This window comes from Phaenicophaeus curvirostris, chromosome 1 (genome assembly GCF_032191515.1).
Source record: "Phaenicophaeus curvirostris isolate KB17595 chromosome 1, BPBGC_Pcur_1.0, whole genome shotgun sequence".
Classification (NCBI taxonomy): domain Eukaryota; kingdom Metazoa; phylum Chordata; class Aves; order Cuculiformes; family Cuculidae; genus Phaenicophaeus; species Phaenicophaeus curvirostris.
Window position 1 is genome coordinate 72,059,258 of NC_091392.1, and position 144,179 is coordinate 72,203,436.

Below are 144,179 nucleotides of genomic sequence, written 5' to 3' on the forward strand. Positions count from 1 at the left end.
GTTTGACTTTCTTCCTGCAAAATGCTTGTTTCCAGTGTTTTGATGATACTCATTTTACTTTGCAGTTCTTGTGCAACAGAACTTCACCATTCCACTCTGGTCAACAAACCACTACTCAGAGATAGTTTAATCTGACCATGATTTATTTATTACCCTGCCCTGATAAGACAGATTTTCCAAGAATCAGCTGTCTGTGTTCATATTCAAGTGACCGTTCTAGGAACCCAGCAAAGATTTTTTTCTTTGGATTTATTCCATGTTGTGTTTGCTGTCCTCACCTTCAATTCACTTTGTAGGCTGATTTTAAGCACTCCTCTCCACAGACTAGTTCTCCCTAACCATGCGCTTCTAAGGCAGTATTAGGCAGGAAAAACACTAGCAAAAACTGATCAAAAAGAAACTCCTGCAGGTAAGCACCATTACTCTGCCTCCACTCCTACATGCTCTGAAGCAATGCATCCGTAAGGCAAGCTTGTCCTCTGGGTGTGTTGTTCCTGAAAAGCTGAGCTTATGGCCTTATTTACAGCAAACAGTAATGCTCTCTCTATCTGCACATTTCACACTTGCCACATCACCCTTTCATTTCACACCTTGCTGGTGCATGCTGACATCAATACCTACCAATTTTGCATCTGCACAAATGAGAGAGAAGTTAGGTGCTGAAGCGAGAGAAAAGCCTATTCAACTACAGTCCCTTGCCATTTACCAATCCAACAAAATTTGAGGGAGATGCTGCCCCAAACACTGTTTTATGCAAATGATCCATTTGCAGATGAGAAGGTTTTTTGTGTTGCTTTGCTCTTCTGACACTAAAATCTCTCACTCTAAAATGCCACAAACCACAGCTGCCCTCCTTTCAGGTATCATTCTTCTGCTATGAATAACTGGCAAGCGCTCTTCCCATGAAAAATGCTTGAACATTTAACTTGGGAAGAAATTCTTCATGATGAGGGTCGTGAGGCACTGGCACAGGTTGCCTAGGGAAGTTGTGGATGACCCCTCCCTGGAAGTGTTCAGGGCCAGGCTGGGTGGGGCCTTGAGCAGCCTGGTCTGGTAGAAGGTGTCTCTGCCCATGGCAGGTGGGTTGGAACTGGATGGGCTTTAAGGTCACTTCCAACCCAAACCATTTTATCATTCTATGATTTTTCTGCCACTCACACGTATAGAAAACAATCAAAGGGTTCTTGGGCAAATTAAGTTTGGAAGTGAGTTCATATTGTCAAGAAGACTGCAGCATCTGTACGTGTAACGTTCCTTTCTTTAAGCCTTCATACTTACACAGCACCGTTGATCTCTGAGTGTTTTAAATATAGCTTTACTCAAACATGTGAGACAGAGTGCAGAAACTGGCTGGCAGTAATACCCTGAGAAGGAAAGCAACTTCTAGTAAAATTACAGGGCAGCAGGTCCTTCCTTGGCACTGGCATAGCACAGTCCAGCTGCGGACAGCGTAGCAAAACTTACCTATGTCAGAGGCTCAGAAAGCTAGGTTGGGCACTGTTACTAAAGGATGGGGGTATGAGATGGTAACTACCGGCAACCAGGGTCTCCTAACTGTTGCTACACCTACCATTACTTTCATCTTCTTTTCTTTTGCTCTCCCCACTGTTCTGTTTCTCCCCCTCCCCTTCCTATGACTGTCGCAGTTCCAACTGAATTTTTCAAAGAACTGTCAATCTGGCTCCACAAGACATTTTAGCAGGTCATAGAATCATAGAATCACCAGGTTGGAAGAGACCCACCGGATCATCGAGTCCAACCATTCCCACCAGTCTCTAAACCATGCCCCTCAGTACCTCATCCACCCGTGCCTTAAACACCTCCAGGGAAGGCAAGTCAACCACCTCTCTGGGCAGCCTGTTCCAGTGCCCAATGACCCTTTCTGTGAAGAATTTTTTCCTTATGTCAAGCCTGAACCTCCCCTGGCGGAGCTTGAGGCCATTCCCTCTTGTCCTGTCCCCCGTCACTTGGGAGAAGAGGCCAGCTCCCTCCTCTCTACAACTTCCTTTCAGGTAGTTGTAGAGAGCAATGAGGTCTCCCCTCAGACTCCTCTTCTCAAGGCTAAACAACCCCAGCTCTCTCAGCCATTCCTCATAAGGCCTGTTCTCCAGCCCCCTCACCAGCTTCGTTGCTCTTCTCTGGACTAGCTCCAGAGCCTCAACATCCTTCTTGTGCTGAGCGGCCCAGAAATGAACACAGTATTCGAGGCATGGTCTCACCAGTGCAGGTTACAGAGGGAGAATAAACTCCCTGGACCTGCTGCTCACGCCGTTTCTGATACAAGCCAAGATGCCATTGGCCTCCTTGGCCACCCGGGCACACTGCTGTCTCATGTTCAGTTGGCTGTCGACCAACACCCCCAGGTCCTTCTCCTCCTGGCAGCTTTCCAGCCAGGCTGTTGCACTGCATAGGGTTGTTGTGCCCCAAGTGCAGGACCCAGCCTTTGGCCTTGTTAAACCTCATGCCATTGGTCTCTGCCCAGCGCTCCAGCCTGTTCAGATCCCTTTGCAGAGCCTCCCTACCCTCCAGGAGATCCACACTTCCACCCAGTTTAGTTTCATCTGCAAACTTGCTATGGGTGCACTCAATGCCTTCATCCAGGTCATTGATAAAGACATCGAACAGGGTTGGACCCAGCACTGAGCCCTGGGGAACCCCACTTGTCACTGGCCTCCACCTGGATTTCACACCATTTCCCACCACTCTCTGGGCCCGACCATCCAACCAGTTTTCCACCCAGGAGAGTGTGCGCCTGTCCAGGCCAGAGGCTGACAGTTTCTCAAGCAGAATGCTGTGAGAAACTGTGTCAAAGGCTTTACTGAAGTCCAGGAAGACCACATCCACAGCCTTCCCCTCGTCCAGCAGCCAAGTCACTTTGTCATAGAAGGCGATCAGGTTAGTTTGGCAGGACCTGCCTTTCGTGAACCCATGGAGATGTTAAAAAAAATTCAAAACTTCCATAGTAAGCTGTTGCAAAACTATCTCTTCTCCTCTCTACTTTCCTTTCTATTTTTCTGTGGCAGTTAAAACTTTTGGAAAGAGAGAAATTTCTGTCCTACAAAATCACAGGATCACAGGTTGGAAAAGACCTTCGAGATCATTGAGTCTGACTGTACTGGTCCAAAATATACCTAAACAATAGCTATACTAGGTTTGGAAGAAACAAAGCCCTGTGCAATCTTTATTACATGTAAATGGCTACAATACTGCTTTTGTATTGATTCCATCCTCCTGACTAAGGGCTCATCTGATGATTTGATTTAATCAGAGCAGACAGCATTAAATATTTACACCATGAGAGCTGAGCTGTGAGGTTTCTACCCACTCTTGTCAAAGTTAGCCTGCTTTGCTTGCTACCCAGGCTTACCCGGCCTTTGGGTCATGAAAAAAGGCAGCAAGAACATTTGGAAGGCCAGAAATCTTGTGAGAGGAACATATGAATTCCAGGCTTTCCTTCGAGGACCTTTTCCCTGAAAACATCACAAAACTGTCTTCTAAAGTAGTTCTCAGAGAAGACAAGGTGCTTAGTTAAACATTCAAGCAACCTGACTTTAAGTCACATTAGTTCTGATACAATGAGTTTGATGCCTAAAGTAGTTTCTTGGAGGAAAGGAACGGCTGGTGAAAAAAACCTCCCTGCATACCTTCAGGAATGCCTTGTAGGAGATGAAAGTGATTCTGGAGAAGTATGGGGTGGGTGTGAGTGGGAGGAAGCAGGTGGGGGAAGGAATCTGAGAAGTTCTGGTGATCTTTGAAGCCAGGAGTCATAGGAAAATAGAAGAGATTCGAGGCAGGAGATCGATTGGTGGGTTTCTGCGTTGTGTTTAAGTAAAGCAGAAATGCTGAGGGGATCAAGACAAGGGTTTAAATGTTACTGTCTTTCAAGTGGAAAAGTAAATGTGGGACTCACTTCACGACCAGCTGATGAGAGAGGAAAGACAGTCACAGACCACAGAACAAGAGTGAAGAACACTGCTGTTGCAAAGAACTAGTAGGGATGGGACAAGAGGAATCAAGCCTGACAGAAAAAGCTGAGTGCCAGGGCGAAGGCAATTGCTCGAAGATAATGTTCAGAAAGAGGGGAAAGGACTGAGTAGCTGTATCACTCTTTCACCAGTTTCAGACTCACAGGTAACCACAATACACCTTCTTTCAAGGGACCAACAACAACAAGAGACAGTTCAGTACAGCAAATTCTGTATTAACTTTGATAGGAGACAGTCCTCCCTATTTCATGAATCTGTTTACCTGTCTGGCAGACCATAGAGGATAAACTGTAGGAAAGGACAGTGAAAGACAGTGGGTATAAATGGTGAGACATTGCCCTTCCTGAGCTCCTGTAGCAGAAGCTTCTCCTTGGCCAAGTAGAGAGGAGCGCTGGCACCTCACGGCTCCAACAGGGAGCAAGCAGGAGGACCTGACAGCTGCTCAAGTGAAAACTCAGGAACAGAAAAGCACAAAGTCACAAATTACGTTGCTGTGCCTCTTTCTGGCCTCCTTCCAAACAGGTCTTGCGTGCCAATGCTAAGTGGAGAAACAGTCACCTTGAGAATGACCGCAAGCCCATGGCACCAGAGACATGTCTGCTCTGGCAGGGGCTCTGCAGCCATCCAGTCTTTCTGCCAGTAAAAAGGGAAGCAGCACTGCCTCCAAAAGGAACAGAAGTGTTTGTTCTTCACTGACATCTATTGACTGCACTGTTTTAACTGCAAAGCTTTGCACAAGAATTAGGCATTCATTTTTGCAGGATGATGTGGAGCTCAAAAGCTGAAGCACGCTCTGAAGGGAGTCAGGTTTGAGGAGAGCAGGTCAGTCTCTGGGTATCTAGGGACATTCCTGATGCACAGTCTGCTTATGAAGTCCTTCATTACTGACTGCCAGTGTCTGCAAGGATGGACCTGGGAATGATCAGTCCTCAGCACTGAGAATCTGCTAACAGCCACTGTAGAAACAGAATGATGGGGCAGATAATGGCATTCGATGTGCAAATATTGATGCTTAGGAGTAGTAAAAGCATATTTACCTTTTCTACCTGTCACTAAAACAAAGGATAACTGTGGTTTGTTGTTCTCTGTCATTTGTGCTGGTAAACTACTTAGACCTAATCCAACAGCTAGGCAGTCATCGCACTGCTGCTTAAACTGCAGTTAGTTGCCTAGCTACTTAAGAGACATGAGCAATTAATCAGTCTACAGCATTGCCTACTGGCTAAACTGAGGATTTACCTACGCTAAAATTCAAGAAAAAAAAAAAAAGGAAGGCAGGACTTCATTGGCAGTTGAACAAAATGCAATATAAAGCTAGCTCATATATCTCTGTGCTCTCTAAGCTCAGACATCAATGACAGCAAGTCATTGGAATGACTGCCCACCAAACCCATTCATACTCCAGTCTGGTGCAAGTGTAGCTCTGGCTCATTTAAGAGAACACATGGCAGAATGCATAGAATTAAATGAACGCAAAGCCAGATTATGACAAATGTTTTGAAGAAATCTTTAAGTTCATCAAGTCAAATGAACAGGGATGGTTTATGTTTGTCTATATCAGATTCCTTCATCCCATTCTCAAGCTTTTTAGGCCAGGCTTCACCTAATTGATCAATTCAGTTGGGCATCACTGATCAGAAGGACTAGTGACACAACCTCTTCCTGCTTGAGGATGTGTTACTGTGGACAAAATGTAACCAGGAAAAAAAAGGTGGGAGAATAAAAATAGCTAAACTTTTACAGGGACTGTACAGGTAATAAAATGTAGTGCAACTTTTTAGTTAAAAGTTACATCCCTGGAGAGACTATCTCCATATTTAACTTTAAAACAAGAGTGGCCATACTAGCTGAGATATAGGTCAATTTAGCCCAGAAACTTGTTTGCAAAGTATGCAAAAAAGACAAGCATATGATATTTTCCTGAATAGTCTCCCAACCTCCAAGTACATTTTGTCCAAGAACTTCCTAAAGGATTTATCATTACTATTTATGACCAATGGATGCCAATTCAGCTGATGTCATCATATTCTTAGATAGGGGAAAAGCTCACACACAACTATCTTCAGTGAGTTTTTAAGATTAGATGATTCATTCCTACCGGTAAGAGTAACACCATGTTCTGCTCCTCACATTGACATTTTAGAACAAACCCTGATATATACTGTGAAATAAGGATAAAAATACACTTGGCTATTTCCCGTACAAGAAATAGGAGGAAGAACCCCAAGGTTCAGAATCAGAGGAACTAAATCAGGTATCAGACTTGTGGAACACATGGCCAAAGGCTGTTTTAAGTCTGCTGAGGTTTGTTAAATGCCTGTAAGTCATGTCCAGCTTTGGAAATCCATGAACTGCAAATTTTTTTAAGGCCACCAGAAAACTGGAAAGCACTGCCAAATAAAACACAGTAATTTTATATTTCTCAGGCATCCACTTTTAGTCACTGCTAGCTTTTTCAGTAGCCTTTCCCTAGCTCCCCGTCGCACTAAATTTTTCAGATATTTAACACAACTAAATTTTTCAGCTATTTAACACAACTAAATTTTTCAGATATTTAACACAACTGCCTTCAGTGATCCTTCTTCCACAGTGAAGTATTCTTACTTGGCTATTGCTCACACTGAACGCAATACCTTCCTTTCATCACCCATTTTATCCTCCCACAAACTTTTAGTGCTACAACCTTTTCAACATGTAAGAAGCAAAACACACAGTATTCAAGATACATACAAATCACTGATTTATACAGTAGAATAATTACTTTTACCCCTTTTGTTCTATATGCTCTTCGTAGTAATTCCTAAAATTCAAACACTTCAAACCAATAGATATTTTTATGGACTATAATGTTATACTATATTAGGATATTTTTTCTATTTAATTATTAAATTAGGATATATTTTCTATTTAAGCTCATCTTATTAAATATATCTATTCAGTTTCATCATCCATACTCTCTCTACTCATGTGAATAATTCAGTATCACTGCCCCCCACATTGCTCACTGCTCATTCCCTTTAACACATTTTTACAAACAATATTGAAATCCTTCCAACTGCAAAAAGAAAATAATGGCAACCACATCAGGGGAAGCAGTCTGTAATGTTATAGAGGTGTGGAAGACAGTTATAGAATGGGACTGTTATCAGATGTTTCTCTTTTCTCCAGTATCTTTAACAGTGGAAAAGCTCTATTAAACCAGAGTCACATACATAAATGTATCTAGAATCAGAAAAGCAGATAGGCAAATCTGTCCAAGAACGAGAAACAAACCTACCATCCAGGGATTTTTCAGACAGTGCATTAGTGACTAGTTTTTCTAACTCATTTATGCAACAGGTTCACTCCTGAGTGATATCAAGAAGAAGAGAAATGTTTATGGGCTCTGGAAGACGGGACAGGCCTCTTGGGTGAACTACAGGAGGGAAGTGAGATTGTGTAAGGAAAAAATCAGAAGGGCTAAGGCTCAGCTAGAAATTGGATTGGCCAAGTCTGTGAAAGATAACAAAAAAATCTTTCTACAAATATATAAATAATAAAAGGAGGACTAGGGAGACCATACAGTCCCTATTGGACACAGAAGGAACAACAGTGACAGCGGATGAGGAAAAAGCTGAGGTACTTAATGCCTTCTTTGCCTCAGTCTTTAGTTGTAAGGAGGGTCGTTCCGTCTGTGTACAAACCCAGGAGCTAGAGGAGCAAAATGAGGCTCCCATGATCCAAGAGGAGGCAGTCAGAGCTTTGCCAGCCCGACTAGACACCCCCAAGTCTATGGGGCCAGATGGGATTCACCCAAGGGTATTGAAGGAGCTGGCGGATGTGCTGGCCAAACCCTTTTCCATCATCTTCCAACAGTCCTGGAAGACTGGGGAAGTTCCACTGGACTGGAGGCTGGCTGATGTTGTGCCCATCTACAAGAAGGGTCACAGGGAGGACCCAGGGAACTCCAGGCCTGTCAGTCTGACCTCAGTGCCAGGGAAAGTCATGGAACAGGTGATCTTGAGTGTTATCATGAAGCACATGCAAGAGAACCGGGTGATCAGGCCCAGTCAACACGGGTTCACAAAAGGCAGGTCCTGCCAAACTAACCTGATCGCCTTCTATGACAAAGTGACTTGGCTGCTGGACGAGGGGAAGGCTGTGGATGTGGTCTTCCTGGACTTCAGTAAAGCCTTTGACACAGTTTCTCACAGCAATCTGCTTAAGAAACTGCCAGCCTCTGGCCTGGACAGGCGCACACTCTCCTGAGTGGAAAACTGTTTGGATGGCCGGGCCCAGAGAGTGGTGGGAAATGGTGTGAAATCCAGCTGGAGGCCAGTGACAAGTGGGGTTCCCCAGGGCTCAGTGCTGGGTCCAACCCTGTTCGATGTCTTTATCAATGACCTGGATGAAGTCATTGAGTGCACCCTTAGCAAGTTTGCAGATGAAACTAAGCTGGGAGGAAGTGTGGATCTCCTGGAGGGTAGGGAGGCTCTGCAAAGGGATCTGAACAGGCTGGAGTGCTGGGCAGAGACCAATGGCATGAGGTTTAACAAGGCCAAAGACTGCATCCTGCACTTGGGGCACAACAACCCTAAGCAGTGCAACAGCCTGGCTGGAAAGCTGCCAGGAGGAGAAGGACCTGGGGGTGTTTGCCGACAGCCGACTGAACATGAGCCAGCAGTGTGCCCAGGTGGCCAAGGAGGCCAATGGCATCTTGGCTTGTATCAGAAACAGCGTGAGCAGCAGGTCCAGGGAGGTTATTCTCCCTCTGTACTCGGCACTGGTGAGACCGCTCCTTGAATCCTGTGTTCATTTCTGGGCTCCTCACCACAAGAAGGATGTTGAGGCTCTGGAGAGAGTCCAGAGAAGAGCAACAAAGCTGGTGAGGGGGCTGGAGAGCAGGTCTTACGAGGAGCGACTGAGAGAGCTGGGGTTGTTTAGCCTGGAGAAGAGGAGGCTGAGGGGAGACCTCATTGTGCTCTATAACTACCTGAAAGGAGGTTGTAGAGAGGAGGGTGCTGGCCTCTTCTCCCAAGTGACGGGGGACAGCACAAGAGGGAATGGCCTCAAGCTCCGCCAAGGGAGGTTTAGGCTGGACATTAGGAAAAAATTCTTCACAGAAAGGGTCATTGGGCACTGGAACAGGCTGCCCAGGGAGGTGGTTGAGTCACCTTCCCTGGAGGTGTTTAAGGCACGGGTGGACGAGGTGCTAAGGGGCATTGTTTAGTGTTTGATAGGAATGGTTGGGCTTGATGATCTGGTGGGTCTCTTCCAACCTGGTTATTCTGTGATTCTGTGAATAATAGAGTGGTTTTCTTCCACTTAACATATCTTATTATTGCTCTTACAACACTGACATTTAGGATAATTAGTCCTGCTGGGTGGAACCGGACTCATTTGGGAGTTATTTCTGGAAACAGGAAATAGTATTTTAAGAGACTACTAATAGAACATATAATTTAAAAAAACCCTTCCCTCATGGGCTCTGGAAAAGCTAGAAAAAGCTAGTTAACATACGTGCTCAAGGTTTAAAAGTATTAAGAACATGAAATCACCAAGTACTATGAAATCTCTCTGACCTTAAATGGCCGAGTTTTATACGGTTCATATTGATTTTAAATGAACTAAGGTCAGGAAAGGTTAGATTTCCCTACAGGAAATAGCAAGAAGTGGAAAGAAACATAGACAGAACACGATGAAAATCAGATTAAAAAAAAATAAATCAAAGGAGCCAGAAGTAGGTGAGGGGCTGACCCTTACCCCTTGTGTCAAAGTTAGTCAATGTAAAAGCAATATGTTTCCCTCCACCTTTTTCCCCTCTCCTCAACTCTCCTGGCAAAAGCCACCAAACAGCTAAAACCACTGCAGACCTCAAGGTCTAACCAAAACGAGAATTCTTTCCAAGAAAATCCTGCCAAATAATTCTCAATGTTTTGTTCAATTTACAAGATTATCCGCCTATAGAAATATTGGGTTTTGTCAGCTCAGAAAACAGAGAGATGAATCCTACTGTTCCATAAACACAGGCATAAAACACAGAGTGCTGTGAAAGAGCTACCTGAAAACACCGAACTCAGGCAAGTCAAGTTTATTTAAGAGGGTGTAACTACACACACAAAACGCTCAATTTTTGCCTCCATGAGCAGATGAAGATGATGATTTTGAGGAACTGTGTGGGCATGAGATAAATTGGGGCACTAAGCTTGTTCACCTTCACCAGGTATAAACCATTTCTGAAGCATATGAACTCATATGTGTACAATTTACAGTACAGAAATTTGTCATAAATCACCCCATAACCATTCTCTACTCAGAAACTAAAGAAAACTGTTTATTTCCAATTTCAGGTAATCAGTTATCACATGACCAAAAGAATTACTCTCAAATCAGTCCGCTATAACAAAAATGACCACCGAAACCTAGTCTGAGTGAACTACACACTTCTTACAAAATGCAAGGATGGTGCCAGGGTATGTACTAAACAACAGCTGCTGGCAAAAGACATTACACTTGAAGCTCACCCTGGACCCAGGATTTCCCTTTTAAGGTGACTGTTAGAATTAGCCTCACTATCTCTGCCCCTCTGTGACCTCTAAAACCTTCGTATGACTGAGGATTTCCGCAAGATCTAAAGGAGTAATTAAGACACCTCTCGTGCTGCAGTAGTTTATAGTTAGGCTTCACTTGCCATGTGAGCAATAGAAAAAACACTTATCACAGTGGATCAAGCATCTCCCATATACTCAAACAGGCTTTAGTTTGTAAATAGTCTCTAGAGTTCTTTTTTTACTTCACATTATTCCTGTATGTCCAATGTAAGATTATACCGTGTTACAAGATTATACCGATACAAGAATTTGTCAAAGTGAGAACACATATATTACCCACCATTTCTTTCTGCCTATTACCAACACTCATACTGAAGTGTTTCTGCATTTAGTTTTGATATTTGGGTAGAGTCACAGTGTATATGCAGCACATTCAGCAAGTAGCTGAAACATTAGAACAGATCTTGATTGAAACAGTACTGGCAGCTCATATTTCTATTATAATTGCACTTACTCATATTTTTGCTTTATCTAACATAAAAGGAATAGGGATCAAGTTCATCACAGTCAGCTTGTTTAAAGCTATGTATTCACAGGGAACTGTTCTAGACATCCAAGTCAGCAAGTTACTTGACAATGACAACATGAAGTAACTAAAAACTTGACCAATTCTATCTGAAATCATCAAACCCAAATTGTTCATCCAATCTGGACTTCTGAAGCTTCATCACATAGTCCATACAACTTAAGTAATTCATCTGCCTACACCAAAGTTCATAGTTCCGTCCAAAACGTGACTCTTCTGAGCTTCTCCTGGTTCTCTCAAAGTCCATGGGATTTATCCAGTGCAGAACCCTAAAACCTCACTGAAAGGAAATACTTAAATGATAACTTAGAGCTGTTTAGTAGAGTAAATTATTGACCTGTTAACATCACTACTGTAGATAGGTGGTAAAATAATTCCAGTTTAAAAGTTTGCTTTGTAAAAGGAAGTAATCACAAAGATAACCAACAGAGGGCAATATATCAGGTGATATTATATTGGGAGTGTCTAGTTAGCAGAGAAACAAAATAAAATGACAAGCCATTATTATTTACGTCAGTAATAATTGCCTGTGTACAAAGGGTAGTTTTTATTTTTTAGCATCACCCAAGGCAGAACCTGACTCACTGATAAATACTAGGACTGATGTGTATTTTTAGTGTCAGTTCCACAAATTTTTACAGATACTGAGTTCATTAAATCATGATACAGTGAAAATTGTATTTTCCATAAATAAAAACATACCTACATACACACCAGCTTTAAATTAACATGCTAAAAATAGTCTGAATATATATTTTACATAAACCCACAATCAACAACTACGTTTTGGTTTTTGCTGTGTTCTTTTTTAAACAGCAGTTACTTTTCCATTGAATAAACAAAGTGGGGGGTTAATTATTTTTTTTTTATTAATAAAGCCTTCAATGAAAGAAACCAAGTTTCTGCAAAGGAATGAGCTCAAAGTTAAAATTTAACTCCAAATTTGGCAAAGCATTTAAGCATGTTAATTCAAGTGCTTCAATAAAATCCAATATAAATGGATTTGAAGATAAAGAGGCATAACTCCAAATGCCATTTAATTACTTATGAGCTTAAAATCAAATACATGCTTAAATGCTTTTCTTAACTAATACTACTATTAATCTGTTTTTACAGTAACTGAGCTGTGTTTTGAAAATTACAGAAAAGTTCAATAGTTATTTTACACCCCACCTCTCCAACATGTACTGAATCTCTTCCTTGCTTGGAGCGAATCCTGTAAAAAGCAAGCACACAACTACATCATCATATTAACATTTGACAGATGAAATGTAAACAAAACAAAGAAAATTGACATAATTTTTTTTAAGTCTGAATTACAAATTCTCAGGTCATGCAAAGTCACTGATCCCTGAAAATATTCAGAATATGAAATAAAACACATTTTCCTGTAAGACAGGTGTAATGATTTAAGAGTAGATTTACAGGACATCACCATTTGCAGCATTCCTTACATTGCACTTAAATAGCTTTTAAAATAATCATGAATATTATTACAATAAAGTACATTTATTTCATGACATCCTCATGATATAATAAAATAATCATGAATATGGTCATGATTATCAGCATACAATCATGAATACCATCATTTAATCAAAGGGAGACCTTAAACTAGAGGGAAGCATCTTTTTAACTCTACTGCCATGTAAACTTGAAAGATAAGCCATCCTTTGGAATACAGACTTACTGAGGGGGGAAGAGAAGAAGAAAAGTAAGATTGGCCAGCTGTGTTATTCTTTTTTCATTAGTTCCTTATTTCCTCTCCTGCTGTTCTCATTTCCCCCTGCTTCCTCTCCTGCTGAACTCACTTCTTCCATTTGCTTTCTTGCAGAGTTCACTTTTTCTAACAACAGGAATATATGTTCTGCAAACTCCCGGACAGCTCCACAGCCACCATTGCTTTTACAAATGTAGCCAGCAGCCTTCTGAGCAACTGCACAAGCATCAGCAGGCACACCACTCATGCCAGCTTTCTTCAGGCATTCTACATCAGACTCTTCATTTCCTGTTGAGAAAGATGACAGAGGAGGCAAAACATCACAGAGGGTAAAATCTGAGCAAACTCACTATTTTTCTGGGTACATATTAATCTTTTTTTTTTAAAATCTGTATTCTTTCTACAATTTTCATCTCAAGCAGCTCAATGGTGCTTTGCACACATGAGTCAATTCTCAGAAAAATCTTAGTGATAAATTTAAGTGCTGATCACACTTTACGCAATCTTCAGGTAAGAGAATGGTACTTTTAAGAGTAGCAAAATCATTTGAGAGACTGAATACGCATTTGCAGGACTATACACCACAGCTGTCACTAACACGGTTTTGTACAGAATCATGTGGCTTTCAGTTTCAATTCCATCTATTTCTTGTTTACATTTCAGAATTTAACCTATACAATATCCACCTGAAATGAACGAGAATCAGTTCAAAATTATAAGCTGAAACTGTACACTTGTGTAATACCAAAAGCTTTCCTAAATCTCATTACAAGAACAGCTAAGACTTCCCTTCCCAAATTAGATAGTGATTCATCAATGCCTTTCATATTTAGATTGTACCCACATCAATCCCATTAAGTTCAGTGTATTAACAAAGTGAAGCTGAGCAGCTCGATGAAGTTTGTATTCCATATCCTGTATGAAATTTCACTCCCCAAAAAAAGGAACTGACCTAAGTAAGCGACTTCTTTCCAGCTCAACCCCATATCTTTTTTCCAGTCTTCCAGGACCTGTAATTTATTTGTTGCATTAATTTTTGCTATACATCCCAGCTTCATGGCTGACAGTGTTTTTGAACAATCTCTTTCAGAGATTAGTCGAACCTATTAAAATAAAGTCAAGTTAGAATAAATTCTACATACAAAGAAATAAGACATGTAATTTGATTTATTAAAAAAAAAAAAGTAGAAGTTTTGCTCATAAAAGCTCTCTCAGATATCAGAGAAGTATTGAGTAACTGATTTCTTCAAACAAAATTAAGAGTAGAAGTGATTAGTAGCCCAACCCATGCTACAGTCTTGAAGCTGCTTTGGGAAAGTGAAACTTCATTCTCTAGGCTTCCTTGGGGTTCTAAAAAAGAAATTTACATTTGTCTTTTTAAATGCAAAATGTACCAAATAAAATACTGGATATCACAATACAGTGGCATGCCGACTATCTAGTGCAATATCATCTAATTAAGCCACAGTAAGGAATAAGAGAATTCCCAAGGAAGATTTCTGTAATATTTGTAGAGGTAGAATATTATGAAGTTTCTTCCATGACTCCTCTACCTAATAAAATAATTTTTTTTTACAGCGGGGCTTCAGAATATCAACAAACACCAAACAGACTGCAGCAGCACAGCACATTAACCTCCAGAAGTGTATTTCAAATTCAAAATTTCAGAAACTAAGTACAGGGTAAGCTAAAATTGGAAAGTTATTGCAGGAGAATTTTTTAAAATCTCAGATGCAGCACCTCCAAGCTTTCTGTCCAAGCTGCAGACAAGCTTATCTTCCCTAAATGCTTATAAATACTAACAAATACATGGCATTGATTTTAAGTACAGAATTAACAGGAGTGGTGTACAATGCGAGAGTACAGCAGCAACATATACTAGAAAAACATAGTGCAGCACAAATACCAGGAGGTTTTTAATGAAAGACTGAAAGTCATAGCAAGTATAGAAATGGGCTCCCACAGGCAGCAAAACAATGATTACAAGGTTCCTTCCTCTTCTGCCTCACAGAATGTGAAGCCGAGGCAGTTTTGAAAAACCATCTATTCCATTTCACTGCCTCAAGGCAGCAACAGCTGCATCAAAGTAAATCATAAATGTCTCATCTAACCTGTTACAAAGAAGTCTGACAACAGAGACTACAAAAATGCACTTGGAGAAGTCTGCTTGGGGTATAGATACCTTTGTCTTATCCATGCCCATCTCTATCAGGACTGAGTGAACAGGACTCAGCTGAGGCTCTTTGAAGGCTGCCTAAATCTGTAGTTAAGTTCTTACCCAAGAAATTCTTCCAGCTATATCAAAGACAGCAGCACAGACATAAAATAGCCAGAAGGCTAATTTTACATAAATGCAAGCAATATTTATATCAGCAGAATTTAGTAGCGGTACTACTACTAATAAATAATAGTAGTAGCCATGTTGCAACCTGTGTTGTTTCATTTTTTCTGAAAAACACAGCACGTAAGTTATGGCTAAAAGAAATATGCAGACAAAAGCATTTGGGGGGGCTGATTTCCCCCCTTTGCAACAATCATGGCTGATCTAGGATGAACCAGCTACTTCGCCTGGGTATTTCTGTTTCTTCTATAGCCAAGAGATAACATATCCCTGTCTGGTAAACATATCCACTCACTAATTAACGAGTGCCTAGACTACACAGAACGCTATGGCTGGTGCTAGCAAAATGCTATAAAAACTTCTTACCACATTTTCCAAGGACAAAAAGGTAAAGATGCTGCAGCCACTATGAATGTGATTGAGAACTTTCTCAGAACCCTTACTCTCTTCTAAGGGATCACAGAATGTTTGTCCCAACCCTGAACCAATGCATTATGCTGTTTGATCATAAGTAGCCTGAAAAAACTCCAACTTATGCACTTCAGGGTTTTAGAATCTTTTAATGTTGAGGTTATGATTCAGAACAACACTTACCTCAATTCCTCTTTTCTTTAATAGGTTAATACCAACAATATCTCTATAATCATAGGAGACCATTTCCTTCTGATCTTCTGTTACATAAATGCGACCGTTTGTCAGGCATCCATCAATACTGCAAACCAACAGCTTCACCTCTTTTAATGGCTCTTTGCCAAAATATCCAAAACTAGAGGAAGAAGTTTTCTTTTTAGGATGGAAGTTATTGCACACTCCAAAACAAATATTTCAAATACAATTGTGATCTTTAGATTGAAGAATTGGCTTTGAAATTCTTTTTTCCTAATGCCTTTTCTCATCACCTTCACTTTCCAAGTATATTCTACCTCTTCAAAGACAAAACCCAAATGATCCAAGGTGACAGCTCAGTTATACCCTCCATTTAAAAATTAGGATGAGATTTATGTCCTTAGCATTAAAGGTTACGTTCTGTAGCATTTATCTGGGGCAAAACCGGAGTAAAGAATGAAAAAGGCACAGAAAACATTTCCACCCATTATTTCCTAGAGAGGTGCAGAGGAGGTGCAAAGAAAAGACAGCTGGCAAGATGTAATTAGCTCATGTCTTCTACACAAAAACTCTCAGTCATGTGCATCAGTGGATGTGGACCAGACCATGGAAGCCTAGGACAACTCAGCTGGAAAAGCCAGAGATGATGCCAGCACACTGTTCTGGTATAGCGGGGCTTATACTTTTTCCCAAGCTGAAAATTTTTTATTTATTTTTTTTTAAAAAAAACAAACACCAAAAGAACAACAGAACAAAAAACCCACAACATACTGTTCAGATGCTTTCAACAGAAGTCACCATCCCTGGCAGTATTTAAAAGATGTGTGGATGTCATGTGGAACATGTTTTAGTGGTGGAGTTGGCAGTGTTAGTTTAAGGGTTGGACTTCATGTTATTAAAGGTCTTTTCCACCCTAAATGATTCTATGATTCTATAACAGACAGGAAAAAGTGATGGGTGAAAATAAAGTTGCCCAATTCTCTTTGATTTTGACTACTTACATTACATACATTACAAATTCACATGACCATATTTTGAAACAATGAGCGATACTAAAGTACTAAAGGAATAAAAAGTGCTTTTACCTCAATACTCTCTGCTCTGCAATAGGCCAATCGATGTCTATATCAATATCCACACTGTGCTCTGCACGCATTTCATAGTAGGCCATTTTACCACCCTAAATAAGATAGAACCCATTAAAATTTTCTGCTTGAGTTAGTAGAAGTACAAACTGTATAATTTAGTACCATGTAATGAAAGCTAAGTATCTGGATACACAATGGTCACAGTAGCTTAACTGTAAGTGAACCATCAATAATTATGTTCACCAGTAACACAGAACCAAGCATTTGAAACAACCTTCTACAGGCATGGTTAATAAGTATTTTAACTTTACAACCAAAGAAAGTGTGCAAGAAAGATGTTATGCACACCCCAATATAATTAGAAAAACTAAAATTCCCAATTCTCTAAGGTCCCAACCCCTATCAAACGTAGAATTTGGCATAACTTTACTATATCCAGACCAGTGCTTGCAAGTTCACACAGCATGAGCTAGCACTGCATGGGTCTGTGCAAAATCCAGAGATGTAAAGCTAGTATTTCTGCCTTAGTCAGGCATCTGGAAAAGAGAGAAATAAGAACCTGGTATTCTTGACTTACCTAGTAACATATTCCTATTAGAAATATGGAAATGTCTACCTTGGGCTTTTTTCAGTTCTACTGACAAATATTTGCCAATTATATTATTACAGGCTGGAGAAGTGGGCCTGTGAGAACCTCATGAGGTTCAACAAGGCCAAGTGCAAGGCCCTACACCTGGGTCGGGGCAATCCACAATTTGAATATAGGATGAAGGATGATGTGATTGAGAGCAGCCCTGCAGAGAGGGACTTGGGGGTGCTGGTTGATGAGAAGTTCAACATGAGCTGGCAATGTGCACTTGCAGCCCAGAAGGCCAACCGCATCCTGGGCTGCATCAAAAGAAGCATGACCAGCAGACTGAGGAAAGTGATTCTGCCCCTCTATTCTTCTCTTGTGATACCTCACCTGGAGTATTGTGTCCAGTTCTGGAATCCTCAACGTAATAAGTATATGGAACTGTTGGAACGGGTCCAGAGCAGGGCTACAAAGATGATCAGGAGGCTGGAGCGCCTCCCACATGAGGACAGGCTGAGAGAGTTGGGCTTGTTTATCCGGGAGAAGAGAAAGCTCCAAGATCTTATAGCAACCTTCCAGTACCTGAAAGGCGCTGGAAAACAAAGCTGGGGAGGGACTGTTCACAAAGGCTTGTAGTGATCGGACTAGGGGCAATGTCTATAAACTGGAGAGGAGAAGATTTAGGCTAGACATAAGGAAGAATTTCTGCACCATGGGAGTGGTGAGGCACACGAACAGGTTGCCTAGGGAGGTTGTGGATGCCCCATTCCTGGAAATGTTCAAGAACAGGGTGGACAAGGCCTTGGGCAGCCTGATCCAGTGGGATGTGTCCCTGCCCGTGGCAGGGAAGGTTGGTTGGAATTAGATGATCTTTAAGGTCCTTTCCAATCCAAACTATTCTGTGGTTCTATGAAGAACCTGGCTTGCATGAGAAAGCTAGAAGTCTATATTTGCTGACAAACAATGAAAGCTGAAGTAAAAATATTTGTTTTGCATTACTACACTGGGACATAAACATCAGGAAAGGGAAAAAACCTGTTTAAGTTACAGTACAAAACTGGCATAAGACTAAACTGGCCAAGAATATAAATTAACACAATATATGAGAAGCTGCATGAAGGTCACTTTCACACTGTTAGCAGCACTAAAATTAATTATAAGATATGCACTTAGGTCTTGGTAAACTGATGTTAAACTCGGTATTGTGCTGTTTTAGGCTTATAGCTGTATACTGCTCAATATTATTATAAATCATTATAAATTTGTTTGCTCTGGACGATGCTGTTACTAGAACTGCCCTAGCTACAGCTAGCTGTGTTAAGTAACACATACTAATCAAACTGTCCTGAGGTCAAAATGTTGTTAACTTCATGCTGACTGCATGAGAAATAGAAATACATTACTGAATTCAGAACCCTCTATAACAAAAGTAGAAGATGTATTACTCTAAAGAGCATGAAAACCAATAGTACAAACCTGCAAGTAGCCTTTCTCAATCAAATGTCTCTTGGCAAAATAAAATGAGCCATTTTCATACAGCTCCCCAGGCCAATCTTGCCTCCGGTACCGTTTTGCTGGATTCAGGTTTTGGGGCTCTGTCATTTTGTTTTCTGTTAACAGAGAAAAATAACAAAGTAAGATTTCCAGAATCCTTGTTCAGTCACTTAACTTTATTTAAATAGCTTTCTGTTGAAAAGTTAAGGACACAATTCAGTCACCAACTTCTTTCATGAAAATCACTGAATTGCTTGCTGTTTCTTGGAACTGCAAATAACAAATAGGAGGACTGCCATGCATTTCTAGCAGAGAAAAATGGAATTTTTCACTATATAAAAAAACCCAAAAAGCCTACAACCCCCGCCCCCTCCAAACCAAACAGAAGAAAGAAACCTGAGAGGTCATCAGCTCCAAAACTGGTTATTAAAAGGAGGAGGGGGGATATTCTAGACTGTCCTTGCCAATGCTAAAGAAATATTATATTCTTTCCATACCCTATCACCTTGTACACAATAGGACGGGTTTTAACTTACAGTGATGGTAAGCACAAAAAAATGACTCTGCTATCTACACCTAAAGCCAGGAATGCCCTGCATGAACTCCAAAAGCTGAGAGTACCAACCCAAAATCTGGAGGATGAGAAAAGAGCACACAAGTAGAAATTTCGCCTGTGAAAACATCTTGGTCCTTCTCCAAAATACTTCCTATTTAATGATAAACATTATACTAACTTTTCATAAGTGGTCTAATCAGTGCCTACAAATAAACAAACAAGTGTTTTGAGAAAGCATAATACTGTAAGATCCCATATTGTTATTGATGCCAGCACAGCATACAGCATAAACTGAACCAGGGAGCAGAGGCTTCTGTTGTTAAGCCACCCAAATTCACATGCACAAAGCAGCTAAAATTCACCAGGTCTCATGATCCAGTCCACAAGTAAAAAGTTCAAGAGTATTCTCAAACATCCAAAACATTCTAAGCCTTTAGCATATACACACACATGCCTTCTATTTCATAAATACACTAGAGCTTTGTGCTCAACGAAGTTGATGCTTCTAGTCAGAAAGAGACACCAATCTCTCTCACAGTGCATCAATATTAAACCTTAATGCAGAAGGAACAAAGATACACACAGAAAAACATACAAAATTCTTTTAATAAAATCAGTACATTAAAGTCTTCTGGGGAAAAGAAAACAAAAAAGGGTACAGTACTAAACTATATAATGCTTCTGCAAATCACTGTCACCTGAAACACTGCACTTCTGAGAGACCATTTGCTTTTACCCTTAAGCTGCTAATGTTGGCACAGTGTATTTCTTGTTCTCCTCACGTGTATTTCTTGTGACTGAACGATTCTTTAGCTGTTGCCACATTAAAAGATTTCACATGTCATTTTATATTAAAGAATTACTTGCTCTTTTAGGTCTTGAGGCTTTTTTATATTAGTAATCTACCTATAAAGACTAGGTGGCACATGATGACTTCAGAAAGCCACACTGTACATCCAAATGAGATTCCGCCTTTCACAGATTCCATTCTAGCATCTCAAGATGTGAAATGGATTTTGACTTGGTTGCCGAAAGCGCAACCCACAGTACCTTATATATAATCCACAGTACCCATCCATGATTTCAATACTCCCCTTATATTTTATGAACAAACTGTGCCAGGTTGTTCCTCATAAAAGAAGAAATAATGAGAATGTTCAAGTCATCTGTTTACTCTAAACAAAGGCCTAACGTTTATTCCAACTTATCTCTAATATCAAGCTTAATTTATTTTTATTGCTCTTTCATAACACAATGCTTTGTAAACTCATAAAATGCTTCAGATGAATTTTTTTTTTCATCTCAACGGAATAACTATAATGTCTAACATATTCATTATTTAAAAATAAAAATAGCCACGTGGAAGTACCTGCATCAATCATTTTGAGAAAAACAGCATATATTTCCGCTTTAATCACAGAAACAAAACCAACACAGATAACATGTGGAGTAGTTCCTTGCACAAGCACGGAAGGTACTTCTATAGCTATGACAAGTTACAATCTTAATTTGTAAGTAAAGAGTCTTTAGTCATCTTGGCAACTGTAGCCGAGAGGCATGTTTTCCCTAGGAAAAAACAGTCATATTCTTCTGGATGAGCTCATTAACATGAGTTCAGCCTTCATGACTCAAAGGCAGTTTCCAATTTAACAGAAGTCACAAGCAAATTAGCATGCTGAAACAAACCTTAAGACTCCAGCCTAAGAGGCTGCCATCACATCTTCCCTAAGACTCTACCTCACATTATTTGCCATTTGTTAGCAACTGTAGAGTAAGAGCCAACCTTTTCCTAGTTAGGACAGGTCCTCAGCACCATGTCTACATATACATGAATACCTGCTAAGCAGAAGTTAACATGTTAAGTTTTTGGGAGCTATATTTTGAGCCTAGACAAGTTAATAACATTTTAATATTCAATACCATATCACTTCGACAAAAAAATTACAGAACAGCCAAGCAATGATCAGAAATATCAAAATGGCACTACTTAAAAGGAATTTCTAAGCCAAATCATATCTCCAAGAACTCAGTCCCTGCCTCTGATATCACTTGCTAATGTATGCACCAAAGGTATGAAAATAAGCCGTTTTAAAAAAAAATCTGATTAAATGTAACCAGAAACAGCTAAATATTACCTCCTTTTTTTACCTCGCTCCATCTAAATTGATGCCGTCTCACAACAGAGAAGACTGAATCAAACCCCTCCTTCTGGATAAGATCTGCCACTTTTATAAGATCACTGGGATGTAAACAGGGAGATGTTGCTTGTATATTTCCTACAATATCAACCTCTAAGGATAAACAAAAACACATTTATGAAACAATTAATATTTGTAACACACAGAACTGCAAAGCATGGTATGAGTGGATGCCATAAAAGCAGGAGAATTTTTCCAGATTGTATTTACTAAAGGTTTTACTTATTTTTCTAAATAATATGTGGCTTTATTTATTCTTCTAAGTAATAAAGGCATCATCCCTCTAGGGCCACAACATAAAAGTTCAGCATATTTTATTACTGCTTTACCATGATGATGATTAAGAAACTCTCTGATGGCTTCTAGAGAAGTTGAGGAGTCTTGAGATACTTCAGGGCTTCTCCGATGAACTTGAGCACCAAACTGCTTTGCAACCTTCTCAATTTCATCATGGTCTGTAGAAACCCATATACTGTTGGCAGACAGCAATAGAAATGAACACCAAGAACAAATCCCAGCATTGTCAACTTGTCTGCCATAATCTAACCTGAACAACACCCTGGCTTACCCATGTACTAAATCTTGCAATGAAAGGAACTAGTTCTTACATTTGCATTTGTAAAACTACTCCTGTCAGTCAAACAAGCAACTTCTAACAGTAGGGGTAAAACACACACATTAGAATGTAAAATCTCAAGCTTGGGCTGAATTTCAATTTAATGCTGTAGGGTGCTTGATGTACCACATATGTAGGAAGCTTAAGCAACACAAAATTCAGAAGCATTACCAGAAAAATCCAGTGTCAGCATGCCACAATTTGTTAGGCATGCTAACAGATGACTGAATTTTCAATGGGTTGAACAAGGCATTCAAAATAATTTAACAGTTCAGAAACAAGGCTGACAACAAGTAAAACTGCCACACAGAAGATTAGCTTATTCTGCAAGTGTTTTAAAATGTGTTAATTAAGCTCCATACAATCTCAGGGAAAGAGCTGTTGAAGTTACAATGACATATGTTTTGGCACAGAAAACCTTCAGTACTGGTAAAGCAAGATTGAGATTGTTCAGGGATAATAAACATTTACAAAAGGAAGGGCTGAGTCTGAATATTATGTGATGATAAGCACTGGCTGAGCACTGTGAGGCCGCTTTTGCCATCACTGTGACAAAAATATCATGTGAGATATAAAAACAAAAATTAAGAAAAGTACTCCCTCTTCCTTTCAGCAACACTGGCATTCTCCATGCACAATACATAGCAAATGGTGCTTTAGTAAAACTTTTTCATCAAAAGATACAATGGGACCATCAGAATAGAAATATGTATGACAGCAACATCAAGTCACACCCATGAGAACAAATGCAGAAGAGGTATTTTCCATAAACTGCTTCAGGCTGTTTAATATACATACCTGTTAAATATACACTCCTCATTCAACTAACATCAAATTGTTGTGTAACATCCTGTCAGCACAGCTGTTTCAAAGGGGACTTGAAAATCCAGTGCACTTCCTTCTAATGCACCTGTTACACCTCAAAGTTAGACTGCGTAACCCCAACTGGCTTTTTGTTGGGCAAACTCGGATGGCAAATAGAAAATGAGGAACTATACATACTACAGGTCATTAAGTAATACGGATTCACGTATATTTAATAATTACAAGTAATCTAGGTCACAACTGTTTTGACTGCTTCCTTATTAAAAATAAAACCAAGTCAGTGATGCTTTCCCTACCTTTCACATACAGTAAAAAAGATTTCCTGGAATAGACAACGGTACAACAGCTTTGAGGTACTGAATGCTCGCGCTTACTTCCAGCTCTGAATCTAACCACGCCACATTTCTACTTGAGTACATAAAGTCACTGCTCTGAAGATAAAGCAGTAGGTTTGCACTAGGAATCTGCACCTCGGTACGGTCCACCTTAACCACACATGGGTTTTAAATAAGTCTATTGGTATGTGTGTAGAAAACTCAGTTTTGCTCTGGCAGAAGACAAATCACAGAATCATAGAATAACCAGGTTGGAAGAGACCCACTGGATAAGCCTGAAAAAGACTTCTGAGATCGTCAAGTCCAACCATCAGCCCAATGCCACCATGTCTACTAAACCATGTCTTGAAGTTCCAAGTCTACACACTTTTTGAACGCCTCCAGGGAAGGAAGCTCCACCACTTTCCTGGGCAGCCTGTTCCAACGCTTCACCACTCTTAAAGTAATGAATTTTTTTCTAATATAAAGTCTAAACTTCCCCTGACATAACTTGAATCTATTTCCTCTCATCTTATCTCTTCTTACCTGGGAGAAGAGACCAACACCCACCTCACCACAACTGCCTATCAGGTAGCTGTAGAGAGTGATAAGGCCTCCCCTCAGCCTCCTCCTCTCCAGAGTAAACAATCCAAATTCACCCAGCTTCTCTTCCTAAAACTTCTTCTCCAGACCCTTCACCAGCTTTGCTGCCCTTCTCTGCACACGCTACAGCACCTCAGCACCCAAAACTGAACAGAGCATTCAAGGTGCGTCCTCACCAGTACCAAGTAGAGGAGCACAACCTCCCTATTCTTGCTATCCACACCATTCCTAATACAAGCCAGGATGCTGTTGGCCTTCTTAGCCACCTAGGCACACTGTTGGCTCATACTCAGCCAGCTGTCGACCAGCGCTCCCAGGTACTTTTCTGCAGGGCAGCTTTCCAGCCACTCTTCCCCAAGCCTGTAGTGTTGCATGGGGTTGTTGTGACTGAAGTGCTAGACCTAGTGCTTGGCCTTGTTAAACCTCACGCAAATTACCTCTGCCCATCAATCCAGCCTGCCCAGATCCCTCTGTATTGCCTTCCTGCCCTCAAGTAGATAGACACTTCTGCCAATTTGGTGTCACTCGCAAACTCACTGAGGGAGCACTCAATCCCCTCATTCAGATTGTTGATAAAGATATTAAACAGAACCAGCCCGAACACTGCCCTGGGGAACATGGCTTGTGACCGGCCACCAACTGGATTTAACTCCATTCACCCTAACTCCCTGGGCTCAGCCATCTATCCAGTCTTTTACCCACTGAAGAGTACACTGTCTAAGCCATGAGCTGCCAGTTTCTCTAGGAGAACACTGTGGGAGACAGTGTCAAAGGCTTTACTGAAGTAAAGGTAAATAACATCCACAGTCTTTCCGTCACTCCCTAGGGGGGTCACCTGGTCAACAGAAGGAGATCAGGTTGATCAAGCAGAACCTGACTTTCATGTACCCGTGTTGTCACTAGCAAACACTGTCAACTAGTGGCTCCCAATCACAAATCAGAACAACTTTAATTTCAAACCGCTGTGTTGTAAGACTTTGATTCCTTCACTCCCTCACAGCTTGCCCTCACCAAGAAGGGACGGCGGAGGTCTCGGTGGGGTGCAGCTCGCTTGCCCTGCCTGGTGCTTAAGTGTGTGTCACATTAACTGCATGCCCCTGCGTTAAGTGAGGATCTCCTATTACACACTCACTTCCCTCAGGAATCCAAAGGAGCTGTTTCAGTGAGGCTAAAGATATTTTCACTGAATCACACAATTACCTGAACTGGAAGGGACCCACAAGGATCATCTAGTGCAGCTGCTGTCCCTGCACAGGACAAACCCAATATTCGCACCATGTGTCTGAGGGTGTTGTCCAAATGCTTCTTGAATACTGTCAGACTTAGTGCCATGACTGCTCCCCTGTTCAGGTCTCCACCATGCTCTGGTTGAAGAACATTTTCCTAATATGCAACCCAACCCTCCTCTGGCACATCCTCCTGCCATTCTCTCGGGTCCTATCATTGGTCACCAGAGAGCAGAGATCAGTGCCTGCTCCTCCTCCTCCCCCTGTGAGGAAGCAGTAAACTGCTAGGAGTTCCCCCCCTCACCATCTCCTCTTCTGCAGGCTGAACAGACCAAGTGACTTCAACCCCTCCTCGTGCGGCTTTCCCTTCACCATCTTCGTGTCCCTCCTCAGGACACTCTCCAGTAGCTTGATATCTTGTCCCACTTGCCACCGACCACAACCCGCAGATCCCTTTCCCCAGGGCTGCTCTCCAGCCCCTCGCTCCCCAGTCTCTAGGTACATCCCGGACTGCCACGTCCCAGCTGATGCTTGGGGGAGACCAACGGGGGCCCCTCGGCACTCCTGTCCCAGCCTGCGACCCCACTCCCATCCCGGGGCTCCGCGTCCCGCCTTGACTCGCCGAGGGGCGCAGCGGGAGCGGGATGGGACGGCGGGGGACGCAGGGATGTGCACCTGTGGAAGACGCCGGCGTCGGTGGCGGCGCGCAGCACCCAGCCGATGAGCGGCACCCCCGCCAGCAGCTTGATGTTCTTCAGCGGGATCCCCTTGCTGCCGCCCCTCGCCAGCACCAGCGCGGCCAGGTGGGCGCGCGGCCGCCCCTCGCCCTCCTCCATTGCTGCGCCGCGCTGCCCGCCGCTCCTCGCCCCGCCACGGGCTCGCCCCTGCGCCCGACGCGCATGATGGGAAATGGAGTTCTCGTTGCGGTCGCTGCCACACCCCCCGGCGCCGAACGTGCATGATGGGAAATGTAGTCCTTCCCTCCGGCCCCGCCTCCCTCTGCTGCAGGGAGTAGGGCGGGAGGGCGCGGCGGAGGGCGAGAGTGGGGGGTGGAGGCGGCTGGATCGGGGCGAGGGTGAAGCGCCCAGCACACCTCAGTTTGGGGGAGGGATGCGTGAGCCCCCCCCACCATGTCCTCCTGCTTGGGAAGAGAGCCCTGTTCAATGTCTTTATCAATGACCTGAATGAAGGCATCGAGTGCACCCTTAGCAAGTTTGCGGACTACACGAAGCTGGGTGGAAGTGTCGATCTGCCTGAGGGTAGGGAGGCTCTGCAAAGGGGTCTAAACAGGCTGGACCACTGGACTGAGTCCAATGGGATGAGGTTTAACAAGGCCAAATGCCGGGTCCTGCACTTGGGGCACAACAACCCTGTGCAGTGCTACAGACTAGGAGAAGTCTGTCTAGAAAGCTGCCTGGAGGAGAGGGACCTGGGGGTGTTGGTTGACAGCCGACTGAACATGAGCCAGCAGTGTGCCCAGGTGGCCAAGAAGGCCAATGGCATCTTGGCTTGTATCAGAAACAGCGTGACCAGCAGGTCCAGGGAGGTTATCCTCCCTCTGTACTCAGCACTGGTGAGACCGCACCTTGAATACTGTGTTCTGTTCTGGGCCCCTCACCACAAGAAGGATGTTGAGGCTCTGGAGCGAGTCCAGAGAAGAGCAACAAAGCTGGTGAGGGGGCTGGAGAACAGGCCTTACGAGGAGCGGCTGAGAGAGCTGGGGTTGTTTAGCCTGGAGAAGAGGAGGCTGAGGGGAGACCTCATTGCTCTCTACAACTACCTGAAAGGAGGTTGTAGAGAGGAGGGTGCTGGCCTCTTCTCCCAAGTGACAGGGGACAGGAGAAGAGCGAATGGCCTCAAGCTCTGCCAGGGGAGGTTTAGGCTAGACATTAGGAAAAAATTCTTCACAGAAAGGGTCATTGGGCACTGGAACAGGCTGCCCAGGGAGGTGGTTGATTCACCTTTCCTGGAGGTGTTTAAGGCACGGGTGGACGAGGTGCTAAGGGGCATGGTTTAGTGTTTGATAGAAATGGTTGGACTCGATGATCCGGTGGGTCTCTTCCAACCTGGTTATTCTATGATTCTATGGTTCTATGATTCTATGATAGGGCGCAGTGACCCCTTTTTGGCAGACAAACCCCTCCCATGGTCTCCGCAGACAGCGCTTTTGAGGTGGGGTGAAAGGACCCTGGTGCCGTGCCGTGTGAATGTGGCTGATTCTGTCTGTTTAATGGTTTATGCACGTAAAATACCCCTCCAGTCAAAGGTGTGACTGCCTTTTCTGTCCGTGTGTGGCATGTGGCCTGGAGGTGATCAGCTCCAGCACTGGGATGCCCTCGAAGCTGAGAGCTGAGCAGGTGTCTGGAGAACAGTGTGTAAGAAACACTTATTCACTGGTAAAATATTGAAAAGGACAAAGTCTTCCAAGCAAAGGCAATCATGTTTTTATTTTACAATGCAGTGCTGCATTGGATGCCCTTCAAAAAAGAAGCATTACAAAAGCAGTAGGTATATATACTAGTTTTCAACAAAGAACTGTGCAAGTCCTCAATGAATGTTTTTAGGTTATCCAACTACGTCTGGAGACTTCCTTCAGGTTATCTCCTCACCCAAGACAACTACATCTCACAGGTCAATTAAGCATATCAACAAATTCTCATAGCCCTGAGACAGGTTCTTTCTTGACCTAAAACATCTACATCTTACAAGACAACTAAGCATATCAATAAATTCTTACAACTCTAAAGAAGTGTTTATTCTTCCAGGTTATTCATCCATGTCGGGAGATTCTCTGCATGTTATAACACAGATTTACATTAGCAAATAATTAAACGTACACACCAGATGCAGCAAAACTTATCAATTAATTCTCACACACACAAGCAACAGGTGACCAGATTCGACCATTTTCCGATGTCCACCAGCATAAAGGTCCAGCCCTGTTCAACATCTTTATCAATGACCTGGATGAAGGCATTGAGTGCACCCTTAACAAGTTTGCAGACGACACTAAGCTGGGTGAAAGTGTGGATCTGATGGAGGTTAGGAAGGCTCTGCAAAGGGATCTAAACAGGCTGGACCTCTGGGCAGAGTCCAACAGCATGAAGTTTAACAAGGCCAAATGTCGGGTCCTGCACTTGGGGCACAACAACCCTATGCAGTGCTACAGACTAGGAGAAGTCTGTCTAGAAAGCTGCCTGGAGGAGAAAGGCCTGGGGTTGTTGGTTGACAGCCGACTGAACATGAGCCAGCAGTGTGCCCAGGTGGCCAAGAAGGCCAGTGGCATCTTGGCTTGTATCAGAAACGGTGTGACCAGCAGGTCCAGGGAGGTTATTCTCCCTCTGTACTCAGCACTGGTGAGACCGCTCCTCGAATACTGTGTTCATTTCTGGGCTCCTCACCACAAGAAGGACGTTGAGGCTCTGGAGCGAGTCCAGAGAAGAGCAACGAAGCTTGTGAAGGGGCTGGAGAACAGGCCTTACGAGGAACGGCTGAGAGAGCTGGGGTTGTTTAGCCTGGAGAAGAGGAGGCTGAGGGGAGACCTCATTGCTCTCTACAACAACCTGAAAGGAGGTTGTAGAGAGGAGGGTGATGGCCTCTTCTCCAAAGTGACAGGGGACAGGCGAAGAGGGAATGGCCTCAAGCTCCACCAGGGGAGGTTTAGGCTAGACATTAGGAAAAAAATTTTCACGGAAAGGGTCATTGGGCACTGGAACAGGCTGCCCAGGGAGGTGGTTGATTCACCTTTCCTGGAGGTGTTTAAGGCACGGGTGGACGAGGCGCTGAAGGGCATGGTTTAGTGTTTGATAGAAATGGTTGGACTCGATGATCCGCTGGGTCTTTTCCAACCTGGTGATTCTATGATTCTATGAAATGCTCAGCCTGCCGTGCCCTCTCTTTGGATGAGATTGAAACTAGTAGCCATAAGCTGTGGAGTACTGTATTTCCTGCAAGGTGCTTTCCATCCACTTAATTTTAAGGTTTCTTTTAACTCTAGAGTTTCACATCTCCGTCACATCTAAGTTCCTACCTATTTAGCACTATGCATCTGTCAGAGGTTGCTGACTCTACAGCAAATCGAGTTCAACAAAACATGTTGACTGATCAAAATCAACTTCAGTGTAAAAACTGGTGGTCTTGCTGACAGCTGCCAACTCTGCTGTACAAGCAGGAATCTCCAGCCGGGTCTAAAGAAAAGTGCCATCAATGTTCACTTTGTAACCTGGTGCAACTGGTTTGCTAGATTGTACCTTTCAATTCTTTTAGCTATTGATATAACAAAAAGGAATAGAAAATATGTGCCAAACTTTTGAACAAACACAACGACTACAGGGTGAACTTCTGCTGTAAGCAAATATCCCTTTTGTTGAGAAGAAAGATACAAGTCCTTTTGAGGTCAGTTTCATGGACTGAGAAATCACATGCTGTATTGAATCTCTTTTGGAGTTTCTCAGATAGTTGTTGCAATATTCAAAATTCGTACCTGCTAAGTAGCAATGGGTTAAAAACATCTGTTCATCACATTGTGAATATTGGATGATTTATCAATAGTACTTCAGCTACATAATTCAGTTTAGTACTTTCTGAATGTCCCAAAAAAGGAGCTGAGTCTGAATTCAACTTTCATTTACAGAGAAAATAAGTGACATTAGAAGATCTGACATACGTCATAGATCTAGGTAGGGTTCATCTAATAAAAATATTTTTACAAGTCTGTGCATAAAGAAAACCTGTTCAATTTTTTTTTTCAATTCACATCAAAAGCAAATCTTTCACTCATTGGGCTGAAATGGTCCTCAAGCAAGTACTTTAAATACCTTTGTCCTTCTTTGTAGACATGTATCTAACACAGTCCTAAAGACTATCAGTAATATAGACTGTACAACCTGTCCAGGCAATCTAGAGATTCATTTGATAGCAAAGCTTTTCTGAATCTTACTGGATCTTCTTTTCTGTAATATAAGTTCATTAATTCCTGTCTTATTCAAGAAAACAGGTCTAGAGAACAGATGATTTCCTTTCTTCAGCAGGAGTATGTATATTTGAAAACAAGTACCATCTGAACTCTTAGACTTTTTCTTTTCAGGATCATACTCATTAGTTCAGTCTTCTTCCTAGTTCACATATTCCAGACTTCTGATCATCATCACTATTCTCATCTGCACTTCTTATAATATAGTACTCAAGATTAAACAGAATATTGCAAACAAATGAAGCAGAAGGATTACTACTTCACATACCTTGAAGACTGTACTCTCATTTATACATCTCTGTATAATTTATCTTTTCTTGCACAATATTGGCATAATTCAGCCAGCAGTTCACTGTGACCTAGGATTTGTTTCTGCAAGAGCTGATGCATATCTAGATGCTTTCAACCTCTGTCTTTGCATCTGGCTGTATTTGCCCTAATGCAATATCTTGCATTTATTCCTACAGCAACCAGATATGTTCTCACCTTAAAATATTTTCATGTAAATCATATTCCCCTTTTTTATTTATGTGAAAACCATGTGAGGCATTGTCAAGGGTTTAACTAAGCTTAAGGCATATGGTATCAACTCTATCTTCCTCTAGCCAAAGGCCTCATTTTGTAGATTGATATTATTCTGATTTGACTTTCCTAGGTAAGTTATTATTGATTGCTATTCATAGAATCATAGAATAGCTTGGGTTGGAAGGGGCCTTTAAAGGTCATCCAGTCCACCCCCCTGCAGTGAGCAGGGACGGAACATCTTCAGTGAGATCAGGTTGCTCAGAGCCCTGTCCAACCTGACCTTGAATGTTTCCAGGGATGGGGCACCTACAACCTCTCTGGGCAACCTGTTCCATTGTTTCACCATTGTAGAAAAAATTCTTTTTCGTATCTGATCTGAATCTACCTACTTTAAGTTTAAAACCATTACCATTTGTCCTATTGCTACAGGCCTTGCCAAAAAGTCTGTCCTCATCTTTCTTGCCAGATCTCTCTAAGTACTGGAAGGCTGCAATAATGTCTCTCCAGAGTCTTCTCCAGGCTGAACAAAACAAATCTCTCAGCTTTTCCTCTTAAGAGAGGTGTTCCATCCCTCTAATCATTTCTGTGGCCCTCCTCTGGACTCATTCCAACAGGTCCATGTCTTTCATGTGCTTGGATGCAGTACTCCAGGTCGGCTCTCACCAGAGTGAAGTAGAGGTGGAATATCACTTCAGCCTCTGACCTGCTGGCCATGCTTCTTTTGATGCAGCCCAGGATAAAACTGGCTTTCTGGGATGCAAGTGCACGTTGCTGGCTCTTGTTCAGCTTTTCATCTAGCTTTTCATCTTAGGACTCATAAGTCCTTCTTCACAGCCCTGCTCTCAATCCCTTCATCCTCCAGCCAGTGCTGATACTGGGGATTGCCCAACACAGCTGCAGGACTGCTATTGGTTGCTTTGATTTCTTTTATGTGTGCACCAAAACTTGTTGATTAAATAATTCCAGCATTTTTTCCCCCAGGACAAAATATTTGACTAATGGTCCAAATACATCTGTATGAAATTTTAGCTCAGATCAAAAGTGCACCTCTGAACTGAGTATCAAAGCAAGTAAACTGTTACTGTATAATACTACTTGCTAAAACAGACATAGCAGATAGTTTCCGAGCTCTTCCTTCCCCCTTATTTTTAACATAGGAGACATTTTATACTTTATGGTCTTGGTAAATCTGCTTGATTATGAGATTTCATCAGCCAGCTGCTTTAGTATCCAAGGATGAAACTCAGCTCTGAGCTAGTTTGAGTACATATTACTCACCTAAGTACATTCTGACTTGTTTCTTCTGTGTTTGTACTGACATCTTGCTCCCAAAGGGACTGTGTGGATAATGGTACTGAGTGAGATAAGAACATTTGCTATTCTAATAATAGAGTAGCAGTGAACAAAACAAAGAATATAATGCTTTCTGCTTCTTTGAAGCATGTGCACTGCTTTATGTAGTCATGAAGTGGCCTGAAGGCACAGGTTTCCCAGAGTGGAGGAAATGGTTTCAGCTCTCAAATCACCCCTAGCTAGTGCGGCAGGTATTCCTACATCACAGAATGTAGTCAAGGTCCTGTGACTGTACAGCCTGCCTGTCCCTAGTGCTATTATGCCCAACTGTCCCTGAACAAGTAGGGCCAAACTGACTAATTTCAAGGAAATACCGGTATACTAGTAAAATCAGTGGTAATAAATCTGTTTTAATAACATGTTCCATGCCATGTGATTCCATTGGGGATAATAAAATCTCTGCATTTCTTTTCTGGCCACCATTCAATTTCTGTAAAGTATCACATTGCAGTTGCTCTCAATAAAGAAGTCCATTCATTCAAGTCTGTGTGTAAGAGCAAATGGGAAAAAAAATCTGGAGGCATTCAGTAGGTCTGTACTACAGTGTTACTGTGATCGCTGTTCCAAAGGCTATAATCTACTAACAGGGGACACATTGTGGAACTTAGGCTATTAATTGGAGAAGTCTTCTGTTATGCAGTGGGTAACTGTTATTAATGTGCATAAGGCACAACTCAACAGGAAACCTTACTAGTAATGACATCTGGGGGCTGCTTTCAAACTAACACCCTCTGAATTGCCAGTCAAGAGACCTTCCCTCCCCTTTCATCTTCCCACTTGACAGTCTTGAGGTCTACTCTGCCTTTTCTGACATTCACAGTGGTCACAAGAGAATTTGTAGGCTTTACAACAGAAAAAGTATGTAATACTGACTCTCTGAAGCTCACATTGGAATACATGAGTAGAGCCTTGTGGTGTATTGGTCAAAGGCAAATGTGCCTTAAAAAACAATGATAAAACCACTGTTGAACTAACTGGGGGCAGGATTTGATTTTGTGTGCACAGAGTCTAATGTGGTTTCTGTTAGCAGGGCTCCGTAAGTAATAACGCAGGTGGGTACAGTTGCAGGGTCCTGTCTTTGACTAGGCATACATAACATAATGAATACTACCAAAACAGGTAAGAAAGACTCAATGGAACCATGAGGTACAAAACTCCTGAATATGCTACAACTGGGTAGACTGGGAGTTACTCTTTCTAGGCCTCTCTGTAGCAACAGCAAAGTTCAGAGATCCAGATCTCCATTCCTGTCTTTGAACCATGAGTAGCTCCAGTGAAATCTGTGGAGTGATGCCAGAGTCAAACCAATGTAAAGGAAATGAGGAATGGGCCTGGGAAAACCTAGCAAATTACCCATTCCTGTTACTGGGAGCTTCACGCAAGTCTTGGGCTAATATAGTCTGTCTATACATGAGAGTTAAGTGAATAAAGGTTACCATATGTTTATTTAAAAGGCCAAGCAAGTGTTCAAGGGTCTGAGGTTTTAGAAAGCAGACAGCAAGGAATATTACTATTTAGAGCTTGCACTAGACCTAGTGTATTACTTGAACTTTCTGCAGAAATGAAATGAAGAAAACTGCTTTGCTGCAGCATACTGAAATGCACTCTGTTTAATTCAAAAATCCAGCCTGCTGGATGGATTGTGTTCCCTTTGGCAATATCATGTACACAGAAGAAATCAGAAAGAACTGAAATATGTATATTTAAGAGTAATTTCAAACTACTGAAGTAAAGTCTTTATTATTAGTACCAGAATGATTACATTATTTGACAAATGATGTTGACATTACCAGTCTAGCTATAAAATAATCATTAATTCTTGTAATGGTAACACTGATTTTTTTTTTCCAAAAAAGAATCCAAACAACTTTGTAAATCAATTTTGAAGATGTTTACACTTACACATAATTTTTGATACAATAATTTAGATTCATCCTACCTAAATCTGGGCATAAAAATGAAGCAATAAGCTGGAAGCCTGGCTGCCTCAGGTTCTTTGTATAGCCAAACTATATAGCTCAAATGTCTTTCAGAAGGTACCTTTAGAGAACAGTTGAAGGAGCCAAAGATTTGGATTGTCCTCAGAGAGAGTACATCAACAGCTTTCCCTGGCTGGAAAATGAGTTTTACCGAAGCTAGTTAACCTATGATACTCAGCTTTTTTCAAATGCCACTTTAGCATGTCCTGTTTACATAGATAGGGTTAAGCTTTTAGCCAGGTGTGTAAGCAGAAATGAATTTTTCCTAGTTCACACTTTCAAAGACCTTTTTTATCCAGATTGTTGTTTTTTAACTTTTTTTCTCTAGTGTGGTCTAGTTGTGGTCCTCCCTAAAACCTTCCACAAAAGATCCTCCTACTTAAAGGACTGAGTGTGGGAATGATATTTTCTTCCTGTAGTTGGTTGCTTTTCACACTTTCTATTCCAACTTGTATGTCTTATTACAGTGCCAAGAAATTTAATGGTTCAGCATTTTGCAATATTTTGGGGACTAACCCTCTATCACATGCATGACCAGGTGACTTTTTCTAGCTTGCTATTCTTGCATCTTACTTCCATCAATTAGCCTATGGGAGGCTACCTGAACCCCCAAAATATGAGAAAGTTGTTTCCAGCTGGTAAGGAGAAGGAACAAAAATTCTGCCTGATTTTCAGTCTTAGGCTGAACCTGTGAGGAAAAGTGGGAAATGGAGCTCTTCAGTCTAAAAAAGGAGAAACTGAGAGGGGATGTGATAGTAAACATCATGCAAAAAAAAAGAGTGCTGCAAGAAAAAAGAAAAAATCTTTGCCATGTCATTGTGCTTAGGACAAGAAGTTACAACCTTGAGTTATATCGCAGGATATTCAGGCCAGGTATTAGAAATCATAATCAGAAGGGCCATTACCACTACATTGCTTAGGGAGGATGCAACATCTCCCTCATTGGCAGCTGATGCTGACAGGGGTCTAGGTACCACTGAGTGGTACTGATCTCTCTAAGTCCCTTCCATTTCCCTTTCCTTTTATTTTATTAAAATTGTGATTTGCAAGGAAGATAATCTAATGGAGAAAACAGAGAAAGAAGAACCTCAAACCCATTATCATACACAAGTCTCAGAGAAGATTACAGTAGAGAGGAGTTAAAAAGAGATGAAGTAGTCAAGGGGCATGCACATATGTTTAAAAAAAGGGAAAGTTCATCATAATAAAACTTAGTACTTGATCTTAGATAAAGAGAACCTTTTATCTACTAACAAAATCTCTATGTAAGTTGATGTTATGCACTAACATTCCCTCAAATATTGCACTCACTAACAGTCCCATATCACAGTTACAAGCACCTACATGTGTCTCCCTGGCAAGGATCACTTTTGTGCAACATAGGCAGAAAATGACATGGGTTCATCATTTTTCTCTGGAGTGCTTCCTGGCTGACAACAATAAACTTGCTTTGTGAAAGATCTTTGATGACCTTTAGGAACCAATGCTTGTTATAGGGCCATCCTTTGTTTCAGTCTCTTGCTTACTTTGGCCTTCATAAATCTTAGGCAAAGTTGCTGGGTTTGCCCTTTGTTTCTTGTTTGAATTGTAAGCCTGATTTTCCAATGGGCCAACAGGAAAAGAAATGCTGCTTGTCAAATGCTGAAGCCTTGTTGCCATCCTCTTGTTGTGAATATGCAGCATTTTCTGCTGACAGGTCATCTTGTCCTGTCTTTTTAGAGTGTGGGCCTTGAGGACTTGAATGCAGGTCTTTTGGGCTTGACCTAAGTATCACATTACTCAGTTTTACCGCTGAGAACAACATTGTGGGAACAGTGCCGAGGGATTAGTGTTCTTCATTATCAGTGCAGGCTTTTCTTTTACCCCTTGTTCTGCTGTCTCATCTAGTGCTCTCACACACGTATGTCTCCATTCATCTTGTGTTCATAACACTCTTAATAGTTTTTTATTACAAATCTCCACAACTTTAACTGCCAGCTCACTCATTTTGTCTGTGTACTGGGTCATTAAAACAGTTTATCTGCCTGATTCTATAAGCATCCTCAGTCTTCTGCTGCTGTTTGCCCATAATATATGCCAAAACTATGAAATGCGTGTTTATTTTACACATTAATGAATTCTTTCACTTGAAGCACAGGAATGTGTATGTAGTGCCTCCTTTTTGTCTGACACTGAACATCCCTGACTGCTGCTAATGGTTTTGCTTTGCCAAGTGCAAGGCTTTGCATATTGCTTCTCAGTAGAAGAGAAATCCACAATTTGAAAATGTGGTGTGATAGAAAAGAGCTTGCTTTATCTGTACCTAGTCTAAAGCAATTTATACCTTCCTCTATCTAAAGCAGTAGACTTAATTATAACTCATAGTCTGCTGTGTCTTCTGAAATGGCTTCTTTAACGTAGCCTGGTATAACCCTGCATAACTCAGAATTATTATAGCAACCTAAAGTAGTAGTCACATGCCATTTTCTCAGCTGGTGTGGACAGTGCCATCTAGTGGCATTATTAGGGCAGTGTTGACATCGTGAAGTACAGAAGCAAGTGATGATCAACTGTGAAAATCATGGTCAGAGGTGCAATAAGAACTCTGCTTAAATTGCCCTTTTTACTCTAACAACGATATTGAAATATGTCCATAGAGAACTCTGTAAAATCATCAGATATTTTTACTGTAGACTGATTTCCAGATAGTTATCTATGGTTATTGCACATGAAATACCATCAACATGCAATTATGCTATTAGTACTTGCAGTTTAATTAATGGATTTTTTTCCATCTTGTACAGTTATGTTGAATTAGAATTCCTATTCCTCACAGACCAAGACTTACAGGTACAGAGCAGATGGTAGTTTCTAGTTAAGTGAAATGACTCTCTTGTGCACAAATATTGCTCCTCTTCCTTTCAATGTATACACATTCTCTCTGTCTAGGTCACAAGTTGGATGGGAATCAAGTACAATAAAGTGTTGTTGTTTGAATTGGTTCCTATTTCTAATCTCATTGCTGGCTGATGACCCGTGGAACGAAAAGGTAGAAAGCACATGCACAGCCTTAACATAATTTTGGAAGGTGAGATAAATAGTTGTCATAATAATTTCTCTATAAGCATGTGAATTGCAGAAGACTGTACAAAAGATCAGGCAGAGATCAGAGTGTCCTGATACTACCTTTGTAATCCACACAGCTCCTCACTCTCCATTGCTTGTGCAACAGCCAATGGAGTCAGAAAGTTCTTGTTGCTGTTGTGTCCCCATTGCTTAGCCAACTGTCTTCACAGACTCAGAGATACTCTGTGTCATATTTCTGTAGGGTTGCTTGCCTCAACACAGCTGCTGAAAGTATGACAGAGCTCAGGTATGCATGTACAATCTTCCTGTTTCACTACAATGGAAATTTTTTGAAGAATATTCTTACACTCTGAGTTAGCAAATGGTCATTTTGGACTAACCATATAAGTGCATGAGCCACATGTCACTCATAATTGCTGCTGGGAAGGCAAGTCATTGAATATGTGTTTGTAGATACATACAGCCATAGGTAAACTTGTGATAAATTTTGATTTTTCATCAACTCTCCCCAAAAGTAGTACTATACACACTCTCCTGGGTGGAAAACTGGTTGGATGGCTGGGCCCAGAGAGTGGTAGTAAATGGAAGTAACTCCAGTTAGAGGCCAGTTACAAATCGTGTCCCCCAGGGCTCAGCGCGCAGCCCAGTCCTGTTCAATGTCGTTATCAATGACCTGGATGAAGGCATTGAGTGCACCCTTAGCAAGTTTGCAGATGACACTAAGCTGGGAGGAAGTGTCGATCTGCTGGAGGGTAGGGAGGCTCTGCGAAGGGATCTGAACAGGCTGGAGTGCTGGGCAGAGTCCAATGGCATGAGGTTTAACAAGGCCAAATGCCGGGTCCTGCACCTGAGACACAACAACCCTGTGCAGTGCTACACACTAAGAGAAGTCTGGCTAAAAACCTGCCAGGAGGAGAAGGATCTGGGTGTGTTGGTTGACAGTCGTCTGAACACAAGCCAGCAGTGTGCCCAGGTGGCCGAGAAAGCCAATAGCATCTTGGCTTGTATCAGAAACAGCATGATCAGCAGGCCCAGAGAGGTTATTTTCCCTCTGTACTCGGCACTGATGGGACGACACCTCGAATACTGTGTTCAGTTCTGGGCCCCTCACTACAAGAAGGGCTTGTTGTTGAGGCTCTGGAGCGTGTCCAGAGAAGAGCAACAAAGTTGGTGAAGGGGCTGGAGAACAAGTCTTAGGAGGGGCAGCTGAGGAAACTGGGGTTGTTTAGCCTGGAGAAGAGAAGGCGTTATTGCTCTCTGCAGCTACCTGAAACGAGGTGCTGGCCTCTTCTCCCAAGTGACAGGGGACAGGACAAGAGGAAATGACCTCAAGCTCCGCCAGGGGGGGTTCAGGCTCGACATCAGAAAAAAAATTTCCACAGAAAGGGTCATCGGGCATTGGAACAGGCTGCCCAGGGAGGTGGTTGAGTCACCATCCTTGGAGGTTTTTAAAAGAAGAGTGGATGAGGTGCTGAGGGGCACGGTTTAGTGGTTGATAGGAATGGTTGGACTCAATGATCCCGTGGGTCTTTTCCAACCTAGTAATTCTATGATTCTGTGATTCTGTGATTTCCTATGCAAAGTAACAAAAGAATCAGCTGATCCATTTGAAATGAGACAGTGCTCCCTATCAAGCCTATGACTGCTACAGAGACAAGGTGTAAACCAGAGAATGAACACTGATGAAAGTCTATTTGAATTCCGTTTTATATTTCTCAGGCTATTTGCTTTATTACAGCAAATACGATGTAAATCTCCCTGAAGTCATATTAGGAAATCTTACATTGCCTACCAGGAGTCTACCTTGAAGCATTATGCACTTAAGGGTGGTGTTTTACTACTATTGTTCTACAGGAACTCCTTGCTATCTTCACCCCAAAGACTGTGCTATTTTCTGTAATTTTATATCATATGGTATTATCTTGTTGCTGCCTTGAAACTGGATCAAACTGTGTTGTAAAAATTTATCCCACTTTTTCTTTACTTACATGAACCCTTTGATCATGTTATCAGACTGCTGTCACAGGCTCAAGATGAATTGCTACAGAAGTAGCTTAGATATATCCTACCAAGGAGCTTCAGAGAGTGTTTTGGGAAAGTCTGTGGAAGGACTATTCCTTGATGACATAATGTTTCTGTAGTATGCTGGTTGCTGCATGATTTAGGACATTTTTATTTGTTTTCATTTATGGGCTTTTGTGTCTTCTGCTAAGATATTGTCTTCTGCTGCTATGCTATTGACATGTCTTACTGTAAGTAAGTAAAGCTATTTTAAATTGATCTTAACCTTTTGACTAACTTTTATTTCAGATTTTGGTCTATGTAAGCATGAGATTTAATAAAGTTCAGTGTGCTGTAAGATGGACTTTAGGCTTATCTTCCCATTTCCTGATTTCCAGTGAGGATTGCAGATGACTTCAGCAAGAAGAGAATAAGCAAAGATCAGAGATCCAGGACATCAGTATTTAGTACCCACTAAATACAGGAGTACCTAGTAACTCAAAGAACAGAGCAGTGCGTATTAAAGCTTCCATTGCTACACTTATACTGAGCAGTTAAATTACCTAGATGATATTACTAACTTAAATGCAACCTAAAGTGTAACCACAATGATTTTAATTATATTTTGAGTTTGTCTTTTTTATGAAAGTGAATTTTAATAGCTGATCTTTCTTGTTTCTTGTTCCCAGAAACTTGAGCAGAGACTTTGCTAAAAAGCTTCCAGCTTTGAGATAAACAACTTCAGAGACTGGAGTATAATTTACATAAAAGGCAGATGTGGGACCCTTTACAGACAAGTGCTTTTTTGGAAAGCAAAGCAATGGTACTACATACCTTGCCTGAAAGAGATGTGGATCATCTTAGAGATTGGATGCATTTTCTTATGTTAATGGCTTTTTAAAGAACGTATTATGGTGCAAATAACCAGAAAAAAAAAATTGCTGGATTTTGTATACAGTGGATGTCAGGTTTCAGGGTCAGTATAGGCAAATTAATTTAATCTTTTCCTATAAAAGAGATTTCTTATAGTTTTGATGATTCATGTTTCTTTACACTATATATTTATCCCAGCATAGAATATAACAGTGCTCAAGCATGGCAACTTCTGGAATTACAATTGGAAATGGTAAGGGATGTGGAAGAAGGACTATGTGGGTCCTACCTGCTGGTAGAAATGGTGGGGATGACTTTTACATGATACTTGCCATGATTATTACCCTTTTTATCATATTCTTTTGCTGTGCACAATAATGTAAAGCAAATACAAGCAAAAATATTTCAGGTGAAAAATTTATTTCCATACCTCAAAGAAGAAGAAAAGAAAAATATAGAGGATAAAATTTTTAAAACCACTCCAGTGTTTTATGTTAATTTCCAAATGTAGCATAGCATGTGTATATTAGGGCTACACTCCTCTAGTTCTATGTATGGGTTTTTTGAAGCAAAAGAGTGTAATCCAAACCATATGTATTTGGTTGCCAATGTGACTATTTTTAAAAAAACAACAAACAAACCCCAAACTTTATCAAACAGAACAAATAAACTGGAGATCTGAAAAGTTATGTTGTGTATAGCATCTAACTTGCAACTTTGCATGCAGATTCAGCCAAGATTAAGAGGTATAAATCATAGCATTGTATTTTAGTGCCTCTGACTTCACGATCGTGCCACTTATGCACAGTTGTCCATCAAAGATCAGAGGATTTGTAAATCCCTGTTCAAGTCCTATGGCTTTATGCACCTTTTATACTGATGAACTCTGAGGTCTGGGTTTTCTCCTCCACACAGAGCTCTTCTCTGCTCAGGTTGCTCTGTTGAACTTTTGCTGTATGTATTTTCCACTACAGTTTTCCCCATAGAAACGAGGAAAAAAAACTGTGGAAAATATTCCAAATAACCCTAAGCTTCTACTGCTTCCCCCCTCCAAGTTTAATCATAATAAATATTTAAAAGGGGCATAGGAGTTATTCAAAGACTAGGCTGTGTTTTCCATTGCATTAAAAAAATTAAAATAGAAAATGGATTCTTTGGTACTTCATTAACGTTTTCTTGGCAGATGGGTTTTTTTAACTAAAATCAGTAATGTGTAATTAAAACTAACACAGCAAATCTTTCATTTTTATAGTGGGCTGTAAAATTAGTCTTGAAACTGCGTCAATCTGATCTTTTAATATGATGGCACAAGCTCTGACACATCACTGCGGGAATTCTGTCAGTGTGACAAATTTAGAAGTAAAATAAATCATTGATAGACCAAAATTTATGTAATTTACTCTATTTGTTTATATTGCTGTATTAGCATAAAGCCCTGATATAAATGACATATGTAGTTTTAAAATAAGTCAAGGAATTTAGCCCCACTTGGTGAGCAAAATATGCACAAAAGGTTTTCTCAAAAACCCCCACAACAATTTAGTGTCAATTGCTCAAGACAAAATAACCTGCATGCACAGGCGAAATGATGGTGACTCCAGGTCTTCACCTAAGAAATGGGAAAGACTAGGAGCTTGTGCTCAGCTAGCTGAGTTTGACTAAAGAGTAGTAGCTTGTTAAGGTCTAGTGATTTGATTGTTAGTGCTGGCATGCCATAAAGCACACACAGAGGGAGCCCTGTGGACCGGTCCTCAGTCCAGAAAATGGCAAAGCGAGCTGTTGCCAGCTGAACCCAGATTAGCTTGTTATGTGAACACTGCCTAGAGTTCAGGTACCCTTCCTCTCCTATTCAGTGAGTTAAATAAACCAAGACAATTCAAGTGGAGAGTGCTCAGCTGGGAAGTATGGCAAACGCATCCATACCTGCAGCGGCTGTTGGGTCATTTCCCTCACACCGGTGAGTTGTCATTAATTAAATCCTCTTTCCTCTCCTGCTATTCCTCCACCATTTTGCTTCCTTTGGGTTAAACTGGTCAAGCTGATGGAAGCACACTACTGCGTGAAAATCATTGCCAGCAGGGCTGCGGGTTTTCCCTGCCTCGGAGCAGGGAGCCAAAACTCAGTGGTTTCGTTAAGAAATACTTAGAATTTTTTGCACTGTCTCTCCCGCCCCCTCATCCCCCTCCCTGCTTCCCAAGCCATGAGGCAAAGCAGCTTCTCCCTTTAAGCTGCCCATTAGACAAGGTCACCTGCGCCCGCTCCCCGACCCGGAGGGGGCGCAGCGTGGGGGGGACCGAGGCTGGCACATCCTTCCCCACGGCCGAGCATCCCTCCCCACGGCCGAGCATCCCTCCCCACGGCCGAGCATCCCTCCCCGCTGCCGGCACATCCCTCCCCGCGGCCGGCGCATCCCTCCCCGCGGCCGGCACATCCCTCCCCGCGGCCGAGCATCCTTCTTCACGGCCGAGCATCCCTCCCCGCTGCCGGCACATCCCTTCCCGCGGCCGAGCATCCCTCCCCACGGCCGGCACATCCCTCCCCGCGGCCGAGCATCCCTCCCCACGGCCGAGCATCCCTCCCCACGGCCGAGCATCCCTCCCAGCACCTGCCTCCGGCGCGGGCCGCCCTGCGTTGCTGGCGGTGCTGGTACCCGGGTTGGTTCTGCACCGCTGAACCCGGAGCGCGCAGCCCACAGCTGGAGTGCCGGTAACTGAGCGCTTGGCTGCTGGAGGCTAACGTGGGTAACTGGAGGCTAACGTGGGAAACTGGAGGCTAACGTGGGAAAACTGGAGACATACAGTACATCAGGATACCTGAGAATCGGCCCGGGTTATTTTCCATTCACTTACAGCTCCAAACATATCCTGAAGCATTTTGAATTCTCGTTATTGTCTCTTTCTTCCACACTCCCTCCCCAGCCCTGCCCAGCAAATTGAAAAGCCCAGGGACAAAAAAATTATTTCTAATCAGAACAGAATGTGTTCTGACATTGAAGAGCTTTTCATTTTTCTAAATCCTTTTAAAAATGCATTTCAAAATATTTTAGCTTGTCACATAGAAGAATGAAAGAACTTCATTTAGAAACAGCAAAATGAAAGATGCTGGTGGCTTCCCCAGTAATTTTACCTTTTTTACCTTCCTTTTTTCCCCTTCCTGTTTAAACAGTTCTGTGGAAATAACAGAGCTAAATGACAACAGCCAAATTTTCATGTTTTGGCAAAAACAATTGTGACCATAAATGCTACTCACGTCTATCTGAAATTATATGTATTTTCAGAAACATCACAACAGCGCTATTTTAGATGGTGATTAGATGGAGTAAAGATTTTATTTTATAGTAACTTCTTTAATGAAACACATACAGCAGAACGCAGAAGGTTGGGATCCACAATCCTTTTTTTTCTAAAACATTGAAGTTTATTACATGAAAGAGAAAGGAAAAAAGCAAAACAGAATAAATGCAAGTAAAATATCTCAGGTGCCATGGAAGACTGTTGAGGTCTGCCTCAGTTGTTCAGTGCAATGCTGGTTTGATGCTTCGAGTTAACAGAAGAGAACAAAATATGTCCATTTTCTCTAGATGTGAGGTTTCTGCTTTCTCATCCCTACAATCATAAGGTAAGAAGCATCTGGGACAAGGTGGATTTGCCAAGATTTTCATGAGTCCTGCCAGTGTTGTCTTCAGCCATCCAACTGGATTCTCAGATCAGAGCTCACTGTAATACCTTTCGTGGTGTGAAAACATCTTCAACTGCAATCCGTTTGAAACCATTTGCTTACTAGTGATCTAGATGCAACCCCTGGATTCTACAAGGTCTAAGCAAATTCTGTCCTGGGGGCCCCCAGCTCTGGTACCTAACAAGTGAACAGCTGTGCTCAAAGCCACCCTGTGCTACTATTTGTCTTGTGATGCACCACCAAGTACCTGATCTTTGCTATTTGCAGCCTTCAGTTGTAGGGCTCAAGTGCAACTATAATGACAGAACATCGGAGCCTTGGAATATCGTGGTTCAATGGCATTCAAAGAAAATGAGCAAACAAACCAACTGACTGCATGTAGGCTCCCTAGGGACTTCATCCTTACTAAGTAAACATATGCAATGTATTTTGCAGCCAAAAGTTACTATTCCTTCTAAATAAGTGCTATTGTGTTGAAAACGGTATTCCTGGTATGAGCATCAAATCAGTTTTGAATTTTATTTCAGGTTTTAAAATGATCTCTTTTAAAAGAAGCAGATCAAAAAGTGGGATTTGGTCTGTATTTTAAGCAGAAGAGTCTGGAGGGATCTAGGGTAAATTAAAATATCTGAGTAGGCTTCTCTTTTCTCTTCTGCTTAAGATAATGGAAGATGTGCAAAATTATCTTGTCAAATTCAAATTATCCGAGATGAATTCAAAAGAATTCAAAAGCTGAAGCTCCCCAAGTCTGTCAAAGTTAGACTACCTTGTCTAAATTAATTACTTCAGAAAAACCATCTGATAATAGTTCATAGACTGCAACACAGCCTCTTGGAATCTTACTGCTCCAGTGACGGAAAACTGAAAATAAAAGCAAACAGAAGAAATCCCAGGGGACTGCAGCTTCAGGAGGTGAAAAATTGGTGCTTTTTGCTTGCCTGTCTTTTCCCCGTTTCCTGCCCCCTTCAACGTATGAGAAAGACTAGAAGAGTTTATGCGCTTTGGAAACTCGATAGGAGGCAGCAGCTGATCTTCCCATCACCAGCCTAAAAATAATCCACTCCAGGGCTTGGAGCAGCTTCACTGAGTGGAGGAAAATCCTGCCATCGGGGTGATATTGATCACATAGCACAACCGAGTGACAATTTGGGTTGGTATTTTGGTTTTGTGTTTACAAAGGTAAGCTACAGAGTTCGATCTAACATTCAGCAACAAAACGGGGCATGCAATGACCCTCCCCCATTATCTCCCACTAACCACCTCCTCCTCCTTCCCTTTATATCTGTGGGACAGGGCTGCTCCTCGTTCTTCCCTGGGATTACAGTTCCAATCTCTTTTTCCTTTTCCTTTTTCATTCACAGGCATTCTCAGCCCTTATCGTCCTCTCCTGCTGATGTTTTCTTTGCTTCTGTTCGCAGGGTTACGTTTCTTTTTTTAAACTGTCCTGTCCTGGCATGAGAAACTGAAGGTTTTATAGCAGCCAATGTAGCACACTGATGTTTAAAATCGCATTGTGTTAAGAAGCTTACCAAAAAATCAAAAAGCAGTGTTTTAGAGGTGTGTGAGACCACTGCAGATGTTTATGTGCAATGCTTTTCAGTGCCAGTAGCCTGTTTAGCACCACTGCTGTTGTGATTTTCTCTGTTTGGAGCCTGATCCAAAAACCTACCAAAGTCAATGAGATTCTTTGCATTGATTTCAGTAACGTTTGGATTGGGCTGCTGGTATATGCGAGTTAGCAAAGTGAATGCTGACGAGTATCAGAGGTAATTCATCACCTTAACCCTCAAAGTAACTGAAACAGTGCTTAGCAGAGAAGCAGGATCTGTCTACAATCGGTGGCACAGCTTAAGCAGGAATAAAAAGGAAAATTGTATTTTGTACAGGATTGTTTGTTTAAAAACTAGATTTTAAAGGGGCAACAACTTTTGCCATTACCTTAGCAGAACTCTCTGCAAATAATGCATAAACTATAGACTACAAAGATTGCATTAGGTCCAGTGGTTTTGGGAAGGTAAGGACACTTGTAGGCTTATACCTAGAAAGGGTAAAGATTCAGAGCACTAACCTAAAATCTGTGGCAAATGCTAGAGTTAGGCCTTCCATTGTGCTTATCCAAACCTATAAATTAATAACTTGACCTTAATTAAAAATTTGTCTGTGAAATTCAAGAAGGATAGATGAATTCTTGCTTTTGTTATGACTTAATTATTCAGAAGATAAGAAATTACTGCTCTGGTAAAACTCTTGAGTACTTCCTCCAACCTGCATCTGTATGCCTACACATACATGTACATATGTATGTGTATATATACGCATATGGGCATATAATGCATATTATATGTAAGACCAAAAAAAAAATTCTGAACCAAGACACAAGTATGCTCTGTAAACTGATATATTTTAATTAGGAAGTGCAGCTATTGATTTTTTTTAATATAGGCAACAGAATTACTGCAATAAATGTATTTCAGAATATTCTGAATTCTCCTGAAAAAGATCCACCTAAGGAGTGTATTCATTCATATCCTTTCTTTTATAATCATAAGTATCTTTCAGAGCACATTGAATAAGTGTGTAATGAACATAAAGTGATAGTACAGATAAGAGGAAACTCTTGAATATGAGGACTTTTAGGTGCACTTTAAAAGAACCTGAGACAATTAAAATATCTTTAACTAGAATTGTGACTGTTTTGCACTCGGTAAGGATGTTCTCATAATTTTATGGAAATTTAATTTATCTGCTTTTTTCGCATTGTCTTCTTTACAATTGCTTATGGAAAACTTATCTCAGGAACTGGCTTGGTGCCCTAAGAATCCTCATTTATGCTTGTTAAAATGAGATTTGTGTTTAGGTTCAATGCTACGTCATATTCAAGTTTACAACTTTTCCATTTCTTTTTCCTTACCAAAACACCTTTCTTACTCATGGTAAGTATTCTCGAATCTCTTTTGTGCTGATTTCTGTTTATTATATTATGACAATGTCAATACACCTTAACCCAAAACCAGAAAGTCTCAACTTGAGAGTGATGGGGATTTTAGGATGAAAATTTAAATGCTTAAAGGACATAATTTATTTTTGCTATTGCATTACAGAATGATCTACTAATCAGAAAGTTCATATTCTCATTAAAGTAAACAGGGAATCGGATTCCCAAATGATCAAAAGGAGACCTGAAACTTGTCTTCCACTGGTACCATCATAGGCCCATCCTCCTGATTGTTCTTTCCATCCTCCTCTTCTGTGAAGTTTTTCCTGTGCCTTTAGCTGGTAGCTGACTGCTCAGCAAAGGCCATTTTCAAAGTGGAAAGAAATAACACCTCTGAAAATTTCTGACCATTTCTAGAGTTTGTAAAGACTGCAGTTAAAGTGAGCAATTTGTCAATAACTTTAAAGGATAACAGCCTTCCCACCTACAAAGTATTAAATTGAAAAACTGCATGGTATTTGACACCCCTGTTAGGGTGCTGAGTGTAGCTGATACCCTCAAATAACACGTGCTTGTTATTGGAAGATCTTTATCACATCACTGCCTTTGCACTGACTGAAATACTAGGTTAAACTTAGTATGCCTGGCAATGCTATTATAAATTATAAAATTCCTGCTGTAATAAGTAGTGAAAGAAATCTCATCTTCCATCATCTTCCAACAGTCCTGGAAGACTGGGGAAGTTCCACTGGACTGGAGGCTGGCTGATGTTGTGCCCATCTACAAAAAGGGCCGCAGGGAGGACCCAGGGAACTACAGGCCTGTCAGTCTGACCTCAGTGCCAGGGAAAGTCATGGAACAGGTGATCTTGAGTGCTATCATGAAGCACATGCAAGAGAACCGGGTGATCAAGCCCAGTCAACACGGGTTCACAAAAGGCAGGTCCTGCCAAACTAACCTGATTGCCTTCTATGACCAAGTGACTTGGCTGCTGGATGAGGGAAAGGCTGTGGATGTGGTCTTCCCGGACTTCAGTAAAGCCTTTGACACAGTTTCTCACAGCGTTCTGCTTGAGAAACTGCCAGCCTCTGACCTGGACAGGCGCACACTCTCCTGGGTGGAAAACTGGTTGGATGGCCGGGCCCAGAGAGTGGTGGGAAATGGTGTGAAATCCAGCTGGAGGCCAGTGACAAGTGGGGTCCCCCAGGGCTCAGTGCTGGGTCCAGCCCTGTTCAATGTCTTTATCAAGGACCTGGATGAAGGCATTGAGTGCACCCTTAGCAAGTTTGCAGATGACACTAAGCTGGGAGGAAGTGTGGATCTCCTGGAGGGTAGGGAGGCTCTGCAAAGGGATCTGAATAGGCTGGACTGCTGGGCAGAGTCCAATGGCATGAGGTTTAACAAGGCCAAAGGCTGCGTCCTGCACTTGGGGCACAACAACCCTAAGCAGTGCTACAGACTAGGAGAAGTCTGTCAAGAAAGCTGCCTGGAGGAGAGGGACCTGGGGGTGTCAGCAGTGTGCCCAGGTGGCCAAGAAGGCCAATGGCATCTTGGCTTGTATCAGAAACAGTGTGACCAGCAGGTCCAGGGAGGTTATTCTCCCTCTGTACTCGGCACTGGTGAGACTGCTCCTCGAATCCTGTGTTCATTTCTGGGCCCCTCACCACAAGAAGGATGTTGAGGCTCTGGAGCGAGTCCAGAGAAGAGCAACGAAGCTGGTGAAGGGGCTGGAGAACAGGCCTTATGAGGAATGGCTGAGAGAGCTGGGGTTGTTTAGCCTTGAGAAGAGGAGTCTGAGGGGAGACCTCATTGCTCTCTACAGCTACCTGAAAGGAGGTTGTAGAGAGGAGGGTGCTGGCACAGGTGGAGGAGGTGCTAAGGGGCATGGTTTAGTGTTTGATAGGAATGGTTGGACTCGATGATCCTGTGGGTCTCTTCCAACCTGGTTATTCTATGATTCTATGAAATACATTATGAGGTATTGACTTTGGTGCAATCACCCCAACACATTTTGGTGGCCTACTATATTCGACAAAAGGGAAATTGTGTCTGGGAAGGCCATTTTTTTGTAATGGCTATAAAAAACATTGTCTTCTTTAAATGGGCATACAAGGGTCTCAGCAGTTATTCTGAAAGACTGCTATTACCTGATGAAAAATAACTTCAGATGGCCAACACATTTCAAAACCACTCGCTACCCTTTCATCTGTTCTCTGAATATTCATGGTTAGGTTATGCATCTTATCGTTTTAATGTGGCCGTCAGACTACTCCCATTTTTCACAGACATTGCTATTTGCTAGACAAAGCCATCTGTCTGTAAAGAAGCCTTCAGGACCAAAGATTGTGACCTGAATGTGAGCTTAGAGAAAAAGCCTTGGCATATGAGAAGAAGAGGCCTTTGCTTTCCAGCAAACCTTCCTTGTGCGTAGATAAAGATTTGCTAAGACACTTGTGATGTTTCTCAGCTGTTATGCCCCATAGCTCATGAGTCCTGCATGAGCTAACTTTGGAATTGAGGTATGGCAGCTGCAACAACCCATCACTGATCTCAAGCTTGCTGTGAGCAGGACTTCTTATGTTTGTAATAGCACTGTGGTGATGTAAGACCATTAATTCTAATACTGAACTAATATTTGCATAGCTCTCCACTAGACTGTGTAGCCTACAGCAAACCAGGCAACTGCCTACAGCACCAGACTGCTGAGGGTGATAAAACCATCTGGCTTTGCTGCTGAACTCACCTATATACAGTTCTAGGAAGCCCAGCTTTGCACTCCTACTGGTGTTACCAAGAAAAGGATCTTGGCAGACGTAGGGACTGCTTTGCACTGCTGCTAGGGAATGTGGTCACCTCTCTGAGTTATAGCAATCACTGTTTATATTTCTTCCATGCTTTGACAACCAAAGTCTCAACTCTCCTTGTGTATCTCTTTGATCTCTTCCTGTGTACTTACTGTGGCCTAAAAAATCTGTCTCCTCATCTTTGCTAAGGAGAAAATCATCTTTGTCTACCCTGTGGGAATCCTTGATCCAGATCTGCTTTCTGACTTGCTTAAGGCTAATGTGAAGATCTTTAGTGTGGTTATCCATTACAGGATTAGACTGTGGTTTGGTGTGGTCAGCATTCTGTCTTTGGCAATGATCAACAACTGGTGCACGAGAAAATTATAAAAAGTCTTCAGTGTATTTAATTACATACTCGCATAATGCTCAGTGCTGAGTGAAATAAACAGCACTTCATCATATAGGCAAGATAACACTATTCAGCTCTCTACAGGTCTAGTTCTGACTGAAGTCCAGCATTGGCTTACCAGAAGAGTTTATGGAAGAATAGTTTAATTATTATTAAGGGAACCAAATTAGGTCAGTGATCAGTCATAAAAGTGTTCTGTCTTCCTTTCTAAATCTAGCTGCAGTTTTTGATGAGTTATAACAGTAAGCACAACTGCAATTCTTTATATTTTTTTCCAAATTTGTTGTTTTTCTACTTGATGTTTTTATTTCATGAAATGAAAACTTACAGTTTTACAGAAGAGGAGTGCCTTTTCACTCTGCCTTTTATTGGTTATCTACAGTCAGGATCTTCCAAACTCTCAGGCTCAGCTTTTTAAGTGAAAATTCTCAAAACTGGGACTCATTAGAAATTAGAATAGCTGAGGCCTTTTAAAACTCTTCAAAATTTTTAGAATTATTAAAGGTCTCTTTAGCCCTACATCTCAATACTGATATACTGGTTGAAAATGTAATGTAGACTCTCAAATTAATTTGGATCTTTTGAACATGCTACTTGCACTCTTTGCAGCCCTGAGAATGTCTTTATCTGTAGCTATGCTGAATTTTGCAAGCATGGAATCTGAGCGTAGGCACAAGAAATTTTGTTTTATATTGCCAAACTTTCACTTGAAGAAGACTGAAAGTTACACTGTTTCCTTGGATGAGCAATTGCATCTGGAAACCTGTTGTGGTTCAGTCCCTGTTAACTTTGGTAGGGCTGCCCAAGCACTGTTGTTAAATGCCCTATACTGTCCAGAGAAATCAAGGACTTGTTCTTGTGCTTTAGGGGCTTTTCTTTCTGTCCTTCTTTGGAAATCAACACAGCCTGTTAAACCTTGAGGCTAATGAATGAGCTTCTGGCACGCTCAGATGCAGCAGAAAGTAATGGCTATTTTCAGCTTTGAACCAAATGGGACTCTCAAGTGTCCTCCCTTACATGCCAGTAAAATTTCATCCAATATATTTCCCCTATTTGTGAAACTTGATCAAAGAAGTAGAAACCACATGACATGCTTTATGCCTAAGGTGATGAGCCTGTGAATTTCCAGAGAGTCTCCTATGTATGTAATTTTTCCGAAAACCAAGCAAGTTCCAGTAGCTCGAGTCACATGGGCAAAACTGTGGATGGTGTATCAGATCTGCATTCTGCTCCAGAAATGGATGGGAAGGGAATGATGGAGTGCTTTCTTACTCCCTTAAAACAGTTTGTTTTAAGAGTGTTAGTTGGACATACTCCATCATAAAACTAAGAACAGCACAGATTCTTGTGAAGCTGCAGATGTGATTGTTGAAAGATACATCTTTATTGATAGCTTTTAGGAAGTACTGTTTGAGATGTGGTATGAAACCTCTACAAATTGATGACAGGTCCTAGCTAGATGTTACTCTGTGTACAATTAATACTCCTTTCTTCCATGGGAATGTCTACTGCTTATATTCCATTTCCTTTCCTTACATATGGAAAAAAAAAAACCACCACAACGGTTCCTTTCACTTCTCTTGGGCATGTTTTTAATTCTTTCTCCCAGATTTATTTTTGACTAGAAGCCAAAAGTTACACTGGAAGTCAATGATTCAGTGCTTATTTGAACCCAGGATCTTCCTGCCTTTTGGTACCAATCCAACCACTAGACCACAATAGCATCTTATGCTGTCTCAGAGAAGAGTCGTATTTGTGGGAAAGGGAGGAAAATTCCCAGCAGAACCCTCTTGGACTTCTGACCTTTGATAAAAATGAGGAAACAACACTTCTGATTTTCAAGAGATTATCATTAGCATTATGCTTCTCTTAAAGGAGTCATGTCTGGACAAAGTCCAGATTTTCCATTTCATGTGGCAGCTACTGTATCTTTTGCATGGTTAGAATTAATGTAGTGACATGTTCTACGTTTAAATACTGATTACACGGGTGGACGAGGTGCTAAGGGGAATGATTTAGTGTTTGATAAGAATGGTTGGACTCGATGATCCGGTGGGTCTCTTCCAACCTGGTTATTCTATGATTCTATGATTCTATGATTCTATGATTCTATGATTAAGCTTTTACAAATTAAAACCAAAGAATCTCTCTGCAGTTTTTTTAGAAGTTCCATATTTGTTTTCTTAATACCTCTTCAGTCTATTCCAACAGAATTCATATTAACATAATGTTTCTTTTGTGTTACGAGTCATATGCATTTATGAATACATAATATTTTTATACAAAAATAAGATGACAGGATGATAGTGGTCATATCACTCCTTTCTTTATAGAGAATGGGAAAAACTCTCCATCAAATTCTGTTCTACTGAAGAGCCTGACAGCTTTTGCACCACAGTAAGTAAATGCACACAATTTTGCAGGGTGTGGTCCATATATGACTCTCAGTTGTGCTTAACTTCTGGCAAATCTCAGGCCATAAACTGCTGATATGCATGGAAGAAGGACTGCATTTCTCACATTCTTTTCAATGAAACTTCTTTATGAATTTCACTGATGTATTTCAATATGGATTATGCTTTCCAGGTCCAGCACAAAATTAGTTAAAAGCAAAAAGGAGGGTTAGCAGAGGTTCAAAGTGCCTCTTTGAACGCTGTATTCTTTGATGGTCTATTTCTGCTTTCTCTAAGGGAGTATTTGATTAATGTAGGCTTACCTTATGCTTACCTTTTTTAAACAACTAGGTTCAGAAATAATCTAAACTATCTGAGGAAAGAAAGCAAGCCTTTCTCTCCCCATACAACTAACTTTTTTTTTTTTTTAAATGTATTCATGGATTTTTGCATGTCTATATTCTTATAATTCTGCAAAACTCATTAACACCAATGTTGTTGATGTATTCACCGAAGTACGCATATTTTACTGAACTGAAGATACTCTTTCCATTTTAGAGTGTAAAATTCAGAAAAACATATGTGAGCAAATGAGTTTACATAACCTATTCTACAACACTCTGTTGCTGTGTATAAGTCCTGGGAAAAGAAACCAGGAAGGAAACATTTTGGTTGCAGTCTTGTTTCATCTCCCTATAAAGAAGAATGGATAAATAAATAACACACAGGTTGATAAAAGCCAGAAACTAGCCATAACTCTGGGTCATGTTATGGCCCATGCTCTGCAAACACGAACACATGAATTTATCTTGGTGTACAAAGACAATCTTGTAAGAAACCATGGAAGTCTGAGAACTCCTCAGATGAAGCTAAGCACATGCATAAAGATTTGCAAGATTGAGCATAAATACTGATTTACTGTCTATGCAATCTTCAGTACAATGTACTTTGATTAAGAGTTTGGCACATCATCAGTAATGAGTAGTGTATGTGACAATTGCTGGTCTATGGTACAATGAAGAAATACAGAATATCCATGAATGCAGAGCTGCCAGATGGCAAATATCAAAAGTTCAGAGCTTGCACTGAAAATAATGTGCAACAAATCATATGAACAGAGATGTTGTGCAGAGAAAGTTAGCTCATCAAATAAGCAGTAGCATGCAGGAGTCAGCTTATGTGCAATTGACTTTTCTTATAAGAAAAGGAAATAATTATTTTTAGATCTTCCTTATTCTTTCTCTGTATTCTCATAGATCACTCGCAGCATATATTTGTGCCTAAACCAAACACTGGAAGACATCATGTAGTGTATTTAATGAGTATGTACTAAGCAGCACATTTATTAAAAACACAGCCTTCATTTTAATGTGTTTATACTTGACAGGTCCGAAAAGCATTTTCAAAATACAACTGAATTATTCTCTGTGGGTTGTTCATTGTTCTGCTCCTATATCTCTTTATTTTATTTATTTTGTGTTTAGCTAAAAGAAATGCTAGTAGTCTTGGTAGTCAACTACTGCTTCAACATGTCTCTCTTTTTTGTAGTAGTCAGACATTCCGGAAGTGATGAGGCTTGCATTTTGTGGTAACGATAATGCTTCCGCCTACAACATCAGTGCTGGCGTCCTACGAAATGTCTGCTTTGTGGATGCACTCAATTTGGTTCCCCATGTCTTCTTGCTATTTATCACGTTTCCAATTTTGTTCATTGGTGAGTCATTGCAATGGAGCTGTGCAATCCCATAAACACTTGAACATGCACTTATATTCAGTCATATTTTTATGTGCTTTGAGGTCTTGGTTCAAACTGTTGGATGCTTTGTATTTATTAATTTTAAAAAAGAAGTGACAGAATGGCTTGAACCCAGAGGATGTGAAGCCAACCAGCTCGAAATGTTGGGAATTTCAGATATAAATCCAAAGCATGAATAAAATGCTTTAAATATAAATCTTAAGCAGCATGAAAATCTGGATAAGAACCAGAGAAATCAGATCCAAATGCTTTGAATCTTCTCTCTGGAGAAGTTTTCTTCAGATTCGAAATTGGCAATTCGCAATCTTTGCTATTATTAGATATCTGAAGACTTAGGGTAAGGGGTCTGAGTTTCCTTCCCAGTTATGTGAATTTCAGAGAATATCCAAAATGTGCAATGTGGATCTAAGGTTAGAAGCAGCACAGGAAACTTTTAAAACAGAATCATTACTTCTTTTGCCAACATTTTTAAACATAAGTAGAAAAAAAGTGAGAATCTTTTTCCATGGCAATGAAAATAAGAAATGATAAATCTCTCTTGAAGAATCTAGGAATCTAGTGGAATGGCTCTAACTTGTATATTCTTATAAAACAGCCCATCTAAACTAGTACACTAAACATACTTTTTCTCTGTGGTTGTTTATTTATCCTAGTTATTTGCAGTATTGAAACAAATTCAATTTAATACTTTTCAGAGCTGTAAATAGTGTAAACATTCTAAGTGATCATAGGAGATAAAGAGATTTGAATAATCATCAAAAGGCAATAAGTATTAATAAAAATAAGTGTTCTGATAACTGCGTAAGAAATGACGTGTCAGTTCTTTGATGTTCCTTTCCAGGTGTTGTGTATATATGAAGTAATACATTTCTCTGCAAGGAAGATTTTAATTTAGGACTATATTCAAACTATGATTACGCAAAAAGAAGCTGAAGTGATTTAATAATAGGCAATCAGAACCTGTGGTACCTAGCAATCAAATCTATAACAAGATCCAGTGAGTGAAAACTAATTAAATAATTAAGCAAGGGAAGGAGAAACAAGATCTAACAAAAGAATAAGTAAAGACTGGAAAATCAAAACAAGGTCTGAGGGCAGAAATAATCTTTTACAACATCCCATGTTATACGTCAAGTTGTAGCAGGCTTTTTTAATATTTTTAAAGGTATTAGCCAATTAATTTTGAAACAGTATGGCAGCCACTGAAAATTCTCTTTATTTCCTAGCAAACCTATAATAGCTTAAACTGCACATTATGTTGTATGTATGTACGTAGGAAATAAAAATGAAAAGCTGCTTGGGAGACACAAAGATAGGAGCAAGGTCAAAGAAAGCCACGATAGATGAGGAAAAACTGAGGAGACTGTAGAAAATGCTTGAAATAGATATGGAGAATTGAGAATACTTTGTTCCTGTGATACTTTGCATAATAAACAAGGATGAAATGGTGAAATCCTGACAGTTTCCAAAAATGAATAAACCTAGGCTCTAGTATATGTGTTTCTGAGTCACCTGATGAGCATGATGAGATGCTGCATCCTTGTGTATCAAAAGCATATCCTGGATTTTGAATTCAGTTCTGTAATTACTGAAAGGAACTAGTACAATTCTCAATGTCCTAATTAACAACTTTGTGTTCGGTTTTTTGTGTCTTTACTTTTGTAAGATGTACTGTTTTGGGGATTCTCTGTGGGCTTCAGTGAATTCCAGAAGTAAAAGGGACACATACGGCCGTTTGGGCTGACTGACTCAGAACAGCTCTGTAACAGGGTGGTAAGGGACAGAGGACAAAGTGGCAGGCAAGACAAGACTTGCCATTATGAAAGGCTAACCTTTGATCAGTCCTCAGCTCCCCCCAGCACTGTCACATCTGTCAGGGCATTGCTCTCTTGCATCTTACCAGGTTGCTGGCTTCAGCCTGAAAAGGATAGGTATCATTTGAGGTGACCAGGTGAAAATGGGCTTCAAGATTAATTTGTTGATTAAATCAGCTGAGCTCTCATGCTGCGCTTGGAGCTTTAATGTGCCAGGAACACACAGTGGGCAGTGCCTGGGAGTGGAGACTAGGAAATAACAATTCAGCATCCCCAGAGACAATGCTCCCAACCAGGCCTGAGGCAGAGATAATAAATTTTATTTGTTTGGAGTAAATATATCTTTGAGGCCTCATTGGAAGATGCAATTTTTATATCAGTTGGAAACTTTGCCCACTCTTGTCTAAAACTGGGAAGGACACGATGACACTATCATGTAAGACCTGTCAGTTCTTGTGAAAGGGTGAGACTCTGAAATGTTTCTTTTGGTTTTCTCATCATTGATCTTGGCCAGGAACCTCTTCGCTCTGATTGCAACTATAGGAAGACTGTTGTCATGTTTTCTAGAGGATCAGATCTACATTATGAGGTGCTACATGGCAACTCAAACACCCTCCTGTTGTGTTATTAGTAACAACAACACCTGTGGTCTTCTAGAGGGTTTGTGCTGATTATATACTATTAAGTGTGACCTATGGATTAGTAAAGGGAATTGATAACCAGATCACTCACTGGCTGGCTGTGTTGTAACCTTCCTCTTTCATTACTGTTATTTCCCAGGCTGGGGAAGCCAAAGCTCCAAAGTGCAGATTCACCACAATACCTGGCTGCACTTCCCTGGACACAACCTGCGGTGGATCCTAACATTCACCCTCTTGTTTGTACATGTGTGTGAAATAGCTGAGGGCATAGTTTCCGATACGTAAGTGATGATATTTGGTGGATAGCCAAGCTAATTGCATTTATTAACATATACTGATAATGTGTGATGGGTTGGCTTGTAAGGCATAAGAAGTTTTTCCCCAAAACACATGGGGCATCGTTTAATGAACTGTATGGATCTGAATGGGATGAAGGTGAAACAGCTGCTCTCAGCACATTACTATTCTCCTCTCAAACTATAACAGCAATTAAATATTGACATAAGTTAAAATGTTCACATGGAAAAAAATCTTATTGTCTCTAGGAAAGTCATATTTGTCCTCTTAAACAGATTAGCAGAACATCTAGGAATATAACAATGGTGACAAAATCAAATTCACTAATTTATACCTTATTTATTTTCAGACAAATGAAATCTCGCCATCTGCATCTCTTTCTACCAGCTATAATGGGGTTTGTGGCTGCCACTGTGTCCATAGTCTATTACCACAATATTGAAACATCTAACTTTCCAAAGTTACTCTTGGGTAAGTCTAAATCTGATAGTTATGTACTTTTACAAAAAACAATAATTTAGCCAAAATCAGCTTGCTTAGAATGAAAAGGATGGTGAAGTGTATGAGAGTATTAAAAGAGAGGATTATTTCTCTGCTCTTTGAAATAGTATTATTGTAAGAGTTATTGCATCATTTTGAAGGTACATCATTTTTTTTAAATGATCACAAAAGGGAAAGCATACTATGCTTATTATATTCCTAGCATGATTTTTTAGGTATTGTTTAACACAACTTATTGTTTTGAGGCAAGAACTTGACTGCATTCAAACGGGCTATTTTAAAAAGCTACTTGTAATAGAAATCTGATTACAAACCATCCTGTGCCAATGACTGCTGTTTCACAACATCCATTGCAGTTGATTCTGAGATTACTCAATCTAATGATACATGCCTCCACTGACGTTTTTCAGAGGAGAGGTGAGACTATTTAGCTTTGAGAAACTGCTCCTTAAAGAATCATGATATCTGTCTCGGACAGGAGATGGTCAGAAGAATTTGACTAGACATTGCAGGATAATGTTTCATAGAAGTACATGTTCCAAATTACCTATCACTCAACCTGAACTAGCCATTGACAGATACAAATCAGGATGCAGGATGAAATTAAATTATATGAACTCTCTTTCAAAATGAGCTTACCCACAATGCACTCTGCTTTTTCAGAGAGGCAATATGATGTTTGTCAATTTAAGTGACTTTTACCTCATTTCAATAACAAAGGTCCTCTTCAGATTATCTTCAATGGACTTTTGCAATTTTGTGAAGACCTACCAGTGTGAATCTCTTTGAAAGGTGGTGGCCCAGGAAAGAAAATAGTGACCTGGGATAAGTAACTGCAAAGCAAATCTCTCAAACTTGAGTTCCTGGCTTGGTCTCACATCGCTCTGTGCCAGCCTGCACACTGCTGATACAGAGGATCACCATGTTTGCATTGAATTAAGCTATGGAATATTTCTGTTTGAGAGAGCTAAATCTCCTGCAGCACTGGTATGGCTAATTTTTTTTTTTTTTAAATATGTATATGCCCCTGTTTTACAGCTCTCTTTCTTTACTGGATAATGGCCTTTATCACCAAAACAATCAAGCTTGTCAGATACTGCCAGGACGGTGTGCCTTTTTCTCAACTGCGTTTCTGCATCACTGGAATTCTGGTGATTCTCTATGGGCTGCTGATGGCGGTGGAGATCAATGTCATTCGAGTTAGGGTATGTGGTTTCCTTATCAGGATCTGAATTACGGTTGGACTCGATGATCCGGTGGGTCTCTTCCAACCTGGTTGTTCTGTGATTCTGTGATTCTGTGAAAATAAGTGATAGTGTCTTGGAGATGACGATGAGTCTGTTGTCCAAGGTGACTCTGGCTTGTGCTGAGTTTAGGCCTAAGTTTAGCTTAGCTGTAAATGTCTGATTAATGCTATGGAAATCGATGGGACCTGGCATATCTTTAAAATGTATGTCTTTGGTGTGTCCTCTGGACTTGGTATGTTTATATGCCTGTGTATATGTATACACACAGAAAGTTCATACATATTTGTATAGATAGATATACATGTATATTTGTGCTTGTAAGGGTGGATGTTTGTGTATGCAATCTATACATTAGATGCTACGTTAAGGCAGAAAAACTGTATATTCAGGGAGTGCATCAGGTAGCATACGTTCTTACCCATGATAGTTTAAAATATGACTGTGTCCCAAGAATTCTTTTTTGTTGTTCAGATAGAGATTGGTAGTACATGTAGGTTACAGAGCTGTGTTCATATCCCATATTGCTCAATATTTTGCCAGTTATCCTGTCAAAATGGAAATTATTCTTGACCCTTAAATGCAAATTTGACACTATAGTTGCACTATATGTAATTTTTATGAAAAAGATGCCACTAATAAGATAATTCCTGAGCACATGCTGTCTATTTCCTCCTCTCCAGAGGTATGTATTTTTCATGAACCCTCAGAAAGTAAAGCCACCAGAGGATCTACAGGACCTGGGGGTGAGGTTTCTGCAGCCATTTGTCAATTTGCTCTCAAAGGCAACTTATTGGTGGATGAATACTCTTATTATATCTGCTCACAAGAAACCTGTGGACCTGAAAGCAATCGGAAAGCTTCCAATTGCAATGAGAGCACTGACAAATTATGTTTGTCTCAAAGAAGCGTATGAGGAACAAAAGGTAAGCAAAGATGTTTGTGTCACTGTTTGGCCTCAGAAACCATTGTGTCGCTTCAAATTTTTTTACTTCAATAAAACACTAGTTTTAAGAATTTGTAATTTAGGACTGTTTGTTCCACAGTGAAATGTGGCTTAGGAAGTTCCAATTCAATGGTTACTGTTTGAGTTTAAGCGAATTTACAGCAGGGGAGAGCTGCTAGATTAAGAGCAACTGGAAACAAAAACCTAACAGACTGATTATTTCCTAGATTTCATTTTAAAAGTAAAATCTTTGTTTAAATTTTAGATACTCATGACAGCATCTTAAATTAGAAGACATTCTGTCCATATTTTCAGCTGGAAACACTCATCTTCACTTTTTTTTCTCCAGAAAGGAAATAGCCAAAAACACACATCAAGAATAGCCAAAACAGTGGTGTCTTATCGACAGTGTTTTACTCACCAGTCTGAAACACAGAACCATATGGGCTGTTATAAAGAAATTTAGCTTCATCGCAGCCACACCCTGATTTCTGCCAAAAAAAAGAAAGATTTTGTGTTGCAGAAAGGAGGAAGGATCTGAGACCCTGCCCCCTGAATTGTATATATGTATCAATTTCAAGTGTAAACAGAGAGAATACAGACATTCAGAGGACTCTTTGTTCTGCACACTTCAGATAAAGGTGTTTCCCCATAGTGCATGTTTTAGAACTGCAACGTGAGGGAAAACCAGGAGGAGCAGCTCTCTGCTCCCAGCGACTGATGGAACTGCAGGCTCCTTCCTGTGCCCTCTGAAATGAAACCATAATATTTCTGTTTTAATAGATTTAGGTTGTTTCTCTCTCCTTTTGTGGTGGATTCTTACAGAGACTAGAGACCTACTAGCAAACTACTGAGTCATTGAAACTGAGCTTTTCACAACAAAGTAGAAGTGCATCCCTTAGGCCAGCTCCTCAAAGAACCATTTGGTGCCTAAATCCTACTTAAAAGATCAGAAAGTCTTAGGCACTTACATGCCCTGAGGATCTGAGTCTTTGTGCCATTCTTAATGACAGGCATGATGACTGGGTGCAACCATTTCCACCCATTGTAGCTGATTTACATCTGCAGATAGTGTGTGTGCCTGCACAAATACATGGTTCAGATGCCAAAAGGCAAGTTAAGTGTGTTATTGCTCATATGTATGCACACATGTAGTGTGTAGTTTACCTTGGTATGCACTGCGCATGTATGAAGACTTCTGTAAATGTTACGTGCACCTACATTAAGAAAGCTGGCTTATATCTGGTTTTCTGGTTTCAGTCTTGAGACTACCACAGCCTCTAGCACATTTGTGCTAATATTAAAAATAGGCTGTACCCTAAAGTAAATGTATACTTCATAGATAAAGTAAACCAAACGGTTAAACCAATCTAAAGAGCCAGGCAGTGGAACTGACTGCCGTTTACTGTGGAGAAAAGTGTTGGTTTGTTTAGGGCTTGCCCAGAAAACATCCACAGAATTAGGAAAATTCTTCAGGTTGAAGTGTGGTCTACAACCTAGAAAGAGAAAACATGTCACTGTCTCTGTTGCCAGGGCATATTTTACACTAATCTTCCACAACTGGCAATAGAAGCCCACCAGCATATTCTGGATTAAGTGGGGTTACCCTTGCCTGTGCCTGGATCTCAGCTGGTCTCCATGGCCTTGTAGAAAGCAGGTTTCTATTCCTTTTTATCAGACTTGATGAAAGATACTGAACATGACCATGAATTGTAATCTGTATTGTAAAATGCCTTTGAGATAGCTCACATGATGTTGTCTTGGTATCTGTTCTGCATGCTATGAAAACTGAAACTTGCTGGGGTTCTCTACCAAATAATATCACGAGGGAAATGAGTCGGGTTAAGTTTTGATGACTGTTTTCTCAAATTCACTGTTTTCCAATCCTGTGTCCAGGCAGACAGAAGTATAAACTAGTGGGTCTGAGATTAACTTTTTATGGCTGCTATATTTTGCTAAATAGCATACTGCTACTTAAGTAACTTGGGTGGAACGTTTTCTTGTTTTCTTTGATGTCAGTTGACAGAGTTCTTCTGGCTATTGCCATATGAACGCTTGCCCACTGACACAGGAGACTTAAGCTAACACTTCTCAGTGACAAATTTGAATTCATTATTTTGTTCCTTGGGTTTTTTTTGAATTTCCAAAATTTCATCAAGCAATTCTTAGTGTTATGAATGCACTCACTACTCAAAAGTCTTTAGTTATACGTAATTGTTTCAAAGCATCAAGTATTTTAATTTTAATATTACTTTCATGTTATATAGAATTTTATAGAATTGTAAAGCCAGTTATCAGGAATTTCAGTATAATATATAAGGAATATAAACAAACAAAATACAAGGCTAAATAACTCATGATCAGCATTCTAATTGATTATTAGTCTGGGAGTTGTTATTGCAAATGGCATTCCAACTCTTAAATAAGATGCATGTTATGACAATATAGTGTAACACAGCAAATCGTAAGAAAATGACATAATATATGTTCTTTCAATTAGAAGATACTTTAAAACTACAGGTAAAACAAGCTCTTTCAATAATTAAGCTTACTTAAATATGCTGTTGGAGTTTTTTCCTAAACAAAATATTGCCAAAAAAACCACATTGGAATTGGCTTTCCTTAACTCATTATTTTCTGTCACCAGTAAATATTCTAAGATAGAAATACCGTATTTTCTTGCTTTTTTAGATAGTATCCTGTAGGAATGTGATCTTACAGTATTTTATCATACCTTTCTAAGAATTCTGGAGAAATTCTAGCTGTGGATAAGAAGGTTACTTCTGCAGAATAAACAGTGATGCACATCACATACGTAGAGTTAGACCCATGACCTTAACCTGATTTATTTATTTTGATATACATTCACAATTCCTACCATGTTGATAGTCAATTCTCTGAAGAAAAAGAATTCTTTAATAAAATGAAGAAGGTAAAGAAGTTTTTGATGATAAACAATGAAACTCTCACAGCCTGATTTTTGGACCAATATAGTACATGTGGGTAGTACTTGTCACATAATCCCCACCCATCCCCCTCCCCCCAAAAATTGATTCTGTTTCTTTTGCTGCCTTTTTTATTGGTTTCTATACAAGTGGTCTAGCTGTTTTAAACCCTATACTAATGCATCATACATCATATATCCCAAAATAGATTTAGCACATTGGTATTACATTGGTTTACCCTGTCAACCAAACCCTGTGCAATTTGCTCTGACAGTCAATACAAAGTTTTGCTTCTGGGATGGCGTAATAGTAAATGCAATTTTTAAAATCAAAGACCTTGAGATTTTTCTATACCTGTTACTCATGTACTGCTGTGGATTTTACCTGTTATGGCAAAGAGAGGAGGAAAGAAAATGTGTTAGATAGCCAGAAATCACAGGGACAGAGTGTTACCCTTCAGCATCAGGATGACACTGATGACAGTGACATCAGATGACACTACAACACTAAGGTAATTCCCATATTGACTGAGGCATAACTTACAGGTGTCTTGATTTACCAGCAAATGCTGTCTCACTAACCTTACCTCAACTGTTGAGTACCCAAGGTACAGAAAATTACAGTGATTTAAAAGGGAGGTGACAAAGACAAGAAAAAAACTAGGAAAATGCCACAGGTGAGAACAGTGGTCCAGCCTGGTAATTCACACAACAACTGCTACCAACCATGCCAACAAAAATGATCTTCCAAATTTAAACAAGGCACTGATATGTAGAGTCATGTGAGCTGAGTAAGCTCACATTTGTGTTGCTGCAACTCTTACCTGACTTTAGTACAGCTCCTCTCCTTTTCTGTTACTGGATCATTTTTAACATTATGTCTTAAGACTCTTTTTCTCACCTTCCAAAAGGAAAGTATGCCCTCCAGCCTCCTATGGCCAAGCCACAGGTGCTTGAAGGGACAAAACAATCATCATTGTCATAACATTTTTTTCGGATGCAGAAAGCCCAGACAGAGTGTTTTATTTCTTTCATTTGTGGATTTACTGAAGCATGTTGATAGTCATCAATGAGCTATAATTAGCAGTCATTGACAGATCATCCTTCAGCACCTAAATAAAAGATAGGGTTGGTGCATACAACATGCTATTCTGCAAGCTCATAACACTGGGCCTCAAGATCGTTCTGGAAAAGGGCTTAAGATTAGTCTGCTCTTCTTTCTCCCCCTCCCCATTACATACTTCAGCTAATTTGAAGTCCTGATGGAAAAAGAAACAACAGTATTCAGCAATAGAGATTACTAGATAATTTAATTAGTACTTTTTCCTATTAAGTGCAAATAGATTTCATAAAGTGATGACAATTTCATGAATTGTAATAGTAGTGAAAATTGCTATTGAATATAGTTTAATTTCATTTCTCTTGATTTTTCTGCTATTGAAACAGTAAAATATTCTCAAAGAAATAAGGATTTCCTATTGTCATTTACCAAATATACCATTAACTGAATGCCCAGAATAGTGTGTGCATTGTTTTCCAAAAGATGGCAGATGTATTAGGTGTTTTCCTAAAAAGTTAACTCAGCACCTCTGAAGCTGCTAAAGTACAGATCACTTATTTGAGGAGGATGATAATAGCCCTTGTAATGCAGTCTAGCTCAAAAGCCATTAGGTAACAAATTCAGAGCCTTTCATCTCAGAAACTCACATATGACCCTTGTACTTTTTCCCTCATCAGAAGAAGCATTTTCCTTCTTACCACTTTCTGAAATGTTAGCTTTAATTTGTCATTGTGCTGCTTATTTCTCTGTACTAAGCTTCTTGACATTGAGTATGACCAGCCTAGCCTAATACCTAGAAGGCAGTAAGCAGCTATCTAGCACTCCTGTCCACTTGTACACTTTTGGTACCATGCAGATATTCTGTCTCAGTTGAAGTGGCGTAAAAGGAAAAACTGCGAAAAGAACAAAAGACATGAGGCAGCCAGGCAGTGTATGGGGCATACTTGCTTTTCTTTGGTTAGTTTCCTGGGGCAGGGGGTTGTACTTACCAGGCTATGCTCAAAATATCTCCTTCTCAAGAGGACTTGGCTTGGGTTACAACTTGCAGACATCTGTGCTACTTGAAAAAAGACAGATGCTTTTTTAAAGTGTCAAATGCTGCTGCGTGAAGCACAAGGAAGCACTCTGCAGACCATGGATTTGTTAGGTAGAACTCTTTCTTCTTTAGACTGAAAGTACCTCAGAAGTATCAGAATACCTCTGACTAGATACAGAGATATCATCTGGTGGATGTTTTAGGGCAAAAGTTGGGATACTGCCTAGATTCATGGAACTGAAGGCTAGAAAGGACGTTTACTTGATTTAGTCTTATGTCTCAACTTAACCTGTTGCTTTCACCTTTTTGAGCCAAATAATTAGTGATTGGCTGAAGTGTATCTTCCTGGAAAGCATCCAGAAGGTAGAAAAAAAATCAAGAGAAATGAAATTAAACTATATTCTTGTAGATGTCTGTTCATGTTTTTTCTTTCAATGTCTTTCTCACATCAGAAGCCTTCACTGGACCAAGTGGCTTCACAGCTACTAAGAGAGGGCTGTGAAGCAAGGGCTTGAAAGGTCAGATCTTTTCCTGAGTGCACATGTGACAGGAAACAATGACTATGTGCCAGTATGATTACTCTGTGTCTGCATTCCTGTGTTCACAGATTCAGAAAAGTGCTAGAATTTAGAGGTGAGGAGCTACAGTTAACAAGAGGAGGCAGAATCTGAATTTGCTGTGAGGAATATCTGAAATCTGTTGGTATCTACAGTGTGTTTGCTAACTCATCTACTCCAAAAGACCCTCCAGGAACAATTTGGGCATCCAGATAGGAATGAAATGGAAGTTGCCGTATACAGCCAGGAAGGCCTCTTCTTGATGCACTGATATCTGTTTCTCTGTTTTCCAGAATAAGGTAGCAAACCAGCCCAACCGGAGTCCCTCCATATGGTTAGCCATGTACAGTGCTTTTGGACGACCAATTCTTCTCAGCAGCACATTCCGTTACTTGGCTGACTTGCTGGGTTTTGCTGGGCCATTATGCATTTCTGGCATTGTTCAGGGCTTCCAGAATACAATCAGTAATACAAATGCAACAGAAAAGGTAACTCGACAACATGGATTGAAAAACTTTGTTTGGTATTAGTTCTAAATGTGTAGAAGTTGTTAAATATATCTGGCTGAACACTTTTATGTGTCTGTGATCACCATTTTATTATTTCATTATTTCTTTAAAGCAAATTGAATAGTTTCTTCTGAGACACAGTCAAGTTATAAACCTGAGTGGTTGAGGTCTTGAATGAATGCAACATGGGTAATGCAGACTTCCCCTGGTTGCCCAGGTATCTGCCTCTTAGTGGAGTCATCCCTGCAGTTCTGGGGAGAAGAAACAGCTTTTCTGCTCCTCTTCAACCATGCCTTCTCGTTTCAGGAAAGGCACCCACTGGTGGTGCCTCAGGGATGCATCCAACAAGGATGAGTCTGGGAATTTTGCTTAATTTCTGCCCATCTGTCCAGTTGTAGTTCATTGACAGGTTTGAGATCCCTGAAATCTGTTTTCCACTGAGAAACTGAGAGTAGTCACTGCCTGTTATTGTGCTGCTTGTTGCTGTGATGAAATGCACAGGTACATGTAAGAAGTTGAAAAGCATCCACTTCATTCAATGGCACTCTTGATACCAGAGATGCACAAAAGAGTTCACAGCACATTTCAAGTTTCACCGAGACTGAATTTTCAGAGAGCATTTCTAAGCACTGAGCAAGCCTCTGATGCAGATAATTTTTATCATAAGAAAAAGAATTTATTAGTAACTAGTGAAAAGATAGAGGTAAAATTATTTTACTAGCTGACTGCAGAGAAGGCATGATGAAGAAATTTTCCTACCTGTGTCTTCTGAGACAGAAACGTCTCCATACACTTTATGCAGTGAATGTTTTTTATTTGGATGAGCAGATAGGTATGTAATGGACTAACATTTTTCTCTCCAGATAAAGCATTTGGCTGTCATTGCTATCCAAACATCTTTGCCTTGGCTGCTCACTCCCAACTTTCATTTTCTTGACTGACAGTCTAAATTCAGCTTTAGATTCTCATTCAGCTATTGCAATGAAGAAAGAGAGTTTAATAGTGCAGCTTCTCAAATAAAGTTCTTTATCATCCTTGCACCTGTATGTGTTGGATTTGAGCCACAGAGTCAAAAGGCAAAGTGCATGTTTTGCCTCAAAAATGGGGATTTTTTTTGCATGTTGAACAAAGAAGACTCTTTAGCTTAAAGGTGATCATTTCTGAATCTCAAGTTTAAGAATCTGTACCTTGTCTTCTTCTGTTATCTTTTGAAGCGTAGTGGGATTGGTTGTGGGGTTTTTAAAGTTTAAATAAACATTGGCTGAAGGGAAGATTAAAATCATGGGAGAACTTGAAATCACTCCAAGATCCTGCCTTGGTGACAGTCACTATTTCTCTTGAATACATTTCAGAATACATTTGCTTTTAGTTTATGGATTTTAATAAACTTTCTCTTGGTTGTTCTTGTTATTATGTATTTCTCCTTTAGGTTCTCTCTAGTTTCAATTAATGTGAATTGATTGAATTTTATGCTTATCCCCCCTTAGTTCCAGAGTACTCTGTGTAAAGCTATGTACAATTGTTGTTTTATTATTGATATCCCCACTATGTAAATGTGGGCAAGTTAGATGTAGTAGAATGTTAAGGAAAGTGTTCTCAAATATCTTTATCTGACCAATCATGCACTTAATTAACCCTTGTTTCAGAAAGTATGCTAGTTGAGCACCTTAGTCCTATTATTTCAGTGTGATTTAGGTATCTAGACACTAGACCTTTTGAAAACACAGTTAGGTGCTTTTAGACACCTTTTGGATGTCAGTCACCTGTGGCAGAGGGACAGGTATGTGGTGTGGAGAGGCTGGGGTCACTGCAGTGAGGCAAGCTTGGACAGCTCCGAGCATCTCTCTCCTGCCTTCAGTGTCATGGTGAATGACAGTAATCCTGAGTGGTAAAGGAATTTTCAAGATGGTATGCACATGGCTTACTTTCCAATATTTCCCAAATCTTTTATCTCAGAATCAGGCTAGGTATTTCAGCAGAACAGGCTTTTTCCTTCTCCAGTGCATCCTGCTTCCAACTGGATCGGAAATACCAAAGGATCAGCCTTCCTTGCAGTATTTCAGTACATTTGTTTCCTTTTCTTCCTGAAACAGAGCAGCACAGTGAACATAAAAACTAGAAAATGAAAATAAAAACAGTGATTTTCACAAGATTATTCTGCGCCCCTTTGAAGTATTATCCCCATTTTGTGGGGAATACTGACATATATATTCTTGTTTTATTCAGAATTCACAGGTATCAAAGACTAGAGGGAATTTCTAGAGGGATTTTTTTCCATAATATAAAAGTACGACATAAGTAAATTATCCAATATGGTAAAAAATATTTTCTTGTAGCTAATTCATGATGCTGGTGGAATGAGCTTTATTTTCTACTGACTAGCATTTCTATCCCACAAATCATCAAAACGTGATGGAGAAACTGAAGCTAAGGCAAATATGGTGATCTCATTGTCCCTTTCCTGCTGAAACAAATTCATTTTAGAACTGCCAGAAGTTAAGATCCTAAGTCTTTGCAATATAAACAAGTTATGTAATTTGTACCCAAATGATCTTGATATATAGGACAGTGAGAAATCTGATTTCCATAACTCCCCCATAATGCCATCAATGCTTTTTATTATAATGCAATGACTGGATTTCTTTTTTTCCAGTAGGTCAAGAACACGCAGTCCATCCTATGCCACTTTCAAATTCTTTTCCTTTCTTTTCAGGTGAAGGATTCTGCAAATTCATATCTTTCATCAGAGGAATTCCTCAGGAATGTTTATGTTTTGGCAGTTCTTCTCTTTCTGGCCCTTATCTTGCAGAGGACATTCCTGCAAGCATCCTACTATGTGACTACGGAAACTGGCATCAACCTACGAGGTGCATTACTGGTGAGCAAAGATGTTCTCATGATCTACCCAAAAACTGACTAATAGCTCTAGCTTCGTACTTTCATTTGGCTTGTTCTTTACCTGAAAACTCAGTCAACAATTGTTTGAAAGAAGAGATGCACTATATTTTTAAACAGAAAACTGGAAAAAATAGTACAACTGACACAGTCAAACTAATAGCAGCAATTCCTTTTACTAAAAGCTAAAACCATCATACTAACATAGACAATGGTACCCACTCTGCGCATGTAAGAATATCTCTTTGCAGATGACGTTACGTATATGAAGATAAACAGTGTTGTTTTGGCTCTGCATCTACTTTGTTCATTTGTTTATGAGGTTACTTCTGCTGACTCTGAACAAAGTCATCTGCAGAGTATCTTTGGCTGAGTTATGTTTTGTGGGAACATTGACCATGTATCATGAGTAGTGATTCTTAATATTTATAGCCTTTTGCACAGAACTCTGTGGGATGGGACAGGAGAGATTCATCTTCAAAACTGTCTCTCCCAAATCAGCATCCGTTAACCCTCTGTTAAAGTCATGTTTATGAACTGGAGCCAGCAGGTCCAGCTCAGAATGTGGGTGGGTTGTACCAGAGATCTTCACAGACCAGACTCCATGGACAGCAGTAGCTGTGTGTGCAAACCAGAAGCTGGATCTGATGTTTTGCTGGGTGTAAGCATAGGAATATCATTTCGGCATGAAAGCTTTTATGTGCACTGTGATTGATGTAGCTGTTTCAAACATTTTATGCCTTCTCCCAGGACAGGCAGTACAGACTTGATGAAGAAAGAGTACCTTATTATTTCCTCGTCCTTTTGTGACTCCCACTTGCCAAAGTAGAGATTCTTAGGGCCATATGCAGCCGATGTAATTCACCATGCTCTGTAGTCATTTCTGATTAATTTTGCAGATCCACCTTCCTCATGGACAAAACAGGAAAAGAGCACAAATTATTTAAAAAACTTACTTGAAGCTGCAGTGTTTGATATTTGGTCATAAATGTGAACCTGGCTCACAATTTTTGTTTTTAAAATTCTGGTAGCTATAAGCCTCGATTAATTTTAAACTTGTTAAGCTCGCATAAATTTTATGGAAGTAGATGGCCAGGTAAAGGAGAGAAACGCAAAGGAATACATACTGTCTCTGATCAAAACTTCACAGCATGAGTTTAACTATCTTATCAGAAACAAAGATCTCTGACGGTGTCACAGAAAAGCACACTCACCAAATGTTTCTTCAAAAAACATTTTTTCCTAAAATTCCTAAATTTTTATGTTTTGTTGTCATTGTGTTCTATTTTAGGTCTGCGTTAAGCAACAAACCTTTTAGGAGGAATTGGAGTTTTTTAAAGTCAGTTCTCTGTCTTGTGCTTTCTCTCACTCATTCTCCATCTCTCTCTCTGTCTCAGGTGAGAGACTGGGAGAAGGGCTATCTTAGGTAAAGACTGATACTGCAGTATGAAATGTCCTGCTACTACTGTTGTTTTATACTTATTTTGTTTTCATATCTTCCATTTTATTCCTTTTTCGCAGGCGATGATATATAATAAGATCCTGAGGCTTTCCACATCCAACTTGTCCATGGGAGAGATGACGTTGGGACAAATCAATAATTTGGTGGCCATAGAAACAAACCAATTAATGTGGTTCTTGTTCCTGTGCCCCAATCTGTGGGCAATGCCTGTTCAGGTAGGGCATCAAAGTAAGGGCCTGATTTCAGAAATCCTCCAACCTGGTTGAAAAGAGTATATGTCTGTGAGACCACTGCAAAATCCAGAGATGAACCTGGAATTTCCACTTATTTGTCAGGAGGACTAGCAAAAGGAAATATGTCTCATCATCTCCTTCAAGGACTGAGAGGCTTTATTTCCGAGGGCCAGTAAAGAGAAATGTTTTTTGAGCGGTATTTCCATTTCAAGGATATGGTCTGTGACTTTAAGAATGGTGACCTGTCTTCCTTTCCCTGCTCATATTTCTTCCACTACTGACACAAGTCAGTGCTTTTATTTCTGCCACATGACAGCAGCACAGGCTTCTGACTAGCAACAAGTATTGCATTTGCAATGCCTACTTTTAACTGTGTTCTGTGGCAGGAGCAAAAAGCAACTGAATCATTCTCACTGATGGACAGCAGCACTGGCAGTGCGCTGCATGAATTGCTCAGAGTAACCTTCATCTAAACAAACTTAGTTGTTGTAAATATCTGGTACTTAACAAGCTAGGAAGGATCTGCAGCCAAATCTGTAGGAAGGAAAGGTAAAAAATATTAGCTTGAGAAAAATCTTTAGAAGTGCTAAATGACTTAATGACCTAAGCCATGCTGATTTTCCATGAAGCTTGGACTCCTTTGGCACCTTCAGAATTTTAGCTTGGGTAAGATTGGCATCATCCTTATGTATGGGTGATCCTGCTGAAATTAAAAAAAAATTAAAAATGGGTAGAAGCCACTCATACAGAAGATCTGCTTTGCTGAAACTCTGGGAACTATAGATATCAATAATCTACTATAATAGTGAGTAATATTAATACTACTAATGCAAACAAATATTGGGTTTATGTGTCTATTTTAGGATTGAGTGCGGCTTAGAGAGTCATAAAATAGTGTAGAAAGAAGTTTGCATGGTAACTGAAGTTAGAAATAGTACAAAGGGTTTAATTTTTAGTTACTGTTTGTATCCAGGTTTATTTGGAAGTGTTGCTGTTAATTCTTTGAATGCTATTAAATGATTCCTGCTGGTTTGCTTCCTGTGTCTAGTGAATTATTATATGTAGCCTAAACTCACCGCTTATTTGTCTCTTTATTAAAGTCTCTGTCTCAGCCACTGTAGAAATATAATGGCCTTCCTCACTCCTGCTGTAAAAGGCTTGTTTGAGGACGCTTCTGATGATTTTTCGGGTTCCTGTAGTTCACGCTCAAGCAATCAGGAGACAGGGATCAAAGAGGTAGCTCAGCCATAGCTCTGTCTGGGAATGAACATAGCATCACCCATGAATTTTCCCCTACTGAAGAACTTGGTGAGTGATCACTAGTGGCCTAGACTATAGAGGGCTTCTTCTGCTCTTTAGCTCTAGCAATCATAGTGATTACCTTCCACCTCTGCTCCAATGATAAAATTCAAAGGAGAATGCTTACTATTTATTTCTTAAAGTATTATGCAACTGATAGCAATGACAGTGATGTTGTGGCAATATGTCTTTCTGCCTGATTAACTCAATTGGCTGCTTTTTGGAAAAAAAGATGGAAGAAACCGATCCTTGGTAACTATGAGCTGGTTTGTAACTGTACCACTCTGGAAAACGTGGTGGGACTGTTCTGTCTTGCCTTATGCAAAGGACTTGAACTTCAAGGGATGTCCCAAGAAACAATAGTTGTCAAGGATGCCTTCTCCTCGAGTAGAACAACTTGTAGCAAATACTGAACTTTCCAGTGTGAGCCGATATTGCCACAGCCCGCTGAAGATTGCAGTGAATCTTAGAAAATATGTTGTGCATCCATAAATTACGGACTGTTATCAAGAGCAAAACCCTGTCTGGAATTAGGACTATCAGGCACTAATGTAAACTAGGGAGTTAATGTGAAAAATAAAGGCTTCTGGATTCATTTCCCACACTTTCCAAACATGACCTTCAGAAGTATGGGCTCAGCTGATTCCTGTGAACCATTTAACTGTTTACTAGAAAAATAAATATTCTTTTTCTTGCTATCATTCTGGCATATTGAAATTGAAATCTACTTTTTTTTTTCTTTGTTATTTCTTTCTTTATAGATAATAATGGGTGTGATTCTTCTCTATAATTTACTTGGAGTGAGTGCCTTGGTCGGTGCTGCTGTCATTGTACTATTAGCTCCAATACAGTACTTCATAGCTACAAAGTTGGCTGAGGCTCAGAAAAGCACGCTTGTAAGTAACTTGTTTCAGTATCATTTGTGGTCCAGAAATGAGAATAGGGAACTAAAGGTTCTTGTTATTCATTGTGAAGGTTTGGGGAAGCTGTCGCTTAATTCCATTATCCCTCCCTTTCTGTTTCTCTGTGGCTCAGTATCTCATCCTTCCTAATATTTGTCACGCAATAATCTGAAACAAGTACGTGGGCCTCAACTTGCCTTCTCTGCAGAGAGCATTCTTCACTGAGGTAGCATGATTTGATCTGAATTCAATTCCATGAAAGGGTGTTCTTCATACATTCAGATACTCTACTTAATGGGATATTAGCAAACAGTACAAATGACTGATAAATTAAAGGGGGACAGTATTAAAGAATGTGTACAATCCCCCTCTGAAATGGCTGGAAACTTCATGCTCTCACTTCAGGCTCTGATGTTCCTTACAAGTAGGCTGGCATTGCTGGATTGCTATCTATTGTACATTCTTCAGTTCTTCAGTAAGTTTATTTTCATGTCTGGTTTAGTTCACCAATTAGAAAAGTTTTCTGATGCTTTGTTTAATTTTTAACTTTATTCTCATGATCCTTGAACCTTTTAAAACAGCCTTTGATGTTTGAGTCTTCAAATATTTAAAGATCCTTGTTATCTTAATATTCAGTAAGCAAATCATGTGGATCTAATCTTTAGCACACTTCAGTTCTGTTCAGTTGTGCCAATTTATATCAACAGAGAATTTATCCTTGCATAATTTCAGAAATAATCTGAATCTTTTTTTTGCCTTTTCTGAGTTCTTTGACTGGTGACATCTTTTGGATTATGATTCTACCAAAACCTATAATTACTGTTTTCTAGTGAGGGACAATTAACTTACTATGTCAATGAACTTCTCACCTATATTTATGACCATTGTGTATGGAACCCAGAAGGAATCTTGTATCAGCAGTTACACACATACCATATGTCTATTTTTATAGACACCATTGACCTAGTAATCCATCTCCCTGAGTTTTGCCATCTGTTTGAAGTGTTTTTGTTTTGCTTTATTTTTCTTCTCAGAACAGAGTCACATAATTTCCTCTCATGAATATAATCACTTTGATATCTCCAAAGAACACAAAATTATATATTGTTTTACTCAGTATGACAACAGAAGTCCTGTACAAAATCCTGAATAAACAAAATTATAAATCTTTAATGAATTTTACAACAGAACTGAAGGGAAAAGAGCATTCTTATTAAAACTACAAACCCTTATAAATTTCTTACCCTTGTTTTCTTTTTAAATTAAGGACTATTCTACTGAGAGATTAAAGAAAACCAATGAGATACTAAAAGGCATTAAATTATTAAAGCTGTATGCCTGGGAGCACATATTTTGTACTAGTGTGGAAGAAACAAGAATGAAGGAACTCACCAGTCTCAAAACTTTTGCACTTCATACCTCTCTTTCCAGTAAGTAACTGTTTTTAGCTCTCAGAAACGGATCATGTTCATGTCAGCATTCCTCCTGACTTCATCTAAAGTGAGACAAAGCTGTAACTATGACACTTCTTTAATTGTGTGTGAAATGTGATTAAAATAAAAAGGCATGACAAATATATAACACAGAAACTTGAAAATACAGAGCACGTCTTGTTGATGTTTTTTTCTAGTAAGTTTTCTGTCACCTTCATTATCATATTACAGCCAGGAGTTACTTTATTGTAACGAGGCTCGAGATAATATTAGCAGCTATATTTACAGCAGAGATAAATTAGTATCTGAAACACGTATTTTCTGTAATGCAGAAGAGCTGAGAGGGTAGTATTTTAGTTGTGTTGTACAATAATTGCACACATTGAACTTTTTATCCTAGTTCACTAAAGTATATAAATAAGATAATTCCTTTGCTTATCTGTTTGTGTGTTTAGGATCTGTCTCTATCATGGAAGGAAATTTCTTTCCTTCCCTGAATTTTCCTTTGGGAATTTTATTTACTTGAACTGGAAATAACTGGATTCTTTTAGAGCTATACATCTAATTGCAAATCTGTTTTTTTCTTATTTCATACAATCTGATGCCTATTTTATTATTTTCACAGTTTTTATGAATGCGGCCATACCAATAGCAGCTGTTCTTGCAGTAAGATTTTTTTTTTTTCAAATTTTCCTTATAAAAAGGGAGAGAAAAAGAGAGGGGGAGAAAGAAAGAAAGGACACCATTGTTAATGTGCCCCTACTAACTGTAGGGTAGCATGACAATGGAAGTGCCCATTCCCAGAGCTTTCACCAGCTGTGATTTAGAGTGGTAAACCCAAAAAGATATGTAAATTCTTACTATAAAAAAGAAACAAAGAATAAAAAAACCATTGTGGCTTGAAGGAAGATCCACTTTTGAGAAGATGTCATTTTGAAGGACTTTTGGGTGGCTTTGCCATTCTCTTTGCATTCTAAATGCATTATGATACACTATTTCTGTTTTCAGAAGAAGTTATTCTGCAGTTTAAGGAGAAATTAATTTTGCTTGTATTCTGGCCAGGTTTATATCTCAGCCTAATGCACTAGAGGAACTATGGCATGCTGGTCAGTAAGGAGTCTTCAGAGACCAGATTCTAAGGGTATTACTCAGAGTATGCTGACAGCCTGTACCAGGCTTAGATGAAATATGACCATAGTTCTGCATCTGTGAAAAAAACCCAAAAGATTTATTAGATTCTTATTTAGTTTTCTGGTTTGTGTGCTTTCTCTAATCTCTGAAGTAAATTACAAAACTTTAGAAAACTAAATGCTTTGATTTTACAAAGAAAATTTTTAAACTCTTAAATGTGCAAATCTCTTGAAATCGTTGGCACGTTTTTAAAATCTTTTTCACTTTAATAGAAGACATCTTTCTCTTCAGTTTAGTGGGATTCCCAATAAACTGAGGTATATAGTTATTTGCATTAGTTGAGCAGAATATTTTTCTTGCTGTCCTTGTCCATCTTCTTCAAGAGTCTTTATCCTGACACGCTATTTTCCTGATGTGACAGACATTTGTGACCTACGCTTACACCAATGACAAGCCGCTGCAGCCTGCCCAGGCCTTTGCATCACTGTCATTGTTTCACATCCTGGTCACACCACTGTTCCTGCTCTCCACTGTGGTTCGTTTCGCAGTCAAGGCTATAATAAGGTAAATGCTCCCTCTAGTTTCTCTCACTCTTGAACATCTACATTCAGTAATTCAGCAGGGAGGGTGCTGGAGAAAAAGGTTGTTTCTGCCTGCTCATGTAGAAGAAGATTTAGAGGTGGGACTCCAATGTTTGAAATACAAGAGAAATCAAAGTAAACTTTTTTTTTTTTTTAATCACATGATACAGAGACAAAGAAATGCTCTAGTCTTTTCATTTCACCAAGTCTGACAATTCGGATTCAGAGCTGGACTGTCCTTCCTTGAGATATGCTCTCTTTCTTCCCACCCACCATCCCAGTACTTTTTCAGTCAACACAGAGGGAGATGAGAGACTGCCATGAAGCTGTCTAGTAAGACTGGCCTTGTTGATGCAAAGGAGAGCAACTGGCTTAACTGTACCTCCACAAAGGGTGCATTTTGCTTTAAGTGAGAAGTTAGTATTGTCCTGTCTCTCATTGTTGAGCACTGGCATGGACTCTAAGGAAAGAGAGTGGATGGAAAAACACTGGACACTGAAAGACTAATTGCTTAAGGAAAACTGAGCCCTACAGGGCTTCTCTTAAAGAGGACCAGCTGTTCCCCTGAATGGAAGTAAACAGATGCAGGAGAGGAAGCGTGGCAATTCATATGTGGGAGTTTAGTCTGTGAGCATTAGGGATCTGTGTGGCAGGACAGCAAGGGTGTTGGTAGTGGAAAAGCTTTTTTTAAAAGCAGTAGAAGGAACTTATAAAATGTTTTGCTTCATCAGAAACTAATATGTTCCAGGTATTTATTTCAGCAAATAGCCTGACAGAACAACGTCTTTCATGATGGGCTATACCTAATCTCAAGCAAGATGGCTGGTAGCAAGTCAAATTTCAGACTTTTGACTGTTGTGTCAGTGGGTATGGAAAGGGCCAGGGGGCAATTGTGTAGACATACTTGCTGCCAAGATGTCCCAAGAGGCACAAACTGACACCTGACTGGCAGTAACGTGTCAGATACCAAGCGCTAGCAGGATGTGAAGACTGAACTAAGAACTGACCTTCCTACCCAGAAACTTAGTTCTTTCTTGCCAAGACTGAGAGACATTGGCTAAGTACCACATTGCTGCTGCCACTGTCTCTTTTTGGTGTGTAACAACAATAAGAAATAGCAGTCAAAGGGACTTCAGGCTCCACTGCTGTCATTTGCCGGTACCATACTTACTTTAGAAAAAAAAAAAAATTAAATAGTGTTTATTTTTATCAAAGTAGTAGTGTGCCCACGTGAGAAATATTCTCTATGTGATTTCTGACACGTGGAACATCTCAAGTCTCCTTTATAAATCATCCCAGTCCCTACATCTCTGCACCATGTTTAGCATAGTCCTGATATCAAAATGGTGTGTACATTTTCCTTAGCACTGCTGGCCACCCCACAGGACATTATTTAAAGACCATATTTACCAGAATGAACATTACTCTTTGGAAAATTTATTTCCTAACACCTTTTTCCCATGAGCATATACTCTCAAAGAGAACAATGCACACTTGACCTCTCCATGGCTCTGCAATCAATCAAATATATGTCTATGAGTATACATTTGTTTGTGTTAAAATTAAGTGCTTATTCTTTGGTCAGGATCTCCATTATATTGCAAAGAGTACTTCTAGTACAATGGAAGCTTTTGAGGGTGCCTGTTTTCATTCAAATGCAGTATGATGGTTGATGTCTTCTTGAGCAGATGACCAAAACAAGGTCTTCTGGCTTCTACATGAAGATAAGTTCTTACTTGATACACTTACTGAAGACTGAAATTCTGATGTGGGAGTTAGACACAAAAATTTTCCTTTCAAAAGAGGAGATAGCAACAGGTATACTCAAAAGTAAACAATGACAATAACATGCTTTCTTGCTAACCAGTATCTCAGCGGCTTGAACATGAATTAATAATTTCATACAAAATACTCAGACAGGCCTTGAAACAGGACTGCTTTCCTATTTGCAGATTAATATTCAAATCACTGACCTGATTTCATACATCTTTCTGCTTTCTCAGTATCTGGCCCAGTGCACCTTGATTTTAGCTTTTGTGAAGTAACATAGCTTTGCCATGACCTATGGGTGTTTGTGTTCGTCCTTTCCCCAGAATTACAGTCCCAGGTGCTTACGGCACTCTGAAAGGAAGTGGGACAGAAAGACAATCAAATCCTTCCGTGCTGAAGAATGAATTAAACCATGTGCTATATTTCCCAGGCAACAGTTTTAAGTAGTAGGCAAGGAGGCCTCTTGCTGTATTTCTCCAAGGTGGGCCATTGCTGTGCTGATTTTTTGCAGAATTCAGTCCTGCTTTCATGTAGTGTATGCGAAATCTGTGTTCAGGATGCACCTTGTGGATTGGTAGATTGAGAGGATGTAGGTGGGTGAATGACTCATTTATGCATCCGCGTTGTGGGTAGATATGAGAAAGGCACAGAAGAGAGAAGACTGACTAGATGGAAACCATTCCCACAGAGGTCTAGTGTAACTCACTTGAATAGCCCTCCTCTTCATTCCCGGCTACTAGTATGATGTTCAGTTATTTTCAGATGTCCTTCTTCCACTTTAATATTTTTTCACTTGCCATGAGGGTGTCAGACAGTCCAATAGGAAACCAAAAGTATCCCATGAACTTCTTTTGGAACAATTCTGATACATCCTGCTGTCTGGACTGCACAAGAATTGAAATGTGCTCATGGAAACCTGGGTTTATTTAACTCACTATCCTGTTTTCTTTCAAGTGTACAGAAGCTGAATGAGTTTCTCCTGAGTGATGAGATTGGAGATGACAGCTGGAGAGGTGGGGATAGCTCTGTAGCTTATGAATCCTGTAAGAAGCACACAGGACTTGTAAGTTCTATTTTACAACACTGAGTTTCAAAGGAGTCCATATAGCCCTGTACATGGCCAATGGGCTGGCTGATAGGGCCTGGGAGTCTTGCCTTCTAGCCTGACTCTAACATTGCCCAGTTTTGCCTCTTCTGTCAAGATCTCTGTGTTTCTATGACATAAAGGCCCTCAAACACATTTAAGCATTGCTGAAGTGCCAGTAGTAACAAAAACCCTATAACACACCAATGCATTTACACATGATTCAAATTTGTCCTTCTCAGTCTTTATAGAAGGCCCAGGTGCATTTCCCAAGGTTTTGGGGTTTGTGCTGTTTATTTACAGTAAAACCCATCATATGTTTGGCATCTTTAAGGAGGAGCAATTCCTGCTCTGGGAAATTCAGAATTGGAGGTGGGAAAAACAACACCAGAATTTGTGAAATAGGAATTCATTCCAAAATATTGTTTCTGAAGTGCTAATCATGGCATGAATTTGAGTAAAATTTGAAGGTAAAAAAACACAGGGGGATGATTTGGGAAAAGATATTTTTTTCATTTTGATGTTTTTCAACTGTGTCAGAAAGACTGTATCACTTGAAAGGTGACTGAAACTTGAAGACAGGAAATGGAAAACATTAGCATAAAATATGATTTATTTTGAGCTGAATTAAATTAGTTTGCCAAGCTGAAACCAAGTTTTTCTCATTTTTCTGGCTTAGCAACTATAATAAAGGAAACAAAAATGAAGTTTTTTCAGCATTTGTTTTGCTTCTCTTGCCCACCTTTTGCCAAGCCCTACAGAAAGAAACAGACAAAGTCTACTGATGAGGAGAGGGAAAAATAAAGGTAATATCTGGAAAAGTGAAATCGTGCACTGTAGACAGCCCAGCTCTAAGGGATCACTAAAATTACACCAATTCAGATCAATCCAGTGGCACTTACAAATACCACAGGTAGCTCTGAATGAGTTATATCCACAATCACTATTACATATTAGTGAAGTACTCTGCTTAAGCTAGTTTGATGTTTCTTGCTCCTGCAGCTTTACTTCCAAGAATCAAACTGGTAAGTCTGTATTCATTACATTTTTACTGACACAACTTTGTTTGGATGTACTTTAGGTAGAGCAGACTTACCTAATGGTTTGAAGAGGATAGCAGAGATGAAATTTGTGATGGTTATGTGTGGGAAACCAAAAAACAGACACCTCCTGTCCTTCAGTTAAGGATGTTTAAAACATGACGATATGTGCCTCACACTAGTGTGTCCGCATTATCACACATGTTTGTGATGAATGGTGGGAGGAAAGGGAATGGGTTGTCTGATTTATAGAGAAACAAATGCTGTGCTCTCTTGAGAATTCCAATTCTTCTCCTTTCCTCATTTCACTATGTAGCACACCAAGGCCATCAATAGAAGGCAGCCCCTGAGGTATCAGCTTGAAAGCTATGAACAGCCAACAAGGAAGCTCATGCGTCCTGTGGAGATAGATGATGTTGCAATCAAGGTGGTTTGAAAACAACGTCTCATTCTTTATGAGGAGCAGGTCCTGCTGCAACAATAGTGCTGAATTGATGCCATTCTTTCAAAGGCAACTTGTTCAATAACAAGCCCTTAAACAAATAAGCAATTTAGCCAAAAGTAAAGTGAGAAGAATTCACTACAGACCAGCTCTTTATAGTGATTCTCTGTCTTCTAAGGAAACAGACATCATGAATCTAAAGGAACAGAGACTAAATAACCTGATATGGAAAAAATATTTTTAGCTTTTCCCTTCATGCACTTCTCTTTCACTCCTAGAACCAAGAGCAAAACTTTTGAATAATTTTTTAATATTTATTATGACATTATTTTAAGTAATGTTGACCAAATTTTCCCAACATATATCCTCGTGCTCTATGAAAAGCATGTTTCATGGTCCTGTCAACTCCAAAGGAAGTACAAAAGAGCTAGCGTACATGGGGGAACATTATGTACAGCATAAGCCTTGTGAATGCTCAGTTTGTGCTTTGGGAATCCATTCACAATTGTCCATATATTACAACAGACAGAATTATTCATTCCTTGATAAGCTATGCTATTTAGATTGTCACTTGTGAGATCTTGTGATCATTATTATTAGTCTTTAATCTTATATTTTTGGTAGAGTTCAACTTGAGATCATCCCTTTATTGCATTTCGTACAGTATAAATATTTGCATATATAACTTTTCTTATTAGCAAACTTTTCTGAGCTGGAAATTTTACAGACCTAACTTGCTATCTTTTTTTTTTTTGTGTTTCATTGATAACAGATTTATTTTAGTAACATATTTTTAATCCAAAGTAGACATTCTACTCTTCTTCCCTCATGTATTTATATACCTGACATATGGTAATTATTTTGTAGGTGACCAATGGATACTTTTCATGGGGAAGTGGTTTAGCTACATTGTCCAACATAAACATCAGAATTCCAACAGGTAGGATACATGCACACATTAAAAATGAAAAATGCAATATCATTCTAATTCCATTTCTTGGTGTTGTGAAGAACACAAACCCACACATTTAGATCTTCCTAAGAAAAAGTAAAGGTTTATAATATATAAAAGGTCATTTATTGGATTGGTCATATAGGTATACATTAATCTAAAGTAATGTAAATAAACAATAAAATGACATGGCTTTATACATATATATAGTTTATTTAGTTTCTATAACAGCAGGGACAAAATTAAGAATAAAAATAAATACGAAGAAGGTGGTTGCAAAAAATTTTCAGCATTATTTTTAATAAAAAAAAAGAAAGAGGGAGAACTCTAGATTCATTCAAACCAAGTGTCCATCTAAGTCAGTATGTTATTTCCAGCAGTGGCTACCAGTGAGTGCACTGGGACACAGCAGTCATATATTATTATTCTCCTATCCTTCGTCAACATAGTCTCCAAGTTCACAACTATTTTTGTCTCACAGAATTCCTTGAGCCTCATGCAGTTTGCCATGAAATCCTCAATTAATTTCTTTTTGGCCAGTTGAGCTCCTGTCATTTCCATAGCAAGTTCCAAAAGTAGCAACTTCATATTATTATTATTACTACTACTACTACTAGTAGTAGTAATACTACTACTAGTAGTAGTAGTAGTTACTACTACTACTAGTAGTAGTAGTAGTAATATTACTACTAGTACTAGTAGCAGTACTACTACTACTAGTACTACTGTAAAATCCCTAATGCTGCCTTATTACATTAGGTTGACACATCATATATGTCACACAGTTACCAAGTAATCGCAGAGCACTAGAGATAATTCCAAAGTCTATATCACTTGCTTCACTGTAGGATTAGATGTCCTAGACAGGAATAAATACTTATTTGTGCTGGCCTGGTGTTAACATACAACACCAGCAGCAGATCTTTGCTCTAAGGAGTTTACAACCTAGGTGAGCCTGCTAAGAGTTTGTCTCCTTTAGAAGGAATAAGACCATTAACTTCCTAGCTGGCAAGAATCTTGCCTGGCAAATGTACTAACTAGAATAGTTAATGAGTTCGATTAATTTACAGGAAGATGTGAGAAGCACTATTGTCGCTACAGAGTAGAACTGGAGGTGGGTAAGTGGTGGTGGAGGAAGGAGGAGGAAAGCAAAGCAGAAAAGAGTAAATAGGTCTTTCATTTGGAGTCACTTTTTAGATTGGCTCAAGTTTTCATGGATTTCTCACTTTATATCATTTGACCCTAAATAACTTCCATAAAGTAACACACTCTCACACAATGTATAATATCTGTCAAAGCAATAGCCTCATTCCTTCAGAGATTAGTGTGTACTTACACTGTCACTTAATGTATATTTCCATAGATGAATGCATACAATATTGGCCATTTATATAGCGGATGCTAACAAATTTAATCAACTATTTCAGGGCCTTATGGATTTGAGTGGAATTGAGTTTTTTTTCTTTTTTGAAAATGTGTTTTTTATTATTATCATAGGTCAGATGACAATGATTGTGGGTCAAGTTGGCTGTGGCAAGTCATCACTTCTTCTTGCTGTATTGGGAGAGATGCAGACACTGGAGGGTAGAGTTCACTGGAGCAAGTACGTTTCATACAGCTATTAATTGTTTTATTCACTTAAGAAGAAGGTAGTTGGGTTTTGCTGTGAGAAATGTAAACTTCATGTCTCAGAACTGCATGCTAAATGATTATCATCACCCAGATTCTCTCTCGAAGGTGTCACTTGCAAACTTATGAAGGATTTTTATTGCTGTTTTGTTCATGGTTCAAAGCAGGCAGAGCAGAGTGCATCAGGAAGGGAAAGAGGCTACTCTGCTTATTAGTACCTAGTATATTAGCCCTAACAAATTACCTGAATAGAAAGCATGTGCTATTCCTGTTATACAATAGTCTTCGGTGGTAGGAGTCAGCTCTATTTATGGCCGTCACTATAACTGAGGTCAGCATCGTTATTCTGCTACTGTACACACTCGTGAAAGCATGACAGGCTGGAGCTTCAGTCGAATGATACAGGAAAGACTTGTCCAGTGTTGCTGCTCCTGCTAGCTGAAAAAAAAGGTGATATATTAACACATGACCAGTACTTTTCCCCTTCTCTGGTATCTGCCTAAGCCTGACCTATGGAAATCAGTGTTAGTCTTCACAGCTATACATTTAGAAAACCGCCTGAGGACACCAAATATCTAAAGAGTAAAAGCTCTGAAGAAGTTGTCGTTGAAGGGAACTGTCTGTGAGATCAAGCCTCAGGATCCACATGAGTTCAGACCCAGAGAACGAGAACTTCCAGTGGTGAGGCAGCAACCACTCTCCTAGCCTAGGCAGGGCAGAGGCTGTGAAAGGGATGTGCTGTAACTGCAGAACTTGTTCTTTGATTTTAAAGATCAATTCTGTTTTCTTAAAACTACCCAGCCAAACTCTTCTTAATTAGGTTTTTGAGGAAAAAAGTGTGAATTTCATCACAGAGACCAATATTTTGTTGCCCCACCCCCTAGCTAGTAACCTCTTTTGTCATCTTTTTTCTTACAGTAATATTGCAAGCTGGATATTTTTGCTTTGCCTGTATAAGCATGTGTGGCTTTTTCTGTTCTCTAGCCATATTTCACTGCCTGCTACTATAAACCTATGATCTCACTGGAGTAGCAGGTACAGTTGGAGCCAAGACAAGACTTACTTTAGTTTAATTATACATGAGTTTAAGTTTTGAAAGAAGACTATGTGATGTACCAGGGTTAATTACTTTGAGACATACACTGAAGATTTTGACAGCACAATCAGGCAATGTTTTTCTGAGTAGTTCAAGAAAATAAAAGGACTGAGTACTGTGTATCTTGAAATTGTTCTCACAATTGTTTTCAAATATGTATTTGAGAAAGACTCAAATTTGCCCTAGAGAAAGATATGGGATCTTAGAAAGATTAGAGAAAATGAGATGTCTTAGAAAGCTAATAATGAAAATTTATGAAATGCTATTTAATTCTATTTAAATGCTATTTTATTCTGTGATTAAGTTTCACGTGCTTCTAGGGAGATTGAGATCATGTTGTCAGTTGATTAGCATTCGGTACATAACCGGGTAACTCAGGTTTTAGCAAGCATCTCAGGCCTTACTGAGTTCTTTTTCATTGCAAACTGTAACTTGGTACTGTGATATAGCTGATGCAAACATGGTTATGTTTTGCTGATAATTTCAGAATGCCTGACAGACAGATGAATACAGAAGGATACTTCAGGTATTTAACAAAGCGGATCCTACACTTTACAAAACAATAATAAAGGTTCCATTTACTCTCTTAAATCCCTTCCCATGTGATTCCACATGCATGACTAACACAGCTGCTGATCCAGGGATGAAAAGCAGGCCAGGTGAATTCCACAACAAATTCTGGTATAACAAAACAGTAATAGTAATGATGGATAAGATTTCAGCCCCAGTTATGCTGGAGTGAGTCTGCAACGCATCACTGTGAAAGTCCATCCTCAGGCTTGAATTCCTTGTTGCTGTTGTGTATGTTTTCTGTATATTGAGCTGTTTTCTGTGCAAACAGGTTGTTGTATACTAAGTGAAAAGCATGGGAAACACAAAAATTATTAAATCAATCCTCTTACATGGCCTGTTGTGCCCTCAAGTTGTGGAAGGCTTCAGGAAAAATTAGGAAAAGCCAGTGCTCCCCTCAGAAGGGTTGCCTTGTGCAACTACTTATTACGAGATCGTAACCACAGTATCTTATAGAAAACACTGAAGGTCATTATTGACAGATGGACAAATGATTGTCCAGATAAATGTCAGTAGCCAAAGTTGACTTACCTACTAGCACTGCTGTGCAGCTCTGGCTGATTGCAAGGACAGGAATAAATTCCTCCAAACTGCTGGATAGAATTTGTGCAGATGCTTGGTCCTTGTCTTGCTCAAATTTGTAGCTTATGCTAGCAGAGGAAATAATTATTCTGATGTTACAATGGTATCCTACAGATATTGTATCCCTTTATTCTCTTTCCTTTTCATTCTGCGGGCTGAAGGAATCTGGGCTTGGTTAGAGATACATTAGTCTATTTTAAAACATCAAGAGTTAGCATAAAAGTTGTCCAAACTTCAAGAAAGTCTCCTTGTAAATTTTCCTTAAAACCTTGATTTAATTTCATTTCTGTATTAGTTCAGCTTGTATACTTAAAATCTTATAAAAAGAACTAATTAATCTGATCAATTTGGTCTTTTCTACCAATTCAGACTTGAACCTACCATGCTGCGTTTGGAGGAACATCTGTATTTTATGGTACAGAATAAAAATTATTATAAATAGCCACATTTCAATAAAGAAATTAGAACAAAGATTACTAATCCCAGTGGGGTAATAAAATATTCTTTTTATAATAGAAACCTCAGGAGCTTCAGTTTCAGCCCACTCCCATGCCCTGCAATCACATCACTCTTTCAGACTCAGTAGGGTAATAAAGATCAAATACTAAACCTCCTTATTTGTGAAGGCCCCAGATCAACAAAGGTCATACATGTGTTTATTCATGAGATGATTAATGAACATGGGTTCTCAGAAATCTCACTCATTATATGTGAGAATTCAAGTATATTTGTCAAGCTAATAATGGAATGTAATTTCTAAACAAAGAAGAAGACTTTAAGAAACAGAAATCGTAAAATTAGTTCTTGCTCATTCAGATAATCTAGTTGATTATAATGACAAATATATTGAATCTGGTATGGATCTGCAAGGGGTCCTGCCAAGCTTGTGGCCAGTTTTTGTTGTACTTCTGAGGGCGCTCCCAAACATGCACGTGAAACCTTTATCCCTTTCTCTACCATTGTAATGCTTTGCTGATAAAAGTCTGGGAGGGGTTTAATACAGGAAATTCAGGTTTTCTTTTTTGTTTGACTTAACCTAACTTCTGATCTCTTTTTAATCTCCCATTAAACTTCGTCTTTTTCTTTCTTGTAACTTTTTTCTGTTATAGAGAAGACTGGAAGCTTCTGCTGATTAAAGCACCAACTCTGGTGAAGCAGTGTCTGCTTTGAGCCATGATTTATGGCTCTCTGACCCTTATGAGATAATCAACAGGGTTTAGTCACCTCTAATGTAATATCTTCTCTGGTGTTTGGTGAACAAAGGAAACACATGATTGTGCACTTAAGGAGACACGAATTATCAAAATTCTTAGACAGCTGATGTGCAGCACAGAAAGCAAGATGTCTCAGTTCTGGCATTTTGAGGAGATGCTTAATAAGTGAGTCTGGCATTACGAGGGCTCTGCTGTTTGAGCTTTTATGCTCTTTGCCAGACTTGGATCCTTTGCTTATGAGTGCAGCTGCAGTTACTGGTATGCCAGCAGGCAAGCAGACATTTCTGTCTCAGCAGTAAAATATTTTATCTGGAGGATTTGTAGGCTTGGGAGTGGAGGATTTGTTTGTTTAGGCATTTTTTAAGTCAGACAAATAACATATTAATATCCATTTTCTAATCATAAGCTTACTCTAGGCATAAATTTACTCTTCCAGGTTTTGCATTTTGCAGTGATGTGTCACCATGCCCAGACTGGTGCACCAGCACTGGTCCAGAACTGCTCTGGCTGCCATTCCATGCCCTCGACAGTGTTAATAAGTCAATTAACAAACAGGTGGAGCTGCAAAATAATCATTACTGTAATTACTGCCATTGCATGCTCTTCGAAATTTATTTCCTGGATACAGTCTTTAAGACATGGAGGTAGACAAGGAGGGGTAGGTGCTGTAGTGCCAGTCATGGCTTGATGCAGCCTTGCTGCTATAAACAGTTCCAAAATCTGCTCTGATTCAAAAGTGTATCTGCAAAACTTATCTTTTCTCCAGGGGAAATTTGATGCTAGTTACCAACTTTTGCAGGTTGTTGGTGTAACATGCAGAGAAGCTAAGTTATTGTTTGTCAATCTTTTATATGCCCAGGCAATATTAATAATTTCACTTTTAAAAGGTTTGCAATACACTTTTCATTTTTAATAAATTTTCTAACAACACAGCTTGCCTGTTTAGCCACTATGCACTATAGATATGAAACTACTGTATTTAGAAATTATATACTTCTAATTAGACCTTGTTTATTTTCCCTTTAAGAACAAAAACACTGCGATGTGATGTTGAGTCCTTAAAATATGTGCTTAACTCCAGTTTTCCTGTAAAACCTGCACAAAATGTCATTCTTTGTATTTCCTGCTTACTAAACGTCATTTACCATAACTTACAGCATAAATGAAACTGAACCTTCTTTTGAAGCATCCAGAAGGTATTTTCTGGTTTTACTGTATCCTAATACACTCATTCATTACTTCAGAATTTCTTCAAACCTTTATCTCTGTACCCTTCAGTCATCTTCATGTTTTCTTACCATGTTGATAATAATTTTCCATAGGATTAACTGACAGACTTTGTTAAATCCAGTGGATCCCAACCTTCTCCAGCCATTGTACCACTAGCTCAGTCTTGTATGAAAAATATTTAGTGCTCCCAGATGCCATTTGACATATCTGGGAGTTAACTGTGCTCCATATGTTGCAAGTCAGGGCCTTTAGATATGAGACACCATTACGTGTACCATCCAATGTATTTGCATGTTTTCTCGTCAGCACTGGATTTCATGTTGTTTGTAACCCAGCTTAATAGCTTTGTGATGGAGCAGGGCACAGAGTGTATGAAGAAAGCCAGCTATGATCCAGCTGCAGTCAAGGACTGACTCCACACCTGGCTCCAGTGAAAGGGCCTTCAGGTTTGAAAAAAGGACAAACTAAACTGAAAAGAAGTCATAAATGATAGAGAAGTAGTGGCACAAATAGCTGTGGTTGGGAGCCATACCATGGTTTGCTGCCTGATAACCCTGAAGACATATTTCATACTAGTGCATATTGAACTGCTAAAATTGCTAATTTTGGGGGGATACTGCTGACTGTTTCTGACCAGCTATTTCTCATATCCTAGCATCCTCTCTCCCTCAACAACAAATCCTCAATGCTTACATACAAAGCTATATTACATGTATGGTTTCAAGCAATATCATCAGAGCCTTAGAAGGAAGATAAGTGTTCCGACCCACAAGCCACTGCCTGTTCACACCTTCCTCCTCACACATCTTGGGCATCTTATAAAAATGTCTAAAATTACGTGATCTTTTTTTGCCATATGTAGGCAAAACAGCCAGAAGTAAATAGCATTCACACCCTTGTTATTTACATTTCAATAGATAAACACATTTTAAATATGTCTAAATTTTTAAATATGTCTAATAAATACATGGGAGACTATAGTGATTTCTTCCCAATCTGTATTAAAGTACCCTCTTTTTTGATGTTACATCAGCTCACTGTGGATCTAATAGACTTAAAGGAAAAAAACATTCACTGAGAATAAATTATTTCTTGTGCATACCACATAAAATAATCTAAAACTTCAGAAAGGAGCAAGTCAAGTGTCCTGATGCCATTTGAACAGTGCCTTTTCACTACTTGTTTTGATATTAAAGAAAAAAATACCATATAACTATTCTTGTGATACTTTAATAATTTTGAATATTTATATTTGCCTTTGGATTGAAATTGCAGTTACTAAATTGAGGTAGGTACCAGCTGTTTATAGGAGAATAGAATACAACACAGAGTGTAGATTTTGCTGTCAGGGGCGAGAGTGAGTGCTCTTTTAACAAAAGCATCTAATTAAAAATTCTTCACTTTTGTGACAGTTGCTTTGCCTATGTGTTTACCTGTATTTTTTATGAATGCACGTTCATAAATGCTTCTCAGTTTTTAAAAATGGATTTTCAGACATTTCATAATGTGGGTGCTTTGCTTTTTACTAATGCTTTTTATCTGTCTCTAGTAGAAACAGATACTCAGTGGCTTACGCAGCTCAGAAGCCATGGCTGCTGAATGCAACCGTCGAGGAGAACATTATCTTTGGGAGTCCATTTAATAAACAGAGGTAAATATTGACTTCCTTGTGAAAAAATCTGGCAGCTTTTTTTTAAAGAGGATCTTGGCTTGCTCCTCTGGAGGAAGTTTGTAGATTCTGAAAAATATCAGTGCATGTTAACTCTGGGGTGCAATTAGCTAACCTGACTTTAGGCATCTCAAAGGAAGGTTTCTGTTTTAAATTAGTCTTTAAGGCTCCCTTTAAGGCTCCCCCACTAACTAAAGTGCATGTCTAAGAAATTTGTGAGAAATCTCACAGCAACAGTGGCTCTCTGTGGGATACAGCGGAAGTTCAATGTGTATTTTTCAAGCAGCTAAAGTTAGGTGAGATGAATCTCATCTTTGGAGACTACTGACATATTTTTGTTTTGTTTAACGGAGCCTGGGGTTGTCAGAGGACTCTGGGAATAGGGATTCTAGGCATGTTTCCACTGAGTTTATGTGCTAATCCTGCTGTGATCAAATTACTGGAGCAGGCACTTTACAAAAACCCTGCCCGCATGAAGATGGAGTGCCTCAAGGAAATAACCTTAATTCTTTCTTTAGAAATACAGAAGAAAGGAGTATGAAAGTGAGGTACCCATCTTCTGTTGTGCCTATCCAACATTTTTCTTCTTGTGTCCTTTTAAAAGGTCAGCTAACAAATGGAGTGGAAAAAGTGACTTGACTTAAGGAAAACAAATTGCTGATGTTTCCAAAGGCAACACTCTCTTTATTTTAAGTTATTAAAACTGCATCCCATTCCTCTCAGTGTGTTCTTTGTTAAAATATATGCCTCCATTCCCACTTAATAGAACTTAGAAGAGACCAAATACCTCAAAAAACAGAGAAACATCTAAAACTGCAGGGACCAGATTCTTCTGCTCCTGCATCCATCAGCCTAACTTCACTCATATCAAAGGGGCAAGGCTGATTTAAACCACACAAGCAGTCTGAGCCCAGCTGCATATAAGCAGATGATCTGCGATACCCTGCAGACCTAGAAATCTCACAACACATTTTAAGTTTTTGCAAGTGGCTTTCTTATTCTGGCAAGGTTAGAAGAACTGTAAGGATCCTTTGTACTGTACTGTCACACTGAAGCAAATGTAAAGGCATCTGACAGTGGCAGGATAATAATTCACTGGAAAATGGCTTCACATACTCCAGGGTCCAGCAAAACAGCTCTGTGACAGAGAGGAATGCACTCAATAATTTATGTAATTGAATCTTTAAAAAGCAGGCTTGACAATAAGGAACTCAGATAAATTTTTTACATTGTGTAGTTTACAGTGCTCCATGATTATGTGGTGAATAATCATTTTGTCCTACTTATTTTTGCAGTTATCCAACCATCACAGAGTCAGAATAACTTAGCAGTGAATTTGAGCTGAAGGTTTTTGTGTTAGCAAAGTAAGCGGCTGGTTAAATTATAGCTATGACCACACTGTTTTTACAGGTACAAAGCTGTTACAGATGCGTGTTCTCTGCAGCCTGACATTGACTTACTACCATTTGGTGATCAGACAGAAATTGGAGAAAGGGTAAATAGTAGGAATGCTTTTATGTCTGCTTAGTCTGCGTATTAAGAAGGTGCTCTCTGATGTCACTCAGGCAGATCCAGTCTGCATTGGGCTGCCAGCCTGGTAAATAATTGTAATTCACCTCGGGTTACTTAAAAAAAATATAAATGGAAAACATTTTCCTTCAGCTGTTTCTCAAATAGGATTTTTTTTGTTCAGTGTCCTATGTTTTACTTGCAGAATTTGATGCAAGCATTGATTTTTTTTTCCATCTAAGAAGCTTACAATGCTTAGAGAAGCTCGTCATAATTTACACTTATCCATACTGCTGAATAATAAGTTTTCTTCTGATATTATATAAGGATTATACTTATTTATCAACAGGATTAGCATTTTAACAAAGCTTTTTATTTTTATTGATAATCTGTATAACTGTAAAAAGTTTCACATTTCCAAAGTCCTACCATAATGTTTATTCAAAGATGCATATCTGATTCATTATACTCATTAGGGGATTAATTTAAGTGGCGGCCAACGACAGAGAATCTGTGTAGCTCGAGCACTCTATCAGAACACCAGCATTGTCTTCTTGGTAAGATTTTTCTTTTTCACACAGAGCATGGAAAACTAGTAATATAACTGCCATTCTTTATATTTAGTTTTAGAAAAAAGTAGTATTAGATTTAGAAAATCATAAAAACCTATATTCAGCTCCAAATCCAAATTATGGAGATAAGAAATAAACATTCACCAGAGACAGCATCAAAACATACTGGGAGACAGATGAAGGTGGGATTTCCTACAGAGACTAATACCTGAGGAGCAGAAAAGGTTGCTTAACTTCTGCTTCCTCTCAATGGTGACCTAATATCAACACAGCCCCACTGAAATCACCGGGACGTCTGATAAGGAAAAGGACTATAATGCAACTAATTGTGAGCAATGAACAGATTAAGGTTTCAGCACTCATCAGCAGAGTGCTGTGGATTTGGATAAACTTTCCCTTCTCTGTTACTAATTTCAAAGTACATTAGGAATTGCAGGAGGCTACTGCTCATGAAGTGGCTCTTCAAAATTAACCAGGGGCTTTTGTTCTTAAAGAAAAAGTGTTTGCATGTTAATGCCCTCACCTGAATGTTGTCTTGTTGCTAGCTACACTCACTGAGTGTGAAGACCAAGCACAATAGCAGTTTAATTTGGAGGAAATTTAAACAGTTCCTAACTCTGCTTTATATTTCCTGTACCACTTTCCCATTAATTTCAGTCGGGCATTCCTGATCAAGATTACTTCACACTGTCAGTGTGGCACCAGCACTGCACACATCCAAACACATAGTTCATTGCTATGAACTGAAAAGCAATGCATTCTAGCTCACTGTTTCATAGTGTAGCCCTCTGACTAGGTCTTAGTCATTAGGGAGAGATGAAACTTTAGTAATGGCAGATGCTTCCAAATTTAGAAAAAAAAAAAAAAAAACTTGCAAGAAATAGAACTAATTTTCGTGTTCTGTTGTAATATTTTTTAATTTTATTGGATTGCAGGATGACCCATTCTCTGCACTGGACATTCACTTAAGCGATCATTTAATGCAGGAAGGGATTTTGAAGTTTCTGCAAGAAGATAAGAGGACTCTTGTTCTTGTGACACATAAGTTACAATATCTACCACATGCTGACTGGGTAAGAGAAGAGTTACCATGATGCAGATTTGCTAATGATGAACATAAACTTGAAGACAGCGCTATAGCACTTGATGAGATCACCACTTTTCTCTGTAATAGAATCCCACCTTCCTAGTTCCATATGTCACGTGTCTAACTGCTACTTTACATACTACAAATTTCATACTAGAAGAAATTATTTCATTTTTGCATTATTTGTGCAGTGTTGTTTGAAAGCCATTGTAGAATTATAACATAATTGCAAATATGACTATTGCTCATTGTGTCCAGTCAACGCTTTTTAAAAATACAGGCAAACATGTCTTATAGAAATTTCTGTTTATGAGCTGTGTCGTCAAATTTTAGAAGTTATTAATAAACCGCTGAATAATATCAACACAGAAATTTGCATATTGGTAATCTCAATAGTACTCAGACATGTCCTGTAGGATCCAGGTCAGTGATTATGGTATCTATGTTGCCGAATAGACTTATTGGATGCTTCTTCCCTAGATCATAGCAATGAAGGATGGAATGGTGCTTAGAGAAGGGACACTAAAGGATATCCAAACCAATGATATTGAGCTATATGAACACTGGAAAACTTTGATGAATCGTCAAGATCAAGAATTGGAAAAGGTAAATAGGACCATTTGGGCAAGCATGATGTTTCTGAAAAAGAAATTTTTTTCAGTTAATTTAAAAAAAACTAAACCATGTCAGAAAGCAAGTTTTAACCTAGACATTAGGGAAAAAAAACAAAATGAACTGTAAGGAACTTTAAGGACCGTAACAGATTGTCTAGGAAATGTGTGGTATATCCATCATGGGTGGATTTGTAAAGACATGTAAGGTAAACATCTTTTTGAAATGTGGTGGATAACTGATCCTTTCCTGGGGTCGGGTGTGGACTAAAGGACTTACCCAGTTATCTCTTAGCCTTTTATTCTGTTATTGCCACGAGCATTTAGGATTTTCTAAAGATTGTTTTTGAAGGTTTTGTGATTTCAGAAGAGAGGGAATGAAATAATCAAAGAAAGACAGGGGCAAGAAAGTGGACAAGGCAGGATTTTGTGAACAATAAATATCCTAAAATACTGTGCTTTTACATTCTGTGAGATAAATCCCCCCAGTCTCTTTGAGGTTACTGTTGGTGCTACCACAATGGCAGATGTTTAAGGTCTCAAATTAGTGAATAAATTTTCTTATTACAGGATATGGAAGCTGACCAGACTACTCTTGAGAGAAAAACTCTTAGAAGGGCCATGTATCCTAGAGAATCCAAATCACAACTGGAAGATGAAGATGAAGGTATGTCTTATTGTTTCACTTCATTTATTCTATCACCCCATGTATTATTGCCTTTCCACTTGAACAGCTGGCAGCCCATAGCAACAAAGTACAAAGATATTGATGACACTTGGTATAACAGCAGAAATCCAATACTTTGATCTGTTTAGAATATGACTTGTTTAAGGAAGCCCATCTGTAGCCCTGTCCCTCATGAGAAATCTGTTCTGGGCTCTTGATATATCTCCATGTGATCAAACTTGTGGATATTTTTAATTTCTTTTTGGATACGGATTTAATCGGGTTTTTGCTAGCTGAGACTCTTTATAGGAGAAATTTTATGCTTTGTTCTCAAGCTTAGCTTCTTGTTCCCCCAAAGTCTAAGTGGTTTTAGCAGCTGCAGATTCAGATTCACATCATTTTTAAAGCAGGATGGAGGGAGACACATAGTTGGATATTGGCAGCTGGCAACAAGACCTACCACAAACATCCCTGGGATGCCAGTCAATCCTGGCAAGCAGTAACTATGCCAGGGAACAGAAGAGGTGAACTTCAGGCTTCACCTTAACTCAACAGGAGATCATGGTGATGTTGGCTGGAGGGTTCACAGAATGCACAGTGGCTATTAGGCTCTTTACTGCTGCCTGTTTCATAAGGCAGTGCTCATGATGGATTGTCATTTTAAGTCATAGTCTGTACGTGCTGAAGACCTGACTTACAAAAATAGTTATTACCAAAACTGTAACTAGTTAAAGTCTATATAGTTGCTTAAAGAGCACAGGGCAAGTCTTATGAAAATATGGCTGAAGTGTTTGCTGTTTTTAAATGTCAAATTTGATTTTGCTGTTAAAATTAAAATTCAAAATAAAACATCAACCAAATCCAGTAAAACCGGGTATAATTTTTAGTACTGAATCCAAGCTAATTTGATCATATGTCTGAATCACAGAGGAAGAAGAGGAAGAAGATGAAGATGATAACATGTCAACTGTCTTGAGACTCAGAACGAAGATGCCTTGGAAAACCTGCTGGAGATACCTAACCTCTGGAGGCTTTTTCTTGCTATTTCTGATGATTTTCTCAAAGCTGTTGAAACACTCCGTTATAGTGGCCATAGATTACTGGCTTGCTATGTGGACATCCATGGACAATGCAGAGGAATTCAGGAATGCTGCTGATGACAAGAGCACAAATAAGGTGGGTCATACCTCTGAGCTTGACAGGAAAAAAAATTAAAAAAGAAAAAGATAGATATAGTGACATTCATTATTACATAGGATGGATTAATTGTTTATGATAGAACTTAAGACTATTCTAATTTTATCAGTCTTCAAACATGCAAAACTGAAACAGAAATATATTTGTGGTTAGAAAAATTGACATTTCAAAAGTGGGAATCTCACATTAAATTTTCCATCTGAGTTGTTTAACACCTAAGTCAATGATCCTATTTTCCTGTCCAGTAATGTCTTGCCAGAAAAAAAAAAAGGTCTTCCCATGTACTACTTAAATACAACGTGCCTATAGCTGTAAATTTTACTCATATGCAAATATCTCACTGGAATCCACCTAGCAAACTTTCAGAAGGCTTAAATGTGTTATAGACCTGGCAGATTAGTTTAGGGTTTGCTCTGGGAATTTTAGTGATCCAAGTACTTGATGAAGTGGAACTTTCCAGCATCTCTCAAATGCCTTAGTTATTGAGAGGTGCTACTTCTTCATTTTTCTTGGCTAACAATTTGCATACTTCTGTATTTATCCAGTTAGTCTGGACAAATAGAACTGTCTTCACAGTTCTTAGTGCTATCACTTCAGGGTCTTGAAGGGTACTCATCAGTAGGTTGGGACATTTTAGAAATGCCAGACCTTCTAATTAAGTGAACTTAATGAACTGAAGTTCCATCACAGTTCTTTATTTCCTAAAGATTATATTAATATAATTCTGTAGTATAAGAGATAATAGCTGATTAGTGCATTGTACATTGGGAACTTCCTAGTGGAAAAGAGGAGTGCGAGTATTGCTAGGACTGATATATTTGTTGTTTTACTAGACTTCTCATGTAGCTGTCTTCAGCATCCTCTCTGGAGCAGGAATAGTCCTTTGCCTCATCACATCTTTGACTGTGGAGTGGATGGGCCTCACCGCAGCCAAGAATCTACATCATAATCTCCTCAACAAGATCATTCTTGGACCAATCAGGTAAAGCAAAAATAACGTTCTTCCTGAAAACCTATATGTCCAAAACTTATCCTGTTTTCTTTTTTATTATTTTTAACTAGGAGGATACTTCTGTGAAAAGCTCTTGTAGATGTCCTGTTTTCTTCACAGCCTCAAAAAGTGAAAATAACTAGTGAATTGATCAGGGGTGAATGTTCCATGTCAGAACATGAGATATTCTGCCCCCTTTTTAATCTGGCTGAAATACGTCAGATAGCTGGCACTTCCTTCAAGGCTGGGATGTCAAGGAAAGCTTTAAGTGAAGTTCTAGCTCCAGGGCACCCAGCCTCAGCCCTGAGCAACAAGCATGTCATCAAATGATGTGGACATTAAGTTTCTTCTGATGGCCAGGAACAGGTTGTGTGCACAAAACCATAGTCTCTCACAGGCAGCATGATGGCCAAAAGGATGCCTGCATAACGAATATGATTATCGTAGTTCTTTTATGAAATAATTGAGTCCTGGTGCCCACACCTATGCAGGAGTTTGAGTATTGGCCAGAAACAAGCTGTAAGGAAGGGATCTTAAAATCTGAGGGGGTGTGGCTGAAAGAGCAGGGGACAGGTTATTGGAAATGGAGAATTAAAAGTTGGGGGGTGATACCAAGAGAGAAACTTGGATAGTCAGAATGCAGACTTTACTTTATGTCATTCTTACTTCCTGATTGGTTTTAAAAAATGACAGCTTTGTGTTCTGCCTGGTCAGACTTCTTCTCCAAAACTGGAATTCCTTTTTGGGTAACGTTTTATTTATAATTTGTTCAACAGGTTTTTTGATACGACTCCAGTGGGACTAATTCTAAATCGCTTCTCTGCTGATACAAATATCATTGATCAGGTAGACATATCAATATATTCTGTTTTATTACATCCTGGATTTCTAAATTTTCACTTAGCTACTGAATAAGATGATGTATTAAAGTATTCAGTAGAGAAAGGCATAGCAAAACCCAGCTCTGGGAATGACAACAGACAAATTCAAAACAGCAAGTACACTCATGTTTGTAGCAATAAAGGCAGATAATCTTTAAAATAAACATGGTGGGAGATGGTGTCTCTTAATATCTTCATAGGCAGACTGGCTGCTTCTCTTGGAAGACCGTAGTAATAAAAAAGCAGATTTTGTGCTCAAAACAGGAACAGGATTGATAATTTAATAATTTAAACTTATATGGGAGTACATGTGACAAACAGGTGTTCCACCCCGGTGGTAGAACATGTCAATTTAGACTATTCAGGCAGAGGAATGGATGATTTCCCTATAGCTGTGAATTATAATGTTTGGACGAGTAGTAATCCTGAATGTAAGTGTGATGGGAATGTGGAAGGAAAATTAAGAGGCTCTGAGAAAGAGCATCATGTTTCTTTAAATACTTGGGATATCAAAAACAATTTTCTTTTTACTGCCTGTTATATAAATGAGGTGGAAACAGCTTTTGTTTCCCCATGATCTTTGAAACACTGACCTTTAGGAAAAAAACTATTGACTAACTTTTTAACCTCTAGACATTTGAGTAGTAGACTCACAGAAACTCCTGACGTAAGGAGAATATCAGTAAGTCCACAGTGGTACATGCCACACTTTCCCTCTGGTTCTCTATAGGAAAAGGAATATCATGGTAGTACCATTGCCTTTTGCCTTATGTTTGTTTTTTGTTTCACTCTAGCACATCCCTCCTACCCTGGAGTCTCTTACCCGGTCCACCTTACTCTGTCTGTCAGCCATTGGAATGATTTCCTATGCCACTCCATGGTTCCTTGTTGCCCTTGTGCCTCTCGGGATAGCATTTTATTTCATCCAGAAATATTTCAGAGTTGCTTCCAAGTATGTATTAAAAAATGGTCCTGAAAATGTCTCCTAAAAGATTGTACATAAGAAATGTGAAGGAATGTAAGATTATAGGAGCTAGTATATGGGGAAAATGGGCATGGCATCCTGCTTTTGATCCTGAGGTATTAGTTAGAGACATACCTTTGGGGATGTTTCCAGCTGACCTCACTACAAATGGGGTGTTTGACGGAGTAACACCAGTAACATCACTTTTGTATACTATTGGCTACAGAAGGACATGACCATGAAGTTTGTTAATCAACTGAACCAGTCTTCATCTGGTCAAAGCTCCTCTTTGTTCTTTTGATTTTTAGCAGAGAACAGAAAAAAACTTTCTGGATTAATATTAGTCACAGTTTTTTCTTCATATTGGGGCAAATACTCCACAGAAAGTCATTTCCAGTGTACAGAAGCATTTCGTATTCAGAATGGTTTGCTAGCTATAAAGAATAAAATTTTTTTTCCAGAAAAGAGTGACATGATTTCTTAGAATCATGCTTCTAGTGCTAAATCCACTATATAATTTACTAAATTTACTATATCCATTATAAAATTTATTAAGCTACCTTAAGCAAGCTATTCGTTTTTTTCTTGCATTCAATCTCTCATGCTTTTTTTTTTCTATAAGCCAGATTTCTGGCTAGATTTACTTGACTTTCTGTTGAGTACCCATCAGGGTGCCTGCTGACATGCAGGGAGACCAAAATAACCCACCATCATTAGCAACTGTTACTTCTGGCCTTATCTTTGCAGATATATGTGTATATATGTGGTAAAGCATTAACTGCTGTTTGTTAGTATCCAGTTAACAGTCATGGTGAGTGTTCCAGTACAGTTGGCTTCATGGACAATACTCTTCTTTATGTAGCCTGAGAAAGAATTGTATCAGTCATTCCCCTTAAATCAACGGAACAGAAGGGGCACGTATCAATAATATAGCTTCACTTTAGCCTACTTTTCATCAGCTTTCCTCAGAATTTTCAAGGAGATTTTTTTTTTCATAAGAAACCTGTAATCAAAATTCAAAAAATGAAGATGTTTAATTATGAAATAATTTGCTTAAATTCTATGAGATTTTTCAGAAGCCTTGTTCTTTCCCCAGCAGGTATCCAAACCAGTGCTGTACATGGCAGTGCACCTGGTCTCAAGGTGCCTAAGGAATTAGGAGACCTGAATTTAATCCTTAAATGCATTATGTTCTTTTGAATGTTACCCTGTCCTGCTACACATAGCAGTGCACACTGTTTAAACTTCTTACTTAAAATACAGGAGTAGGCCAAATCTGATAATTTAGGACACAGGGAAATACTACAGTTTATCTATGTGATTTTATATGTGAGGGTAAAGTCTCCATCTGTCTCCAAAGATTGTATTCTCTCATGCTGTACCAACAGCCATACCATACAAGCTAGCAAGAAGTTGATCACTCCATAAGTCAGCACTCATACACACAGATGTGCACTCTTTGTTTTTGCACTTGCTGATCTTCTGCAAGTCCACAACTGTATCTCATTCATTTTATTGCCTTACAGTTTTCTGGGAAAATATGTAGTAGCAAGTGCTTTTCTTCTTTTTTTCAAATCTGTTTAAATCAAACTCTCTTAAATCACTTATGCTGCATCTAGGATTGGATTGATTTGTGTTCTTTCAGTCCACAACAAAGATTAATAAATCCAATTTATTTCTAGAAAAAAAATTGTCTTGGTAAACATAGGATGAAGGAATAGCTTCAGACAGTATTTATAACTTACTTGCTTGCAGTACTATAAAGGCATATCAGCTTCACTAATTTTTAGAAATGCAAATATTTACAGTATTTCTTGCAGCAGTTTGACTTTGTTGTATTTTCCATTACATCTCTCAAAAGCTTCTGTGTATTTTCCGTCATAAATTTGAAAGACAGTATATTTATCATCAAAACGTAAGCAACAAATTCAGTTCTGTATACTATAAGACTCAGCATTGTGGAGCAGCTCTTTCTCCCAGACTATCTAATACAGTGTGAAAATACAGTAGGATTTTAATATAAAGAGTTTAAATATCTAATGATCTGACCTGTCTTCTGTTTATACAACTGGCTGCTATGCCAATGGCAGAGTGTTAAAGAAAGAAATATTTGTCTCTGTGGTTTGGAAAATGTTCCTGTTTCAGGAGACTGGAACATTTTAAACTTGAATATCATTGTTCTGTGCAGGTCTTGAAAATACCATTGCTGAATAATTGAGGAAATTTCTCATTCATATTGTTTCTCTGTCAGTGCTGTTTCTATTTCAACCACTGTGATAATGTTAACAATACAAATAGAAGGTCTGCTAATCTGTTGTGTTTTGCATTCAGCAAATGTTGTGGTACTTATAGATACACAAAATGAGGCAAGGTGTATGTGGAAAGTCACCTTCATTGTTAAGCCAGCTGTTAAAGTTCCAGTAAAATAGATAAACTTGCAAATACACAGATACACAAATTATTTTATATCTGATGTAAGAGCTGCAATAACATCCTATAAATTTTAAAATCAACTTTTCAGGATTTAAGTTAATTACATTGTTTATATTAATAAATCAGAGTGTTTGAGAATAATAGGCAATTAGGATCAGGCTAAAATCTACAGCAGGTTTTTATCTAGGAGAAATGTGATAACGTCACTGTTGCTGTGGGACAAACAGAAGCTTAGCTGTGATCAAAATATAGTTCGTGGAAGTGTTGTTGTCTGTTATGCAGTAAAGCTTCTGTAGATGGAGATGTTTACATTGTAATGTCTACCTGTTGCCTTTCATCCAGGGACCTCCAGGAGCTTGATGACAGCACCCAGCTACCTTTACTCTGTCACTTCTCTGAGACAGCTGAAGGGCTTACCACCATTAGAGCATTCAGGTCTGTAAAACACATGGTCAGAGGGAGGCTTGGGTTTGGCCCACACAGTTTTCTTGAGCATGTCTGAGGGCAAATTGTTGGATTTGGTGGACTTTAATTAGTCCACCTCAAAAAAGGGAAGAGATTTTTTTCTCCTGTTGCTTTGCCACACCACTAAATACTTGTGCACATTTTCAGTAACACAGTAATTTATCTGCATTGTTTTTTCACTGAATTAAAGATGATTGCTTTCTTAGGGTAGAGTGTTTAAACTTGTAAGGTGTCTAGTTTAACCATGCCTTACCAGGACAGCAGGGAACTCTACTTTGCCAGGCCAGCCCCACTCCTTCATAGCCCCCTGATATATCCTATAAGCTGCACTATCCAAGTTCCCTGGAATAATTTCTGTATTTAACCCACTTCTCAGGCAGGGAAACACTATAGTGCTTTCCAGCTGAAAGTCAGTATGCAGCTAGGGAGATATTCCAAGAAAAGTACGGCAGAATAGAACTTGATCTTCATATTCTAAACCATAGCCTTGTCAATCAAAATGGAAAAATAAATTCCATAGGATCCAGATAGTTTTTCCAACTTTCCATGCATATATTTTTTCTCTACTTGCTACATGAAATACAGTCCAAATTCTCCTTGTATATTCATTGTGTTATAGCTGGCATGACTCTGTCAGATTGCCAGCTTGACGTGGCTCCCCAGTAAGTGTAACACACACTCATTCTGTACACTATAGAATTTCAAATGGTGCAGATATCACTGCAATGCTATTTACACATCTATTTGATCAGCTTAAGACTGCTTCGTCACTCCAAGCTAGCTTTAGGACCTAGGATATCAGTTCAGAGTGCTGTGATAAGGACTGTGGCATAGCAAGAAAAATGTTGCTGTTTTGAAGAGATGTAAGCCAGTGGTCAGTATGAAATGTTTAAACAAGCTTTATCAACCAGAATAATGTATCGAAACAGTGAGACCTGATGCCAGTGAATGCTGCCTGTTGAGAGGTTCACAGTGGCCTTTCATCATGTTGTCTCCTAAGAAAGATGAAGGAGCTTAGCTCTTCTTCGGAGTCATTCAGCTTCTCTTTACCTTACAAAATGGTAAAGTGGGCTTGGATGGCAGAGAGCAAAAGGCAGCCCTAGAAAAGGATAAGGTGAGTTTTCCAGAATCTCTGGAGCTAATCTAAGCCATTTTGTTTTCCTGTTGTGCTCTACTGCCAACCAAACCTGAAGCCTCTAGCGATTTTTTGTCAGCAAACTTGTATTTACGACAGTCCTGTTAGTCATTCAGTTTGAGTTCAGTATGTTCCAGGGTAAAATACAGCAGATCCTCACATAACTTACCACAAAGTATCACAGTTGGATCAGAATGTAATTTCAGTGACCTTAGCTGTTTGTCATCTGACAGGATAAAAGTCTGAAACTGGCCAGAAGATGAGCTGGATGTGGATGAAAAGATAAAGATTGAGCATGTCAGATTTTCCATTAGGAAAGCAGGAGTTTTGCTGCCAGAAAGATGGATGAGCAGAATATTCAGTGCATATTTGTTTCTTCGCGCGTCATTACTGTTACCAATTGTTTTGGGGAGGGTGCTTGCTATGTTTACAAGCTGTGCAGCAGGCAATAAATTATCAGTGGTAAAAGCTAAAAAAAAGAAAAAAATTGTTTCTGGCAGAACAGAGATTACAGGTGCTTCACAGCAGGGCCCTTTAACTTTGAAATGGAGGAGCTTGCCAGGATAAAACAGATGATAAGCTGCTGAATGAAGCAGAGCTAGTTTATTCAAGTAAGGATATTTAACAGACAGTAGAATGTTAAACAGTGAAATGGTTTCCATCTGACTGCAGGTCATACCTAAAATACTGCAAGGCACCACAAATTTAATGCACTTACATCAACAAAGACTTCCCCTCCCTCCCCAGAGTGTCTTTACACAGACACTCTGATATCCTTCCACTCACCCTCGTTGTAGCTGTCTGAGTTGCTTAGCCAGTGTGTAACTGGCTGAGTAACTGAAAGGTATTGATCTACCTATCAATCTGCAGTCTACATCAGTTGAAACCTTAGAGATGTTATTCCTGTTGAAGACTCCTCCTGCAGCTGGCCAGATAACTTCTGAAATCAGATTTTAAGCTGACAGGTCAGCCGTCTGCTCTTGCTAGTGGCTTGTGATGTGGAAGTGAGGGGCCACAGCAGTGCTCACCTGTGAGATGACTGGAAGGATGCAGCAGCTGCATTGCATAGCTATAAAAGTGGATATGCTCTGGGAAGTAAAACCTATCCCTAGCACCCTGGCATTGCAATCTCTTCAAGGAGACAGGCTCTGGTCCAAAATCTAGTCCAATATAATCGCTTGTTGAACAATTGTATGCTCCCCATTGTATGTGTAGCTCTGCCTGGTTAAGGAGAGCACTGGCAGCAGGTATGGCTCCTCATGGAAGAGTTTTTAACTCACAGTTTGGCAAAGGCAGAAGAGCAAAGCCTTTTGGTCTGGGGGGAGGGGAGAGAAAGGAGAGCTTGCAGCTTCAACCTTTTGTGTATGAGTGTGTAATGTGTTGTAATATAACAACTTCGCTCTTGGCAGGCACGAAGCCAGATTTAAACAACGTATGCTGGAACTGACAGACACGAACAACATTGCCTACTTATTTCTATCAGCTGCCAACAGATGGCTGGAGGTCAGGACGGTACGTTCAGTTTAGTCCCAGCCATGGTTTTGAAACCTTGGAAGCAAACAGAGACTTTGCCTGATGCAAAGAAGATAATAACGAGAATTAATCTTGCAATGAGATTATACACACTGTTTCTTAAAATAGATCAGGATTGTTTATGTTAAACCCACAGGGTTTTTTCAGCTTTCTTGGCCAGGAGTAAGAAAATACTAGTCTCCCTCATCTTTTGCTGTTGTGATGTCTAGTGTCTGAAGAGAGTGTAAGAACAAACATTTACATAACTTGAAATAAGGCTTTCTCTACTACTGTGCAACATCTGCAAATCTGCCACAGCAGGAACTACTTTCAAAGCAGAGCATGACTTTTAAGTAGTTTTGTGAACTGTACCATCATTCTGTCAGGGCTGTTCTAGGCACCGCTGAGGTTCCAGGTCCTGAGATATCTCTCCAGCAACAGGTTTTATTGCACAGCTGTGATTTAGAGCCCCCATTTGCAGTACCCTTACTGCAGCTGTGAGCCTATATGGTGTGATTTACAGTACTGTTTGAGATCATGAAAGATGGCAGAACTAGACTTCAACAGAAAAACAAATGACAGTAGAACACAATGCAGCCAGTGCCAGTGAGATGGGCTCTTGGCTTTTGTGGGGGCTCTCCAGGGACAGCATACATGGAGGTTCCCTGATTTGCAAGGCAAGAAGAAGCAAGAAAAATCACTGTGATTTTCTTATTCATCTGACACTAAAAGAGCAGTGAATAAACAGAACAATGACCTAATTCTACTAGACATAAATAGTAACAGCGTGATTAATCTTCAACTTCAAAGGCTATACCCTTACCTTCACTTCCTGGTATGCTGGCAGAGTAACAAATTTGTGCTCCGTTTCTTATGATGGCACAACTTTCCCTCAGGCAGAAAGCTTTCAGCTTCCTACAGCATCCAAGATCAAGCTGAACTTGCTTCCAAATTAAAGACAGATAAGTAACAGAGCAGCAAAAAATACTGGAATAAACTGCGGCAATGACTGCTAATGTCTCACAGTCTTAGACTTGCTTACATAAGGAATGAATATCGCTTCATCATAGCATTAGAAATAACGTGGTCACTCCAAGGAAGAGTTTATTTAGCTCTGCCTGATGGCACAGTAGTATTACTATCACTTAAACCTTTACAGGTTTAATATCAACTCCCAGCTGCTGATGGAAAGTCAAGACTATTGTGTTTCTACTTCCCTGTAGATTTTAAGTTTGAATCTGTCATCTGCTAATCAACACTTTTTACAGAAAGATGAACTAGGCAGCCTTCATTTCAAATCTCAGAAGGAAAGATTCCAGGCAAGATATTATCAGGCAGAAGGAAAAAAAAATGGATGAAAAATGTTAACCCAGCAATCCAAAGTAAATATAATGCAGGGAGCAGTGGGAGAGTGGGAATATCAGCAGTCTCATGAATTAGGCACCCTGACAACTACATGAGATCACATGGCAATTGCTTCAAAACTGAGGTACACATCAAGATGGGTTCAAGCTCCTACAAAGCTTGTGAGAAGTCAGATCTTTCTAATGCAGCCCACACAGCAACTTCCTAAAAGCAAGTCATCTCCGTGCAACAGACCTGAGATCCTCCAGGTATAAACCACAGAGTCACTATGAAATTCAAAGTGCTGCGGCAGGAGCAAGGGTTGGTAGCTCATTTGCAGCACCACAACTGCATAGCTGTACTGCTTTCAGAGTCCACACTACCAATACCCATGCGTTGTTTCACCGCAGGCAGTGAGTGTATAGCAGGCTTGGGGATGCCCTCACCATGCACAGTGTTCCATTGCATGATGTAGACAGTGTATGTCAATCTGCCCGCTTGTGATGATAAAACATGTGTGTCATCTGCATAAATTCTACCAAAATCCTTATACTTCTCTTTCTTTGGGAGGCAGACCCATGTTTAATAAGACCTGAAATAGAGTACACAGGATTTGTTTTAGTGGTAGGAATTTGGGTTGTCACCATTTTGCCATTCTCATGATTGGGTTTTTTTTTATGAGCTCATTAGATTTTATGATAACTGCTCTTTTGGGTTTGGCCACGCTGAGATGCCCTGCCCTAACTGGATTTGCACAAAATACTGTCCTGTTTCACTTGTGTCCAGCAAGCTTCTTTAGAGTGCCTCATGTTGGGTACCAAAACTCCTGACCTTTTCCAGGAAAAACAAACCAGAATTAAGGACTAGGTATCATTACAGAAATCATACTCAGTAAAGTGAACCTGCTTTGCAACTGAAGACATTTATTTGTTGATATATTTTAATGTTGCCTAGAATCTTGTCTCCCCCTCTCTCACTCCAGGATTACCTCGGTGCTTGTATAGTTCTTACTGCAGCTGTCACTTTCATCGCTGAAGGGCTTAACTCTGGGTTTGTGGGGCTTGGTCTCCTGTACGCTCTGACGGTATGTACCAAGGCAAAGCATAAGAACTTTCAGAACAATGTATTAATTTTATAATATTCTTCAAAATAGATATACGTGGTTTTCTTCCAGCTTTCTTAATCTTGAAAAAAACCCAATCTTGCAAATAATGGATTTCAGCCAAAGCTGAGAGAGTTCAGGGAAACTTGGACTTGCTTCAGGTTTTATGAGCCAATTAAAAAAACACAACTATTCCCAGGCCCTGCATGCTCCCGGGCAGAGCAGGAAAATTAAAAATGCGTAAGAGGACCTGCTGTGCATTCTGTTTTGCACAACACAGTGTTGGTTCCACGTGTATATGGCAGAACCTGCCAAAAACTACTATCCCACAGATTGTCATAACCTTGGTAATATTTAACCAAAGAACAAATGAAATAATTGCTGAAGAACCAGAAATGCTAGTTCTATCTTTGGAGGGAAATTACTCAGATGCCAAATATTACCCACAAAATTCTGCTCAGATTTGGGGATTAGGCTCTTTGGGGCTGGTAGGCATGGTTCATTGTGATGAGTAGCAGTAGGAAAGCAGAAGAGATGGCGTTTGGAACAATGAGATTGTGGTGACATGCTAGCCGATTCATTTTGACTGTATCATTAACACTGAGCTATTTGACCTCGGACATGAAGAAACTGTGTTTTAGAGTGGTAGACTGTAAGAGAGGCTGAGAGTGCATCATGACCATAGAGTGAGTATGGTCACCACGAAGAGCAGATATACAACTAAATTAACCATGAGAGTAGGGACAATAGCAGCAATATAATAGCAGGAAGAATTTCTGAAATTGTAGCTGGCATGGCACAAAGCTGGCTGCTTTATGGCGCTGGTATGGGCAGCAGATATAGGTATGGGGCTAATATTGAGATTCAGCTTTGCATGTAAATGCTGCTGAGCCCATGGTTACAACAGAAAGTTCTCAACAGTTGCCTTAGAGTGGCCTTAGATTCCCTTTGTGCTGTTGTTGCAGCACTGCAAGAATCTGCCAGCAATTGAGGATCAGTCCCAGTGCTTCAACTTCACTCTGAAAATATTCCTGGTAATCCTGCTTCATTAGCAGAGATTTGGAAGCACCAAGATGTCTGCATCATCTTTGGCTTCTTTGTATTTAGTCTGTGTTTGCAAACAGATCATTAGTGTAAATTAGCCATGTACTGAAGTCTGGCATAGAAGAGCAAAAAATGCTGTAGCCACCAAGTTATTACTTGTCTCTCTCCTGCCCCGCAATAACACTGATGAAATTTTGAATGCAGCTCGATTGTTACCTATGTCCCCAACACAGGTTTTTGCATCATCTCTCCTTGGTGCTAAGACAGGGATAATTTTTAGACCTAGATGAGAGCAAAAAGTTTGTCACAACATTGTGCTTACCATAGACATCCAGAAACTCATTCTCTCCCCCTGTATAAACACTCCAACTCCCTTGCACAACTGAAGGTTGAAATAATGTGTGGAGCCTTTCAGATGCCAGGGTCTCTTACCAAATCTGCCTGATCTATGATTACAGCCCGCTACTCCCCAAGCAGCAGTTCTGCAGAGTGTTTAGTAATGTTGGTACGTCTCTGCAAACATACCCATTCAGTTAACTTCCTGACTCAAAAGTTGAACAATGAAGGAAATACTACTCCCTTGACTAACTCTGTCTCAGGATAAAGTAAGCAACTAAATCCTCTAAATTTACAACAAATGTTATTGAGGTATCTCAGTGAAAATTATTTATTTTATGCCTATTGCATCCGTATTAGGTTAGTGGAGAAAACGTGGAGCTGGGTGATTTATTCATAATAAAGTTCTGATTTGGCAGATTCAGCAATTTCCCACAAATAAATGGCAAAATCTTTCTCGAACATATTTGTGTATAGGAAGTTTTCACTGTGTTAATTTTCTAAACCTTTATGCAGATGTGTAAATTGTCTCAATTTTTAAAGGTGCTTGGCAATCAACTGTCGCTGATAAGATCAATTTTTCTTTTTCATATGAGCACTTAAATACAAACCTAGGAAATGTTTAGGAAATTGCTTTACAATTTTCAGCCTTAAATAGTCAGTCCTGACTGGAGATCAGTTTGTCTAAACTACTGGGTATTGTTAGACAACTAATTACCAACTATTATCTACTACAAGTGATACCTTTGCTATTGATCAAATCCTTTTTGTTACAAATGGGAACAAAAACCAAGAAGGAAATACCACTGAGCTGATAATACATTTTTAATCATCTGTTTCTAGGCCAAACCACCTCAAGTTTTCCACAGAGAGAAATGAAGTACCTAAACACACACAGACAGAAACAGAAATTAAATACCCATCAAATCCTTTCAATGTATTCACAAATAGTGAATTTTCTTAATCCATAGATGTGGTCTTTGAAAGATTAGGAAATGTAATATTTCCAAACAGCCTTTCCATTTTATTTTCTGTGTTGGTGTGTTTAAAGAAGATGCCTTTCAGTACTGACTACTAGATGCTGAGAACAAGAGATTCCCTTAATCAGTAACATTTTCAGACTGTAGGTACAACCTTTCCCTAGTTCTCCTTCAAAAAACAAGGACCAGAATATTGAGCACTAAATTACTATGTCAAGGTTGTTTGTGCTGGGGTACAACTGGCTTATTGCATATTTGATGCTGTTGTTCTGAGACTTGAACTGTTGTACTGCCAATAAGAGACCCACTGTGCTGAGTCAGGCCAAAGACTTTTACAAATTTATCCAACCTTTATTCATAAACAGGTAGATGAATAGACAGAAGGCTGAACCCTGTGCTTGTTTTCATTTTGTGATGCAGATAACCAACTATTTGAACTGGGTGGTGAGGAATCTGGCTGACCTGGAGGTGCAGATGGGTGCAGTAAAAAAAGTACACAGCTTCCTGAACATGGAGTCGGAGAACTATGATGGCTGCTTGGGTATCTTTTTTGGTTTTAATGTGGTAATGTGAAAGCATGGTAGACTTGGTCATACAATATGTATACACCTCTTTGATCAAAATCTGTTCTCACTGATGTGTAGGAACTCCAACTAATCTGAGTGACAACAATAGCCAAAAGCACCTATGAAATATGTAGCCCATGCCAGTCAATATAAAAAAGACCTCTACCAAATGCCAGGGAGACAGAGCATGGCCCTGTAGTAAAATCAGAAAGTATCAGGGCACAGTTATAGATGTGATGAACAAATCCTCCATGTAGCTATACAGAAAACAAATATATGGATAAATATTAGAAGCACACCATTAGTGATGTGCTTTGAAATATCTGATCTTTGCAGCAAATGGGGACAGGGTCCCAGTAGCAATCAGACCTCAGCAACTCTTCCCTGAACTGCACATTGGTGTTTGTACTCCATATATTTCAAATTGGCTTTGACTGGTATTTTAGAATTGCTTAAAGGGCAAGACTTGCAGGTCATCAAGCTTCCCCGGAAAGCCAAGCCTCTTAGTCTGACAAGGCAAAACCTGCCTGTGTATTTATAAATCAGGATGAAATATGACCTGTGATAATGTCAACAGCTCATGTTGTCCAGCAGTAACAGCATTCTTCCTTGCACTGCCCTTCCTATGCTGGTTACTGACCAAAAAAACATGTTAACACTGTGCTGACATTACATTCTTCTCTGCTCATTTGACTTCTCCCCATTCTGGTGTCAAGAGCCACTTTAGCATCTTACATTTTGAGATCCAGAAACTAAGTGCTAATGTGCCTGTCAGGCAGTTCCTGGCTCCCTCTTGACAAAGAACTGGGACTCCATTTCTTAAGTCAGTTCAGGAAGGTCCTTAAGAAAGAGAGAGGAGGGAAAAGGAAAGTCATAAAAGGTGGCCTTCTGATGGCATTGTTTTTGGTTTGTTTTTCTGTAACTGTTTCAGATCCTTCTCAAGTTCCCAAAGACTGGCCCCAGGAGGGGGAAATCAAGATTGAAAATTTGTGCGTTCGATATGAAAACAACCTGAAGCCTGTTCTTAAGCATGTTAAGGCATATATCAAACCAGGACAAAAGGTACCATGTCAAACAATTACCTATTGTCTTCATTCTGGAACAGATCCTTCCTTATTTTGTTTATTTTCTAAGGTGACAGAAGACCAAGAATAGCAACAACTTGCAGTGAGAGCTATATATATTGATGGTCCTGTCTGAGATCCCCAGGCAAGGGTCTAGGAAATTCCACTGATGACATCTTATTCTTGGTTGGGATCAGTTTTGCTTCTGAGAGTCCCAATTCTTTCCAACTCCATCTCCGCTACATAGAGTGAGCCTCTGTGGCCATATGACATTAGATGACCACCAAACTGGAATTGAGTAAAAATGCAAGAATATCTCGCATTTCGGCATAAAATGTCATTTAGTCTAGGTCAAAATGCTGAAGTTTCAAATATGTTCCTGGGACAAGTCCTCATGATGCTGAGAGGCAAGAAATAGGAGCATGGTCGCTGTGATGTTTTGGGTTTTTTGCTAGATGTCTGCCACCAGGCATTGGGAAAGACCTTCCTACTCACCAGTAGGACACTCCAGTCCAGCTTTTCCAGGACTGTGACTGATTTATAACTTCCTTTGATAAGTAACATCTTGCTTTCTTTTGCAGGTTGGGATCTGTGGTCGTACTGGCAGCGGCAAGTCATCCCTGTCTCTGGCATTCTTCAGAATGGTGGACATATTTGATGGTTAGTTTTCACTGGAGTATGTTGTCACTGCTGACCTGTTCCTCTCTTATTTCTTCAGAAGAAGCAAGGAGACTTTTTGATAGTTTATATCCTGGCTCTCTGACTCAGAAGATACTTGATTAGAATGGGGCTTGTTATGCCTGATCCTTCAAAGTACAAAGTGTCCTATTGTGAGTAAGACTTGATTCTTTCAGGAAATGTTACGCACAGATTATACTTCTAAGTTTTTTTATCCTTTTTTTGCATATACTCTGACAAAACAATATGTCATTTTTGAGATAGGAGGAAAAAATCTGCAACTCTCTGGAGACTCTAAATTTCTCCCTAAAGGATAATTGTATTAACTTCTGATAGCTGTCAAAATATTAGCAGAATAGAAACTAGAACTCAACAAATCCATTCCCTTGATATTTATTTTGTATTTTATTGTGATTTCCCACAGCTACAGCAGAAACTGGCTAAAAGTTTTGGAAACATTTTGCTATGTTTTCACTCCTGTAGCATTTTGCTCTCCGAGCTCATTGGCATGAACTGGTATGCACCCTGGCATTTATAATACATATACATGTGTACTGTTGCAGGAATACAGAAACCTACAGGAAAGTAATCTTTTTTTTCAAAGATTTCCGTCTTTCTCATTTAGCCGTTGCACATAGAACATTTGCTAGGAAAACCACAGTGGAATGTGGGAGGTTAAGTAAACCTAATGCAGCTAATACTTGCTTTTGTTGTGGTTCTGTGCATATTTTTATTTACAGTTATAGGTATTGGATTAATGACCAGGGTTCCTGCATATATATATAGTGCTAATTAATAATAATCATGGTTATGGCCAATTTGAAGTTTCCTTCTACTTCAATCTCTTTCTGTGTCTTTTCTTTGTCTGTTCCTTCTGTATCCTTGATTTTTTCCAGTGGGAATTCCCAAGTCTTTTTTTAATTGAGATCTGCTTGTCCTTTGTGCACATCTCTCTCTCTAACAGCTGGACCCATATTTGTCCTCCATGCAGGCCCACATCTAGGTGGAATCTTGGCTTTAATAAAATTTACACAACAAGATTTTGAATAACTTTACTGGAATCAAGATTTCATTCGTGTTGTACTGGAATCAAGATTTCATTCATGTTGTACATCTTGATTCCTTACGTCTCTGTTATTTCTTCAAATTTGGATGTGTTCCATTCTATTGCCCTACTCTCACTTCTTTCTTTGTTCTTTAGTGTTTCCTTTTTGTTGCCCTCTGCTCAGACTACTTCACGTTTCTCTTCTGTCTTGCATGGCTGCCCCTCGTTACTTTTCTGGTTTCCCAAATCCTCTCTATTTTACCTTTTTTCCTTAGGCCTCCTCATCTGCTCTTCTTTGAGTACTCCGCTTTCTATCAAAAATGCATTCCCCTATCCTCAAGGCACACCATACTATTTTTTTCTCTCATTAGTGCACCTCTTGTTTTGCTAACCCTTTTTCATGTCCTCGTTTGTGAAAAAAAGAATTGCTTAAGTTTATGCAACCACTGATGTCTCATGCTGAAGCCTTATGACCTGATCCAGACTTTCTGAAAGTCTGAAAACAATTGGACTTTGCATGCTACAATCGAAATCCTGATTCTACTGACCATCTCATAAAAGTATAAGACTATCGATAGTCTAGCTAGGTCAGAATTAAGTCTTTCAATGGAATAGGGCCACACAAAGTAACCTACAAAATGCAGTATCACGACAATTGGGAATGACAGAAGAGACATATATGCACAATTTTAAGTATCCATTTATTTGCCAGTTCAGGGTTAGTTTCTCACTGTTGAGAAAGAGAACTGGTGAACTTAATGTTAAGTACTTCCCAGCAAGGAGTGCAGTTGCCCAGTGAAGTAATCCACAGGGAAACGGCAGAAATGAGCCTGATGAAACCCCTCACCACATCCTCAATCAGTTTTCCCTGGCCCATTCACTCTCCATAACCCAGAGGAAGTTTCAGTGTCCAGAGGAAGTCAGTGGGGTCTACAGTTCATGGCTTTTGTTTGAGAATTCAAGGGAAAAGAGTCCTTCTTACCCTCTTCTACTTATAGAGCAGCCAACCAGATTCTCTTGTACATTTCCCCCTTCTCCCTTGCCTGAATGTCAGCAGTTGCCACATGCAGCACATCATAAATCAGGTTTTCAGATGAGATCCATATGGTCATTGACCTGAAGTGGTGACTAGAAAAAGAAAAATCCTCTTACTTTACCAATTATCCCAGCTGTTGCAGCAACTTCTTGTAGGGGAATGAACTACTAGGTTAAGGAGTGATTAATGTGACTGCTTCCAGTAATCTTACGCTAACAGAACACTATGTGGCTAATTCACAACCAAATATTCAAATGGAACTGACCTGTAGGAACCAGCATGAATGGAATTAAATTGCCTTTTTCTGATCAGCCTCATTTTAAGAAGTTAAAAAGTTGATGCTATCCCATTCCTTCTAGAGTTCAAAGGACGGGTTTTGGCTCCTGATGTATGGGTTGCAGATACATACATATATTATGTACAACAGATTGCACACAATCTCAAATATCTTCTGCAACTGTTAAGGTCAAGGGGAACAGAAAAACTGTTAAAGTCAAGGACACAGGACATGGCTAGTTACACAAATTGCTCTTGTTCTTGTCCTGTTTGGCTGTAAAGCTCAGGTTACCCCATAATAAGCTATCCTTCTGGTGCTATCATTAATCACATAGCATGGAATCCACATATTTCCTTTAAGGGGAGGGCGATGAGGTGGAGAAAGAGAGCAAGGCAATACTATCTCTTATAAGCTGGCTTCCCTCTGACCTGCATTACTACTTACATTCACCTTCCTCATGTTTATACGACAGATCACAGAGACACACAGTCTCATCCTCTGTAGTCCAGCCCACACTAGATCTTTCTATCTGCTACCTGCAGGTCACATGCTTTGTGCAATTCGCTTACATATTTCTGCATGATGTTTTTAACAGGGAGGATAGTGATTGATGGAATAGACATCAGCAAACTGCCTCTTCAAACTCTCCGTTCCCGACTCTCCATTATTCTCCAGGATCCAATATTGTTCAGTGGCTCTATCCGGTAGGTGTGTGAGATCAGGGGGTGACAAGCAACATTGCATGATGTGTTTCTGATTGGTGCTGTAGAACAGGAAGGGACGGAACTTTCCTAGTTCAGTCCTATCTGCCTACACAGTCTGTCCCAGGGAAATCAAGCGACATACACAATGCCAAAGAAGACCTGAATAGACTGTAATTGCAGTAACAAGACTCCCGTGATGATTTTCTTTGCAGCTTTAATTTGGATCCAGAATGCAAGTGCACTGATGATAGACTCTGGGAAGCTTTGGAGATTGCTCAGCTGAAGAACATGGTCAAGTCGTTGCCAGGAGGCCTTGGTATGTCTGAACCAATTCTCTGGGAGAATTAATTTTGTATGCATGAGCGTGCACACACATAAACAGAAAGATGTGATCTTATACTCTGAACAATCATGTAGGAGTTGACAGGCACTTAATGAATACTCTTTCTCTATGCTAGAGAGAACATTCTTACTAAATAGCTGAAGAGTAGTCTAATTTGCCACTCATCACAGAAAAATCCTGCAGCACCTTAGCAATGGTAGGGTGACTAGTCACCAAAGAGTTAAAAAAGAGCAGTTTTACCTTCCATCCTTTAGTAGAATCTAGTTTTGCCAGCAGAGCTGTAGCTCTTGTCTAGAACACTGACAGAGGATTTTCCTTATCACTTCAGATCTGATTCATGAAGGCAACATGGATATTTCCTTCCATATTGAGTGTATTTCATATTACTAGGATATTATCCTGCAGCCTACCAGATTTGCTATTTGTGGCAACTATTTGCTTAATGATACCTTGCTTCTTTTCCAAGAAGCTGTGATCACTTTTTTGGCATCACTCCATTCCAGTGCTCAGATAAAACTATATTTATTGGTTTTTACAAGGATTCTGCTTGACCCTGGTATTGTGCACCAGCAGAGCTTTCATGTTGCCCACTCGAAATCACTGGGTCCTTACTATAGGAACATACAGCATTTCAGTGGTGTGACATTCAAAGTAATTGATTTTATTGCAGATGCCATGGTGACAGAAGGAGGAGAGAACTTCAGTGTAGGGCAAAGGCAGCTCTTCTGCCTGGCCCGAGCGTTTGTCCGCAAGAGTAGCATTCTCATAATGGATGAAGCCACAGCATCTATTGACATGGCCACAGTGAGTATGGCAATTAGCACCATTGATTAAGAGATTACTATGAGGGGAGGCATCAGCTTCCCTAAATATCAGCTGTGGGATCTCTTTAACAGAGAAAACTGAGAGCTTTTTTTTTATTTTTATTTTGTGTTTATTTTCTGTTGATGTGTTTGGGGGGTTGATGTCTATGGTGAGGGGAAAAAAAGATGAAATGTTTTAGAAAATCCCTGCTTTCACCTGTGTGGCATTTCCTTACTGAGAATCTGGTGTGCAGACCAAAGGTAGAATAGAATATGATCCTCTCCTATGTGCTTGAAGACACATGAATTAAAATGTAAAAGGATAAAGTAACTGAAGTGAGTGTTCTCCTTTGATAGGAAAACATTTTGCAGAAAGTTGTGATGACAGCCTTTGCAGACCGCACAGTCGTAACAATAGCGGTAAGTACTGAAGCCAGCAAATGATAAAACAAAAATACAAGGTCAGACTATTCCCAGATACTAGAACAAGTTGGAATACATACTATCAACCTGAAATTTTGCAGTAAGCACTATCTTACAAGCCAGCCAAGCTAAAACACTTAGGTCTGAACAAGGACTTCACAGGGAACTTCAGCATCTGCACAATCTCCAATTAAATTTAAAGCCATTTTCACAAAAAGTTGAAACAAAACCCATGGGTTAAATCATTATTGAAAGTTTCATCAAAGTCTAGATTTGAATTTAGCCTCTGGAGTCTATGAACGTATATTATCTACAGTAATGGCAGTAATTTATAAAAGGAGCTGAGATTTCAAAAGCTTGTAGGTGTAGTTTCTTAAGTTGAGTTGTCTTTACTTTCAGAATAAAAAGTTGGCTTTATGATACAGGTTTTAAAAATTGGAATCAATGGGAATTGCTCAGAAATGAATATCTGTTCAACTAAGGGTCTATGATATTTCTTCCTGCTTTCCTGCCACTTCTAGTGCCCAAAAGTTCAATATATCTCTCCAAGTATTCACAAGTATGTGTATGCACGTACACACATATACAGTGTTCCATCTTGTGACGGCAGGCTTACTTAACAGACATCTTATCCATGAGATAAACCCATGATTCAACAGCTGTTTCATTTGCTTTGTTTGGAATCTAGTCCTGCGGTTAAAGATTACAGTATATGCCTCCTGGATTCTGGTTTCAAGTCTGCCAGTGACTAGTTTCTGTCAGGCAAACCATTTAACCTAGCTCATTTACAATAGGCTCTAAGGTTCTTGGATGTGTAAATGCTGAAGGTGCTAGCAGTAAGCATATTCTCCTTCAGTTACATGCCATTCACATTTTCAGTATTGTTCCTTCTGATTGGAATGTCACTTTTCTTTTGCTTAGCCTCTCCAAAGTTGGTATCTCAAGCAAAAAGGCACACATTAATATCTACCTTTTCTCACAGAGCTGGCTTCATTTCCTTTCTCTCCTTATTCATGCCTGATCTTCCCTTCACCTACCTGTTTTTCTTCTCTTTTTTTTCCAGCATCGTGTATCTCACATCTTGGATGCCAATATTGTCCTAGTCCTTTCTGAGGGCTTTCTTGTTGAATGTGACACTGCCTCAAACTTACTCCTCAAAGAGGACGGCCTGTTCACCACTTTGGTGAAGACTCACAAGTAGACTTTCTCAGTCCACATTGTTCTCAAGACTTCTGGCTCTTTGGTAGTTATTTTTACCGCTTCAGTTTCCTTTCACTCTAATCTCTTTCTACTGCACAGCTTCTGAGATGACAGTGCATGAAGTTGTTTATTAAGTTGTTCCTGGGTTTGTTTAATTTCATGATTATGTATGCTAATTCTATTTAACTAAAACTTAGACAGGCAGCTAGCATGGAATCTATCATGTCTATGATGGCCTCAAGTTGTGCCAGGGGAGGTTGAGATTAGACATCAGAAAAATTTCTTCACTGAAATGGTTATCAGGCACTGGAACAGGCTGCCCAGGGAGGAGGTTGAGTCATCATTCCTGGAGATATTTAAAAGACAGGTAGACGAGATACTCAGGGATATGGTTTAGTAGCAGACAGGTACATCTGGACTTGATGATCTCAAAGGTTTTTTCCAACCAAACAGTTCCATGATTCTACGTCAAAGGAATCCATCCCATAAAGTAATCCCTGGCCTGATAGTAAAATATCACACTTTAAGAGCTTGTCCTGTCTAGACCTGACAGGCTATATTCAAACAACATTGAAATCAAACTCAGCCTGGTTTCATTCCTGTTGCCTGTGGGGCCTGTAGCACACACAAATTTAATCTCAGAGGGAGCTAATTGATTTGCAGAAGTTGGCAGACCCAGAGTGCCCTAAGACAGACGCAGATCAGTCAGGGTACAGAGACCAAGGAGTGGAGCAGGATGCTAAGCCACTTGCAAGTGCAGGAATTACCAGGATGTTTGTCACCCATAGTTCCTAAAGGGGAAGATGCAGTTTGGTGATGTTGTAGGATTTATTCCAAGAGCTGTGCTGTCCATAATGGCAATTAGCTGACCAAAAGTGAAGTGCATGCACAAGGATTTTCAGGCTTGATGCCAAAGGCTGTAAAGTAATTGCAAATCTCTTCAGGTTAAAGATACAGTACAAAGACCTACTCCAAATACCACTGTAAAGAAGGATAACCTTTCACAGCTTGGTATGCCTTTGAATTAGGCCCATTAATAAGCTGCAGTGAGAATTATCATAATGAGAACTTCTGTATTATTTTCTTTATGGCAGCATCGGGTTCACACCATCCTAACGGCAGACCTGGTCATCGTCATGAAGCGAGGAAACATTTTAGAATATGATACACCTGAGAACCTGCTTTCTCAAGAAGATGGCATCTTTGCTTCATTTGTCCGGGCTGACATGTGAAGAACTGCACAATGCATTTTAATAGCATATTTTTAAACAAATGAAATGCAGATATTTTCCATTCAACCTAACATTACTTTTATCTTCTTTATTTTATCTTTCTTCACACATCCATCTTCCAAAATAATGAAAGCTATTGCAATACATGTATGCCTTATAGCAATAAAGATATCACTTCATTTAAGAACTATTAAACTTCACAAGCGCACACACACACAGAGGCAGAATTTTTTATTTCCTGGGAAACAGCATTTTTGTTAGACTTTTTAGTGACTTCATTTTCTTTTACAGAGAGCAAAAGAATGCACTGCTCTTATAAACTGCATATGTTATGCAGGAACCAGCTATCAAATCGTGCAGTTTGTCAAGGAAACATGAGACCCCAGAAGCATTGGGTCCCCAGAGGAGGAAAACTAAAAAGAAAAACATCCAAACCCGTAACACTTGGGGCAATCTGCTGCATTCCAAAGGCATAAACTTAGCAGTGGATGAGCAGCGAATGAGGGAAAGGAATTTAATCAGAAATAAGGAAATGCTTCTGGTCCTTTTCTTTAGTTTGCACCCTATAATTGGCACAGCGCTATTTTTCAGTACAATGATGGCTTATCCCTACAGTCAGTTCCTAAATCCATATTTGTTCTATCTTCAATCAAAGATGCAAATCAACCTTTAATTATGCATGTTTTGACAGACTTATAAAGGAATTCTGTATAGTTTCTTAAGACTTTGTATTAAAATTAATTCAAATTCATAAACTTTATATTAGCTAATCTTTTAAACATGTCCACTAAAATCTTCTACTTAAAATTGCATGTAATTAGCCAACCACTAATTGTTTTTATATCCTTAGTCCTTCACACTGTTTTTTATTCTGGGATAACCTTTCGTTTTCTTTACACATTTCTGGCATATCTCTAAATCAGAACTAGTCCAAGAAGGTATGATTTTCAATTATTCCTGTATCCTCAAGAATTTACATGAGTTTAGATACATATTTACATCATACAGCATTTAAAAGGTTGTCTGGACTTGACTAACGCATACAGCTAGATCCTGAACCATGACAACTGCACAATAGGCACTAAACCTCCTGAAGGAGTTTCACAGACACTTTCAAAGGCAAAGCTTGAGACATGAGCTTCACTAATACTATTCAATGTGATTCTTATTTGTCCATTATCACATAGCATGAGGTGAGCAAGAGCATGAGGTGCACTTAAGCCTATTTCTAGTGTAATGAAAAGAATATAAGGCACAGTACTTGACAAAAAAATGCTATGAATTTTGCAGAAGTTGTAGGACTTAAAATTGGGATTACACTTAGTCTAGCAGCATAAAAAATGATACAGTGGTTTATCTTTTTTGTTTTTTTCTCATCTTAACTGTTGGCAATAAAAGCTTTGTAGCACAATTAAACAAAAATCCTCAATCTTGAACATTTTATAAGGGGAAGTATTTCTGTGATTTCCCTGTCTACTGCTGTGAAAAGTTTTTGCTCTTTTCTCCATTAATTCCCAGTGTTGAACTTTGTCATACAAAGAAAATAAAAAAATAAAGCAGATGTTTACAGTGGAAGTGCATGTTATTACACAGATTCCAGAGCCAAAAGGCCAAAATCATTCTTCATTTAATTTCATTGTCTTCAGTGAAAAGCTAATTGGATTCATAGCTGTCAGACTCAGTCAGTATGAAGTAGACATAATTTTTTTTATCTGCATAGCTTTGATGACAATGCAGTCCTGATTTATTTCAAGTAGAGCTAACTAACTCAATGAGATCCCGGTTCCCACTACATTAAATGGTTGCCATGGGCCGGGATTCTGTCAGGTGTCTTGTAGTACTTCAGAGGGGTCAATAATTAGTATCTTTATTCTCTCACATATTTCCTGAGCCATTACAGGAGTAAGAAGCACTTTCTTTACTCATGCATCCCTCCAGAGCTATAAAACTTAACACTTGTTGAAACATGTATAAAAGAAAATACATTATGGGCTGAGAAAAAAAGACCAGCATGCTTTATTCATTTTATGAAATCATGCAGGAATATTGACCCTAGTATTACATTAACCATGGTCAAAGTGTTTGATGATTACTATAACATATCCCACAGCTGCCTAGCAGATTTAAAAGGACAATTTGATTCCTGAAGCATATAATCCTATTTGACATACAAAAATCCCAAGACAGACAGCAAACATAAACCAACCGTTATAGATGTACCAGATCTCCTTGCATTATAGTGTGCATATGATGTTAAATACTCACCAACGGCTTAGGCTGAACTTTGCTATTTTGTGTTTTCCTTCAATAGAGGAGAGTGTTCCCAACAGTTGCACAGAGGTTTTGCTAGTGAGAAGGGTGCAGAAGGGATGAAACCTCTGAAACAAATTTCTCCTTATTTCACTTAAAGTCTTAAATGTGTCCCCTTTAGGAGCTGTTTCATTAGGCTGTGGCACATACATGGTAGAGGAAACATCAGCAGGGAGATTCTGCTTCTTTGAATTGTCACACTCCTCTTCTTCTGGTCAGTCCTTATTCTCTTGCCACGGCCTTCTTAATTTTTTTTTCTTCACCATCTCATTATATCATACCCTCTTTGAGACCCATGCTTGTATCCCTAAATAATCCTTATTCTGCCTGTGTCCTCCCAACTCCTTCCTGATTTAGCCCTGTACCCTCTGTTCTATTTCCTCCCTGACACAACTCTGTGCTCACTCTTCTCTCCCTCTGACTATCTCTAGCCTTCTGTCATAACAACCCTCCTCTTCATGGGGACACTTAGCCTAGTGTCATCATGTTTTGGGCCTGTTTTTGTTTTCTCAAGCACTGAACTAAACAAGCTTTTATGACTGCAATATTGGTGCTAGAAATGTTAAGCTCTTCCTTTTACAAAAGAGCTTTGATTGCAAACACTGGTCATGTGTACATTTCTTTTAAGTGTGGATGGAGAAGAACCATCTCTGTGAGAGGTCCTGGATTATGCTTCTCATCTCACTTGCATTTCTTTTTCTGCTAAGTGTTTCCGTGACAGAAGAAGCAAAATAGTAGCAAGATCCCTTGCTGCCAATGTAGCTGCTTGTAGATCCACAACAGTGGTCCTTAGCCTTTAACTTGCCACCAGTGGGTTATCTTTCCCACTCTTTGAGACAGGTCTAATGGCTGGCATGGATGAGCTGGTCATTACTGATGCTTCTAAATCAGAAATAACTTGTACAGCCTTTGTGTTTATTACTGAATCAAAGCCTTAATGTGCTGGGAAACCCACTGTAGGGGTTTTAAGTAGTTTGCAAAGCAGGTCCACAAGCCTCTGCCATAAAGCAATGCTGTTGACAGGTAGCAGGGGGAGGCTTTTGGCCTCTCAAGATCCAGAATTTAAAACAGATCTCTCCAGCTATTTGCTTTACTGGGGAGCTACATCAGCACAGTTGATGTTGGGACTCATCTAAGGTAAGCCATTTTGATAATGTTTTTTGGGCAATCCCAGCTTGAAAGATGATGAGAAACTCCTCAAGAACAGCTTTGCCTGAACCAATTGTGTTTTGCCAATTGTTATTTATGCTTAAGAGATTTTGGGAGCATGACAATTATTTGCAATTGAAATTTCAAACAACACAGTTGCCAAATAGGAAAGCTGCCATTTTTAAAAAAGGAAATAACTCTAGTCAGTGGCTGTGGGGGCTCCAAAATCTGAGGTAAGTTTGTTGGTGATTTTTTTGTAATTTTTTTCAAACTTGTTTGAAATTAGTATTATAGGTTATTCCAAAGAGTCCCTTAAAACTAACTATTCAGACTCCCTTCGCTTTGTTATGAAAAACCTCTTAAAATGACCTGGAGAATTTTGCCATTTGATATACCGTAAATTGTCTGTTTGTTCACACAGAAACATGATCTTTTATTTTAAAGAAGCATATGGTACAAGTAACTCAAGGTTAATTTCCTTTCTAAGGAAAAAAAAAAAAAAGTATGCTTTTTTCAGTGCCAGGCAAAGATCCATGTCACATCAGTCAAAAGGATGATTCAACCACTGGAGGTGCCTGTCTCTTACCAATGTCTGCAGAAGACCAGGCAATGAGACTGAAAAGATGTTGACCTTTTTGACCACTAGCTTCATAGCCTCAGGGAACTTCTGAGAGGTAGATATAGACAATCAGTGGGACTTCTAGCCATAAATAAACCAGAGGACACACTGATCCACCAACGCTTCTTGCAAGGTAAACAGCCTTTGGAATAGCTCCAATAAGCCAGGGGCACAAGTAAAATCAGGTTTGCAGGGAGACATCATTGCTTTGTTAGGCAAACTGATATGCAAAAGAGGTATCTCCAGTGTTTATAAGTTCTAGTTTCATTGCAGACCTGAAAAAGCTCCTTATTGGCAAACTTGTCTGCTTTTTCCAATTGTATCATTTAGCTGAGGAATACATTGTCAAAGACTTCTTTGGCACTTGGATAAGCCCCTTTTAGGCAAGTGTAAATCAGCAGAACATATGTGCTATAAATTAATACATTCCCACTGAATTCAATTATTACCAACATGAATATGGCCCAAAGGATTTGGAATCCTATAAAATCCTATAAATCCTCTATCAAGGGATTCCTCTTTGTAATCCTATAAAACCTCTGTCAAGAAAAATAGTAACTGTATTGAATTATGCTTTCTTAAAATACAGATGAAATCAGTTTTGAATGTGGTCAGGTAAGTCTCTTCAAACTTCTTATACAATACATTGTTCGATTTAATTGTTCTTTTGCTTCCTAAAGTAATGGGCTCTCTTGTGCTATTGTACAAAGATACTAATACATTCACATACCATTCTGATACTCTGTCATAAGAAGCTGAAGGAAACATCGCACATACATTTTACACAAGCTATCTAGGCTTTTTATCACAAATGGAGATATAATGTATTTGAGGAAAATATCTACCTTTATAAAAAAGTTGTGGACAAGGGCCATGTTTTCTTTATCATGTTTCCATTATCTAAAGGCAAAAGTTGGAGTGTGTTTCCCTTGCAAGTACTTTGGCCCAGAGTCCAAATACTGGACTCTGGTGATACTGCCAATAGAAAACGGTTCTACAATACCTAGTGAAACCACACTGCTACTTGTTAGAATCTCACTGGAGCAATGATTCTCCCCCCAAAAAATGTATAAAAGCAAAAATTCGTTAAGCACATTTGCTATTTTATATCCTCGAGTAGTATCTTCTGAAAGCCTCATTTAAAAATCAAAATATGTTATGGAAATCCTCTGATATCAATTCAATGATGGTATGAAAGAACTCTTTAGTTTCTTTGCAAATAAATACTTTCAAAGGCAAAACTAAAAGTGTACTAAAAAAAGTCTGAAAACAAAACTGTAAATCAAATTCTTCATTGCCATGCAAACATCCAAATCATTTCCACATTGTTTTTTTGCTGCTCTGCTTTTCCTCTACCAGAATTAACCTTTGCTTGGAATTGTAGGGAAAGGCTACCAGGTTTTCAGATCATCAAAAAACAGTCATGAAGGAGTTCTCTGTCTCTGACAAATTAGCAATGTGCTGATGGTGTTTTAGCAGGACAGCTTAGCGTATTGGCTTGTATGAAGCTGTGGAGTTCAGAGACACTTCCAAATGTAATCCTTCAAGTGAAGAGAGATATTTGGAAAAGTCTTAATCTATTTATTATATAGTTCTTATTAATTATTCACTATTGATTGCATCTATCTGCTGCTGGATGCTACCCAAGGAAATAGAAGAGACACTCCTGGCAGGAGCTGTTTATTTCTCAGATATAATAAGCCACATTCTGAAGAGACTATAAACAAGCAGTCATTTAAAAAATACATTAATAATAATTAGTTTCTATTTGGCATATTGACATTCAGCATGCACAAGATGCCTTCTTTCACTTTCATTGAACAGAGATATTCATCCTTTGACTTACTATATAATAATGCAACATTCAGCTCACACATTACCATGCTGCATATTTCACTGCCCCGTGCATTAATTCCTATGTACATATATTAGTCATTTTTATATATAAATACATTACATGGTTATCCATTCTTTGGATAAAAGGTATAAATAATGAAGAGTGCCAGCTAGCACTGCCTATTGAGAGTGTCTCATAGCTATTCCCACGACATTTCTTAAATCTTCCTTAATTTACTTCAGGGTTTTCTGGCTGTACCAGCTTATATCCATAAATATCACTTAAACATTCAGTAAAATATTTAACCATGTAACTAAGGAACTAATGCAGCTTAGTGTAAATGATATGGTCCAGAACCGCTACCCTTCATTATCACAGTTACAGATATCCCAAAGCAGCATATTCTCTAAAAAGCAGAAAGTTACAGATTGACATTTAATGATTATACATGTTTCTATTTTATTAGCTAGATTAGGACCTTACTCTTTCAGTAATATCAACTATGACCATTCAACCTCTTCACCAGAGGCAGAAAACTGAGGTTCTAAGAAGCTCTGTGTATTGCAGATTTTTATGGCTGAATCATTCAGGGCTGGGGCCATCTGCTTCTCCAGGTCTCACCACACCATCCAAGATCAGAGGGCTTGGAGCTGACAGTTATTCTGTGATATCATATTAAGATGAGAGATAGCATCTATGTCCCATCAATGACATAACCTTAATTTAACTCCCACTCTGCAGCCAGCAGAGACAACTGTTATATTGATCACATGTAGGCAAGAGGACCTGGAAACACAAGAGATGAAAACACATTAAAATTCACAAATTAGAAGAAAAACCTCCTTCAGTTGGCAATACGGCCCTCTGAGCCAGCTCTGGGCTTCTCAGAAGAGGAAACAAAATTGTGAGATGAAATGAAAAAGCCTTGATGCCTGGCTTGTTGTACCAGATACCACCAGAGGAAAACAAGAAGAGAAAACCAGCTATCATTTGTCCTGGCAGCTGGAGTACATACACACTCTTAGCTTCTGGGCTTTTTCTGTGGCCAGCGCTTTGCCTACTGAGGCACCTTTACCTGTTCCTACAGCCAACTCTTAGACTCTGTCTACGCTACTAAATAAAATGGGAAAAATGGCACAGCCCCTTGTGAGGGCATCTGTGTGTGTAAAACCACCACTATCCCAAAACAAGGTTGCCTTGTCCATCCTGCACATTTGGAACAGTCTCTTGAACATGCTTGGGGGATCCCACACCCAAGTCACGCCTAGATACCAGCTGGCAGGATGCCACCTGACACCAGTCCAAACTTTGCCACAGCAGAACAGGAAAATCAACACTGCAGTGGAAGATGTTTTAAAAAAATCCCAGATATTAGACACTTTGATATATCACGTAGTGAGGAAATCTCGGCTCCACAAGACTTAAAGTCCAAATGTCTCGAAACCTGACATGCAACTTAGCAGAGGGAAGAGGGCAACGACACTAAGGAAGGTACAGAGCCGTGCCTAATTGCTGAGGAGCAGGTTCGCAGACATTGCTCTGAGACTCTCTGAGTCTGCAAACAGCTCAGATGTTCAGAGATGTCTGCTGTTCTGAGTATAGTCTGCTATGGGTAGGTCTGCGAGGAAAAAGGGATGAGTGCAAGAGGAAGATGCTAAGGAGGACAAACCCTCATTTACCTTTTACCCAATGCACTGGTGACAGGAAGCATGGCACTGAAGCTTCCCACCAGCTCCTCCACCACAGCTGCAGGGCCACTTCAGCACTGGCCAGCAAGTTAGGAGCATGTAGGAAGTCATTCTACACTGTGGTTTTACCTGTGAGTGAACTTAAAACATTTGATGCCTCCATCCAATGACTGATCATAGGAGTTTAGCAAAGAGTGGGAAGAGAAGTATCTACATCTCCACCAGCAAAAGAAGGTAAAGAGTTCACATCTCGACTCAGTCTTTTCAGGGGCTGGTCCAGCCTGTAAACTCAGAAATGGGGATCATCATAGACATAAGGATCAGTAGCCAGATTTCCATAGGAAAAAGTCATCACGGAAATAGCCAGTGAGTCTGCAGCCATTGATAAAAGGAGCGTGGAGACTCCTATGCTGTTTGAGCTTTTCTGCCCTGTCCTGCACTCCCCTGCATCCCCTGATACCTGGGGGGCACCCGCTCTGCTGGCCCTGAATGGATCCCTACTCTTCCCCAGACAGCTTGGTGTCTGTGCTGGCCTTGGAACCCTGTGTGGCCACAGGGCTCCTGAGGTGCTGATAGCAGCCCCACAGCACCTTCTGAGGAGCCCTGGGAGGATTGGGAGAGCTAGAAAGCAGAAGCACCTAAGGGAAAAGAACACTCCAGTGAATTAGCAACACAGTGAGAGATTTATTCTGACCATGTTCAACCTACCTAGAAACTGATTTACAGCTTTTCCATGAATTACAGCACAAGGAGTCTTCCCAGAGCCTTAGAAGAAACCCCTATTCCAGGAAGGGGCATGTAATATGATAGATGCACTTATTTGAGTATCAGAAAAAGGCTATTTTACTGTCTCTATTGTCATCTTATCCTTTAGCAGAGATTGACTTGTTTAAGTCCCAGATGCGACAGCAAAGTATTTCTGTACTTTGAGCTAAAGGTTTAAACTGAAGCATGTGGAATCTAATATTTGTTATGAACTGAAAAATGAGAGGATTATCCAGCTGTGCTGGTCAAGAATACCATGACCTAAATGATGGACTGGATAAATGTGGTGCCAGTGTCCCTAACACTGAAGCGTTGTGACAGACTGAGTCTCTGCAGCACTGAGACTCAGCAGACTGCAGCCTTTGGTTTTCAGCCTGCACTAAAAATGAGAGATCTGGGAAGAAACAAACACACATCTAATATTAAAGGCAGAGATAGGGACATCAGCAAGTAGCATGGGGCTGCAAGAAATCTTGGTGGGCTTTGCACAAGAATTCAATATGATGTGGTCACATCTAGAGAGAAATGAGGCTAGGGATTATGGCAAAGTATAAGGTATATCCTGCAGCACAAGGCGTTTCTTTCAGCTGCCCCTTTATTGGTTCACATATGTTCCTGAAGCAGAGGAGGAGTTAGGGAAACAGAAGCTAAAAGATGTTGGATTGCATAAATCTGATGACTGTAGGAACCATGTAATTTGGGTGTGAGAATATCTCTCCTCTCCCTATTCCTCCCTCAACACTGCTGACTGAGCAGGAGGCCAACAGCTACAGCCCCAGCCCAAAACAATTCCCTGCCTGCTCTCTCATGCTATGGGGCTGTATGTATTTCTCTAGAACCACGTCCTCTCTCACTGACGCATGCTGGCAGCCCATGTGCTGACCTTTTATTGCATCAAGTCAATTGCTAAAGGGCAGCAGCACTTCCTAAGAGAGGCCATAGGAGCCAGCAGGAGAGCATGTGTTGCATTGCAAGCAGCAGCAGGCACACAGCCCTGGGTAGGTTTGGCTGGAGTTATCACTGGCCACCAAGCCCATGGAGCCAGCTGTGAGCAGAGGTAGTCTCAAGTCAGCCTAATGCTGTTCAAACTATAGCAAGCTCAGACTCGCTTGAGATGCTAAGGACATGCTCCAGAAAATATAGCTGCTGCCACTGAAGACAGTTCACCCAAGATGGTGTGAGTCTCTTCCCCATGCTATGGAGGGAGCAGATAGAAAGGTAAGGGATACCTCTGTGCCCATCAGCTCACTGAACTGCAGAAGGTAAACCACAACATCTGCTACCTGGTGACTACATGCAGGGGTATAGGATATACTAAAGTCTTGGTGACAAATGCACCAGACCCCATTTGTCCACACTGGAAGGGCCTATGACAGAGACTGAGACAACTGCCAGCGTATTGCTAGCTTTGCAGAGGGTCAACAGCCTGCACTCCGCAGCCTGACAGGCACAGAGCAGTCAGACAGAGTACTAGATTTCATTGAATGAGGCAGATGTATCATTTCCAAACCAGACAGTTTTAATCGGAAAGAATTCCTTTGCCAGTATACACACAGAACATCTACAAACTTCACCTTGTAACTTAGTAATGTTGGATGAAGGGCACTAGTTACATGTATTTCCAAGATAAAACTATTTTCGTCCTGCTGCCCTTGCATGAAGCAAAAAAAAACAAAACAAAACAAACTAGTTCAGGCTAACAGACATCCTTAGTTTGCAGTTTCTGCTCTTTCGTATTTGATGTATATACTGCCAGTTCATCTGGGGAAGAGTTCATCCATCCTATCCAAATACGGTTTATCAGCTTTGTATCTTTGTGGAAGCCTCGTGCTGAGTGCATGACATCTCTGGATGCCTGCAAAGTCATCCTATCTTTAAGCTAAGATTAGAATTTCAAACAAAAGTTATTATGAAGCCAGATTTTCTGAAAGGGTTGGGAACAGCCTTAATGTGGAAATTACAGATCCATGTCTAAGTACATTATCTAATCCTTTTTTATACAGGCATATTTATAAAATAAGATTTACCATAACATCAGTAAACCTTGTGGGTGGAGGGGAAATGAAGCAGTGTGAAGGGAGATGCATGATGGGCCGTAATAAAACTAGACCCAAACCTGCCACCAGTTCTCACTGTATTTTGCCCAAAAAGGCTGTGTTCACAGCACTCAGACACTGCGTTCCTTACAAAATTTGTTAAGAGACATTCTGGGAGATTTTCCCAGCTATTACTTAAATCTCATACTTAAATGTGCATGTGGCAACCAAGCAAGTATTTAAAAGGTCAAACAGGATCACTTTTTGTAGCTGTCACTCTCCAGAGCATATTCAAACGCTGTTACTTAGGGAAGTGATGCTGCATTCAAAATCACTTCTCACAATGTTTAACCAGGAAGGGGTAACAGTTGTGGTGTTCATCTTCGCATCCTAGCAGTCATGGTCCACCAGACTTCCTCGAAGCTAACATGAAGTGTAAGAGAGGAGGTAGGCATCCCCTCCTGTAAGGGAGAAGCTCCTTCAGTATTGAACAGGCGGAGATGGAAAGGCATGATTTTATGAGCACTTTTCTTTCAATGCATGATGACAGGTAAAATGACCTCTAGTTTTTGTTGAGTCACATTAGGGCTGTGCCATTATTTATGTGTATTTGATGGGACCCCTTTCCTATCTCAGCTACAAAAAGCCAGCCTCTGCATGCTGCCCAATTAAGGGCGAGGAAACCTCCAACAGATTAGCGACAAGTAGGGCTGAGAGGTTGTATCAGCGCTGGTGACAGCTTCTGTTCCACCTAAACAGCTTGAGGAAGGTCTTCCCTTGCTCACACTTGACCTCAGAGAGTATTTTGATCCATTTTGCCAAACTAGTTGCTAATCCACACACTGTGTTAGTCCCTGCCAGCAGAGATGGGACAAGGAGCACATCAGCAGCAGCTCCTGTTCCCTCGCACCCCAGGACAGCCGAGGGACTTTTGCAGAGTGACAAGGGGCCAAGGCTGAATACAGCCACACTGGTAGGTTATGCTCTAAGGTGGTAAGTAAATAAGTGACATTTCTTGCTGTTTCTGTGTCTCTGTTTATAAAGCTGTAGATTTCAATACCTTCAGTGGAACGGAACTATTCTATGATAATTCTGTTCTATGAGTAAACTTGTTTCAGAAGCAAAATAATAGAATTCAAGGATCTTGCAAAAGGAAAAAAAAAAAAAAGGAGAGGGGTTTTCATGTAGTTTCCAGACATATCTTTATTTTTTGACATGCAGCTAGCAGCCACTCTGGAGAACGTCAATATTGTTTCTAGCCCTAGCATGGAACAAATACTTCATAGAGCTAAAAGGAAGAAAGAAGGAGGAAAAGGATAAGCAAAAGAAAAAAAAGGAAGAGGGAATAGATTTACTTTTTCTCCCATGTGCATTAGATATTTCCAATAGTTACACCCAAGCGAGAGGCATTTTTGGAGGCTGCATCAAAAAAACAGCACCCTCAAGACCAGTCTCTGCCAACCCATTTGTGGCAGTGTAGCACCTCAAGTTGTCCAAGCCCAGGCCATAAAGCGCCATAGCTGGCACCAAGACTGACCCTGCATAAACCCACCTAAGTGACTTTATGTATGTGTACTCAGAGTCTGGTTAGAACTTAAAAGTAATTGGTTTAGATCCTGATTTTTCAGACTGAAGCTGATCATCTGCCTAAAGTTGATTTCATACACAAATGCTAAATTAATTCCCTAATGTGGCTGAGGCTTTAAGTCTGCCTCTTTTCTGACTACTGGATATCTGGTGTTAGAAAAGGATAGTGCTGGAAAAGTTTCCAGGAATCACTCACCTATTTAAAGTTGAGCACATGCATGTGTTCAACATATCTTCAAGCTGAGGATTACACTGCCTGTCAAATGCACCTTCTCAGTTTTTCCAAGCCTGAATACAGTTAGAAGCCTTCCGGATCACTGCAGGCCTGTCAAGCATTTCTTTCTTTCTTTCTCTAATTTACAGAGAGAAGTAAGGTCTTTTGCTTTGTATAAACTTTATAACACAGAGGTCATTCGCTTGAGTGATACACAGAAAAGTTTAGGAACCTCCCTACTGTATACACACACTTTCCTTGGACATGTGGGAGTTAATCTGACACGATGAAATCTCTGCACTTGGCTTCATTAAAATCTAAATTTAGATCTTTTCATAGAGTTGATGTACTGTTTATTCTTCCTACTACAAACCCGAAGACTTTGGGAAAAAAGCTGCAATTTCCAAGAATGCAAGTTTCCATTAAACACAAGAGCCAAAACAGTAAACTTGGACCTGTGGGAAAAAAAACCCAATTTCACTGTTTGGGGTTTTTTATTGCCATTGTGCTTAATTTCTGCTATACCCATCCCATATACACACACTCGTCTGCCAGTGCCCATTACACCAGATGAACATTTTAATGGGTCTGGCTGTGCCCAACAAGAGGGCTGAACCATAAAAAGGAATGTCTTCTTGCAGAAACAGGTGATGAAGTTTGTCAAAAGCAGCAGAGGCCACGACATTCCGGCTGTGGTCCTGCAAACACTTACTGGTAAGCTTTGCTTTCTGCCTGCAAGCTGTCTCAGCGAGTAAGATAAAAGTTAAAAAGGCACGACTCTTGGCTTACCAGAGGAAGCAAGCAAGCAGGGTTGGCTCTGCATACTCCAGGAGAGCCAGATCCCTACAGGAAAGGGAAAAGAATCATAGAATCGTAGAGTGGTTTGGGATGGAAGGGACCTCAAAGCCCACGCAGTTCCAACCCCATCAGACCAGGTTGCTCCCATCCAACCTGACCTCGAACACCTCCAGGGATGGGGCACCCACAGCTTGCCTGGGCAACCTGTGCCAGCTCCTCACCCCCTTTCCTCGCGGAGAATTTCTTCCTAGCGTGCGGTCCGTATCTCCCCCCACCCCGCTCCTTTTAAAGCCGCCCGCCCCCTGCGCTGCCCGGGGGCCGGACCAGCCGCGCTCCCCGCAGGTTTCCTTCTGCCACCCGCTCGGGGACAAAGTTTGGGAATAAAGGGAGGGTTTCCCAGGCTAGTCCCGGAAAGGAGGGAGGGCTGAGGGAGAGAAATGCGACCGCCCGCTCCGTGCAGCCCCGTTTGCTGCTCCCCGCTCGGCTCCCGGTCGCGGTGATGCGGGGCTGCGCCGCGGGGCTGCGGCGGGAGGGCGGGAGGCTCCGAGGGCTCGTCACCCACCAGCCTTGGCTCAAACCGCCGGAGGCCGACTCCTGAGGTCCTGAAGTATGCGAATAACTTAGCATTCTGCGTTGCGGTACCTACCTGTCTCCTGGAGAAACAGCCTGAGGAGCCAACCCGTCGTACGTCATGTTATTTACACCATTTGCAAGCCTGTTCTGCAGCCTCCCTTTCTTCAAGGAGTGTCAAAATAGCATCTTCCGTTTCGGTTGTGAGCTGATACCACTTACTCGCGTAAAAATGATGGTCTGAAAGAGGGAGGGCACTGCAGAATAAGTAGTCGTACCATGACATTTAATTTCATGGTTGTTGGTCGGAGATGCCTAACTCGGGGCTTCTTGCTGTAGTGCACAAGTGACAAATCTGACCAGGTTGTCTCTTTTTGCAGGGTAGAGCGAGCCAGGTGGATACTCGCTAGAGGGACTAGCCCCCGTTTCATATCTCGCTGAGGGGACTATGGTGGCAGGAAGATGTTGGCTCGGAAAAGTATCATCCCTGAAGAGTATGTGTTAGCACGGATCGCTGCCGAGAACCTGCGCAAGCCGCGCATCCGAGACCGGCCACGCAAAGCCCGCTTCATTGCCAAGAATGGGGCGTGCAACCTGGCACACAAGAACATCCGTGAGCAGGGGAGATTCCTGCAAGATATTTTCACCACCTTGGTGGACCTGAAGTGGCGTCACACACTGGTCATCTTTACCATGTCCTTCCTGTGCAGCTGGCTGCTCTTTGCTATGATGTGGTGGCTGGTGGCTTTTGCCCACGGCGACATGGACCCAAGCACAGAAAACACTACAAACAGCACGAAGTGGGCACCATGCGTAACCTGTGTTAGGTAAAGTATGGTCGATGGGATGATGAAATGGGGGGAACAGTGGTGCCTGCTCTCCTCCCAGTGTCTAAAATGCAGCTTTTGATTTACACAATCCATTGTGATTAGTTGAGACAGTTGAAAAATGCAGTGTTTTCCTCTAGTTTGCATAAATTCATCAAGCCGTCCGGGCTTGAAAAATACTGTACTGTAGATTTCTTTGATTCTTTACAGGATCTGAAAGAGAGGGAGACCTGCTGCTTTTCATGTGTCTCCACACTCTGTGGGTAACATACCTTGCCTATCGAGATAAGAGCCTGCTTCAAGAGTGGGTATGTGTTATGTGTATTGTAATGTTGTCTGCAGCAGCAAGAGGTTCCCAAGCGTGGTGTGAACCACTCAGTGTGCCGTCTAAAGGGAGCCACCCCAGGAGTGGTACCTGAGAGGCAGGGCATCAGCCATGGGTGTCAGGCAGGGCTAAGAAGTGCAGTGCCACTTTAGGCAAAGCTAAATGTCTTTCAAAATTACTCTCATGAGAACACTAAATATGTGGTTCTTTAAAATACCTTGAGGAAGCCATAGGCCAGCGGCTTGACAGTGGGACAGCTGCCATGGGGTGCATGATGTATCAGACAGTGAAAATTGAAGGGACTACTAGGTTAAGTTTCACCCGTTAAAGTATTTCACTCTCCATTCTCAAAACCACAACAACTTGCAAGACACTGATGAATTTGCATAGACATGCATGGAAGAGAAGAGTGTTTGTTAATTAAAGGTGAGGGCAAGCAATAGGATCAATTTGTCATCTCATCAGTAAGACCTCATTTACAGTACTAGATTTTTAAGCAGAAAAATCCTGACTTGGTATGACCAGAGTGCCCCAGATCATCTGCTGTTACACATTGCAGTGCTGTGCGAGACTGGATGAGGGGGAGGCTGAAGGGTCTGCTGAGACACAGGGTATCTGCTTCCCTTTTCTCCATTCTCCTGATGTTCAAGGCACCTCACCAAGTTTAAAGGGATATTGTATTTGGCTCATGAAGTAGTGGAGATTTCATTCTCCCTTTGCATTTATGCTTTTTGGCTAAATAGAGATTTTCCAAGCTAATGGAAATAGGGAATTTTACATGCTAACTCTCATTAGATTTGGGACAGGGTGAGGGGTTAGGGTTGTTGTCTTATTTCTTTTCCAGTGACTGGTCACAAGCAATCACCTCTGAAATGAGATGTCATGACCCAGCTTGTGCCTGCTGGGGTGTCACCCCTGGCATGTCTAGCATTTGTAGGATTTGTCCAACCTGAATTAGCAAGTAGCTGCACCCTGCCAACTCGTTAGGGTCATCCTGGGGCACGTCCCTCCACTTGATGGGTGGCCTTCTCACCTTTGCCTGTGCCATGAGGTTCTCCACAGGGCTCCTGGGCTACCCCTCTGAGCCTGAGAGAGCTGCCAAGGGCTTCATGCCACTGGGATGAGGAGAACCCATGGCTACGGCTCTGCCCCTCACTCTCTGCCTATAGCCCCAGCTGTGGCAGCCTCATGCCAATAGCTCTTCCAGAAGGGCTGCTAACCTCTACTGCAAAGACCTCCTGGAGGGATGTGAAAAGCAGAGCAAATGAATTGCTGTAACTTTCTGGTTTAGCCCATGACAAAGGCCACGTCGCTTCCTCATGCAAGTGTCTCGAGTGGTTCAGCCAACAGCTGCTCAATTGTGTCTGTGTCCAAACCATGCAAAATCTTTCCCCTTCATAGTGAAATACTTCATCTTGTTAAATCTGGCTACAGCTTTGAATAAAGTCATGAAATATCTATATGGTTGCTGACATTTTTAAGAATGGTGAGTTGCTGGATGTAAAATATATTTAATATTGCAATGATACAAATTAATGGCAAATATTTTTTATCCTCCTTTCTTGAGATTTAGACTCACAGATTTTTCAGGAGAAACACCAAGCTTTTTTGTGGGTAGGTACCATTACAGATTTATGGGCAACCTGGTTTTGGAAATGTTAGCCAGCACCTAGAACTTGCACAGCACTTTAATTTTTCAAAGTACTGCAGAAATTTCTAAGCCTTACAGCTTTTTGCCGTAGAAAGCTATTATCCAAAGAGGAAAAATGGTAGACAGCTCTGAGGGGAAGGACCTGGGAATAGTGGAATTTGGAGTTTCTGGCTCCCTCTTCACATGGGCAAAATGTTTTACAAACTTAGTATCTCAGTTACTTCCACTGTACAAAGATGGGTTCTCTTTTCTTATCTTGATTTTTTTTTTAATAAGGAGTACTGTTCACGGAAATCAGAATATTTACTCCACAGATCTTTAAGTTGAATTGAGTTGAATACAGTTTAAACCAGAAGCTTCATTCTGCATGCAACTATATGTTCATGAACATAAGAAATAATTTCATGGATTCTATTAATTAAGTCCTTCATCTCTAATTTCTTCAGAGTGAAATGCAAAAATAAACCCCTCAATACAAGGGAATCTGCCAAAGATTAAAAATATAGGATTTTTTTTTAAAAAAAAAAAGGGCAAAGTTCTTTCAAAGATTTGCCTGTAGACACTGGCTGGTTTTCTGAAATATGAACTTCTTTTCCATTCTACAGAAAAATATCCCTGGTATTGCTTATGCTATTTTACTATTTCCTCTTGACCCCAAGTTCACTGAAAATACAGTTAGGGGGAAAAAAAAACCCAGAAAAAGTGATTTAAAAGCAAATTGAAAACCAAACCAAACCAAATGAATGGTTTAGAACCATCTTCACTGACAGGACGTATTTTCCAAAGGTAAAGGCATGTTGAGCATGGCAACATTTCAAATGTTGCTGGATTGCACTGTGTTGATAGGAATGGTTGGACTCGATGATCCGGTGGATCTCTTCCAACCTGGTTATTCTATGATTCTATGATTCTATGATTCTATGATTCTATGAAAGGATGACTATATGGGACCCAATGTGTTGCAAGCCTACTGGATAAACTCCAAGGTACTGATTTAAATATGAGACCGTGGTGAAGGATGTATCTGGTTATAAAAGGAAATTAAAGACTTTGGTATATACAGGGGATATGACCTTTTGAATTATTATAAATAATGTATTTTGGAAAGTCTGTGGACAACATCCTCTCATGTACAGAACTGTGGCATATTAGTGGCGTTTAACTTACCTGCACTTCCACAACCCACTTCTGTGCTGAAATTTTCCAGCTAGTCTTGCCACAGCAGTGAGGTAAACCCAAACCCTGTGTCCCAGAGTTGTCCTCCTGTCAGGATGTGCAAAGGAGACCATGGAGGCCACCGGCCTGTTTTCTCTGCAACCTGATCCTGCAGGCTCAGTCACAAGGCAAGCAACAGTTTGGGAAGTGCCATGAATCAGGGAACACCTCATTTTCCCCAATGAAATCCTGCTAAAGGGGGCTCACGGCTCAGGTAGTATGAGTGAAATACTGCAATTTTCCATATTTCCATATTTATACTGGTGGAAGAATCTTGGTGTGCCAGCTGAATCCTCACCCTTGCCAAAACCACTGCTTTTCAGTAAGAGCTTCGTGAGATCGAGAAGATGGAAAGCTCAGGGGTTACAGCACTGTTGACTAACACAGTGGGTAGCATGTGTTGCTGAAGAGAGACTCTAGTGAGCTTCTCAGGGACACATGGTGTTACAGATGGACTTTCAAGATCTCAGGCTCTGAGGTCTTCCAAGTCACTATCAGATACTGCACTAGTCATACAAAAACAGAGGCAACAAGAATGCAATTGCTGATGTTACCAGAAGGCTTAAGCATACCTGGGTGGTACAAATAGGTCCTTAAATGTGTTTAGTGTGTTTCTAGAAAGCATGTGTTAATAGCTTTTCAGTTTGTGTTCAATACCCTTAAAGTTAACTTTGTGCAATCTTCTTCTCCAGGTCTTTCACCTCTGCTTTCCTCTTCTCCATTGAAGTTCAGGTGACCATTGGTTTTGGGGGCAGGATGATGACAGAGGAATGTCCCTTGGCCATCACAGTCTTGATCCTACAGAACATTGTAGGTCTGATCATTAATGCTGTCATGTTGGGCTGCATATTCATGAAAACTGCACAAGCTCACAGGCGGGCAGAGACTTTGATTTTCAGCCGGCAGGCAGTCATTGCAGTTCGAAATGGCAAACTTTGCTTCATGTTTCGAGTGGGAGACCTGAGGAAGAGCATGATCATTAGTGCCTCGGTGAGAATTCAGGTTGTAAGGAAGACTACAACCCCTGAAGGAGAAGTCATACCCATTCACCAAGTAGATATTCCTGTGGATAACCCCATTGAAAGCAATAATATTTTCCTTGTGGCTCCCTTAATTATTTGTCATGTCATAGACAAGCAGAGTCCTCTTTACGATATCTCTGCTTCTGACCTGGCACTCCAGGACCTGGAGCTCATTGTGATACTTGAAGGAGTCGTAGAAACAACTGGCATCACAACACAGGCCAGAACCTCCTACATAGCAGAGGAGATCCTCTGGGGTCACCGCTTTGTGCCTATTGTCACTGAAGAGGAAGGTGTGTATGCAGTCGACTACTCCAAGTTTGGCAACACTGTCAAAGTGGCAGCGCCGCGTTGCAGTGCTCGAGAGCTTGATGAGAAGCCATCCATTCTCATCCAGACCCTGCAGAAGAGTGAGCTGTCCCACCAAAACTCCCTGCGGAAACGCAACTCCATGAGAAGAAACAATTCCATTCGGAGGAGCAACTCCATGCGGAGAACCAATCCTTCCCTCATGGTGCCCAAGGTGCAGTTTATCACACCTGAGGGGAGCCAGAATGCCTCAGAAACATGATACACAGCATTGTGTGAGGCTGGTGGCCTTTGGAAGGAGGAGGCACCCTGGGGTGTTTTGTTTAAATTTTCTTTTGCTTAAGAAAGTGAGAGCACAATGCAGAAAAGAAGCATGCAAGAACTACTTATTCTAGTACTTACTGAAAGCACCACCTAATGGCATTAGGACACAGTTTAGCACTTAGTGTATGAATTAATATAAAATGACACGTACACAAAAGAGAACACAGTTCACTCATGTAATATAATGTGTATTTATACTTGTTTTAATGTCATTCTAATTTTTTAAATCATAGTTTTCCTGTCAAGGGTCTCTTTCTTACCTTTTACTGCTGGCTGTCACAAAATTCGGGGTTTTTTTTGTGTTAGTGCTCACAGATGTGTCAGCTCCCACAGATTTTGTGGGGAATGTTTGGATATTGATCTTTTGGAATGAATTTCTTGTTCTTTTGAAAGGAGTAGCTAAATTCCTCAATGATTTCACTTGAGAAGAATGAAAGCTGGGATTTTATCTTCAGTTTTCCATATCTTTTCTTTCAATTTATTTGTGGCAAAGGCATTCTGAGAACAAATTCAGGTCAACTGAAGTGACCTGACTATCCTACAGGAAAACTGGTGCTGCTCTGGGCAGCACTGGCAGAAGAATCAGCGAAATGACATGGCCTCTTGCAGAGCACTGCTCTTTTTCTCAGGGTGAGGTACTTCGCTGTGGGACAGCACCCATCTGTAGCATAGCTGTAGCCCAAGCTAAGAAACTCTAGTCCTCCCAGCTGCCAGCTGAGCATCCGTATCACTGAAATGACTCAAATGGAAAAAAGCACATGCCTCTTTAACATCCTCCTCATATCAGTGGAAGACCAAATCCTGTTTTATTTTCTCTTATAGATACATATACTGAAGGCAACAAATGTAATTTCTTCACTTACAGTATTTTTTGTAGGATCAAGTATGTGTGCTTCAGCAGAAGGTTGCATTTTACCAGTGGGAGTTCTTGAATTGGAGTGAGAGGGAATCATGCCTATAACATTAAAGATAGCATTTTCAAAACTATCTGAATGATTTTCAGGGGGACTTGGATGCTGCTACTGATTTACTGCTTTTCAGCAATATCTCACCTGTGGTTTTATGTAACAAGGAATTGAGAATTGGTGGTAAGCAGCTTTTCTCTTCGAATTAAAATGTATGTTTGTAATCTAGATCCCTCAAAAATGTCATCAAAAGTTTTTTTACAAGAATAAATAAATGTATGACAACTAATTGTATCATATTTGGTAGTGCTAAATTGATGCATGCATTTTATCTGTGTGAATAGGAGGTATAATTACAGACAAATTCCTGTTCAAATTTCTAACTAGAGTTGCGTTGCATCTGTGACTCAAGAGAAGCACGACCTGATTACTTTTATGAATATCAAAAAGCAATGCTGGATTCTCATTCTTTTGGGCATTCAGTCCATCAGCACTGGTATTTGAAGGCTTGAGTGGTGGCATGGAGGGACATTTCTCTGCAGTGTAGGCTCCCTAAATCTGGAGCAGGTGCTCTTCAGAAAATAAACACTGACAAAATACTTCATCTGAAGCTGTAGCAGAAATCGAAGTTTCTACCAGAAGCATTCATTCCCTGGCCTGCCCATTAACGTTCTGGAAGGATGGATGGTGAACATCCAGAGATATTAACCTGTCCATTGTATGTCCAAAAAATGAGTGTTCTTCCGAGAAGAGTCAGATTGAAGCATATACAATTTGTTTCTGGCCTCCATTTTGAGGGCTGTGAATTTCTTTGAGGCTGTCTTTTTGATAAATAGTTAAGTTGGATGCTGTACAAAAGCAAATTTTCTACAAAATAAAAGTGACAATAATGATCTCTTCCATCTCTGTTTTTTCCTAATTTTTCTCATTTTTTTCTTTGTATTCTCCATTTTCCATTCATATATTCTTCTATACTATTAGTCCTTCTTGTATCCCAGCCTTTCCCACAGTCCTGATGAGTAATAATTTGATATTATCTCAACAATCTCTTAGTATTACAGCTGAGATTTTTTTCACCCACGATGATTTTCTCATTTTCTCCTTAAGTACATTCTTCCTTCCAATTTTTATTTTACCTTCTCTCTCTGCTTTACACCTAATGTACTCTCTTTACCATAAGGCTGTGCTAAGGATATTGGTATTTTGAGATGACACTAAGGCACCTCAGTCACATGCAAGGGTATGAACAGAAACACAAGGCAGGCCCTTGTTTCATGAATGTCATGTTCATACGTGCTGTGCTTCTGCTCCTTGCAGAAAATCCCTTAGTGCAAAGTTGCTTTCTGCAGCAAGTTTTGCAGTCCTGGAAGAGGCTGGCAGCAAAAGTAGTTGGGGTAAGCTGCCCAGCCAGCTATGAAGAGTGGCAGCAAGGTTTTGTGGCTGGGAGTTGCATTCCTCAGTGAATGACAGGTTTCAGACCCAGCTTTGCAGCGTCGAGCCTGCTGAGAGGTGATAAGCTGGCAGCCGCAGGGTTCAATATGTTTGATTATTTACTCTCCCTGGCAACTCTATCAGATGAAGTGAGCTTTATTTTAAATTTGAAGTTTTCTGTGTTTAAAGTACACTGACAGGGTAAGAATGACAATTGAGATTTCTACCAGAGACTGCTGACAGTTCATGCTGGCATTTAGCTGTGTGACTCTCCCAGTGACAATAATTTAGAAAATTAGAAGCGATAATGTGTAACCATCATCTAACTGCCACCCCTTCTCACTTATTTGTAACTGGTGTAACTAGAACTCTGCTATCCAGCATCACTTGTTCCATGCACTTAATATGCTTTGGCTCTTTTAACAGCCTACCAGACAGATGTTGATGTTGCTGGTGTAGCCTTCTGTGGGGAGTGAAACTATTTTGTAAGAGCAGAAAAGTGATTATAAAGTTCTTTCTGGGGCTGCACTTTATTTTTTAATTTCTACCTTTAACTTAAAAACCTCTCTATTTTAAAAAGAAAAATGGCAATGATGCCCTTTGTCCTCTTTGTGGACATCAGGAGATTCAGACTTACTGTGGTGGGGGCGTAGACAGCAAACAAACACAGACAGCACTTACAGGCCATACAAAGCTTGATCCTCCTGGCTGAGGCCAACCTCTGAGTAATAGGATTTGGAGGAAGGTTTCCTCTTTGGCAGGTTATTCTGTAGCTGTCACTTTCAAGATTTCTTGCACTCTCTTTCAAAACATCTGGTGTGAGCCAGGGACAGTGGCAGGACCCTAGCAGAAGCACACTCTGAACCAGGTGGGTAGATTAAGTCTCTGCAGGAGGACTAGCAGACCACAAACACAAGGGCTTTTCCTTTCCTCCCACCTAGAGCAATGTCATCAAACCCCCTAGTGAAGCCAGACTGAGAGACCCGTCTGCAGCCGAGTCTTGCCAGGATGGTCACCAAGTACTTCCCAGAGCCCAAGAAGTCTGCTTTCAGAGAGAAGCCCTCAGCACCTGTAGTGTGGAGGAGACCACTGCCGAACAGGGCTTGACAAGGGGTTTAGGTCTGTCCACTGAAGGGGTAACCTGGTTAAGGACAACTCTTGGGGGGCCTGCACTACAGGCAAGGCAACAAGGTTGCCCTTCAAGTCTAGATTGGACTGGGGCTGCTGAAGATATGAGCAGGATAGGCATCTAAGCTCTCAAAGCTGATAAAAATAAGATTGTGACTCAATGAGCAATAACTGGGTGTATTCCCAGTGCCATGAGGCGCCTTTTCTGGCCCCTAGATTTGCTTAGATGGCCACTGGTCTCCCGTCAAGGCCATGACACTCCAGCACACTCAAAGTACCCCTCTTGGGCATCCAGTTGCATCTTGATCTGCATACCAAACCCTCCTAAAGCCTGCTGCAAGTCACTTCCATAACACTTAGTATCATTGTGGCCTTGAATAACAACCCACCTCCTGAGTATTGCAGCGTGGGCATGCATTTCACCACAGCAGTTTGCCCTTGTGAATGCAACTGATTGGCTCCATCCCATGCTTTCTGACTCAAGCCTTTATACAGCAAGAGACCAAGAAGTGCATTCAAATTTAGTTAATATCTCATGTATGTAATAGGCTTTTATCCTAATGCCATGTCCCTTAGTCTAAATACAGGCTGGGGGAGGAACAGATTGAGAGCAGCCTTATGAAGGGCTTCGTAGTACTGTCAGATGAAAAGCTGGACATAAGCAAGCAATGTGTGTTCACAGTGCAGAAGGCCAACCATATGCTGGGCTGCATCAAAAGAAGTGTGGCCAGCAGGTCAAGGGAGGTGATTCTGACCCTCTACTCCATTCTCGTGAGATACCACCTGGAATACTGCATTCAGCTTGGAATCTCTTGGCACAAGAAAGATATAGACCTGTTGGAGCAGGTCCAGAGCAGGACCACAAAAATAATCAGAGGTCTGAAACACCCCTCCTGTGAGGAAAGGCTGAGAGAGTTGGGGTTGTTCATCTTGGAGAAGACAAGGCTCCGAGGAGACTTTGTTGTAGTACTTAAAGGGGATTAGTAAGAATGATGGCAACAGACTTTTTAACAGGGCCTATTGTGATAGGACAAGGGGTAATGGTTTTAAAACTAAAAGAGGGTAGATTTAAACTAGAAATAATGAAGACATTTTTCTAGAGAGGTCAATAAAACAGGTTTCATTAGCAGGTTTCCAAGAGAGGTAGTAGAAGCTCCATCCCTGGAAACATTTGAGGTGAGGTTGGACCAGGCTCTGAGCAACCTCATCTAGTTAAAGATTTCCCAGCTCACTGAAGGGGGTTGGACTAGACAACCTTTAAGTGTCCCTTCCAAACCAAAGCATTCTACGATTCTGTGATTTCAGGGGCACAGGACTCAACTCATTTCACAGCCATCGTAAACATATTTCACAAAATCACACACCTTTATCTGTTTGCAGAAAGTTCAGGCAAGGAATTATGGTTTTGCTTTTCCATCTGTAAAGCAGTATGCTCGCAGCAATCTTGCTGACTGAAAAAAACCATGACTAATTCTGTATATCTTTTCTTCCTTCACATACTAAGATTGAGGACATTTTGTGAAACCAGTTTCCAAGCTGTCCAGTGACAAATGCTTGTTGTTTTAAGTTGAAAAAGTAGTTAGTGGAAGACCAGAAAGGAACTTAAACCAGAGGAAAAAAAATAGATATTGTTTGATGAAAAGAACAATGCTTTCATTATTTTCCACAAATTATGTTTTCTGCAGGACCTAATGTTTTCAAAGCACTGGCAGACAGTTGGAAGGCATCATCAAGCAATAAATCATACTCTGCTAGACTCTAACTTTGTGCTGTGTTACTATTAGCAATAGGGTTTTGTAGCCTCAGTATGACACCCCACAAGTGTGCATCAGCCTGATCTCCAGATCATTGCAGTCACCAAACATGATGTTGGGGATTTGTTGTGAGCCTTGTGGCTGACTCCAGGAGCTATGGTCACCAGTCTCTATGGGGAGTGATCCTGGGGCTCATGGATGCAGGGCTGGGGCTGGAGGCAGCAGGGACCTGGTGTCAGTGTCCTGTGTTGGTGACTTGTCCCCAGGTGCAGACTGGGAAGTAGTGTGGCTCCCCAGGTGCTTTGGACAGTGTCGTTCACAAGAAGGTATCTTTTTTCATGTCAAGTTGGTGGAGGAACACCCCTGATGTGTGTTCAGGTGGCAGTGAAATATAAAATGTTGGAGTAAATTCCCACATCTCTAAGCCTGATTTCCTGGTCTGGGTGTTGCTTGCGTAGCGAGGTGAGAATTAACTTTTTATTCCCAAAATGCTTATGTTAAAATATATTTTCCACATATGTGTGTTTACATCACATCCAGACTAAACTAAGTCTAAAGGCAAGCATTTCTAGTACCCCTAGTATATTAATAATGCTTCTCAGCCCTAGGTCTCTACATTATATTTCCTACTTCCCCTTAAGAATTATTTAAAATTGAAAAAGAAAAAAGATTTCTCATGTGATAACTGGACAGTAAAGATAAAATATATTCCCACATTCCCTTACTGGACAGTGTAGAGAGATTCAGCCCGCAGAGACAAGATCAGTGCTTTCCAAGAGAAACAGCCACTGAGATTAGGGGACTCACTCACGGACAGGACACATCACCAAGGCACTTGGATTAAAAGAAATATTTAAGAGTACTAAGTATTCCGTAGGTTTGTGCTTGAGGACTCTCCTTTTAGACCACTGATAACTTACTGGTTAACAGTGAAGAGATATGCTGGGACCAGCAAGATATACTACAATGTAAGAAAGACAGAAACCGTGCATTCAAGGAAAATACCATTCATACTTTAGTTATTGTTACCAATAATTTTAACATTTAGGTTGTGAAAAATTCAAAGAGGCAAAGTGATGGATTCTCTCTTCACCTTTAACAAATGTTTAACATCTTTTTTTTTTCCCTCTGCTCTGAAAATGAGTTGATACAATGGAAGACACTATTTCCACCCACAAATCTGGTGTAGTTTTATGGAGGATAAGTGTTAGCCTCAACACACGTTTCTGGGCTCAGTGCAGGAGTAGCTGTGCATGACATCATGGCCTGTGCTCCTCAGGAGGTCAGACGGGATAATCTAATGGTCCCTTCTGCACTCCAAATTTGTGAATAGGGAGGGTTAATGAGTTTTGGTCAAGGGAAAGGCTTCCTATGATTCAAAAATTAAGCTCCCACTGAGGAAATAAACAAACATGAAAAAAAACCAAACAGCCCAGGATTAGGCTTCACCAAATGGTTGATTTATTTTGACAAATGCCTTTCATGACTAATTATGGATCATTCAAACAATACTGACAAATGTCACTGGAGATCATTTGTAAAAATTAGATTATCTTATCATTGCAGGAGTTTACTTTGCTCCCTACTGTTGCTAAATTTTGGATAAGGCTCAAGGAAGAAAAAGCCAGCTTCTCTGTGGGCCAGAGTGAAATTTTATTTCTTGGTTTTATGGTGTGAGGTCTACTACAAAGATCATTAAATTGAGAAATGATGCTGGAGTGACTACAAAGGGCTGTCATGGTTTTGGTCTCAGTGTCTTCCTCACCCAGGGAATATTAATACTCTTCTCAAGCGCAATTTTAGTAACTACATGAGCCACAAAAATTAATTTAATCCTTCCATGGTGTAGCTTTGTTGTTTTTCAGGGTATATTTTTTTATATTAGGTTTCTGATTCTGGATGATCTGGATTTGTCTATCAAAAAGGGGCTACTTCTGCTGACTAATCACAGTTTTCAGGATCTGTCAAGGCCAAGATTTAAAGCAAAACTGAAGGGTTGCAACACCCAGTAAATGAAACTCACCTGAGTTTGAGGGAGAGCAAGTGATAACAGTTAACCACTTGGGTGGTCAGCTTTGTGTCTCATAGCATTCAAATTTATTTCAAATAATAAAAGATGTTCCAGTGTTTCTGAATTTTCTTATAAAGAGATACTATTCCTGGCTGATCAGATTAAATTGTTTGTGATGTGCTATTTTTTCCATGTACAAAATCTCACCATATTCTCCAAATCTTTTGTGTTAAATTAAGAGAATAGTAAGATTTCTGAACTGAAGCTCTCTTTGTAGTTCGCCCCTTTGTACTGCCTATAAATCCACATGAAAAATGGAATACAGCTCTGATTGTGCTTACTGAAATACATAGTTTAACTTAATTTTAAATTTTAACTTAATTTTAAAGACATGAATATTTTTCAGTTTATATTTGTATTAAGCATGTCATTATCAGTCATGTGGATTTTTTTCTTCAGGTATAATAATCTACTCAAATATCAATTCAGATATTCTGGTTAACTATAAAGACTAACAGCCAATGAGTAGAGAGTTAGTTTACTGCTTAAATACACAAAATTGCTTATGATGTTGCACCACGTGTCTGTGAAGGTTTGTAGCAAACTGCATGACTAAGGCCAAGTTTTTCAGTGCGTCTTTTTTCAGGGATTTAAAAAAAAAAAAAAGCCTTCCATAATCCAATCTATTGTGGTACGTCTTGAGGAATGACTGCAAGAAAATATACAGTTGGGCATGACTACATTTATTACT

At 40.1% G+C, this 144,179-nt stretch overlaps 3 protein-coding genes across 5 annotated transcripts; 2 read left to right on the forward strand and 1 right to left on the reverse strand.

Annotated features, from left to right (window-relative positions):
• Positions 1–10,278: 10,278 nt before the first annotated feature.
• Positions 10,279–26,142, reverse strand: CMAS (cytidine monophosphate N-acetylneuraminic acid synthetase). The gene is made up of 8 exons (XM_069862670.1): positions 25,939–26,142; positions 22,009–22,151; positions 21,617–21,772; positions 18,908–19,041; positions 16,855–16,949; positions 15,758–15,929; positions 13,775–13,925; positions 10,279–13,110 (listed from the first exon to the last, which is right to left on the reverse strand). Exons 1-8 carry the CDS (start codon positions 26,097–26,099, stop codon positions 12,836–12,838), a joined length of 1,287 nt encoding a protein of 428 aa, XP_069718771.1. The 5' UTR covers positions 26,100–26,142; the 3' UTR covers positions 10,279–12,835.
• Positions 26,143–44,709: 18,567 nt separating this feature from the next.
• On the forward strand, positions 44,710–118,514 carry ABCC9 (ATP binding cassette subfamily C member 9). The gene is made up of 41 exons (XM_069862723.1): positions 44,710–44,889; positions 52,174–52,237; positions 53,782–53,947; positions 56,584–56,725; positions 57,091–57,212; positions 58,281–58,447; positions 59,170–59,412; positions 65,323–65,517; positions 68,252–68,416; positions 69,955–70,110; positions 72,189–72,323; positions 73,597–73,759; positions 74,388–74,428; positions 75,315–75,457; positions 78,199–78,307; positions 79,685–79,795; positions 80,678–80,750; positions 82,260–82,365; positions 83,975–84,013; positions 87,011–87,049; positions 88,633–88,734; positions 90,163–90,247; positions 90,738–90,818; positions 91,769–91,906; positions 92,401–92,526; positions 93,102–93,198; positions 94,127–94,374; positions 95,229–95,377; positions 96,163–96,232; positions 97,062–97,219; positions 100,007–100,099; positions 102,674–102,776; positions 105,103–105,204; positions 108,003–108,123; positions 109,080–109,210; positions 109,794–109,872; positions 112,844–112,952; positions 113,165–113,268; positions 113,966–114,099; positions 114,456–114,518; positions 116,816–118,514. The coding sequence occupies exons 3-41, from the start codon at positions 53,803–53,805 to the stop codon at positions 116,951–116,953; spliced, it is 4,725 nt and encodes a 1,574-aa protein (XP_069718824.1). The 5' UTR covers positions 44,710–44,889; positions 52,174–52,237; positions 53,782–53,802; the 3' UTR covers positions 116,954–118,514.
• A 12,036-nt stretch (positions 118,515–130,550) lies between these two features.
• On the forward strand, positions 130,551–137,997 carry KCNJ8 (potassium inwardly rectifying channel subfamily J member 8). Of its 3 annotated transcripts, none has more exons than XM_069862737.1 (3): positions 130,551–130,640; positions 130,907–131,353; positions 135,237–137,997. In XM_069862737.1, exons 2-3 carry the CDS (start codon positions 130,989–130,991, stop codon positions 136,135–136,137), a joined length of 1,266 nt encoding a protein of 421 aa, XP_069718838.1. In that variant the 5' UTR covers positions 130,551–130,640; positions 130,907–130,988; the 3' UTR covers positions 136,138–137,997. The 3 variants fall into 3 exon arrangements, with proteins under 3 accessions (XP_069718838.1, XP_069718846.1, XP_069718836.1); XM_069862745.1 differs by lacking the exon at positions 130,551–130,640 and adding an exon at positions 130,712–130,729; XM_069862735.1 differs by lacking the exon at positions 130,551–130,640 and having other exon boundaries at positions 130,748–131,353.
• The last annotated feature ends 6,182 nt before the right edge of the window (positions 137,998–144,179 follow it).

Excerpts from the sequence above, each read along its gene's own strand:
- KCNJ8 (XM_069862737.1), top strand. The coding sequence starts at position 130,989 with ATGTTGGCTCGGAAAAGTATCATCCCTGAAGAGTATGTGTTAGCACGG. Across the intron at positions 131,354-135,236 it reads CCATGCGTAACCTGTGTTAG|GTCTTTCACCTCTGCTTTCC; the intron begins GTAAAGTATGGT and ends CTTCTTCTCCAG.
- CMAS (XM_069862670.1), bottom strand. The coding sequence starts at position 26,099 with ATGGAGGAGGGCGAGGGGCGGCCGCGCGCCCACCTGGCCGCGCTGGTG. Across the intron at positions 19,042-21,616 it reads GAGCGAGGTAAAAAAAGGAG|AAAACAAAATGACAGAGCCC; the intron begins GTAATATTTAGC and ends CTCTGTTAACAG. Across the intron at positions 16,950-18,907 it reads TTGAGAAAGGCTACTTGCAG|GGTGGTAAAATGGCCTACTA; the intron begins GTTTGTACTATT and ends TATCTTATTTAG.
- ABCC9 (XM_069862723.1), top strand. The coding sequence starts at position 53,803 with ATGAGGCTTGCATTTTGTGGTAACGATAATGCTTCCGCCTACAACATC. Across the intron at positions 84,014-87,010 it reads AATACAGAAGGATACTTCAG|CATAAATGAAACTGAACCTT; the intron begins GTATTTAACAAA and ends CATAACTTACAG. Across the intron at positions 90,248-90,737 it reads AGACAGAAATTGGAGAAAGG|GGGATTAATTTAAGTGGCGG; the intron begins GTAAATAGTAGG and ends TATACTCATTAG.